The sequence below is a fragment of the Petaurus breviceps genome, unplaced genomic scaffold, assembly GCF_028583685.1.
Source record: "Petaurus breviceps papuanus isolate PSGF00001 unplaced genomic scaffold, PetGlider_PUasm1.0 90849, whole genome shotgun sequence".
NCBI lineage: Eukaryota > Metazoa > Chordata > Mammalia > Diprotodontia > Petauridae > Petaurus > Petaurus breviceps.
In genome coordinates this window covers 3,303,117-3,444,818 of record NW_027187361.1, presented here as the reverse complement: position 1 = coordinate 3,444,818, position 141,702 = coordinate 3,303,117, and the positions used below count along the sequence as shown (strand labels likewise).

General features: G+C 36.8%; 1 protein-coding gene and 1 long non-coding RNA gene across 5 annotated transcripts; one reads left to right on the top strand and one right to left on the bottom strand.

The window, feature by feature from the left end:
* Window positions 1–23,696: 23,696 nt before the first annotated feature.
* On the bottom strand, window positions 23,697–80,658 carry PNPLA4 (patatin like phospholipase domain containing 4). 4 transcript variants are annotated; one of them, XM_069072814.1, is made up of 7 exons: window positions 80,336–80,656; window positions 79,055–79,239; window positions 74,775–74,869; window positions 74,464–74,599; window positions 57,636–57,701; window positions 24,426–24,578; window positions 23,697–23,905 (listed from the first exon to the last, which is right to left on the bottom strand). In XM_069072814.1, exons 1-7 carry the CDS (start codon window positions 80,358–80,360, stop codon window positions 23,774–23,776), a joined length of 792 nt encoding a protein of 263 aa, XP_068928915.1. In that variant the 5' UTR covers window positions 80,361–80,656; the 3' UTR covers window positions 23,697–23,773. The 4 variants fall into 4 exon arrangements, with proteins under 4 accessions (XP_068928915.1, XP_068928917.1, XP_068928916.1 ...); XM_069072816.1 differs by having other exon boundaries at window positions 79,055–79,206; XM_069072815.1 differs by lacking the exon at window positions 80,336–80,656 and adding an exon at window positions 79,737–80,096.
* Window positions 80,408–92,780, top strand: LOC138149665 (uncharacterized). Its single transcript, XR_011165388.1, has 2 exons — window positions 80,408–80,530; window positions 86,934–92,780. It is a non-coding gene; the product is annotated as an uncharacterized lncRNA (long non-coding RNA).
* The last annotated feature ends 48,922 nt before the right edge of the window (window positions 92,781–141,702 follow it).

Here is a 141,702-nt window from a genome sequence, read left to right as displayed (position 1 = left end):
AGATAGATAGATAGATAGATAGATAGATAGATAGATAGATAGATAGATAGATAGATAGATGATAGATAGATGGTTGGATATACACAAACACACATACCTACTTATAGACAGAAATTCTGAGTCAAAAGGTTTTTTGTTTTGCTATTCTTCATAGCACAGTGTTTCACATCCTGACAAATAGAGGGAGAAGAAATTCTTCCATTCCAGTGTCAGATTTTATATCCTCAGGCTCAAAGATCACTGAAGGTGGTGACTGCAGCCATGAAATTAAAAGCCACTTGCTCTTTGGAAGGAAAGAGGTGGCAAATTTGGACCATATACTAAAATGCAGAGACATTACCTTGCCAACAAAGTCCCATATAATGAAAACTGTTTTTTCAAGTAGCAATGCATAGCTGTGAGAGTAGAACTATCAGGAAAGTTGAGAACTGCAGAATTGACACTTTTGAATTGTGGTGCTAGAAAAGACTTTTGAGAGTCCCTTGAACAGCAAGAAGATCAAATCAGTCAATTAATTCAAAATATTCACTGGGAGGTCAAATACTAAACCTGAAGCTTAAATACTTTGGTCATATAATGAGAAAACGGGACTTATTGGGAAAGATCCTGATTTTGGGAACAATTTGAAGGCAAAAGGAAAAAGGGGACAGTAGAAGATGAGGTGGATGATAGATAGTACCATGGAAACAATGAACATGAACTGGGACAGACTTTAAGAGATAGTGGAGGACAGAAGGGCCTGGTGTGTAATTGTACATGGGGTCATAAAGTGTCAGACACAACTGAATGACTGAACAGTAACAAAAAGATATATAATGATATGTCAATAGTGGACTTATTTAATCTAGTTTTATGGGGACAACTAAAGTGTTATTCAACTAATTTCTCTTATTTTCCACTTAATTTCTTACGAAGTTTTGGTTTGGTGGAAATTATCAGTAAAATTACTAATAAAAATTATTTTATAAAAATAAAGAGAAGACAGGGAAAATAAAAAAAATTGTAGACTGAATTTCTTTACTACTAGTCATACTCTGACACTTCATATGTGGTACCTAAGTAGAAAGCTAGAAGGATCATGTATTAAGTGCTTACTATATGTGAGATACTGTGCTAAATACTGTAGACAGAAATTCAAGACATTAAAGTGGTTCTTACTCTCACCTAAGTCTCATTCTAATGGGAAGAAAATAGCACATAAAAGGAGCTGAAAAGAGAGAGGAGAGGAGGTAAAGGAAAAGAGAAGGTACTCATACAGGTATGATGGGTAAGTCTAGAAAGTGAGAAACCGAGGCAGGAGAAGAGTGAAGGACAAAACATGCACATTTCTTCAAATGGAAGAATAGTCACCCTTTTTTATACGGGATCATATTTGTTGATGTCTCTCTGAAATTAAGTGTGTGAAAATGGATATATTATTCCACATAATGGTGTTACTGGTGTGGAGTACTATTAGGATGATGGACACTATGTCACATGGATATAAATTTAAAAAAGAAAACTGTTCAGATTGAAAAAAGGAGACATAGCGAAACTTCTGTCTTCAAGCATTTGAAAATCTGTCACATGCAAAATGAATTAGACATTCCATATCTAGTCTTGTGGAGAAAACCTAGCAGAAAAGCTTCCAAGTTTCAGAAGGTGAGATTTTTTTTCCTTTACAATGAGAATTGTCCCAAAGTGAAATAAGCTGCTCAGAATGATATGGGGTCTTCTTTACCAGAGATCTTTAAGTGGAAGCTGGAAAACAATTTGTTGGGAAAGGTTGTAGAGGACATTGCTGTTCAGGCATGGGATTAGATGACCTCTGAGGGCTGTTTCACCTCCAAGATTCTGTGATGCTGTAAAGTTGGGCTTCTGGCTTGCCTTCCTTGGCTTCCTCACACTATATAATTCTATTACTTCAACCTAAAATTGCATTAATAGAAACCATGTCACATTGTTAGTTCATATTAAGCTTGTGGTCAGTTAAACCCCAAAGGTCTTTTTCATATAAATGAATGGAAAACTAGTTCTCCCCTATCCTATATTTTTGTAATTTATTTTCCAACCACAGTATAAAACTTTAAACATCGAGTGTCATTTTCGCTTTGTCCCACCATTTCCACATATTAAGTTCTTGAAAATCCTGATTCTGTGTTCTAGCACATTAGTTGTTCTTCCTGGTTTTATGTCACTTGAAAATTCCAATAAGCATACCATCTATGTCTTCATCTGAGACACTGATGATTATACTGAATAGGAAAGGGCTAACATCAGTCCTTTGGTATGGTACAATAGATCTCTCTCCATTTTGACAACAATCCATTAATCAAATCTCTTTTGGTATAGTTGTTGAACAAGCTATGACTAAATGTACTGTCATCTCCACCACATTTTTTAATCTTGTCTACCAGGATGTCATAAGGGACTTTGTCAAAAGTTTTGTTTAAACCAAAATACAACATATTTGAGGCATGCCTCTTATCTATCAATCAAGCAGAGACTGCTTTACTTCTATCTTTGTGTACCTAACCTTTCACACATTTGGACAAGTGCTTAAAAAATGTTGACTTAAAACAAATAGAAAAGGGAAAAAATTAATCACAAATAATGAGCAATTTGTATCTCCTTCATTGGAATATAGACATCTTACAGATGAGTATTCTTTCATTCTTTGCATTTCTATCCTTAGGGTCTTAGTGCAGCACTTGCCACAAAGCAGATCTTAGGCAAATGCCTGTTAACTGATTACATATAGCAATTATATCAGATAATGTTTTTATTTCCCAACAAATTATTTCAGAATTATAATGTTCTTACAAATGTTATTGTAGATCAGCTGGTGTTGTAAAAAATGTGAGAATTAAATCCCTAATCAAGAAATCCAGTAGATATCTATATGAGATTTTAATAATAGTATTTATCAATATTATGTAGATGCGTCATTGGTAAGAACAGACTCACAATAGAAGCAAATAAATAAGCATAAAAGTGAAGTGGAAAAGAGATACGTTAAACATGTGCTGCAATTAAGTATTTTTTTATACATTATATTGGCACTTTGGATATGTAGTAGTCATTAAAATTCATCATCTAAATTTTTTCTTGCTCTCCTCCCCCAACAATATTCTATTGATATTCATGGATTATTCAGAAAGAGAAAGATAATGGCTATCTATTTTGGAGTACTTGTCTTCATTCTAAACATTCCATCTGTCTAACTATATTTACACTGTGTAAGACACCTGTTTTTATTTCCATGGGACCAATACAGCTCAAAATTCACAGCTGGTGGCAGTCTGAATGGATGCTGCATACTACTTCTTTAACAAGGACAGATGGCTTTCAAAAACACCTTCCTAGTTTTCTTCAGCATTTCCTTCAGAGGGTTTTGGAGGGGCATACATGAGCGACTATTAGGCACAAAACCAACTTGTTGCAATGTATGAATTAAGATGGGCTTGTGACAGTTGGTGTTTAAGAAGAATGGGTTAAAAAAAAAGATAAAATCAATTGTAAGTATGGTAGTGGTATAGATGTAATGCAATGAGATCTGGACTTGAAGACATAGACATGAGATCAAGTTGCTGCTTGAATATTTACTATCTGCATGACCAAGACTGTGGAATGAGGCTCTTGGATTCAGTGAAGTAAAAAGCCACTTTCAGTTCTAAATAAAAGTTCTTATTTCCCTGAAACATTAGGTCTGAATGTCTCATACACCAAACTCTCGTTCAATTCAATCCAATGTCGAGTATTGGCAAGAAAATGTCCAAAGCATTCTTCTTGGAAATATTTTCACTCCTCATAGAATATAAGCTCCTTGAAAGCAAGGACTATTCATTTTTGTCTCTGTGTCCCTATTCCAGACAATGCCTGCATTAAATAAATGTTTAACAAAGATTGATCGATACATCCACCTTTCCCACTCTTCTGTTCCTAATGAGTATGTTGTTTCTTTTTGGTATACTCTTCAGTTCTTTGACCCTATACTGTTCTCCCCTGCCATCAGCCTTCTTCCAACCTCACTTGTATCTCTATTCAGTCTGGACTCCACAATCAATTATTTTCATGATACTGTCTCAATCACCCTAAATATCACTTCAAAGAAATTTTTTTTTTACTTTTAAAGGCATTTGTACTTGATATGTATTCTCTACTTCTTGACAGATATGGAAATTTGCTATAGATTTTGATGTATAAAGTATCTATATAAATAAGATTTGAAATTTTTACCCCAAAATGTATTTTAACACATTCATTGTCTAAAAGTAGGTTACTGGCAACCTGACTAGCTCTATAAATTCTCACTCTCTCCCTTGATTACAAGTTGGGGACAATGAAGGAAGACATAGGTAAATTTAGCAAGGTACTGAAACAGTAGGAAAAATAACTCAGTAATTAACACTCTATGCCTTTAGCAAGCATTTAACACACACACACACACACACACACACACACATACACACCCTTGGACCACTTTCTGGGGGATTGATTTTCTCCCTACTTATGTTGAAGAGCCCTACTTTAAAATCTCTCTTGTCTAGTATAAGGATGACTTCTTACAGATCCTAAAAAAAAAAAACAACTGGAGAGCTGGTGGCAGTGATCTTCTCTTCCTGTGTCTATTTCCTGTTCCCCTTACTTCAAAAATTTCATGGTATGAGGCTTTTACAAATCAAACCAAATGCCTCTGGATCTGAGATTCAATTGTTTTATGCTGTCCCCCCAAATTGTTTCTTTCCAACCATGCTACCTTGACCTTCAGCTTGGCAAAATGAAAATTAACATCTTTGCCCATTTATTTCTTTTTCTAACTTGCCTATTTCTGAGAATGACACAGATATTTTCTAAACTATTCATATTTAAAAACCTTGGTATCATTTTGAAATCCTCCTTTTCCCTTCTTGCCACCCCCAACCATCTTTTTAATTCCTATCTGTATCTGTCCTGTCCTTCTTATCTGTTACATAGTCTACTGATATAACTCTCTAAGATTTCTTATCTCTTCAATTTCCAATCTACTCCAAATACCACTGCCTCATTAAGTTTCCTTCTTGTGCATACCTCTTATCATTCAACTATTCAAAAAACCTTCATAACTTTCCATTGTCTGCCAAAGTACACAAATTTTAAATTGGCATTCAAAACTCTAATCTGACTCTAACCTTTCCAGCTTCCAGATTCCACCCATACTCCCCAGTTTAGCATGATCAATGCTTTAGCCAAATTAAAAAAAAAACTCACCTTTCCTGTGCTTTCCCACATCATTTGTTCACATCATTTTATTTGACCAGAATATTCTCCCTGTGATCTTTCATCTATGAAAATCTTAGGAATCTTTTTTTTTTCATTTTCAGTTCCAAATTTTCTCATCTCCACCCTTTTCCTACCCATTGAGAGGGCAAGAAATAAATATTGATCACAGAAATGAAGTCATGCAAAACATATTTATGCATTAGTCATATTCAGGAAAAAAAGAAAAAAATGTGCTTTAATCTGTACTCTAGTTTTTCACTATGAGTTGTTTGGAATTATAGTGGATTATTGTATTGATTAGATTTTATGAAGTTGTAGCACGAACACAATATTCACAGCACCAATGGTGACTGAATATGCCAGTATAGTGCTCAATCACAAAATATAACAGACTTTCCATATATAAAACAAAAGCAAAACATTTATTCAGACACCGGAGAGCCAAATCCTAACCCCAGGAGACCGAATCCATCATAGGAACATAGAAGTTAACACACCACAACACAGAAGAGAGCCACAGCATCCTTTAGCCTTCCTATAAACCAACATTCACAAGCCTAGCTGTCTCCTTGCCTGAGCTTCTTCTCTTTCCCACCCTCCAGCTGCTCTGACTCCCAGTTTCCTGTGGGTTCTGCTCCACCCTTCAGCAAACACCTTCCACCACAGGCTCCATGTGGTTACATTCAGCCTATTAGGGGGCAGGAAAGATCTTCAAATTCCCATTACCATTACAGAAGTCTTTCACAGTTGGTTATTGTTATAATATTGATGCTATTATATAAACTGTTTTCCCGGTTCTACTCCCTTTGCTTTGTTATCAGTTATATATATATATATATATCTTCTCAGCCTAATCTTAGCAATCTTCCAGGAATCAATTAAAATGTGAAAATCAGGAATGATAGTTCACATGTTATTACTTAAGGGCAACAAGAAATATTGCTCCATGAGAAATTTGGTAATCTTACATTATAGTCATTATAAATAAAACAATAGTAAATGAAGATAAATTCCAAGTCTGATAAATATTACAGAGTATGAGCATATAAGCTCCAAGAAGAAATTCCCAAGATCCTTTGAATCAAACCAGCACACCTTGTGAGACTTCAATATTTCAACACGGAAGTGTTCACAGAAAAAGATGATGAAAATTTTATTGGAAAATATGGTTTAGAATTAAGAACTGGAAGAAGTCAAAGGCTTGTAGACTATATAGATGTCTCACACATCTACATCAAAGATATTTTCTTTGAGAAAAGTATTGGAAGGCAACAAATGTAGAGTGGAAAATATTCACTATTGAGGTGGAGGGTGCAAATGATGAGGGGCAAGGTGTGTGTGGCAGGGTTGTCTGGAAAAAAAATTTGTTCAGGCTATCTTCAAATCAAGTAAAGACATTTATTCAGGTTATTCTGGGAGGCCACTGCCCCCTTAAGTGGCCCCCCCTCCCTAGCAGCTAGGAGAAACTAGGGATTCTTATAGAGGAAAACCTGCTATGGTGGGGGGGGGGGGAGGGTGGCGGCAGAGAGATGAGATAATCAGGCACATGTAGGCAAGGGGACTGAAGCTTACAGTTTTGTGCATATGTAGGTACTCATTATTCCATTTTTCAGCCCCTTTGCAGGGGAAGGGATGGTGGGAAGGACCCCTTGTTTTATCAATATTTCAATGACCCACCTACTTGAATCTCATTATCTCCTAAAATGGCTTTAAGTGATACTTGAGATAATGAGCTTCTCCAAGAGCAATCTGTTTGGATCTCATCACCCTTCTTCCCCTAAGTAAGCACACAAATTCATTGGGGAAAAAGGACAAGGGTCATGCATTCCTCATGACTTACTATCATTGAATATGAATCTGATCATACCTTAAAGGACAGAATTACAGTACTTTGCACACACTAAATTTTAATAACTTTTTTGGCCAAGATAGAAGTTATTTCAGAATTGTTGGCATGTAGTAAGATTATTGGCTGTATCTTTTTTCTTTTAATAGAGAGGAGGGGAACTATTGTTCTAAAATGTTGCATATATTTTCAAAATAAGCAATGGTTCACTTAGCTATTTTTAAATTTTTCTCAAAAGAAAAGGCTCAAAAATGACTATGATTGTGATATGAAAATTTTAAAACAACATAAAAATTTTTAACCAAAAATATTACCTGGTAAGAGCAAACATCAAAATGAACATCAAGCTAAAAGAAACTGACAAATATGAGAAGTCACAATTACACCAGATCTGAAACAACTTGCTTAAAGAAGCTACAGATATTTCAACATGGAAAAGGCAAAGTAAAGATAAGAACAGACTTTTTTTTTACATTTTGGATTTATAATTTATTTTTAACATTTAAAAAAATTTTGAGTTCCAAATTTTCTTCCTCTCTCAATCTTCCCCTTCCCTGAGAAGGCAAGCAATATATTAATTACACAAATGAAATAGTACAAAACATATTTCCATATTAGTCTTATTGCCAAAAAAAGCAAGAAACATAAAGTGAGAAAATTATACTTCAATTTGCACTCAAGAGTTCATCATTTCACTCTGTAGGTAGCCAGTATTGTTCATCACGGGTCCTTTGGCAACTGTCTTGGATCATTGCCTTGATTAAAGTAGCTAAGTAATTCACAGTTAATCATCTTTACAATATTGCTGCTACAATGTTCTCCCAGTTCTGCTCATTCCCTCTGTATCAGTTCACAAAAGTCTTCCCAGGGTTTTCTGAAACCATCCTACTCATCATTTCTTACAACACAATAATGCCATCACAAACACATGCCACTTGTTCAACTGTCCCCAAGTTGATGGGCATCCCTTCAGTTTCCAATTCTTTGCCATGACAAAAAGAACTGCTGTGAATATTTTTGTATATGTAAGACCTTTTTCTTTTGCCAAGAGACCAAGGAATACTACAGATGAGATACAGACCTAGTAGTGGTATTGCTGGGTCAAATGGTGTGCACCGTTTTATAGCTCTCCAGGCAGAGTTCCCAGATTGTGAAGGACATAATATTATAACATGAAGGTATCTGTAGATTATCTGAAGAAGTCTGTAGATTAGAGGTTATAGGGAGCCACTGAAGATTTCTGAGATCTTTCAAAGTATCAAAAGGGGAAATCAAACGTTTATATTATCCATTGCTCACAAGATCTTGTCAGTTTGACTAGCTGATAAAACAACAGCTTCCAAATTCATAACATCCCCCATAATTCTGAAACACCTCCAAATTTCCCTGTTTCTTTTGATGGCACTATCATCTTTCCAGTCACCTGTGCTAGAAACCATTCTCTTTTGATTCTTCCTAGTCATCAATTTCTGACAATTCTATTTCCAATTTATCTCTTAAACAGTTTCCTCTCTTTCCATTTATTGCTACTCCCCAGTTCAGGCCCTCCTTTACTTCCCCTTTGACTATTATCAACCTCAGAACTGGTCTCCCTACCTCTATTCTCTCCAATTGCCAATCCATTCTTCAAATAGCTGCCAAAATAAATTTTCTAATGCACAGGTCTAACCATGTAATTCTCCTATTAATATGCTCCATGGACTTCCTACTGCCTACAAAAAATGCAAAGTCCTTATTCTAACATTTAAAGCTCACCTGCAATCTACCTTTTCTGTTTTATTTCAAATACTTTCCCTTTATATACTCTAGCTTCCGGCCAAACTGGACTTTTAGCTGTTCCCCAATCTCATGCTGCCCTCTCCTGCCTCCATGCATTTACACAGGCTGTTTACCTTGCTTAGGTTCCAACTGCTTCATATCTCTGCCTGTTGTAAACCTTTTTTTCCTTGAAGGCTATAGCAGTAACCACTGCCTCCATAAAGCCTTCCCTGGTGCACCCAGCTAAAAGCAATCTCTTTCTACTCATCTTCTCATAGGTATGTATTTATATTTTTCCTTTGCCCTTCCCATACTGTATTTTATAAATTACTTGTCTGCATGTCCTTTATTAGAATATAATCTTTCTTCAGGCAGGGAGAATATCACTTTTCATCTTTGTCTCCTCAACACCTACCATAGTACCTTTCAGACGTCAATATTTTCAAAGGATCTATGATCTCACTGATGGGGTTATTCCCCCGATCACCACAGATGACAATCTTCATGTGCTTCTGCAATTTGTTCAACTCTTGAGCATGTCTTCCCACAGACTGTCCACAGAGAATCCAACTAAAAAGGTTCGAGGTACTTCTCTGGGTCTTTTTTTTTAGGCACCAAAGTTTGAGTTGTGGCCATGGGGCCATTGCCATTTGATCCCCTATTACTTCATTAGCTTAAAGAATTAGTACCCTAAATTGCCATGCCAATCTGCTGGGCCCATAAGTAAGTACTCTCTTAGCACTGAAATCAAACACTTTCATGTAGTGAATTAAGCTATTGGTAACGATGATGAGCACTAAACGTAGCATTTTACTGGAACCTTCTCAGGTATATGTTGGAATAAGGAACTCTGAGGTTCTTTCCAACTTTACTATTCTACATTATGAGTATATAAATGACACGGTTCATAAACATCTTATGGGGTTACTTGATTTGAAAGAAATATATAATTTTTGTGAAAATTTTTGAAACCTGTTACCCTGGAGGAGTAATTCACTAACATAATTTTTGGCCAAAAACAGGGGAAAGGATTTGGTTTATTTTCAGTCTCTCTCTAGAGCAGAGGTGTCAAACTTGGTGCAAGGTACAAAACTCTTCAGTCCAGCCCAACTGTATTAAAATACAATTGGGAAAAGTTTAACAAAATAAAAAAAGTAGAACATAGATGTTAATTTGTGGTTTTCTCAATCAACATGCTGATACAAGGATCTGTTTCTATTTGAGTTTGACATTACTGATAGAGTATTATATACTTGTAGATGTATTCAAATACATACCCACAGATTATATTTAGAATCTCATCCTACATTGGATTTAGTTCTGCACTTTGAAAATTTTTGCAGGACTTTGCAAGAGTTACTTTTTCACCTGCTTTGTTCAATGTAATGACATATTTCAGTCATGTCATATTTATGAAATTAATCAGTTATATTCTATTTAATAGTTGTTTTTGCTTTGAGGAATGGAACTTTGAATAGTCTTTTCATTCACCCCACCCTGAGGTCTTCAATAGTTTATTGCTGTTCATATGGAAAAAAGAAACCAAAATAACACCTGCCCTAGGACTGTCAAAGTCTAATGTAGATGCAGAGTAAATCAAATTCACTTCTCTCATTTAAAAAAAAATCTACGTAGGTAAAATAAAAGAAAGAATTCAACAACCCCCCCCCATTTCCTCCCCTCCACCATCCCCCATCAACTGCAAATTTATCTGCTGTGGAAGGTTATTGGTCCATAAAATTCAAGGCAGTTTAAGACATAAACACAACCATCTGTTCTTTATTTATTCAGAAACAAAAAGGGAGGGCAGAGTTAAGATGGCAGAGTAGAAACAGGACTTCTGCTGGGCTCCGGCTTCCACCTCCCCAATACATGTAAAAGTGAACTCTGAACAAACTTTGGAGCTATAGAAGCCACAAAATGACACAGAGAAGCTAACATCCCACTGAGAACAGCCCGGCAAGCCGACAGAAAGCGGCCAGTACAGCACTCTGGGAGCCGACCCCAGCCCCGCACACGCCCGAGGTTTTAGTTCCATGGCGGGCCTGAACAACCACCAGTTGGAGGGACTTCAGATCACTAGCAGCTGTGGCAGTTTCCAGAATTATGAACACATAGATGCTAAGGAGAAAGTGAGAGGTCAGTGCAGTGTGGACTTTGGGATCCAGTACTTGGGAGTGTGATTGGCCTTTGCCCTCAGGGTGAGAAGCTATTGAGGCCTGTGGCCATGTAGCCACCCCCACATGGCAGCTTCAGCTCCTGGCCTGCAGACTGTAGGGGGACCAAGCAACCAGTCTCATGGGTAATCGCTCTTGCTTTAACCTGCTTGGATCTGTATTGCAGTCTAGGGTGGAGGTCCTGGGGTGTGCGACCAGCTTGCCAGAGCATGTGGAGGCTTCAGAGAGGGCACCCAACTAATACCTTCAGAAGCTGAGAAAATCCCAGTGTTTGGGACAAAGCTCCCCAGTCTGGTGGCAGAGTCCTACTGTGTGGCAAAAAGCCCAGGGGTCAAGTGATTGAGTGGCGACATGAGCAGGCAAAGGAAGCAAAAAACAGAGCAGCCCAACTTTACATTCCTATTTTGGTGCCAAAAAGCATCAAAGTATGGAAAAAAATGAAGTCAGAACTCCTGCACCAAAAGCTTCCAAGAAAAATCCGAGCTGGTTACAGGCCATAGAGGACTTTAGAAGCAAATAAGAGAAGGGGAGGAAAAATTGGGAAGAGAAATGAGAATGATGCAAGAGAATTAAGAAATGAGAGTCAACAGCCTGACTGAGGAAAATAACACCTCAAAAAATAGACTAACTCAAAAGGCAAAAGAGGCTCAAAAAGCCAATGAGCAGAAGAATGCCTTAAAAAACCAAATTTGCCAGATGGAAAAAGAATCACAAAAACTCACTGAGGAGAATCATTCCTTCAGAATTACACTGGAGCAAATGGAAGCTAGTGACTTTATGAGAAATCAAGATGCTGTTAAATAGATCCAAACAAATGAAAAAATAGAAGGCAATGTGAAAATCTCATTGGAAAAACCACTGACCTGGAAAATAGATCCAGGAGAGATAATTTAAAAATTATTGGACTACCTGAAAGCCATGATCAAAGAAAGAGCCTAGAAATCATCCTCTGAGAAATTCTCAAGGAAAACTGCCCTGATGTTTTAGAACCAGAGGGCAAAATAGAGGTTGAAAGAATCCACCAATCACCTCCTGAAAATGATCCCAAAAATAAAACTCCTAGGAATATTATAGCCACATCCCAGAATACCCAGATTAAGGAGAGAATATTACAAACAGCCAGGAGGAAAGAATTTGAATATTGTGGAAATACAATCAGAACAACACAGAATCTGGCAGCTTCTACAGTAGAGGATTGAAGGGCTTAGAATATGATATTCTGGAGGCCAAAGGACTGGGATTAAAAACAAGGATCACCTACCCAGTAAAACTGCAAGTCATGTTTCAGGGGAAAGTATAGTCTTTCAGTGAAATAGAGGGCTTTCAAGTATTCTTGATGAAAAAACCAGAGTTGAATAGAAAATTTGACATTCAGATACAAGAAGCAAGAGAAGCATGAGAAGGTAAACAGGGAAAAGAAATCATAAGGAACTTATCAAAGTTGAACTACTTATATTTCTACATGGAAAAACGATAATTGTAACTGATGAAACTTTTCTCAGTATGAAAATACTTGAAGGGAATAGAAATAGATAGATAGATAGATAGATAGATAGATAGATAGATAGATAGATAGATAGATAGATAGATAGGTCTATACAGGAGGGTATATGGGCATATGAATACATATGTGAATGTGTGTATATATGTTTACAGCTATACATAGATAGAGAGCACAGTACCAATTTAATAGGAAGTGATGATACTGAAAAGGTGAAATTAAGAGGTGAGAGAGGAATATAATGAGAGGAGACGGGGAGAGACAGTATAGGGTAAACCATCTCATATAGAAGGGGGAAGGGAAAATGGTTACAATGGAGGGGAAGAACAGGAAGGCAAAAGGAATGGGTCAAGCTTATTCTCATTGAATTTGGCTCAGGGAGGGAATGACATACACACTAAATAGGGTATCTCACCCTACAGGAGAGTAGGGGGGAAGGGAATGAGAGGGTGGGAGTGAAGGAAAGGCAGGCTGGGGGGGGAGGGACGTTGGAAGCACCCACTTTTGAAAAGGGACAGGATCAAAGTAGAGAATAGAACAAGTGGGAGGTGGGATAGGAGGGAGGAAAATACAGTCAGTCTTTTACAATATATCTACTATGGTAATGTTTTGCATAGCTACACATGTACAACCTATACTGAATTGCTTATCTTCCCAGAAAGGGTGGGTGAAAAGGGAGGAAGGGAATGAATCTGGAATTCAAAGTTTTAAAAACAAACGTTTAAAAATATATATACATATAATATTATTAATACTATTTTACACGTAATTGGGAAATAAGACATACAGGCACTGGGGCACAGAGATCCACCATGCCCTACTGGAAAAGTCAAAGGGGGTATGGGAGAAAATATGTGAGAGAGCAGACTGGAGGAGGGGATATCCTGTGGGACCACTATTTTGGGACGGTGGGTAGTGAAAAAATGGGGAGAAAATTTGTAATTCAAAATCAGGCAGAAATGAATGATGTAAACCAGAAGTTAATAAAGCATGTGGAAAAAAAAAAAAGAAAATACACATGGACCTACATTACATTGCTATGCAAATGAGACTCATTGATTTCAAATACAGTGGGTCAGAAGGAGACTAGCTTGGCTAGGTGGACCCTTTATCATGTTTTGCTGTTGTTTGTTTAAAAGAAGTGTCCTGAATAAACTAGTAGAATTTTTCATCTATTTGCAGGATTATTACAACAGACAACCCATGTCTAAGTCTATATTATAAATTTTCAAAATTCTATTTTGTGTACTTAGAGCACACATTATTTCTCTGAGGAATGCAACAATAGGAAAAAAAAACAATTCAGTTAAGTTAATTCAGAGAACAGAATGGAAATTATAGATATCCACAAAGCTACTACATATTATAAACTGGAGCTTGCATTATTCCATGATCTACCAGATGCGAAGATTAACACAAAGGGACTTTGATGATTCAAACTCATATCATCCTGGTAGAATCTATCAGTACACTGTGCAGCACGGAAAAGACCATCTAGACTATGGTGTGCAAAAAGTCATTCTAAGCAGATGGTTATAACAACTCGTTAGAATAAACATATTTTATTCATAACAATGATTTAAAATGAAAGTTCCAGATGTCAGATACAATACTTATAAGCCATGTTCTTTGTTTTAGGTACTACCTATGTAATAACTGCCAGACTTTGGAGAGACATTACAATAAGAACCTGGTCAAAGTGTACATATAGCAATTTTCCTACTCTTCATCCACTTTGTGAGTTTAAAAAGTCATATAGAGATACTAAGTTTCCTACTATATAACAGTACTTCCTTCTTTGAGATCCCCCTACCAGTGCTCTGAAGGACAGAATTCTTGCTTATAAATAGCAGGCTAAACAAACAAACAAAAGACAGCAAAATGAAACAAATAAAGGTCAGTGAGTTTAGTGAGGCACTAAACTTTTAACTTAAGGACTAGGATCTGTATTAATCCATGTAACTAAGACCTCCTCTATTCAATTAAACATTTATTAAATGTCTTGTTGCAAGGTCCCAGGTATACAAAGACAAGAACAAAAATTCTGTTTTTTCATTCCTTTGTTTTGTTTATAACCCCAATGACCAGCACAATGGCTTTCACATAATAATGTTTTATTTATTGATTTATTTCATATAATAATGTTTTATTTATTTAGTTAGTTAGTTAGTTATGCTCTTAATGTTTATTGGATTTATTGAATTAAGATGAAACTTGTTCACAAGCAAATAAACATCATTTTTTTTTTTTACTCTTTGGAGGGCAATTGGGGTTAAGCGACTTGCCCAAGGTCACACGGCTAGTTTTTGTGTTAAATGTCTGAGATCAAATTTGAACTCAAGTCCTCCTGACTTCAGGGCCATTGCTCTATTCACTGTGCCACCTAGCCGTCCCCAAATAAACACAATTTAAGAAAACATTGTAAATGTGGAAGTTCACTGAATTTGAAGCCAGAGGATTTGGGTTCAAATCTCAGGTCCGCCATTTAATACTTGCAGGACCTTGAACAAATCATTTAACCTCACTGGGACTCAGTTTCTTTATCAGTAAATGGTCAAGATAACAAAGATACCTTTCAGCCCTACAATTATGAATCCATGAACTGGAATCAAAGACAGACTCTTGGGGAAAATTGGCACCTGAGCCAATTCATGCAGGAAGGTAAGGTTTCATATAAATGTGTAGATAAGAAAGAGTATGTTTTGAATATGCAAATACATGGAGGCAGAAAATGAAATGCTGAGTGCAAGATATAGCCAATAATCCACTTTGACTTAAATATAGTATATGAAAGGTGTAACATGGATAAAGATGTGACGGAAGGTTGTGGCCAGATTTTGGAGGGTTTTATAAGTCACCCTGCCCCCCCCCCCGTCACCTCCCAGCAAAAGACAATAACAGAAAACTTATGGTCAAAGGAGAGACATTATTGTGGATAAGTTTAAAGAAAGATGGAAGAAACACCCCCACAGAGAATATACAGAACAGGAGCAGCTAGGTGGCGCAATGAATAGAGCACCAGCCCTGGAGTCAGGAGGACCTGAGTTCAAATTGAGCTTCAGACACTTAAAACAAAAACTAGCTGTGTGACCTTAGGCAAGTCACTTAACCCAAATTGCCTCCAAAAAGAAAAAAGAAAAAATGAGAATATACAGAACAGGGGCAAAAGTCTTAAAAAATGTTTTATTAAAAATATCACTAGAGACTTTAGGTGAGTGAATCACTGGCAGCTGTGGTGGTTTCCAGACTTCTCAATCCATAAATGCCAAAGAGAAAGTAAAAGGCCAGTAGAGAAGTCTGCTGGAACTGGGTGAGAAAAGAGTGCAGTTTGGTCCCTGCCCCCCAGGGAAGTGGCGGTAGCAGCTGTGGCTACTGCCATGTGGCTACCCCCTGAGCTCCAGACCTACAGAGGGTAGGTAGACCAAGAGACCATTCAGAGGGGAATGGCTCTTGCTTTGACCTGCTTGGATCTGGGTCACAGTCCTGGGGTAAGGAGAGTGAGCATGGCAGAGCTTGTGGAGGCTGTAGAGAGGGTGCCCTCCTCATGGCTCTGACAACAGCTATGCCAAACCCCAGAAATTTGGGGCACAGCTCTCTCCACTCTGGAAGCAAAGTTCTACCATAGCAAAGAGCTCAAAAGTCAAGTAATTGGCTGGCAAGATGAGCAAGCAGAGGAATCACAATCGGACTACAGAATCATTTGAACCAGAAGAAAACTACAAAGTCAGAACTCCTGCATCAAAAGCCTCCAAGAACAATATGAATTGGTTACAGGCCATAGAGGAGCTCAAGAAGGATTTTAAAAATCAAGTAAGGGAAGTGGAGGAAAAATTGGGAAGAGAAATGAGAATGAGGCAAGAAAATCATGAAAAATGAGTCAACAGCCTGACTGAAGAAAATAACACCTTAAAACATAGACCAACTCAAATGGCAAAAGAGGCTCAAAAAGCCAATGAGAAGAAGAATGTCTTAAAAAGCAGACTTGATCAGATGGAAAGGAATTTCAAAAACTCACTGAAGAGAACAATTCCTTCAAAATTAGACTGGAGCAAATGGAAGCTGATGACTTTATGAGAAATCAAGATACTATAAAACAGATCCAAATGAATAAAAAAATAGAAGGCAATGTGAAATGTCTAACTGAAAAAAACAGTGACTTAGAAAATAGATCCAGGACAAATGATTTAAAAATTATTGGACTATCTAAAAGCTATGATCAAAATAGAAGCCTAGACATTATCTTTCAAGAAATTTTCAGGGGCGGCTAGGTGGCGCAGTGAGTAAAGCACCGGCCCCCGGGGTCAGGAGAACCAGAGTTCGGTTCTGGCCTCAGACACTTAACACCCACACAAAAAAACTAGCTATGTAACCTTGGGCAGGTTACCTAACCCCAACTGCACTCTAAAGAGGCAAAAAAAAAAAAAGAAATTTTCAAGGAAAACTGCCCTGATATTCTAGAGCCAGGGGCAAAATAGAAATTGAAAGAATTCACCAATTGCCTTTTGAAAAAGATAACAAAAAAAACTCCTAGGAATGTTATAGCCAATTTCCAGAGTTCCCAGATCAGGGAGAAAATATTACAAGCTGTCAGGGAGAAACAATTAGAGTATTGTGGACATACAATCATGATAACACAAGATCTAGCAGCTTCTACATTAAGGAATCGAAGGGCTTGGAATATGATATTCCAGAGGTCAAAGGAGCTAGGATTAAAAACAAGAATCACATACTCAGCGAAACTGAGTATAATACTTCAGGGTAAAATATAGATATTCAATAAAATAGAGGACTTTCAAACATTTTTCATGAAAAGACCAGAGCTGAACAGAAAATTTGACTTTCAAATACAGGAAGTAAGGGAAGCATGAGAAGGTAAACAGGAAAAAGAAATCATGAGGAACTTATTAAGTAGAACTATTTATATTCCTACATGGAAAAAAGATAATTGTAATTCATGAAACTTTTCTCAGTATGAGGATAGTTGAAGGAAATAAATATGTGTGTGTGTATATATATTATATATATATGTGTGTGTGTGTGTGTGTGTGCGTGTGTGTACATGTATACATAGACAGAGGGCACAGGATGAGTTGAATAGGAAGGGATGATATCTAAAAAGTAAAATTAAGAGGTGAGAGAGGAATATATTAGGAGAAGGAGAAAGGGAGAGATAAAACAGGGTAAATTATTTCATGTAAAAGAGGCATGAGAAAAATGTTACAATGGAAGGGAAGAGCAGGAAGGTCAAAGGGAATGAGTCAACCTTATAATATCTCATTGAATTTGGTTTAAGGAGGGAATAACATATACATTCAAATGGATATTTTACCCCATAAGAAAGTGGGGGGAAGGGGATAAGTGAGGGGATGATAGAGGGGAGGGCAGATTAGGGGAGAGAACAGTTAGAAACAAAGACTTTTGAAAAGAGACAAGGTCAAAGAAGAAAATAGAATAAATGGGGGGCAGGATAGGATGAAGGGAAATATAGTTAGTCTTTCACTATATAACTACTATGGAAATGTATTATGTAACTACACGTGTACAACCTATAGTGAATTGCTTGGTTTCCCAGTGGGGGTGGGTGAGGAGGGAAGAAAGGAAAGAACCTGGAAATCAAAATTTTAAAAACAAATGTTAAACTTTGCTTTTTACATTCAACCAGGAAATAAGATATACAGGCACTGGAGTATAGAAATCCATCTTGCCCTACAAGAAAGTAAGAGATAAGATGGGAGAAGACATAAAAAGAACAGATTGGGGGAAGGGGTATGTAGTTTGCTTGCTATATTGGGGTGGGGAGTAGGGGAGAGATGGGGAGAAAATTTGTAGCTCAAAGTCTTGTGGAAATGAATATTGAAAACTAAAAAATAAATACATTTATTTATTTATTTAAAAAAATAAAATAAAATCACTAACCTAAAATATGCAACTTAGGCCTGGGCTATTTTTAATAGGTGCTGAAATTGGTTACTACATTGAGGCAGCACAGTTTTTGCACTGAATTTAGGATCAAAAGACTTGGGTACAAATCCCATATCTGCTCATTGACTAAGTGACAGAGTACAACAATAAAACCTCTCTTGGCTTTAGTTTTCTTGGCCAAAAAAATGAGTGCTGAACTAGGTAATCTCTAAGGTCCATTCAAGCTCTAAATCTTGTGAGGATGCTTTCACCAAGAACACAAAAGATGTGCTGTGCATTCCAAACTGTAAAAGATCTCTCCTCTGCTGCTTAATTCCTCCAAAATCTATTGTCTTCATCACAATTTTTAGTTACTCTATCCTCCCTTGCTCTGGTCTTCCTTCTACACCTTGAACCAATATTTCACCTGTTCAGTTTTGTCCTCTGCCTTCCAATATCTTGGTCATTTACCTCCTACCTCTTTCCAAATCTCTATATGCTTGTCTTCCCCACTCTTACGGCTATGACAATGAATGTGAACAAAGTCACAGGACTATCCTGGGTTGGTTCTACAAATTTATATTTCAACCAGCCCTTCACCCTTTCCTAATTGCCACTTTATCAAATTGCTCACAGCATCAGTTACAAATCATCTCTTCTCTCAAGCTACATGTAAGCCTTTCCCTCTCCCTCTGAGCAGCAGGTTTTGTATTGTACTTAGTCAAGAAAATTGAAGACATACTCCCCATTTTCCCCAATTCTGCACTTTAATTCACTCAACATCTTCCCCTAGTTTTTCCTCTTGTGTTTGTCTTGAAGAGACTGCCCTTTTTATCAATGCCAAACCCTTTACTTATGCCCTCGATCACATCCCTCCTGTCTCAGGGCTGCCCTTTAGTTTGCTAAGTCCCACGGATAGTCTTTAACCACTAGCTGGGTCTCTTCTTTTTTCCTACTCAGTTTCCAGATTATCCCCATCCTTAAAGTCACTTGACCCTATCTTCCTCTAATGCCGTCATATCTCTCTTTTTGCAAAAACAAATTTCTAGAAAAAGCCACCTTGAACATAGTAGGTATTTAATATTAATTAAATTGAAATATGTACTATTCACAGATAAATAAACACAAAGAGAAAACTGCTAGATAATGTGGTTGAAAAAGCATTGAATAAGGAATTAAAAACCTTGGTGAGAAAAGTTTCAGCTGTTTGGCCAGGTTAGAAACCCCCTAATGTCAAATGGTTAAAAAATGACAAGGGGATAAAGAATTAGAAGTAATATAGATAGATTTTTTTTCCTCCAGAAGGTATTTTTCAGTCTTGTCTTTTTTTTTTCAGTTGTGTTTGAGTCTTTCTGACACCATTTGTGGTTTTCTTGGCAAATATATCATAGGGGTTTGCCATTTCCTTCTCCAGCTCATTTTACAGATGAAAAACTGAAGCAAACAGGGTTAAGTGACTTGCCCAGGGCCACAGAACTAGTAATTGTCTGAGGCCAGATCTGAGCTCAAGAATTTGAGTCTTCCTGACTCCACCTTGTACCCTCTGGATGATATGCCCAAGGTTGAATAGGCACTAAATGCAGAGCTACTTGGAAAGGCTTCAGATAGAGCATAGTGATATCTATGTCTGTTATTCAGACAAGTTTAGATAAATTTGGGGAGGCTAATCTGTGGAATGCTGGTCACAAGGTGATGGATTCTTTTAAGCCATAGCAACTCATAAAGATTATCATGGAGGGGTTGTGATATGCATTGGCAAAAGAAGTGGCTAACTCGATGAAATCATATATCTTTAAAGTATTTAACCATGAAATGAAGGCTAAAAGGTAGCATAGCTGATGCAGTCAACTTTAGAATAAAGAAGACCTAGGGCCCAATCTCACTTCTGTCACATAATGGCAACGTGATTTTGGCTCGTGCCCCCATGCAACCTTCTCAGACTATAAATTGAAGAAAAGCTGCTGATCTTGATTGGTAGAGGGAGTTTCTTGACCTGGAGTTATTAATCAGGTCAATACCAAAAAGACTAGAAAACATGAATACTATTGAATCATAATTTCCATCAACACAAACTGTATATAACAAATTCATTTAGAAGTAATATTAATGATTCTTATTTGTTCAATTATTGAAAGTGATTTAAAAAATTGAAAAATGAAATATTGGTAAAATGAGTTTTAAAGGTTATTTATTCATAGGTGATTATGATATACTGAGAGGTTAAACTATAATAGGCCACTTTATGTAGAGATGAAAACTGCTCTAAGACTACAAAATACCTAATATTGGTAGAGTAATAATATGCATTGGTAGAGGGAACTTTCTTGAATGGAAGTTCCCTAGAACCATAATTTCACAGGTCAGGATTATCAAAACAAACAATAACTAGGATTTCATTTTTTTTCCCCTAGAATTAAGAATTGGATTTGGAGTCATGAAGCCATGAGACCATGAGGCCTATGAGGTAAGTCCTAGCTCTGCTATATGACTTCAGTTTAGTCATATATAAAATGTACTAGATTACCTTCAATTTACCTACCCGTTTTATTTCAAAAGATTCTTATGATTTTTTGAAGATTTTTGTGATCTCTTGAAATCTGCATATATTTAAATTCGTGAATGCATTTCTTCTTCCTTTTGAGGACTACATAAACTTTAAAACAAATTCAATTTTCTCCATGAAAGTGGCAAGTTACCATGGTTACAAAGTGAATAATGTTACTGAAAAGCAATAAAAGATAAACTAATGACATTTTAAATGGCAGATTTGAAGATATTAGGAAATTGCTCCAACAGGGAACTAGGAACCTACCAAACTTCCAATTATAGTAAATCATAATATCATAATCCTAGGGTCTAGGTCAGAAGTAACTGATGTCTATTTAGATTTGCCATGCTTGTCTCAAAAGGTTTTGCGTTTCAAATCTAGCTAATTGAGCAAGATTCTAACAAAAGATGAATGTTGTCCATCTATATACATCTGAGGGAATTCACAAATGCAATGAGAAATTAAACATGCCTATGACATACCTCTTAAGAGAATCTGGTGTGGTACCTCGGAACAACGTCTACACATGGCATTTCAATGTTTTAGGTATATTCCCCTTCACTAAAAAACAGATGTAAACTGATAGACCTCTTTATACTAAAATGAAAGTGCACAGTCAAACCTTTTTCCAAAAAAACAATGTCTACCACACTGATTAAAGATTAAACTCTTTGATAATCATTAATAACAGCACAAAAATATCTCATACATTTCCAAACACATATAGATCTAATTAAATTACAATTAAAGCAGGAAAAAAATCACCAAATGTAGGCAAAGCTGGAGCTATTTTATGCAGCATTTAACAGAGATAGCTGTAGAACTTCTAGCCTAAAAATGTCATTATTTCAGTGTTTCAAAAGCCACAAAACTGATTTAAAGAGGAATTTCAAATGGTGTGAAAATAAATGCAAAACAATTAAAGATGGCAATTCAGTTGTTTCGTTTTGTACTGTATCTCCTTGTAATTAAGAATCCGTGCCTGAGAAAACATTATAAAACCAGATTTTAAAACTGTACGAGTGAATTCAAAGAAACCAAACCAAAAGTTTTTGCTGCCAAATTTCTTGTTAAATGATTCAATATTAGAAACATATGATTTCATCAGTAGAAATTACATTAAAGAAGCATTGCCCCCACACGCTAAGGACCACGGGACTTTTCCACCTGACCTGCAGCTGAAACCATCTCTCTGTGCTGTCTCTGTCTCCTTCATTACAATGGGATGTCCTGAATAGCAGAGACTATCCTACTTTTCTGTTTAGAACTCCAGTGTTGAGCATGATGCTTTCCACATGGTAAGCGCTTAATAAATGCTTTAATCATTCAGAAATGTGCCATATGAGAAAGAACTTAGTCAAGTTTTCTGAACCACATATGAATGAATGGGCACTTCAGATATGGTTTTTCCGCTAGTTAAAAATTATCTACCTCATTGTTCTGAGTGGTACTATAACAATTCACAGCTCCTAGGGAATGGAAATACTTCATATTTATCCCACTGATTGAACATTAGAAATGTAGACAGATCACTAGAACTATAGGGTCATAGGATTCTCTACATTTAAAAGCCTATAACAATGGAGTCTATGACGTCCAGGAAACCTTAACAATTGCTTTGGAATTTGGAACAAGAAAAGATGGAGCGATTTGTCTTCTGGCGAATATTTCCAGGAACTCATTTGGCTTTGTCCTGATGCTTAGATGACATGTTTCTAAACCAGTAAGCAATCCATAGCACTTATTACCAGTTGTAAAACATATAAAAAAGACCCTTACTTCTAAAAATCTGTAAGTTTTATTTACTTTCCTGAGCCTTGCTTCTGTTATTTAGTCTTCCCTGGCTTTTAATATTCGAGCCTCTAAATTCTATAGATGAGGCTGTTGAGGCCAGGTGGTTTAATGTAGTTAATTTGGGTACTTTCCTCTATCAGCAAAACAATTTTAGTTGAGAAACAATGGAAAGGACATTTCTGGAAGAAAAAGAAGGAACAAGTCAGTTTCTAGGGTCACCTCTAGAATTTCCGTTAGTTTTCTCTTGCCTTGGGCTCCTGAACTGATTCCAGACCTTAACTCAAACTATCTCAACAGTACACCAGAAATGAAACCAATCATTAGAGTTTTTCCCCTCAGTTTTACAGGTCCTCTCTTGAGTTTAAGGTCTCAATTCCTGTGCCACACTCCTGTAGTGAGCTCCTGAGAGTCCCTCCTGAAAGGACCAATGCATTGTGAAAGAGTGTTTCTTCGAGCTGAACTGAGCTAGCACTACACTTATGAGGGCAGGTGGACAGGAGGGCATTGTACTGCAGACACAGTACAATCCACATGACAGTAATGAGCATTGTGCTCCTACAATTTTCTCAAGGGGGCTAAAAAATTTTCTTCATTTTTAACAATCCATTGCCTATTCCAGAATACAGAATCACAGGATCAAAGTTTTTGAGCTAGAAAGAACTTAGACATTTTCAAATCCAATTTTACAGCTGAGGAAACTGGAGTTCAAGAGGATGAAGTAACATGCCTAGTATCACAGGCTAGTAAGAATCCGAAGTGGGATTCAAATCATGTTTCCCAAAATATAATAAGTATTCATTTTTACAAAACATTAGTGTTCTTTAAAAATGCCTCTCATTTGAGTGTGCTCTTAATGATATTTACAAGGTCTAATTTTAAAAATGATATTTTGTTCTCTTCACTGTTGACAAAGAAAACTTTGACAGATGATAGAATTTTTCATGTTTAATTAGAATCTATTCCAGAAGTCCTTTAAGTTCTGTTTTGCATAATAAACTTTAAGCATTCTATTCAAACCAATTTTCTTTTAATAAAAACCTGGTAGCATCATCAAATCCATTCTGATACAATGATTCCATTTTCCTCTGGCTTGGTGGGAAAAGAGCTTGATTTAGTCTTACCAGATTGGCCAGAGACAACTATAATGAAAAGAAACAAATTTTAATTATGAGGCATAAGAGACAATGAAGGCAGTCGAAACTTGCTTACTACAATAAATTTAATAACAAAAATGCAAGATACATAATAGAAACAAACCAATCCAATCTAATATTTTACATATTAATGCTCATAAGGATTTTTGTTTGATCTTACCTATATTTATATACTTTATTATTGCAATCATTTTAAACAAAGGACCTAATTCAAAATTGATTCTGAAACTATTCTCAAAAATTGGGGGGAAATAAAAATAATACTAAATGAAAGGATAATAAGGCTTATCAGGATAATGTTCAAAGTGCCTAGAGAATAAGTGCTTTTTATTCTGCTTGTTATAAAACGAATATTGTGATGTACTACCTAAATTATTTATCTGACACATGCAAAATATAAACATTTTCTGGAATTAAAAATGATTATGGAGGGTTGTTAAATTTAGTGCATACTCCTAGGAGAATTAATCATTCAAATTCTTTGAGTAATTTAAAAAATGCTTACCATGATATCTTGATTGGCAATATTAATGTACAGATCCAACTGTCCTTTGTCTTCTGGGGAGATATCTAATCGACCACTAAAAGGTGAAACAGTCACTGTTCGCCCCCTAGGCAGGATAGGAAGGCCATTGGTAAGCCCTCCATCAACCCATTTCTATTAAAAAAAAGTATCCATTTCAGTTTCATAGCAACTTCACACCTCAGAGAGTAAACATGCAATGACTTCTTAAAAAAAAATTTCCAACCAAAAAAAAAGCAGTTTCAAAATATCATTTACATTTATGTAAGAATTAAACTAGTTTGGGATATATTTCAGAAAATAGAACAAATTCCTGTACAAACATTATTTTTCCACCCTAATAAAAAAAATCTAGAGATAGTTACAATTTAAGGATGGGAATAGAGAATGGCCTTGTAATTTCAGTGACAGAGGAACTCCCTATATGCAGTCAGTATATGTTAGAGAACACAAATTCAGGTCTTTTTTTGTTTTTTCTTAGATCTGTTCTCTATCCACTCTGCTATTCTGACTCTCAAGGTGGGAATAAAATTCCAAAGATTTCAATTTATCCTCTATAATACTTGCCTAAATTTTAATTTACTCTCCTATGTAGACTTCTTTGGGGGCTTAGTATTATTTTATTGAAGCTGAGTGACAGCATTACCTAATACTGGACAAAAAAACTACCATGATAAGAAATACTATTCCCTCCCTCCCTCTCTCCCTCCCTCCTTCCCTCTCTCTCTCTCTCTCTCTGTCTCTCTCTCTGTCCCTCTCTCTCTCTCTCTCTCTCTCTCTCTCTCTCTCTCTGTCTCTCTCTCTCTGTCTCTCTCTGTCTCTGTCTCTCTGTCTCTCTCTCTGTCTCTCTCTCTGTCTCTCTCTCTCTGTCTCTCTGTCTCTCTCTCTGTCTCTCTCTGTCTCTGTCTCTCTCTCTGTCTCTCTCTGTCTCTCTCTCTGTCTCTCTCTCTGTCTCTCTCTCTCTCTGTCTCTCTCTCTCTGTCTCTCTATCTCTGTCTCTCTCTCTCTGTCTCTCTCTCTTTCTCTCTCTGTATACACTTATAAATATATGTATAAAGAAAGACCTGAAATTAGCAATTTCCACAACAAAATTATAAACCAATAGAACAAAATGTTTCTTTGGAAATCTCTGAATACACGAAGGAGTAGGCGTGTCATTAAAATGACATGAAAATGAACATATTGCTAGGACAACCAGAACTCCTCCTGAGTGTTTCTCAGTTTTCAACACCACTCCCAAACGATAAAAAAAATAAGAATGTCAGAAACACAGAAAGAGAAAAGGGAGATGTACACCTTTTAGAAACAGAAGGAGTTATGTTTCCACAGGAATGACACCTACACGCACTCCTAGCATTGCAGGAAAGATAACAAAATGTAAGTTGGAAGTAACCATTTTCAACCAGAGCTGTGACCTAATAGAACCAGGCTTCTGATCAAGTGAAAGGTCAGAAATTTGTGTGCATGCTTAAGGAGCAGTTTAATATTAACACCCCCCGCCCCCTCCCAGGGAGGAGCAAATGTACATCAATACCAGATAAAGGAGGGGGAGACACATCTAGGGGAAAAACATGGAATAGATGGTTCAGGAAGCTGTGTTCAGCCAATGGGGAACCAGGGAGGGAAATATGAATCCTGATAAGAGATAAAAGGCAAAGGATAAGGGATAAAATTTTTCTGAAAGAGTATGTCTCCTTATGGGCCATTCGGGGCTCTTGTGGTCTCTTGCAAGAGACCGATTAAAAAACAAACTTTTTTTCCTGAATTCAATGATGGCCATGGGGAGTTCTTGGTAAAGAAGCTTGTTTCTTACACACCTGATTTTAGACCTTGGGGAATATGGCAGGGATAGGCTAGTAATAGAAACATAAGAAAAAGGCAATGCTTCGCAGGAATAAACAAAGTTATAATTCAGTTCCCATTCTAGGTATGGGATTTACTGCTGATTTCAGAGAAAGCACATTTTCAATTATCAAAAGCTATAAGGAGTCGAAATTTACATCAGGTGACCTACCTCAGAAATTACTGAGAAACTCACAGTCATCTTTAATTATAAAAATTATTTTCCCCCGATCACATGTAAAAACAATTTTTAACATTCATTTTTTAAAATACTGAGTTTCAAATGCTCTCCCTCCTTTCTTTCCTCTCCTTCCCACTGCAACACAGTAGGTGATTTGATATAGGTTATACATATGTTAATAATTTTCACTAACATATTTCTGTATCGATGTATGATTAGGCAGCATGATAGTAGAAGACACAGTTCAGATTAGTAAGAATCCCATTAACTAGGAGTTAATTCATCTTGATTCTTCTTTTTTTTGCTTTTTGGAGGGCAATTGGGATTAAGTGACTTGCCCAAGGTCACACGGCTAGTTTGTGTGTGTGTGTGTGTGTGTGTGTGTGTGTGTGTGTGAAGTGTCTGAGGCCGCATTTGAACCCAGGTCCTCCTGACTCCAGGGCTGGTGCTCTGTTTACTGTGCCACCTGGCCGCCCCCATCTTGATTCTTAAGGTGGTCTTCCTCTTACAGCTTTCAAAGTTCTACGCAGGATGAAAGTGCAACATAGCCCTGTTTGCAAGAGAGAGCTTTATTTTACTTAATCATCAAGACTAGTAAATAATACCCCTAAATAGATGACATGAGTACTATAATTCAGACTAGTTTCAGAGTCCATGTAGAGTATTACACTGGGGGAATATATAAAACTTACTTTTCTAGAGCTTTTCCATGGACAATTTTTTTTGTAACTAAACTCAGTGGAAGTGTGGCTATAATTAAATAGTCACAAATTCCCTCCACAAAGAACATTCCCTGAAGGAATGCATATTTTAAAAAATGTTTGTATTTCCTACATACCTTTCACATACAGTCTAGCCAATCAGAAAACAAGCATAGAAGGCTAGGCCAGAGGGGCTAATACAAAAAGTCAGATGACTTTGGTGTCTTAAGGGGACTAAACTTTTCCTCTAAGACTACCAAAGTAGAACTCATACATATTCATCATAAAATCAAACTTCACATGCATAAAAGAAAGCCTGTCTTGGCAATTGTTTGACAGGGAAAGAAAAATTCTCCATTATCTCCTAGTTATCACTTGGGGTGGGGTTGGGGGGGTGGGGAGTTAGAGGCTATTCTGTGTCAAAAGTCCTGAAACACCACAGCGATTAAAAACTGGTCAAAATACATCTCATGTTGAAGGGCCAGAATTATATTGTTGTTTTAAAGTAGAAAGAAAAAGACTGACAGTGGATTTGGTTAAGGTTGAAGTAAAATATTTTGTGGGGGTGGCTAGGTGGCACAGTGAATAGAGCACCAGCCCTGGAGTCAGAAGGACCTGAGTTCAAATCTGACCTCAGACACAACACAAAAATTAGCCATGTGACCTTGGGCAAGTTGCTTAACACCAACTGCCCTCCAAAAAGCAAATATATATATATATATATATATATATATATATGTGTGTGTGTGTGTGTGTGTGTGTGTGTGTATATATATGTATGTATGTATGTATTTTTTTTGCAACTTCAAATCACTAAATTGGTTTGTGATTTGAAATCATAGGATAATATATTTAATGATCAATCAGACTCAAAACCATCTCCCATTTTATGAATGCAGGAACTATGCAAGGTAAAGTACCATTTTCCTATAGTATACATTTAACCATGTCAATCCCCTATTCAAACTATAATGGCTCTTTACCTCTGGAATCAAATATTAAGTCCTCCAATTTCCATTTAAAGCCTTTCATAACCTATATTCAATCTACCTTTTAAATCTTATTATACATTACTACCTTTCATATACCACTGTAATGGGAATGCAAATTTGGAAGATCTTCCCTGCCCCTGGGTTGAAGTGCACCAGAAGCCTGGGGTGGGAGTCTTGTTTTTCAGTAGATACTTTTTGATTGGCCAGCGGGTCAATAAGGTTGTTACATTCTCTGAGCCAGGAGGAGGCTATATAAGCCCTGATGTGAGGCTTTGTTTTGGGGGCTCACTTTGAGAAGTGTTCTGTGATTTGATCTGAATTCTGGGAAGCCGTCGTCCAGGGCCCCCCCAGCTTTGAAAAACCCGGATGTGGAAACCCAGATGTTGACTGGGTATGGATGTAATGGTTGGACAGTTTAGAAATCTGTCTACTTGATCTGTTTCTGTCTTGATAATTCTGCCTGTATGCTTTGAAGTTCGGGGTGCTGACCTTTTTCCCCTGAACAAGGTAAACTATATATGTCTGCCTGATTAAAGTAAGCTTGTTAAACCATTTTGAGTTGCTTTCCTTTAACAAAGCAGATCCAAGAACCTGTATGGGCAGCAAACCCTGAGGACGTGCTTGGGGTGCTTGCTGCTACAACCACTGGTCCTACTGTTCTCTAAACACAAATACTTCATTTCCTGGCTTTGTGGATTTGAATTTGCAGTTCCTGGAATGTGTGTTCTCATCACTTCTGTCTCAAAATCTCTGGTTTTCTTGAAGGCTCAGCTCAAGTGTCACCTTCTACATGAAGCTACTCCTGATTCCCCCAGATGCCTATGCTTTCCTTTCAAAAACTACCTTATATCTATTGTCTATATATGTATTGTGTATGTGCTATATGTTTATGTATATGCATAGGTACACAGAGGCATAGTGTATTTATGTGTGTGTAGCATGTTACACATATGCCTATATACATTACAGGAATGTATACACCACCTTAAATTCCCTATTCCCTGCTTTCAAGGAGATAGCTGAGGAAAATATTTACATTTATACCTACATATATACACAAACATACACATATGAATGTAAAGGAAATATTTCACATTTGTCTTTGTAAATCTAATACTTATAAATTAATAAATTTAATAAATTATATCTACTTAATACATGCTTATTGAATGATCAAATGCCTAAGGTCATAAGTAAGAAATTATAGGGGCAGAATTTGATATGAAAATTTTTCTAACTTTTGAAATGATTTGGGACTACTATATAGATGCAGACTAAAAATATATGAAAATATTGCAAAAAACAAGCCCCACAAGATCTGTTTCAAACTTGTTATTGTCTTTTCAATTTGCTTACAAGACTGCAATACAAATGGCATGGTACATGTCAAGAAAAAGGTTCTGAAATCATCACATCTGATATTCTGAGCAGAACCTGTGAATATTGATACAAAAAGCGGTTTTCACTAAGGAAAAAGAAAGGCCCATGTCGTACCTTTAAATTATATTTTATTTAACTTACTCAACTTAATGAAAATATGGGTGATAACACTCATTCAATATAAAAGCATTTCAATTTATTAGAAGTTAAGAAGTTAATCAGGAAATTGGTGCATCTATTAAACTGCATCTCCTAACACTTGGTATTATTTGTAAGTAGTATTCTAACTAATATTGTTATTTTTATATTGTTATACGATTGAGGAAAATATAGTTGATATTTTTTAATGAATCGATTCAATACTCATTTAATAAATAATGCATAGTTGGTATATCTTAATAAATTAAATGCTTATCCACAACCTCTGCTACAATAATTGTCACTAGCCTAACAAAATGAACTGGGTATATCCAACATAATTATTTATAGAGACTTACAAAATTGATGGGTACAATAATTTATAAATTTAAAAATTAAATTAAGAAAATTTTAAGATACATCATTTATGCTCTCTAGGCTCATACTTTATTTTATAGAAAACCTGTCTTGGCAATTGTTTGATATGGAAACAAAAATTCCCCATTATTTCCTAGTTGTCACTTGGGGGAGGGTGGGAATAGAGGCTATTCTGTGTCAAAATCTCTGAAACACAACTGCATTAAAAACTAGTCAAAGCATATCTCATGTTGAAGGGCCAGAATTGTTTGTTTGTTTTTAAGTAGGAAGAAAAAGACTGACAGTGGATTTGGTTAAGGCTGAAGTAGAAATATTTTGCACCTTCAAATCACCAGATTGATTTGCTGTTTTTGCTAATTGTTATCCTCAAGAAGGCAGACAATAGTGTAAAACTATTATTTATTTCCACATAACATTACTATACTTTATCAACAAGGACAATATTCCATAGCTTTAAAGAGACTGATGTACATCTGTGTTCAAAAACTTAATTATGCAATACGACTCCATTAAATATATCTCTTTTAGAATTGATTTTTAACAACAGCTATTATTTCACAACTACCCAAATGTGTATTGTCAAAGTAAGAGAATACCATATTTCATATGCAGATCTGTGATTGCAGCACTGTAAGTCATCAATGAGTATCACTATTTTTGCACTTTTCTAGAAGTATTAATACAACTCAGAAACATTTTATATTAAATCAGACTGCCCATGAAGAGAGCATTGGTACTAAAGAGGTGGACTTCTCTGGCCCTGAAAACTGAAAAGAGGTTTTCAAGGCCACAAAAGGTTTTTTCAAGAAGCATTTAATTAAAAAAAAAAGAAACTCCTAAATATCTCATATTCGTGATTTTGGTGTATTAGTCTATTTTATGGAAATTCTTGATATTTCATGTGATTAAAGATAAACTAATTTTAAAAATGTCCTAAATAAGAGACTACTGCTTAGCATATATTTGACTGTTATTGCTATCTAAATATATCTATAAATACTAACTATATTATAAAGTCATATTAATAATAGTTCACATTTTGTAGCACTTTCAGTTTTGCAACATGCTTTTCCCATAAAAGGCAAAATGAAGTAGATTTTTTAACTATTATTATCCCTAAATTTCAGATGAAAAAACTAAGACTTGCCCCAAATCAAACAGCAATAAATGTTGGAGCTATTACTTGAGCCCAATACTTCTGCTTCTAAATGAGTTTTTGTAAAGTCAAACCAGGTATATGTATGTAACTTAAATATAAAAATGTCTAGTGTGTACATGGCTATTATGACTACCTTTACTATCTTATTTCATGTCTTAACATCTTATGACTGGCAATGCTGATAATTCAGTAAAGACGAATTAAACTTTGTTGTTGCCTTTATCAGAAAATCTTGTTTGATCTTAAGATGTGAATAGAAGCTACCTTGTTGGAGAACATTTAAACCTGTGTTTCTATCTACTTATTTGGTCAAATGATTTTTTAAAAAAAACTCAAAATCTTAAGTTCTCTAAGCTTCTTGATAAATTGTAGGGCTATGAAGATATTGCTTGATATGGAAATTATCTATGAAAATCTGCACACAAAATCAATGCAGCCAAAATTAGAAGAAAAGAATGAAAGTGGGGGAAAAATTTATAGCAAATTTCTCTGATAAAGGCTTCTTTCTCAAATATACAGGGAACTGAGTCAAATTTATAAAAATAAGAGCCATTCTTCTTGGCAAATAGTCAAAGGATATGAACAGGCAGTTTTCAGAAGAAGAAATAAAAGCTATTAACAAGCTATGTTAAAAAATGCTCTAAATCACTATTAAAGAAATACAAATTAAAACAACTCTGAGGTACCATTGAACATCTAACAGATTGGCTAACATGACAGAAAAGGAAAATAGTAAATTCTGGAGGGGATATGGAAAAATAATTACACTAATGCATGGTTGTTGGAATTGTGAACTGGTCCAATCATTCCAGAGAACAATTTGTAACTATGCCCAAAGAGCTATCAAAACTGAACATACTCTTTGACCTAGTAATACCATTCCCAGTTCTATATCCCAAAGAGGGCAAAGAAGAAGGAAAGGGGCCTCCTTGACCAAAAATATTTATAGCAGCTCTTTTTGTGGTAGCAAAGAATTGGAAATTAAAGGGATGTCCATCAGTTGGGGATTACTGAACAAGTTGTGGCATATGATTGTAAAGGAATACTAACTCTGCTATAAGAAATGATAAGCAATATTGCTTCAGAAAAACCTGTAAAGATATATGAATGCATGCAAAGTGAAGTAGGCAGAACCAGGAGGACGTTGTAGCAGCAATATTGTAAAGATGATGAACTGTGAAAGACTTAGCTATTCTGATCAAGGAAATGATCAAAAATGCTATTCACCTCTTGAGAACTGATGAACGCTGAGTGCAAAGTGAAGCATGCTTTTTTCATTTTATTTTTCTTACTTTTTTTGGCAACATGATTAATATGGAAGAAGACTGAAAAGGTAGGAAGGGACTAGGTTATAAAGGGATTTCATGACAAAGAGATCATTTTGTATTTGGCCCTGGAGGACATAGGAAGTCACTAGAGTTTACTGAGTAGGGTAGTGACACGCTCTGATCTGTGCTTTAGGAAAATCAATTTGGTGGTGAATGAAGGATGGATTGGAGTGGAGTGAGACTGGAGGCAGGCAGACCCACCAGCAGATTACTGCAATAGTCCAGGCATGAGGTGATGAAAGTCTACACTAGAATGGAGACAGTGTCAGAGGAGAAAATAGGCCTTGGCAACAGCTTGGATATGGGGGGTGAAGTGGGGAAAAGTGGGGAACAGTGAGGCATTGAGGATGACCCCTAGGTTGTGAATCAGGTTGGGTAAAAGTGAAATAAAACAAGAAATAGACTCTTCTAATGTTAGGTCTCCAAGATCCAACCCAGGTCCCTGCAAACCCCAAATTCTTGGGTAGTGGTGGAGGTTCTGGTCCACAGGGGACACTAATTTTAGGTTCTTTTTTTAAAGTTTTTTTTTTTAATTGATGCTTTTTCTTTTTTTTCTTTTTTTTTAAAGCAATTCGAGTTAAGTAATTTGCTCAAGGTTACACTGCCAGGTGTTTCTGGGTGGGTGCTAAGTGTCTGAACCCAGATCCCCAGGTCATCCAGACACTGGGGCTGGTGCTCTTACTTGCTGTGCTACCTGGCCACCCCTAATTTTAGGTTCTTTAAAAAAATACCTTACTGCTTCCAAGATTAATGAAAGACCCTTGGGAAATATAGGTCTAAATGAAAATCTTCAAAGCATCCAGTATGTATTAAAAAATAGGTAAGATATTAAGCAGTCAAGATATATAAGGTAGGATTTGTCTTTCCAACTATCTCTTCTATCTCTTCATATGAGTGCATCTTTAGAGCCTTGCAGAGTGGTCCTATAGTCATACATTTTACTTCACTTTACTTACTTTATTTTGTTATTAAACTCAATCAAACCTGGGAATTTGTTTAGGGGTTAATGTTTGGCTATTTTTTGGGTGGGGAGTGGTACTTTTACATGGGAATAACTATCTAAAAATAATACTGAATACTTAGAGCATTTCCCTCAATTATTTTAATGTATAATAAATATTTTTAAAATAGAAACACATATTGTAAAATGTTAAGATCAATTTTTTCCTCTGAATATGTAAAGACTGATACAAGAAAATAACCCAGTATAGAAATTTCACTAAAATGTGAGCAGTGATCAGGCTTTTACAGAAGCAGTAATTACCCAGAGAACACAGCAGTTAAAATTTTTGTTTGGTAGCCTTATAAATAACACAAAGGTCTCTAAGACATTCTGTCAACTCAATTAGAAGTATGCATGTATTCTCCTTATTTCAGACTCCATTAAATAACAAAGGAAAGCCAAATTCTTTAAGAAATGCCATTGAAATGGTACAGTATGTGGGGAAAGATCGCTATATGGTGAGAGGGGGTATGGCTCTCTATTTCTTTTCTCTTTTAAAAAAAATATTTATTTTTAGTTTTCAACATTCACTTCCATAAGTTTTTGAGTTTTCAATTTTGTCTCCCTCCCTTCCCTTCCTCCTCCCCAAGATGGTGTGCAATCTGATATAGGCTCTACATAACATTCATATTAAACATATTTATGCATTAGTTAAGTTGTAAAGAAGTTATTAAAACCAATGGGAGGAACCACAAGAAAGAAGAAACAAAACAAAAGAAAGAAGAGGGTAAGCAGTATGCTTCGATCTGCATTCCAACTATATAGTTCTTTTTTTGGATGTGGATGGTATTTTCCATCATAAGCCTTTAGGAGTTGCTTTACATCCTTGCATTGCTGAGAAGAGCTAAGTTTATCAAAGTTAGTAATTGCACAATGTGGCTGTTACTGTATACAATGTTTCGCTGGTTCTGCTCACTTCACTGAGCATCAATTCATGTAAATCTTTTCATGTTTTTCTGAAGTCTGCCTGCTCATCACTTCTTATAGCACAATAGTATTCCACTACAGTCATATACCACAAATTGTTCAGCCATTCCCCAATCGAGGGGTATCCTTTCAATTTCCAATTCTTTGCTAACAGAAAAAAAAAGAGCTGCTATAAATATTTTTGTATATGTGGGTCCTTCTTCCACTTTTATGATCTCTTTGGGATAAAGACATAGAAGTGGTATTGCTGGCTCAAAGGCTATTTTTATAGTACTTTGGGCATAGTTCCAAATTGCTCTCTAGAATGGCTGGATCAGTTCACAACTCCACTAACAATGCTTTACTGCTCCAATTTTCCCACGTCTCTCAACATTTATCATTTTCCTGTTTTGTCATGATCTGGCTCTCTATTTCTATATTTTCTGTGTTCACCAAGAATAATAGAATCCAGATCTTTTTTTCTTTTTGCAGGGGGGAAGGCAGGACTATTGGGGTTAAGTGACTCGCCCAAGGTCACACAGCTAGTAAGTGTTAAGTGTCTGAGACCAGATTTGAACTCAAGTCCTCCTGACTCCAGGGCCAGTGCTCTATTCACTATACCACGTAGCTGCCCCGATTCCAGATCTTAAGTAGAGGCTAAATAAGTTTGTGAATCCCTGAAAATGCTATCAATATATAGAAAGATAGATCACTAAAGGAAATAAACAAGAAAAAGTAGAGGAATTTAATTTTCTTGGGGGTTTCTTTGTGATGTGTGTGCATGTGTAAAGTAGTTTATAACTGGTTTAAGATTTGCTCAATCTTTTCAAATTCAGAGTGAGCATCAATATAATCTGTGAACACCCTGCTCTTGGTTTCAAAGCTCCTTCAACTGTTTAATTGAAAAAAAAGGGAATATTGCACATTTTGCAAATATTACAAGGTTTCATCCAGCAGCAACTAGATAAAATAATCTACACTTTCCACTTTAGACTACTGTTTTTGTTTATACTGAAAGTTACTTCTTTATGAATTAGAAAAGTGAGTTTCTAGAAAGATATACTAGTTATGGCAGATATTATATGATAGTACATCTTGTGAGTAACCCCAACAATTCTTTTGTGAAAATTAATACATAAAGTAGAAATGTTCATATAAGCCTATGTAAAAACCAGAGGATTTTCTCTAAGTAGCTTAAATTAAATTCCTTATTTACTCTTTGTGGTCTGAGAGAACTTACAATTTTGTTTAAGATTATATTTAATTAGATTCTTTGAGTCTGAACAAGGGAATAAAACATGATCTGAACAATCTAATTTGTAGAATTGTCAGTTATCTGAGATTTCTTCCTCAAATGATAACTTTGGGCCCTCTTGCTATACAATTTTTTTCAAAGTTCAAGACTAGAAAGTAGATCCAATGAATTTTTCTCAAAATTACTAAAATATTAAACAAATAGTATTTGCCAGTTTTTATGCCCTTTTCTCCTTCCTCTCCACCAAGTTCCCAGTTCACATATTCTCACAGAGAAGCAGAAGCAGATGAATGTCAGAACGGGGACTTTTAACCTTCCTTGTCATGGATTCCACTGTCAGTATGGTAAAACCTATAGTGGTTTGTTGTCTATATTTATGCTTGAAGAAAATGTTAAATTTCAGTTAGAGCATAAGATCTTAATTATTTTTGAGTCATGGACTCCTTTGGCATTTTAATTAAATTTATGGATCCCTTTGCATAATATGTGCATGAAATAAAATACACAGAATTATAAAATAAACTTCAATTGTATTGAAAAAAAAGTTAATTATCAGTAAATTATTTATATCAGCAAGAAGTTCAAAGACCCTAAATTAAAAACACCCCGAGTTAGGAGATTAGTACAAATAAAGATGTAATTTTTTCCCATCCAAGTTAAGAGATTCCCTGAAATCAATCCCAAGATCAGGATCTTAATTTCATATTAAGATTGGGTCATTCTTGGCTTCCTCTCACTATGTTCTACCTTTACTACTCTTCAAAGGTTGCTGAAGTATTTAGAGAAAATCATAATATGGTCCATTACAAATTTATTTTACATAAACTCAACTAGGCCCCTACTACAATAAGGTAATCCATTCAAAACTTCCTAATCAGTTTACTATCCAACTCACCACACTGTCTATTCCAAATATTTGTGTTCCTCATGTAGCTTCCCATGGCATCCCTTCCTCACAACCTCTCAGCTGAGTACTTTACTTCATACTTGATGGAAAAAAAAAACAGTCATTCACCAAGAGTTCCTTCATCTCCATTGCTTTTCATCTGACATAAATTATATAACATAAATTGATTTCTCCATCATCTCCTCCTTCACCCCTTTCTCACAGGAAGAGGCAGTAACTTTATCTTGGCAAAGCAAATCCTTTTAGCTGTTCCCCTGATCCCATCACCTCCTGTATTCTCCAGTAGGCTGCCCTCACTACAATTTCCACTCTTTCTCCAATCTTCAATCTCTCCTCATCTTCTAGTTGCTTCCCTGCTACCTACAAACATATCCACATCTCTCTCATCCTTTAAAACATATGACTTGATCAAATTATCCGTTAGCTAACATATGTTTCCTCCTCTTCTCAATAAAACTCCTTTAGAAAGCTGTCACATTAGGTAACCCCTCCACTTCCTCTCCTCTCCTAAAACTCCTACAGTTTAGGTTCCTACCATATCATCCAACTGAAATAATTTTCTCTAAAATTACCATGATCTTTAAATGGCTTTTTCTCAGTCAAATGTTTTTTTCTTAATCTTCACCTTTCTTGTCCAAAAGAGAACTCATTATCTTTCCCCTCAAGCCCTGTCAAAGGCCCCATCATCTATCCAGGCTCACAACCTCTGGGTCATCTTCAATTCCTCACTAGCACTCACCACATCTTGTCATTTCTACTTTCACATCTCTCATACATGAATCTCTCTCTCTACTTGCACAGCTGTCACTCTGGGGCAGGTCCTTATTACCTCATTGCTGGACTACTCTAATAGCCTTCTTATTGTCTCCTAGCCTCAATCCTCTCATCTCTAAAAATGCAGGTCTGGTCACGTCACACCCCTATTCAATAAATTTGAGTGGCTCTCTCTCACCTCCAGAATCACATATAAAATCCTCTGGCCTTTAAAGCTCTTCCTACCTTCCCAATATTTTTTTACACTTTAGCTCCCTCCACATATTCTATAATCTAGTGATACTGGCTTTCTTCCTGTTCCTTGCACCTGGTCTTTCCCAATCTCTTCTCTTTTCCTTCAAAGCACCTTCTCTGTAAGATTATCTTCCATTTGGCACTGTAAATGTGGTACACATAAAATTGTTTGCAAGTGGTCCCTGACATTAAAATAGATTGGGAGTAGATACAGTGATCCCTTCCATATCTTGGGTGTTAGGGGTGTTCCCTACCCCTACCCCACCCTGGCAATCTGGAAAATCTATGTAAATTTTTTGGTCCTCCCTTCATACCAAAGAAGTCTGAATCATTATTGCACTAAAAGATAAAATGTATTGATGTTATATAATACTATGCATTATTTTATGAATTTCTGAGCTTCTAAACTTTTTCTGTGTTGTCTGCTAGCCTTCATGTGTCATCTAAGACTTCAGCAAAACTCCCTCCAAATTCCCATTTAATTTCTTATACTAACCTGTGATATATTGAAACCAAAATGAGGAAGTCACAACGTGGAAGTGATAACAGTATTTGTATTGCTTTGTATTCAGAGTACTTAGTAGAGTGCCTGGCTTACATATTAAGAACTTCATATATTCTAATAAGATAAAGCATTAGTTATGAGCCAGGCACTGAGTTTAAGTGATAGGTATACAAATACAAGCAAGCAAAAGCAAAAACAGTCCCTGAAACAAGAAGGTTAAATTCAAGTAGGGTAAAAACAACACATAAAGAGAATGGGAGGAGAGGAAACATGCAAAGTCATGGTTTCTGATGACAAAAGTGAGGTCTGCTTCCAGTAAAGATAAATCAAAAGTTCATTCATCAGAGTCCAGGATAGTTCTAGGGTCAGAATCCAAGGTTTGAGTTGGAGGGTAAATGAGTATGATGACCAGAGTGCAGTTGGCATGGTCTAGATTCTAGATTCCTTTTATTAAAATTTGTAAAATTTGGATTCAATCAAAAGATTTATTTTGCATTCTCTCATCTTTATTAAAATATTTCTAAAATTTAAGGGAATGTCATTCAGATAGCCTTTATTCATTCAACTAACATTTTAGTACCTTATAATGCAAGGGAGATGCTAAATGCTTTGAAACAGTTATGCTTCGAGGACTGAAAACTACTCGACAACAAGCAGAAAAATAAAGACAAGTATTTAAACAACATTTGCCACATAGCAATTCCTGAGTCTTGGAATGCTTGATTCTAGATCATATATAATAGCAGGCTCATCCAAACAACCAAGAAGTTTCGAGCCAAAAAGTCAGGACTGAATGGCTTCTTCATTTCTGCTAATCTTTTTACAGTCTCAAAAAAGTAAAAATCCCCTTAAGGATACTATCATTTGTTGCAGCAGACTTCAGTCCCCTGATTTCAAATATCACGCATACCCTACTGCTAACTCCACATACTGTTATCTGGGCACACAAAATCCCTAGGTCAATAAGGTGGTCATCTTCTCCCTTTGTTATAGACAGCTAGGTAGGCACACACACAAATAACTAGGATAAACAATGTATTATGGTGTGCACGTGGAGCGGAGCACGGAAGAGAATGGCAAGCTTAAATGTCTATTAGCAAGATGGTAAGATTGTGGGGAGGAGGCAGAATAAGGCAGGAAATTACCTGGCTTCCCCAAATTTCACCTAAAATAAAATAATGCCTCAAGTGAATTTTAGAGCAGCAGAAATAATTAAAAGCTAAGGTAAAGTAGTTCTCCAGCCTAAGACAATTTAGAAGGATGTTAGGAAAGATCTGACCTACTGGGGTGGTGGTTTGGCCAGACATCAACAAACAGCAAGCCTGAGGGGCAGCTGTGTAGTGGCTGCAGCAAGGGCTTTAGAAACTTTCCTTCCACTTATGGTGGGGGTTCAGTGGCTGATCAAGGGGAGATTCTGGGGGCACTCCACTGACATTTAATGGTCCAGGCTGTGACTTTGGGCAAGAAGAAAACACTAGTAATTAGGGCTGCAGAAGGGTGGCGCCCTGCTGGTTGTGATCACTTGCCAAAGAGCAAAATCCCTGATTCTGATTCCAGGAAAGAGGGGTGAGATGCAGATTGGTGGTGCATTCTGGATTGCTAGACTGGGAGTGAGAATGTTTGCAGTGGCAACTGTGCTGTGAGCCCTGACTGCAGCTCAGGGGCAGAGAAGAGTACCTGAGGTCACTCATAAACCAAGGAATAAACCAGAGGCTCAGTGATGACCACACTTGGTCTTGGATCACAGCACAATGGAAGAACCAAAAAGTCAAAGGCCCCCAAATAGAGCTCTGAAAATAACAGCACAAAACCCTAAGATGTTATCCCCCACATTTTAGGAGCAGAACTCCCATACATAACATAAAGTTAACATCCAAGAAACAAAATATTAAAAATGAATAAATAACAGAGAAAGAACCTGACCACAGTTTACTATGATGAGAGAGAAGATTAGGATTCAAACTCAGAAGAAGACAATGAAATTAAAACAGCTACTTTTAAAGCTTCAATGAAAAATGTAAAATGGTCACAAGCCTAAAAAGTGTTTTTAGAAAAGCTTAAAAAGTACTTCAAAAGTCAAATAAGAGAGGTAGAGAAAAAAATTGAAAAGAAATAAAATGCAATAAAATCAAGAAAGTTTTTAAAAGAAAGTCAACAAACTGAAAAAGAGATTCAAAAATGTATTGAAGAAAATTACTCATTAAAAATTAGAATTAGACATGGGGAAGCTAATGATTTTATAAGACATAATAAAACAAAATAAAAAGAAGGAAAAAATAGATGAGAACATAAAAAGTCTCATTGGAAAAACAAGTGACCTGAACAACAAAAATCGTTATCATTACCACGGTAGTTAAAAAAAGTATACATACATTAAAGGCTTGAGGGTGAGTTAATTATGATGGGATGACCCTAAAAAAATAAAACTGGGTAGGGCAAGGTAAAATGAACTAAATTATCTTATACAAAAGAGGCATGGATGGGAGGATTTTTATAGAGGAGGGGAGAATTTTTACAAGGGAGAGGAGAATTTTTTATTGGGGAAGGGTGGGCAGTGTGGGAACCTTATTCTCATCATAATTCAGTTGAAAAGGGAATAACATATACATCTAGTTGGATATAAAAAAGTCTTCTTAACTAACAGAGAAATAGGAAGGCAAGAGGAATAGGATAAGGGAGGAACTCTTAGAAGATTAAGAAATAGGTCAAGGGCATAGGATAAGGGATAAACAGCAGGGAAAAATAAGGGTGGAGGGAAATACACAACCAGTAATTATAACTTTGAATGTTAGTGGGATAAACACAACTATAGAACAGAAATGGAAAGCAGAATGGTTCAAAAACCATAACAATAGTTGCTTACAAGAAACACATTTAAAAATAAGAGACACACATAAAGTAAAAATAAAGGGGTGATGTAAAATTTATTTTGCCTCAGTTGATGTAAAAAAAAAAGTAGGGGATAGCAGTCATGATCTCAAAGTTAAAGCTAAAATAGATCTAATTAAAAGAGATAAGCAGGGAAACTACATTATGTTAAAAGGCAGCATAGGTAAAATGAAGTAATATCAATACTAAAGATACATGCACTAAATTCTATAACATCAAAATTTATAAAATAAAAGGTAAATTACTTATAAGTAGAAATAGATAGTAGCATTCTTCAATATTCCCTTCTCAGAACTAAATAAATCTAACCAAAAAATGAATATGAAATATGTCAAGGAAATGAAAAGAATCTTAGAAAAGCTAGATATAACAGACATCTGTAGAGAACTGACTGGGAATAGAAAGGAATATACCTTTTTCTTCACAGTACATGGAGCCTTTACAAAAACCTGACTATATATTATGGTATAAAACTTTTTAGTCAATTGCTGAAAAGCAGTCCTTTTAAATTCATAATGCAATAAAAATTACAAAGGACCATAGAAAAACAGATTAAAAATCAATTGGCGCCTAAGTAACCTAATCTTAAAGAATGAGTAGATGAAAGAACAAATCATAAAACAATACTTTTATTAAAGAAAATAATAACAATGAGACAACATACCAAAAACTTATGATATCTAAAAGCAGTAATCAGAAGAAAATTTATATCTCTAAATGCTTACATCAACAAAATAGGAAAAAAGTAGATCAATGAATTGGGCATACAATTTTAAAAAACTGAAAAAGAACAAATTGAAAATTTTCAATTAAACAGAAAATTGGAAATCCTGAAAATTAAATAATTATTATGATTAACAAAACTGAATATAATAAAACCATTGAAATGATCAACAAAACTAGGAATCAAAAAATTAAAAAATACATAAACTATTACTTAATGTTTTCTTTAAAAAGAAAGAAAATCAAATCACTAGTATCAAAAATTAAAAGGATAATATACTACTAATGAAGATGAAATTACAGAAATTATTAGGAGTTATTTTGCCCAATTACATGCTAATACATTTAACAATTTAAGTAAAATGGAAGAATGCCTACAAAAATATAAACTTCCAGAAGAGGAAATAGATTATCTAAATAAATCTATTTTAGAAAAAGAAATTGAACAGGCCATAAAGGAGCTTCCTAAGAAAGCATCAGGATCAGATGGATTTACATGTGAATTCTACAAAACAAACATTTCCAATATTAAATAAGTTATTTGGAATAACAGGTAAAGAACTAGTCCTACCAAATTCCTTTTATGAAAAAAATATATGGTGTTGATACCTAAACCAGGAGAGCAAAAACAGAAAAAAGAAAATTATAGATCCATTTCAATGCATTTTGATGCAAAATCCTAAATAAAATACTAGGTAGGAGACTATAGCAACATATCACAGAAATTGTGACAAAATATGATTTATTACAGAAATGCAGGGCTGGTTCCATACAAGGAAAACTATTAACATAATTGATTATATAAATAACATAATGAACAAAAATGATACAATTATATCAACAGATGCAGAAAAAAGCTTTTGACAAAATATAGCACTCATTCCTATTACAAACGTATGTATCAGCTGATTTTTCCTTAAAGTGATAAGAACCATGCACCGAAAAACCGTCAGCAAGCATTATCTTTAATGGGGATAAGGAACAAGCCTTTCCAATAAAATCAGGAATGAAACAAGGATTAGCAATATTATTCATTATTGTACCAGAAATGCTAGCAATAGCAGTAAAAGGAGAAAAAGAAATTGAAGACATCAGAATGGGCAATGAGGAAAAAAAATTCTTTTTGCAGACTACATGATGTTATACTTGGAAAATCCTAGATTCAACTAAAAAATGGTTGAAAGTTATTTTAGCAAGGTGGCAGGATATAAAATGAATGCACACATTTTTCATCCCTTCTACATATAATCAACAAAGTCCTTCAAGAAGAGATAGTATGAGATACTTCATTTATGATAACCATAGACAATATGAAAAACCTGGGAGTATACCAAGACAAATTCAGGAACAATATGAACATAATTATAAAACACTTTCTATACAAATAAAGTCAGATGTAAATAATTGGAGAAATATTAACTGCTAATACATGGCCAAGTCAATATAATAAAAATGACAATTCTATCTAATCTAATTACTCAGTGCCATCCCAATTAAACTACCAAAAATATTTTATTGAGTTAGAAAAATAATAACAAAATTCATTTGGAAGAACAAAAGGTTAAGAATATCAAAGGAACTGATCAAAGTGAAATGAAAGTGAAAAAAGTGAAAAAATGTAAAGGAAGTAGCAGTATCAGATTTTGTACTATATAAGGTGAAGTTTTTCAAGCTATCTGGTACTGGATAAGAAATAAAATGATGGATCAGTGGGATAGAGAAGGCATAGTTAGTTACCATGTGTTTGATAAATGTAAAGATCTAAGCTTTTGTGATAAGAACTCACTGTTTAGTAAGAATTGTTCAGCAGCCTAGCAAAAACTAGGCATAAACTAATATTATAAACCATTTGCCAAGATAAGGTCAAAATGGATACGTGACCTAGACCTAAAGGGAGTATTAGAAGAGGATGGAACATATTACCTGTCAGGTCTATGGATAGAAGAATTTATGAATAAACAAAAGAGATCACTGAGGGATGTAAATGGATAATTTTGATTACATTAAAAAGTTTTGTAAAAATAAAATCAATGTAGCCAATATTAGAAGGCAAAGCAAAAAACTGGGGAAGGGGAAGCGAGTTATGGACAGTTTCTTGGTTCAAGGCCTCACATCTCAAATATATAGAGAACTGAGTCAAATTTATAAGAATATGACTCATTCCCCAATTGGTAAATGGTCAAAGGATAGGAACAGGTGGTTTTTAGAAGAAACTATTCAAGTTATATGTAGTCATATGAAAAAAATGCTCTAAATCATTATTGATTAGAGAAATGCACATTAAAACAAGTTTGAGATACCATCCCACACCCAACAGATCGGCTAAAATGGTAGGAGGGGGCAAGATGTGGAAAAATTGGGACATTTATATAGTGGTGGTGTAACTTTGTACTAATCCAACCATTTTGGAGAACTATTTGGAATTATGCCCAAAGAGTTATAAAACTCTGTATACCCTTTGACCCTGGATTACCCCTATTAGATCTGTTTCCCAAGGTGATCAGGGAAAAAGGAAAAGAATCTATATGTCCTAAGATAGTTATGGCAGCTTTCTTTGTGGTAGCAAAGAACTGAAAACTAAGGGGATATCCATCAACTGGACAATGGTTAAACAAGTTGTGGTTTGTGATCACGATGGGATACTACTGTGCTGTAAGAAATGATGAGCAGGTTGATTTGAGAATAATATGAAAAGACTTGAATGAAATAATGCTGAGTGAAATGTGCAGAACCACAAAAATGCTGTTTGTAGTAACTAATATTCAAAGAGCAACTGTGAATGACTACACTATTCTGAGTAATATGAACACTAAAATAAACTTTGAAGGACTTATGAAGGAAAATGCTACCTACCTCCAGAGAAAGAACTGAGAGATGAATGCATGTATTGTAAGGTTCCACACATACATCTATTTCAAATGTTGGCCTTCTCTAACGTGGGATTGGGAGGGAGGAAGGGAAACAACGTGGAACTATAAAATGTAACTAAACTAATTAATTTTAAATAAATATATGTGTATATATGCATACATACATACATATATTCACATGGATAGTGGCTTGCTATCACCTCCACATTCAAATACAAAATCCACTAGTACTGAAAGTCCTTAACAACCTAATTCCCCATCTTTCTAGCCTTCTTATACCTTACTCTCTACCATGCAATCTGATCCAGTGACACTTGATCCAGTAATATTCATTATTTCAAGCAAAGATTCACTGATTCTCTACTAGCTATATATGCTAATAGTCTAACCCTGATCTAAATATGATACTTAAAGTATATATATATATATATATCGTGAGGTTCTCCAAAAATTGAGGAATGATATACAGACTACCACAATATGCCTTATCCATTTCATGGTGGTTTTATAAATGAAGTATTTTGTTAACTGTAAAGCACATATAAATATGAGATGGTATAACATTTTTTTTCTGTTATTTGTTAAGTAGCATCCTCACAATTCGTGGGTAGATGGGTGGTACAGTGAATAGAGTGCTGGCCTACAGTCAGGAATACTCCTCTTTCTGAGATCAAAATTCAGTCTCAGACACTTACTAGCTGTGTGACCCTGCACAAGTTATTTTAACCCTGTTTGCCTCTGCTTCCTCATCTGTAAAATGAGCTGGAGAAGGAAATGGCAAATGACTCCAGTATCTTTGCTGAGAAAACCTCAAAAGGGGTCGTGAAGAGTCAGATACAACTGAGAAATGACTAAGCAACAATAACAAAAATACCCTCACAATTCACCTATAATTAATGAATTAATAAAAATAAATTTACAATCTATACTTAAGTTAAAATATACTTAGATAAGTAAAAAAGTGTTTATCATAAAATCATACCTACAATTGTCAATGCTGTAAGGTTAGTATGCTGGTGTTTCTTTGCAGCCTTTTAAAGTCGTTCTAGTAACACTTCTCTGAAAATTAGTCTTTGAAATGCTATCAAGGAGCAGGTGGATAGCAAGTATGATGATCTGCTTTTCTTGTTCATGTATGGCTTCTGGCCTTTTCTAATCCTGTGTCTTTGAGATAAAAATCTTACAGATATTATCAAAAGATTTCTCTTCTATACTCACTGCCCTTCTTCATTTAAAGAAAATGTGTCATGAAATAGACAGTTAACAGAGTTAGCAGTCAAAGACAGTACAGAGAAAACCCCAGATGGTCTTTTAAGTAACTGGGCTTGGGAAGGAAATTTACCTGACAAAGTAGTCACACTGATAGGATGATAATTTCCAGGGCAAGGTAAGCTGCATAGACCTATATCCACTACCAAAGTTCTACACATCCAGTGCCATGTGATGTGGAGTTAACAGTGACTTTTCGCAAATCATGACAGTAAAGTCAGAGTTTGACAAGTCATCCAACAAGCAGCCTAGGTAAGTCTGGACAGGCTAATCATCAGAAAGTCAGCAACCAGTTTATAAACTTGTTGGCCACAGCAATTCATAAAACCATCTATGATTTAAAAAAAAGGATTGCAATTTGCATTAGAAGAGAACACATGCATCCAGATTAAATCACAGAGCTTTCTGAAATATTAAAGAAATTACAAGATAAGAGGCAGAATGGCAGAATGGAAAGAGTATTGTCTTTGAGTAAAGAAACACCTGGGTTCACATCCTCCTTCTGACACTACGAGGCTAAGGGAAATTAGATAACCTCTTTCAGTCTGCTTCTTCATCTGTAAATGAAAATAACTACAGTACTTACCTCAGGGAAGTAAGTACTGATGAGGATGACACAAGGTAACGTTATGTAAAGCACTTTGCAAACCTTAGAACAGTATCATCATACCATTATAATGATGTGATGATGGTTACAGAAATGCTACTGATGACAATATATTTTAAGATACATATCACAGTTGATTTCATGTAGGTAACAGAATATACATGTTAGGGAGATTTATCAGGGAGAAACAAATAACTGGGACACTGAACTGTATACTATTATCTTCTCTTGAGTCCCTGGACCCATTATGATTATTGCCAATTGTGCTCTGCCAAGTCAGCCTGAGATCACTCTCACCATCCACTACCTTTACTCCTAATCACCTATTGGAAAAAAACATCCTCCAACTATTCTAAATGGGTCCACTCCAATTTATATTACACAACCTTAACTGGGTCCTCAAAGCTTCTAGGCAATCTTTCTACATCTCCCTTATCAACTCATTATGCCACTCACCACAGTGGCTTTTCCAGACTTTTTTATCCGTCCTCAAACCTCCCATGGCTTCCTCTTCCCCCAACCTCTCAACTGAGAACCCTGCCTTACATTTTATATAGAAAAAAGTTGAGGCCATTCACCAAAGGCTTTTTCTTCTCCCCCTTTTTCATCTTGTATCACCCTGATTCCTTCTGCCACTATCTCCTCCTGATCTCATATGAAGAGGTCGTCCTTCCGATTCCTTATGAAAATTCCCTGGGCAAGTTATCTTGATCTATTCTACCTCCTTCAACAAACTGCCCTCTCTTGCCATTCTCATGTCTCACTTCTCTTCAATTTCTCCCTCTCTACTGGCTTCTTCCCTACTCCCTACAAATATGCGCACGTTCCTCAACCTCTTCCTCCCTCACCATCTTCACCTGTTCTTTCCCACCTGCCAGCTATTGTCTTATGCCTTTTCTTCCCTTTGTGGCTAAACTCCTCAAAAAGGTCATCTACCATAGGTGCCTATTCTTTTTCCCCTCTCACTTTTTTTTTAACCATCTATATTCCAGCTTCCAACCTCATCATTCTACTGCAACTGCTCTGTCCAAAGTTAGCAATGATCTCTTAATTGCCAATTCTAATGACCTCTTCTCAATCCTCATCCTTCTTGACCTTTCTGCCGCTTTTGACATTGCTGATCACCCTTCTCCTCCTTGATACTCTTTTCTTTCTTTAGGATGTTTCTCTCTCCTGGCTCTCTTTGAATCTATCTGACCACTTCTTCTCAGTTTCCTTTGTTAGATCTTCATCTGGATCATGCACTCTAACCATAGAAGTGCCAAATGGTCCAGTCCCGGGCCTTCTCTTTTCCCCCATGCTACTTCACTTGGCTGTCTCATGAGCTCACATGGATTAAAATACTATCTCTATGCTGATCATTCTCAAATTGAGCTATCCATCCCTAATTTCTTACTGACCTCTATTCTTACATCTCCAACTGCCTTTCAGAGTTTTTGAACTGGATATCCTGTAGACATTTAAACTCAACATATTGAAAACAACTCATTATCTCCCCCTGCCCCCAAGCTCACTTCCCTTTCACTGCAGAGGGCACCACCATCCTCTCCATTGCTCAGGCTAGTAAACTAGGGGTTATCCTCACTCACTGTCTCTTCCCTGTCTCCCACATATCCAATCTCTTTCAAAGCATGTCAATTTCACCTTTGAAACATCTCTCAAATATGCCCCTTTTCTGTCTTCTGATACTGACACCACCTGACAGAGGTCCTCATCACCTCCCACTTGGACTATGGCTTTTTTGTCTCTCCCTACTCCAATCCCTAATCCAATCCAATTCAGCCACCAAAGTGATTTTCCTAAAGCACAAGTCTGATCATGTCACCCTCTCAGGTCCACATTCAATAAACTTAAGTGGCTCCCTATCACACCTCCAGGATCAAATGCAAAAGCCTTTGGCATTCGAAGTCTTTCACCCCCATCTTTCCAGCCTTCTTATTCTTTAATCCCTGTCACACACTCTTTGATCCAGTGATACTGGCCTCCTTTCTTCTCCATGACTGATATTCCATCCCTTATTTTCTCTGATCCTGATATTTTCTCTGGCTGGCTTCTATTCGTATAATGCTCTCTTTCATCATCTCTGTCCCCAACTAAAATCCCATCTCCTACAGTAACCATTTTCTAAATCCTCTTAATTCTATTGTCCCTCCCCCTAAATTATTTCCTATTTACCTTATACATAGCTTTTTTTAACATATTTTTTTTTGTTTCTTGTGTCCCCCATTAGACTGTGAAGGCCTCTTTTTGTATCCCCAGAGTTTATCACAGTGCACAGGGCACATAGTAGACACCTAAGAAATACTTACTGAGCGAGTGACTGATGTACTGATAGAGGAGTTGACTTGAGGGGAAAAGTCTGATTCTAATGGTAGACAACATTGTGATTTGGGGACTACAATGAACTCATAGAAAAGTCACAAATTTTCTGAACACAGGGTGAGATAATTAGAATAGATATCTGCTTATATGACATCACTTGAAAGCAATCAAAATGTTCCCTCACAAAAATGACTATTCCACAAGCCTTCCTCCAGTGCTGGGGATCCTACTAGCAGAGATACATTTCTTTAGGTTCAAATTCTCATTTCTAGGTGTCCTCTGTTAAAACTTAAATATAACTAAAGGGCTAAAACACATGAAGTCACTTTGGTAGAGACAATTTGTCAGATTTCAGGGCAATAACTAAACAAGGAGCTACATGGGGACAAAGCAGAAGAATTCTGACAAGTGGCAGAAATTGAAGCAGGGATACTTTTGCTTGGAGAGGAGAAACCTGAGGGGAGTACCTGAAAAGTTCAGGGCACTGAATGCCAAACTGAAGGAAGGCACAAGAGAAGGCTCCTAGGATAAACTCTGCCAACTTCATAGTTTTACTTGGAGTCAGGAAACATAGGAAAGGAGTAGGGAGAAATATGGAAGAAAAATGCTTCTTGATGACTGTAGCTCCTGGACAGATTTCCTTAGTTAAATTAATAATTAATCCTGTCTACTTTATTTTGGGAGATTTGAGGAAATGACAGGTAGTGCAGTATTAAGCCTTGAACACAAAATAAATATGAGCTTTTTTTTCCCTGGTAGTTCTCAAATAGGTCAATGAATATATGGATTAGTGAAGTCATGAATTTGAAAAGGAAGAGATAAAAAGGATAATGTATAGGTTTCCTAAGCAATCTGGGTCTGGAATTAAGAAAAAAAGGATAATATTATTAGATTACTCTTTTTAATATACCCTCTAGAACATCCATGGTCTATATATTATCTTTCAAGAAAATATCACTGATAATTATTAAACAGAATTTTTGAGAACAAATTTACCTGAGCTAAGGAGAAAAAAAAATCAGAGCATTTATTAGTAGTTCTAGGGTAAAACAGAAATATCTAAAATCTCAAAAGAAAAGTTGGCCTTTCTTCTCAGGAATACAATAATCCAAGACAATTCCAAAAATGCTATCCACATCCAGAGAAATAATATGTAGTCTGAATGCTGGTGGAAGCATACTACTTTCACTTTTTTTTCTTCTGATTTTTCCCTTTTGTTCTGATTCTTCTTTCACAACATGGCTAATGTGTAAATATGATTAATGATTGTACATATACAACTTGTATCAGATAGTTTGAGGTCTTGGGGAGACAGGAGCTGAGGGAAGGAGGGGGAAAATTTTAGAACTCAAAATCTTATAAGAGTGAATGTTGAAAACTAAAAAAAAAAATCTATTATGAAAAAAAAGTAAAGTGAAAAGAAAAGCTAGTCTCTGAATACCAGTCTGGTTATGTAGGGATTTAGGACAAGAAGAGAGCTTGGTAAGAGTAAGGATTTATGATAACCCTGGAAGTCAAAAGTAAATAAATTTCTGGAAGATAAGGATGTTACATAGCTGGAGGAAAAAAAATAGATTATCATGCACTACTTACACAAAAAAATATCAAAATCAAACCAAACCTGCAGTTTCTCCTCACTAGACACATTAGAGTCCTTTTACTGTTGGTGGAACAGAGCCAGAGGTCAACGCATTCATGGTGTTTCTAGGCAGAGACCAGTTAGATAAGATCTTACACACTTGTAGTAAGACAAGATCTTACACACTTGTAGTAAGACATCAATAGTCAAGTAGCAATCTGGAAGTAGGAGAAAATAAGCGAGAAGTTATAGTGTAGGGTCAGCAGCCTGGAGTTGATTCAGGGCTATGAAGTCAAACACCTTAAGGGCAAAAAGTAACAATTACTGGGAAATAAAATCAAGTAAAGTTCTAAAATATAATAAAGTGCATGAAAATAAACATTTGGCAAGAGGCCACTAAGGCCAGGCATTGCTAGGTACAGGGGATACAAATACAAAAGCAACAATTCTTGCCCTCAAGGACCTGATATCCTACTGTGATTATATATTGATAAATATATAATTATAATTATATAATTACATATATAATAATGTTATTATAATAGAATATAATTGTATATTCCATAGGTATATAATTATTAATGTGTTATATATTATTACATATATTATGTTGTTATATTATTATAATAATATAATTATATATTCATAGATAAATATATAATTACATATATAATGTTATTATAATAGAATATAATTGTATATTCATAGCTATATAATTATTAATGTGTTATATATTATTACATATAATATTATATTGTTATACTATTGTAATAATAATATAATTATATATTCATAGATAAATATATAATCACAGTAGTATATCAGGTCCTTGAGGACAACAATTGTTTCTTTTGTATTTGTATCCCCTGTAACTAGCAATGCCTGGCCTTCGTGGCTTCTTGCCAAATGTTTATTTTCCTGCACTTTATATTTTAGAACTTTACTTGAATTTATTTCCCAGTGATTGTTGCTTTCTGCCCTTAAGGTATCTGACTTCATAGCCCCTGGATCAACTCTAGGCTGAACCCTTCACTATAACTTCTCATTTATTTTCTCCTACCTCCAGATTGCTATTTGACTATTGCTGTCTTACTGCAAGTGCCTAAGATCTTATCCAACTAGTCTTTGCAAAGAAACACCAAACAAACTTCTTAAGGAGGTGGCCGCACAGTTGAACCATCACGGATATTAGGAATTCTAAGAGCATAAATGAAAGAGCCATTTCCAGGCATGCAGGAGAGGTGGTGCAAGGCACTGACAGGAGGATTCAATGTATGGGGAAAACAGTTTGACTGGAGCATAGAGTGCAGTGGTTGGGGAGCGTAATGGGTAAGGCTGGAAAGATATGTTTTATCCAGGTTGTGGAGGGCTTTAAATGCTATGAGAATTATGGGCAGGCATTATAAGACTTGGTTTTAGGAAAATCACTTTGACAGCTATGTGGAAAGATGGATTACAGTGGGAAGAAACCCAAGGCTTTCAAAAGATCAATTAAGAGGACAGTGTATTCTAGAAGAGAGGACATCAGGTCCTTAACTAGGGTGGTTGGAGGTGTGGAGATAAAGGAATGGATGGAAGGTATGTTGAGGTGGTAGGAATCACATGAATTAGTGAATGATTAGCCATAAGGGGATAAGAGTGACTCCTAGGTTTAAAACCTGGGTGACTAGAGAACTGGAAAGTTAGGAAGATGGGTAAGTTTAGGGCAGAGATTCTTGATTTAGGGTCCACAAAGTTGTTTTAAAAATATTTTGACAGGGGCAGCCAGGTGGTGCAGTAAGAATGCCGGCCCCAGAGTGGGGAGACCTGGGATCGAATCCGGGCTCAGATACTTAGCACCACTCCCAGAAATAACTGGCCATGTAACCTTGAACAAGTTACTTGACCCCAATTGCTTAAAAAAAAAAAAATATATATATATATATATATGTATGTATTTTGATAACTACAAAAAACAACAACAAAAAGGTAATGACCTTGTAAAAAGCAATTTCAGTGATTCAGAAATAGGAACGGAAAGGCAAAGGATGTAGCTAGGTTTTGTCCAAGCATGTAAAAATGATGGCTTGAAAGGTAGAGTCAAGGGAAGCTTTTTTGTTTGTTTGCTTTTGTTTTTAAAGCATGAAAGAGATCTCAGAATATCTGTAGGAAGCAGAGAAGGAGCCAGTGGATGAGAAGTTAAAAATGAGTAGGAATATGACTCATGGGACATGTTCATGAAAGAGATAAGAGGGGAAATGACCCACGACACAAGGAGATGGGTGGAGACTGGCAAGGAGAAGGGTCATCTTTCTAGCCAAAGCTGTAATACAGGAAATAACATGGGATGATGTTGAAGTGATTTGAAGTGTGAAAATGAGGAGAAAAGTGACATGACATTGGTCTCATTTTTTTTCTATGAAGTATGAGGTAAGACACTCTGTTAAAAGAGTATGAAGAGATGCTATGAGAAGCTTAAGGAGAGAAGATTTAGAACAGATGCTAAAGGCAAGCTGATTAGCTGGAACCATTGTTAGAAAAAAGCAGGGACATGATGATGACAAAAATAAGAAGTGTCCACTGGCAAGCGTTTCCTGAGAAGCAACCTATTCTGGGGACCAGAAACAACTGACAAAAGGAGAGTAGGTACTGCATAATATGGGATTTAGCACAGTCTTGGGAAGTACTTTCTCATACCCAAGTGGAACTATAGATGCATGCTCTTCTGCTGTTATTTCCTCAACTTAATTCCTCCCGTTAATTTCATTTCCTTGTTTTTCATCATTGAATTTTACTGTTACCTTTCCTCAACTTTCATTCCTACTACTCCCTTCTAAACATTTTTCTATTCTTGCATCTTTCTTTGCTTAACTAAAACAATTCAGTTAGAAGAAACATAAAAGGAAATAAGAGTAGAAATGACACAACCTAAGTGAATTTCATTTATTACTAAGCTAATTTTCAGACTAAAGTAAGAAATGTGACTTCTACATAGCACTCTCAAATACAAAGAATAATAAACAGACTTAAGTCAATTTCTTAAAAATATCATTTCTGGCTCACCGATCGAGTTTTTAGGTCAAGTTAACGAAAGAAACCACAAAAGACCATCTGAATGGCGTAATATAGAAGATATTGTATAATTTTCTGAAAAAAACTATTTCTTCAGAAATTGCTCTGTCACTTTTTTTTACTGGAACTAATGACATCGAGAGAATTCTGCAGGGCAAGATGGCGGAGTAGAAGCACGACCTTCCCGCAGCTCCAGCTTCCACCCTCCTCAATCCATGTAAAAAGGGGACTGTAAACAAACTTTGGAGATGCAGAAACCACAAAATGACACAGAGAAACTAACCTCCCACTGAGGACAGCCCAGCAGGCGGCAGGAATCAGCCAGCACAGGGCTCTGGGAGCTGAGCCCAGCACCACGCCCAAGGCTTTAGCCCCAGGGCAGGCCTGACCAGCCGCCAGCCAGAGGGACTCCAGATCAGCAGCAGCTGTGGCCTTTTCCAGATTTATCAATACATAGATGTGAAGGACAAGGTGAGAGGCCAGTGCAGTCTGGACTTTGGGACCCAGTAAGTGGGAGTGCATGGCTTTTACCCCCAGGGTGAGAAACGGCAGAGACGCCAGCACAGCCTGCCAGCGCCATGTGGCAGTTTCAGCTCCTGGCCTGCAGAGTGTAGGGGGACCAAGCACGAGTCTGAGGGGTAATCACTCTTGCTTTAACCTGCTTGGATCTGGATTGCAGTCTAGGGTGGAGGTCCTGGGGTGTGTGTCCAGCTTGCCAGAGCGTGTGGAGACCTCAGAGAGGGCACCCATCTAATACCTCCAGCAGCTGAGAAAACCCCAACTTTTGGGACAAAAGCTCCCCTATCTGGTGGCAGAGTCCTACTGTGGCAAAAAGCCCAAAAGTCAAGTAATTGAGTGGCAAAATGAGCAGGCAAAGGAAACAAAGCAGACAGAAGATTCCAACATTACACTCCGATTTTGGGGACAAGAAGGAGCAAGGCACGGAACAGGAGGAAAACAGTGAAGTCAGAACTCCTACACCAAAAGGTTCAAAGGAAAATTCAAAGGAAAAAACAAGCTGGTTACAGGCCATAGAGGACCTTAAGAAGCAGATAAGAGAAGTGGAGGAAAAATTGGGAAGAGAAATGAGAACAATGCAAGAAAATTATGAAATGAGAGTCAACAGCCTGACTGAAGAAAATAATACCTTAAAAAAAAAGACTGACTCAAATGGCAAAGGAGGCTCAAAAAGGCAATGAGGAGAAGAATGCCTTAAAAAGTTAAATTTGCCAGATGGAAAAAGAATCTCAAAAGCTCACTGAGGAGAATCATTCCTTCAGAATTAGCTTGGAGCACATAGAAGCTAGTGACTTTATGAGAAATCAAGATCCTGTTAAACAGATCCAAACAAATGAAAGAATAGAAGGCAATGTGAAATATCTCAAGGGAAAAACCACTGACCTGGAAAATAGATCCAGGAGAGATAATTTAAAAATTATTGGACTACCTGAAAGCCATGACCAAAGTAAGAACCTAGAAAGCATGCTCCAGGAAGTTCTCAAAGAAAACTGCCCTGATGTTTTAGTACCAGAGGGCAAAATAGAGGTTGAAAGAATCCACCGATCACCTCCTGAAAAAGATCCCAAAAAGAAAACTCCTAGGAATATTATAGCCAGGTTCCGGAATTCCCAGATTAAGGAGAGAATATTACAAGCAGCCAGGAAGAAACAATTTGAATATTGTGGAAACACAATCAGGATAAGCCAGGATCTGGCAGCTTCTACACTGAGGGATCGAAGGTCTTGGAATGTGATATTCCGGAGGTCAAGGGAGCTGGGATTAAAACCAAGAATCACCTACCAAGCAAAACTGAGTATCATGTTTCAGGGGAAAATATGATCATTCAGTGGAATAGAGGACTTTCAAGCATTCTTGCTGAAAAAAACAGAGTTGAATAGAAAATTTGACATTCAGATACAAGAAGCAAGAGAAGCATGAGAAGGTAAACAGGGAAAAGAAATCATAAGGAACTTATCAAAGTTGAACTATTAACATTCCTACATGGAAAAACAATAATTGTAACTTACAAAACTTTTCTCAGTAGTTGAAGGGATTAGAAAAAATACATATATATATATATATATATATGTCTTTATATGAGGGTATGCGGGCATATAAATACATATGTGAATGTGTATATATACATATACATAGATAGAGGGCATGGGACCAATTTAACAGGAAGGGATGATACTTAAAAGGTGAAATTAAGAGGTGAGAGGAATATAATGAGAGGAGATGGGGAGAGACAGATTGGGGTAAACTATCTCATACAGAAGAGGCAAGGGGAAATGGTTACAATGGAGGGGAAGAATAGGAAGGCAAAAGGGAATGGGTCAACCTTATTCCCATTGAATCTGGCTTGAGGAGGGAGGGAAATACATACTAAATAGGGGATCTCACCCTCCAGGAGAATAGGGGGGAAGGGGATGAGCGGGGGGATGATGGAAGGGAGGGCAGGCTGGGGGGGAGGGAAGTTGGAAGCATCCACTTTTGAAAAGGGACAGGATCAAAGTAGAGAATAGAACAAGTGGGAGGTGGGATAGGAGGGAGGGAAATATAGTCGGTCTTTTACAATATATCTACTATATTATTGTTTTGCATTGGCCGCACATGTACAACCTATACTGAACTGCTTGTCTCCCCAGTGGGGGTGGGTGGCAGGGGGAGAAGGGAATGAATCTGGAATTGAAAGTTTTAAAATCAAATATTCAAATATATGTGTGTGTGTATACTATTATTAATACCATCTTACATGTAATTAAGAAATAAGATATACAGGCACTGAGGCATAGAGATCAACTGGAAAAGTCGAAACGGGTATGGAAGAAAATATGGGAGAGAGTAGATTGGAGGTGGGGATATCCTGTGGGACTGCTGTTTTGGGGGGATGGGTGGGGGAAAAACGGGGAGAAAATTTGTAGCTCAAAATCTGGTGGAAAAGAATGATGCAAATCAGAAGTTAATAAAGTATTTTAAAAAAAAGAACTAATGACATCACAGGTGATGTCTTGATTTGGGTAAACTGGATTTAAGTGAGGCAGTTGCACAAAGTTGTCAGTCTTACTCTCTCTTCCAGAGTCATCAAAATCCAATGGCAAGACAAAAGTCAGGAGGACTGGCCATGACTCTGGATGCAGTCCCTGACCTTGGTGCCTTTGATAACTGATCAAGCTCTGAGTAGTCCCCAGTGCAGTGCCTACTTCAGTAGAGCTCACGGCTATTGGAATAAAGTGTTCTCATCTGCCCCTTTCGCTGCTGGAAGTCCTCATATGCTTTGAACAGACATCCCTTAACTCCTCTTGATCTGATTTAACCCATCTGCCAAGATGGTTTTTTACTGGAGGGTGGCCACTGTGCATGCTATCACTTCTTTCAGTAACAGGGGAGAGTTGGGTGACAGGTGGACATCAAAGGTAGAAATACAGCTCTGAAAAGGCCTTGAGCAAACCTTCACGTTGCGGCACTCATCCTCTTGGGGCACCCCATTTTTTTCAAAAATACCATTTCCTGACAGCACAAAAATATGCTCTGTATCTCCTTTATAAAGATTATGTCACCGTTAAGCAGCATATGTGGTTTAAGCTGTTGTAATTGTTCTCCTCAAGTATTAGTAATGAACTTGAAATAAATAATCCACATTTTACTAACGCACCTTCTCATAAACAATTGCACATACTTTATAAGTGGCCAGGAAGAGTCAGGGAAGAAAGAATTTGAAGTACAAAGTATTCCTATGGAAAACACTAATACAAACTAACTTTAATTATCAAACTCAAGATACTGATTTCATGAGAATCGATTAAGTTAAGCTTTCAAATGTTTAAAGCATTGACATGCTTATAAACTGCAACCACAAAAATGAAAAAAAAAACAAATGTTATCTAGACATTTGACCTATGTTAATTTTATAATTGCTTTTAGGTAAAACATTATGTATTAAAAACATGTCTATTTCAGGCAATCACTAATTTCAAATAAAATATTTTAAGTTTAACATTTCTTTAAATCTTTATACAAGTATAAATGTACAATGTGACTATCTTAGGATTTGAGTTTTCTTCTCTTAAAGTAAGAAAGCAAAACATTTATAAATTAATTCATAGGACATTTTTATACCTTCCAGACAATTCTAAAATTCGATGTTTGAGGAAAAATTTGTTAATATGAGTAATATTTTGAATATGTAAAAATATTACCTCTCCTTTATATTCTACTGCTTTCAGACCTGCATAAACTGGTACAAAACTGCTAGCCAAAAGAACCTGGATGTATGATAAAGAAAGACATTGTTAATAGACAAGAATTTATTTTCCTTTCCTATAAAGTTTATATTATTCAATGAGTATGTTGCATTTATTTGAAAAGGGCTATGTAAAAAAAACACCATATTTTGAGAAATGTGTAATTTAAATAAATGTGATGCTTTTTGAATACTTACAAATAGTTAAGAGATATGTAAATCAATTCTCTTTAAATCAACCAACTGTGTTTAAGTAAAATTAGTGTAAAAATAATTTTTAAATCTAAATTCCAAGTACATAGAGATGGAAACAAATTATCTGCTATATTTGCCATGTCTTGTGCATTCACTTTAAAAGGTACAATTACCACTGCAGTAGAAACTCCCCTTCCTCCACTAAATCTAATTTCTACAATGGATTTTAACCTGCAGTCTCAGATAGTCTAATCTAATCCATGACATCAGGATGTTGCTAGGGGAACAGGTTCTGTAACTTGGCCAAGTTACATTATAAAGTGGCTACTACATATATAAAATGGATTTTAACTTTCATCTAGATAGTTAAAAAGTTTATAGTCTGGGAGGTGAAATGTAGATAAGGCATTTTTCTAGCAATTTATGTTTAATGCATTATATATATTCAAAAGAGTAGTGTCATCATTGTTCGTTTTGCAGAATGTCCTATTAGAATTTATTTAGGGGCGGCCAGGTGGCACAGTAAGTAAAAGTGCCGGCCCCAGAGTTGGGAGACCTGGGATCAGTTCCGGCCTCAGATACTTCATACACACACACACACACACACACAAACTGGCTGTGTAACCTTGAGCAAGTTACCTAACCCCAATTGCTTTAAAAAAAAAAAGAATTTATTTAATCCAAAATATATTTATAACATTATTTCTATGGGGAAGTATATTCCAAATTCCAACTTGTGAACTAACAACTTGGCACTTAAATTTGCTACCTTGTATTCCATTCCTATTCATCATTTCATGTCTACATCCTCTTCCTAACTATATTATTACTGTTGGGTTTATTTTTTGGTTCAGACCTGTGATTTCAGTGGTGTATGGAATCCTAGGTGAGAGAACTCCTACAAATATAACAGACAGGACTTGCTCTGCAATTCATAGTCTTGGAGAATTTGCAGGGATTAAGCAACTTGCTCAGGGTTATACTTCCAGTATGTGTCTGAATTTGAGCTCAGCTCTTCCTAACCATGTGCCTATCTACCGACTACATAATGCTAACTCTCTAACTAGAGTATTATTAATGAGCACTTTTCTTTAACATGACTCTGTGAGAAAATATTATTTTTTCCTCTCAGCAGAGCAAGTGTCCCTATCCCCACAGTCTGAAAATAGAAGTGAGCCTCCCTTGGCTTCCAGACAGCTCCCCTCCTAATAGCACTTTGAAGAGCTGCCAACTTTTGAGGGGGGAGAGTGAAGGGTTCCTGTAGGGGGCTCCTTTATTGGCCCTGCAGGGTTAAAGAGAGGACAAGGGCCACAGGGGTGAAGGCAGCTCTCACGGGGGCTCCTGCCCTACTGGAAAGTGTTTCAGAATGTTAAAGTTCCACTATTAGCAAGTTCATTTATTAATATTTTCGATTACCAGGAGCATGAGGGGCATCCAATCACACTGGGAGGTTATTTATAAGGTAGAGGCTGTCAAAATATAATTATTTTATAATTTCAGACAATCTGGATACTAACCTGTATTACATATGCACTGTGATAATGAAAACCCTTTAATCTGAAGCAACATTTCCAGGGTGACAGCATTTACATTTTTTTTTTTTGCAGCACTGCAAGTGTTGTGCCAGATGCTATAGTAATTTAACGTAAGATTGATAAATCTTACATAAAATGAAGCAAATGCATAAAATTCTTTACAGAGTTTTGCATCTAAAAGTTTCAACATTAATTCTGAAATGTAATGGCACTTTATGACACTATATTAGCTGTACTAATTTAAAAAATAAAGCATGAATTACACATCAAATCATTTGTCTAAAAATTGCAAAACAATACAATGATAGGCAGGGATCAAATATAGGTAGAGCTGATTTGAACTGTGCCTATATTGGTTAAGGCAACAGTACGGGTTCTCTATTTGCTGTAATTTTAATTGAATTTTCCCTATTATGAATTGGTTACTCCTTTAAAAAAAAATACTGACCTCAAGCACACTTTTATGACCAGTAACAGGTAATTGCTATGTTTCACTTTAGAAGTAGCTGAAGAAATATGTGGGTAGCAAAGATATTAGAGTGAAATTACATACTTAGATATTTAAAAACTAAAGATACTATACAAATTTTTTATCTCATTATAATGATAAGAAATTGATACTTTGGGAAAAAAAAGAGAACCTTCATTCCTAAAAACTAGAAATACATTTTTCCATGTCCTATTGTATTATGTTCATGAGATAATGCTTGAAAACTGCTTTGAAGTATTCAAATAAACATTATATCTCATTACTTTAAAAAAAGATATTAAGACTAAGATTTCACATAAGTGATATGAAAAGTACAATGAACTGAAAAATATTTGCCACTGCTCTAAATCAAACAATGTATTTGTTTTGTCACAGCTTACTATTTTTTCATAAGTACTTATGATCTGCTCAACAAAGTACATTTAACAGGAAAATTAGCTTTAAAAAAGAATCAGGAATGAGGCTTGCTTTTCTGAGCCATAATCAGCATAACGTAGTAAGACTATATCTAAGGAATTTTTCAGAGCAAAAATAATGGTCTTAGGAAATTCCTATGTCATGATTAATTGAATCTAGGCACATATTTTTAAATAGTCTAAAATACTCATTCGCCTTAAAGAAACTTGTCTTCCTACTTAGAAATGAAAGAAGGAACCTTAGAGGTTAAACTCTACTTTTTACAGATATAAAAATATAAAAAAACTGATACTCAGGGAAACTTGGACAAAGTCACACAGATACCAAGTAACACAACCATAGTATGAATCCATGGTATACAAGGACTTAGCCAGTGCTTTGCATGGATTAGCTCATTAAGTTTTATTTTGCAGATAGATAGTCATCAAATATATAAATATGTATGTGAACCTAGCAACAAAAGTCCAGTTTGACTATAATTATCCAAAACTATTATTCCTTTAATATTTTGAAAAAAACGTGTTCCCTTTTGCCTCTCTTAATTTTAGAGTTAATAAAGTAAAAAGGTATCTATAAAACTTTGTCTTAAGGCTTCATTCACATTTGAAGCTTACCATGGCATTTAATGAGTCAGGCTGCTTATACAAAACTTAATGGTGCAATTACAATTCAATGACAGTTTCAAATTTATCATCAATTCCTCCCACGATAATGATCAATACTATACTAAGTCTTCTTTCACCTACAAAAGGTTAAACATTAGAAGATCTTGCTTCAACAGCAAGATGTGCAATGAAACTCAGCAGATCTCCCAAGCGGCTTCACATGCTTTTACTAGATACAGGCTGACTGAAAATAGCAATTGCAGGAACAAACCATGGGACTACCTAGAGTCTAGATAAGACTTGCTGGCCAGATCTTCTCATCAATGCCTGTACACACAAAAACTTGTCACTGTGGCCAAATGCATAAGTTTTACACGAACTGGACACTTGAAACAGACAGGATCACATATAAATTTTGGAGAGGTAGCAACTTCTCTATCATTCTGTCACTTACAGAATAAAGCTGAAGCGCCAATCAGCGTCAAGCTACACATACAGTTCTCACTGACTATGGGTACATCTAGGTGTTCTGACTAAAATATGCTGGAGGATGCAGGAAAGGTGGATAACACATGTTCTTTCCCTTCCATTCAGTTGAATCAACACAAAAAAAGTTTCAGACAGGAGTCTGAGAGCAGAAAACATTTAACGCTTCTCTAGAATCATTCCAACTTTTCCTATTGTTCAGTCATTCTGTTGTAACCAACTCTTTATGACCCCATGCACTGGGCATGCTAGGCCCTTCTGTCTTCCACTACCTCCTGCAGTCTGTCAGAGTTCATGTTCATCACTTCCATGACACTATCTATTCATCCCATCTTCTGCTATCCCTTTTTCCTTTTGCCTTCAATTTTTCTTAAAAGTCTTTTCCAAAGAGCCCTGTCTTCTTATTAGGTGGCCAAAGCATTTCAGCTTCAGCTTCAGTATCTGTCTTCCCAATGAAGTAATAGCAGACACTATCAAACACTTATACTACTACTTATACATATACTTATACCTCATGACCAGTTTAGTAATTGTTAAGAGAAAGAAGGCCTTCAAGATAGGCCCTGGGTATCTCCAAAAGAGGCAGTTTAACAAGTACTGAACACTTCTACTAATGGTAGGGTGGTGGGGACACAAAGCTCAAATAATAGTCTTTAGCTTCAAAGTACTTATGTTGTATTAGAGGGGATGCAACATGTGCTCAGGCAAGTAAAACAAAAGGTTGATAGTAAAGGAAAGATGAAGCCAAAGTATTCACGAAACATCCACAGTGGGAAGAGAGTACTTTCACCCAGAGAGATTAAAGGAAGCTAAAAATGGAAGAGGCTGTACCTGAGCTAAGCTGAGAAGGAAGGATTCAAAAAGATACTCCTTACTTGAGGAAGGAAGAAATGCAAAAAGGTTCCATAAGATTATATATCTAGAGTGGCTTGAACTCTTCTAATTCACAATATTAGTATGTGATGTTTTCATACTCCTTCCAGTCTATGGCAGGATTAGACTTCCTTTGTTTCATACAGCAGGGATTCGTTTTCCCTAAAAAGCAACAAAGACGCCCCTGGAACTCGACTGGCCCTGACTCAGATGATGCAGTCTCATGGTAACCCAAGAGCATAAGAAGTCCCACACACAATGCTGAGGGAGCCTTCTGACTTGATGGATTTCTTTCCCTTTTTTTATATAGCTGCCATTTTATTTTCTTGAATTGTATTTCATTTTTATTTATTCATTTTTCAGAATTTATTTTTTTAGTTTTCAACATTCATTTCCACAAGATTTTCAGTTTCAAATTTTCTCCCCATCTCTCCCCTACCTCCCACCCCAAGATGTCAAGCATACTGATTTCCCCTTCCCCCAGTCTGCCCTCTCTTAGACCCTTCCCACTCCTCCCCTTACCAGCTTACCCCCTTACTTTCCTGTAGGGCAAGATGGATTTCTATACCTCACTGCTTGTTTATGTTATTTCCTCAGCTGCATGAAACAACAATTTTTTAATATTTGTTTTTAAAACTTTGAGTTCCAGATTCTCTCCCTTCTTCCCATCCCTCACCCATCCTCACTGGGAAAACAAGCAATTCCATATATATTTATACATGTGTAGTTATGCAAAACATTTCCATAACAGCCATATTGTGAATGACTGACTCTATCTCCCTCCATCCTATCCTGCCCCCCCGCCATTTATTCTGTTTTCTCCTTTGACCCTGCCCCTTTTCAAAAGTGTTTGCTTCTCAAACGACTTGCTCGGTCTCTTTTGTGTTTTGTTTCATTCCTTCTTTCTCCTTGTTCACTCCATTGGTTATAATTCGTCTTTACAACCCAACTGATGTTTAATGCAAAGGTATTTGTAGAACTGCATACCGCCATGGTCGGGGGAGGGGAGAAAATGTGGAACTCAAGGGATTGTGGAACTGAACGTTGTAAACTAAAAGTAAATAAATAACTTTTTTTAAAAAAGAAAAAAAAGTGTTTGCTACTGTCTACCCCCTCTCCCAATCTGCACTCCCTTCTAGCATTCCCTCCTCTTATCTCCTTCCCCCCACTTTCCTGTAAAATAAGATACCCAATTGAGTGTGTATGTTATTTCCTCCTTAAGCCAAATCTAATGGGAGTAAGGCTGACTCATTCCCTTTCACCTCCCTGCGACTTAGCGGACTTCTGAAGATCCTAAGAGTTACTATGTTCTTCACTACACTCTACCCTGATGACGAGTTTCCAATTGAAGAGAAAAGGAACCATGTCTAAAGAAGTTAAAGGCCACTGAGACCTTGGTGGCACATCCTTGCTGTGGAGTGGCAGATAAATTTGACAAGTAGTGGTGGGGATGGGAAATGTTATAAATTTCATTTCCAAAAACAAGTCAGTTTTCTGAGGCTCTCCTATAGATCTTATTCTACAAAAAAAGGTTTCCTGCTTGTACTCAGAATGCCCCTAATGCCCAAATATAATTATATCCTTGCTATATACTCACAGATCCATAGAAATGTAGAGCTGCTTCTATGTTTTAATGTGAATCTATCTTCATTATTTTGTATTAATGCATGAACGTAGTGTCAAAATAACATAGTACTTGTTAATCCAAAAATCATTTCTAAAGAATGCACTAAATGATTTAAAATTTTTACCTCCTCTAGTTATATTTTGAGTAAGACTAATAGTTAATCTAGATTAATATTAGTCAGAATTCCCTGAGAACATACTGATGAAAAGCAGCCCAGAAGTAGGCCTCAGATTTAAAGCTGACCACAATTAACTCCCTTAGAAGAAAGGGTAATTCCTCAGCATTCTTGGTGCTTGGTACAGGAATTTGCAAAATTTCAAAATAAAGTTAAAAAAAAATATTAGTTTAAGGAATCTGAAGGGAAGGATGTTAGCTGAGAGAAGCCTGCCATAGTATGACCTGCTCCAGCATGGGATCTCCTTTTCATGTTCCCAGAGGCTTGAAGTTTCTCCTTTGTGTTGATTAATATTGATCTAATTAATGTATCTGATTTAAAGTTGTAAGTCATAACTTGAACCTAATATTATAAGACTAACTGCTTCCAAAATCAAGAGATGGTTAAATGAATCTCAAGTTAATGAGATTATATAAGGAGGAAGATATTATGAAGTTGGGTGCTTTCTGGTGCTCTCTGCCTACTCCTGGCATACGTCCAATCTATCTTGTTTAACCTTGAAAGCTTAAAAAAATGAACTTGGCTAAAAGGCAGTTCCATAAAATCCACATGTCCTTCACCTCACATTCTAAGTGTTCTGTACTTCCGGGGTTTCAGGGGGAAAGGGGGAGGGAGAACATGGTGAGGCACAGAAACTATTTTAAATCAAGGGTTCCTACACATCTCATGCAAGTAAAGAGGAACAGAATGAACCTACATCATGAAAATGAAATCACAAACAAAAGATCTAAGTTTTCATTTTAGAATCTCACAAACATTTATTAAGTACCAATCTCTACAAGCCACTGAGAATAAAAGTTAGATCCAACAAAGACCTTGCTGTCAGGTATTAATCTAACAGAGGATAGGAAGAGAGTGAGAAAAATGTTGTGCACAAATAATTAGGATACAAAGGAAAGTGTGAAAGGTACAAGGAGAAATCATGTTAATATGAGGGAGTCAAGGAAAACTTCACAGAAGGGTAGGACTTCAGATGGGCCTTAAAGGAAAAATTTAATAAGCAGATACAGTGGTAGAAGAATAGTATTTTAGGCAAAGGAAGAAGAAAAATAAAGGAATGAGAGAAATGAGACACAAGATGGAAAGCAGAGGACATCCCGGTATAACTGAAACAGAACAGGTGAAGTGAAATAGTGTGAAATAATGCTAAGATATATATATATATGTATATGTATATATATATTCATATATATATATATATGAGTCAGACTATGAAATGCCTTGAATGCGAAGAATTTATATTTGATTCGAAAGGTGTCAGGAAGCCACTGATTGTTTTTAGTATTGGAGTGGCATATTCAGTGCAATACCTTAGGAATATTATTTGGGCAGTGTTGTGAAGAATTAAAGATGAGAAAGACCAGTGGCAAGAAGTCTAGTGTGTAAATTATTACATATAGTAGCCTGGGTGAGAAGGGATGAGGGCCCAAACTAGAATGTCTGGCAGAATGGAAAGGAAGGGATAAATGCAACACATAATGCTGAGAAGAACTTGATCAGTACAGACAGTTCTCCTGTAAGTGGGCCCTTCTGCAGACTCCTATATAAAGTGATTTTTATATAATATGAATTTTCACCTATCCACCCACTTTAACAAAGATATACACAAAATAATATTCCTTCTAGCAAGTCACAAAATGTAATAAATGCAGGCATATTAAATACTATATAATGATAATACACATAATTATTAAATGAAAGATAAAGTTAATGATAAAACTTGCACAGTACTGTACAGTAAAGCTAACACAGATGTGCAGTATGCTGTCCCTTCCCCATCCATTGTACCTAGTCTTTATGACTGGTGGTTGTCAGCACAACTTTTTTTGTGAAGCTACTGAGAAATGTTTGGAGAGCAGCACTCATTTTTCCCCTCATATGTCCAACAATAGCAAGCAATACTATTCTCAACTAGTCTTTGAATTTTTTAAAATCCTGAAGCATTTGGATCCTTCTTTTTAGTAAGAGGAAAAAGAATTTACTCAAATGATGAAGTGTTTCTGCCAACTGTTCCATTGTGAACCTTTTTGGTTCAACCTCGCGTTCTAAAGCTTCCCTTTCTTCTAAAATCTTTGCAGCTAGAAGTTCAATCAGATTCTCATTCCGAATCCTCATTTGGATTTCTTTCAGAATTCATTATGTAAAGCCAAATTTACATAATGTGAATTTATGTGAAGTGAGAACTGTCTCTAATTGAATGTGTGTGTTGGGGTGGGAGGAAAGGTAAAGAAGTGTCAAAGATGATTGATTTCAAGAATATAAATCTAAAAATGTGGTATCATTGATAAAGATAAAGTTAGAGGGAGAGATAGTCTTTATGGATAAAATGAGTTTAGTTTTTGACATATTGAGTCTAAGATTCCAGCAGAACATTCAGGAAGTGATAGCTATCATACCACCGGAGAGATGGGACCAGTAATATGGAAAATTAAAGAGTTGTAAAAATAGCCTGGGGAGTCTCCTGTAAAAGGGGGTGGTACTTGAAGCTGTAGGAATGAATGAACTCACAAAGGAAGGCAAGCTATAGAGGAGAAACAAGAACAGAATCTTGGGAAGCATTAATGTTTAAGAGGAAGAAGGAAGACAGGGAACTGACAGAGCTAGAATGGATGGTTAGAGAACTAAAAGAAACAATGTCATGGAAGACAAAGGTGAAAATTATCAAGCATAATGGGAGTGGTAAATAGGAGTAAAGTAACAGAGAAGTCAAGGAGGATAAGAAAAGAAAAAAAGGTAACTGAATCTGGCAATAAAGGCTTCATTCGTGACTCTCTGGAGAGAGTTACTTCAGTAGAATAGTGCAAATGAAAGCCAGATTTCAAGAGATTAAGAAGCAAGTATTTGAAGAAGAAGGTATAAACAGAGATCTCACTTTCCAGATATATGGCAGGAGGGAAAGAGAGGGAGAGGGAACAAAGAGAGATAGCTTAATCAAGTGAAAATATTTAGGACAGAAAAATATCAGCATATTATCAGGTCAAGGAATAAGGAGATAGTAGACAGGGGTAAAATTAAAGATCACATGAGGGAGTATGAATGAGTAAGATTATGGAGATGTGAGTGAAAAGGACTGAGAGTCTAAGTAGAGGGATAAATTTTGCTAAGGAGGAGGCCTCTCTCTGCCTCAGGTTGGAAGACAGGAGACGATGGGAAAAGTCATTGAGCTATCTGGAGTAATAAAACTGAGCAAGTTCACATCAAATAGCCTCAACTGCAGCAAATGGAAACAAAAGTCACCTGCCAAGAGTAAAGGTGGGTTTCTCAGGTTAGGAGCCTTAAGAGGGAAGACAGGATTTTGAACAGCTTTTGGAGAGATTCTGTATCACAGAAATTCAGAGCGGGAAGGAATCTCAGTGGCCATGTGGATTAAATGATGCCTAAAAGAGAATAGCCTCTATAACATACCTGAAAAGTTGTTCCCCAGTGTATACCTAAGGAGCACCAGTGAAGGGAAACCAGTTGCTTACTGAGGCAGTCTATTCCATTTTAGTCAGTTCTAATTGTGTTTTTTTTTTCTTATAATAAGCCTAAATTTATCTTTTTTTGTAACTTCTGCCTATACTGGTCTGTTCCCTGGTGCCAGGAAGAGCAATTATTATCTCTATGTCCCCTGACAGCTGCACAATGTCTAGAATGGAGAGACAATCAATAGATTAGAAAAAGGACTACTAAATAGCAGTGAAGGTTCAGATAAATGAATTTGCAGTGAGCCAAGTAAGAATAATTTTGTAGCTTCCTAAAGCAGCACATAAACCCTCAAGAGTAGTGAAGGAGAGAAGTAAATGATAAGTGCTACCTAAAGTAAAAAGTTAGGAATGCCATTAAGGGTAAAGGGTTCAAAGACGGAAGAGAAAGAATAATTAAAGTGGCTGATCATAGGGTCAAAATTGGAAAGAGAGAAAAAGTCGGATCAGGGCAGTTGATAGATTGGAAGAACCAAGGAGGATATGGAACAAAAAATAAAGCAGGGAAGCGAAAGGACAAGAGATTGTAATCAGGAACAAGAATTTCAGAGTTCAGGATCATGTAGGTAAAGCAATTTTGAGTGATGGTAAGGTCTAAGATATAATTGCTCTACTGAGTGATTAAAGCATGAAGACAACAGAATTTAAGGAGTTCAGTGAATCATAAATAACTTTATTGAAGTCTCTGAGAGCAGATAGTGTGGTATAGTGCAAAGATAGCTAGATTCAAACCATATACCACTACCCCCTAGATTTTAGTCCCAACTTCTACCATTTCCTGTGAATGACCATGGGTAAATTCCCTTTGCCTCCATCAATCTAAATTTTCCTCATCTGTTAAGTAAAAGCACTGCAGTTTAAACCTGCGAGGTCTCTTCAAGCTCTAAATCTTTTGGTCTTTACTGTTACTTCCACTTATCAGGTCATACATACTTGAATGGCACAAATTTTAAGGAAAAAAGACTAATTCCTAATAATGGGAATCAGAGCAGGGGCACTGAAGGGTGAGTTAAGAGGGACTGACTCTACCTTCAAGTCCTGTGGACTACACCTACATCTACTACGGGGATATGTGGAGAACTCAGTCAAGTGTCAGTTAATGTGACCCTGTAGGACTTGATCTGTAAGATGATGAAATCCAGAACAAAGGGGAATTTATTAGCAGTGAAATGAACATTCCATAAAAGCAAAGAAGAGGAAACCAGGGGAGTTTAATGGCTTAATGACTGGGAGGGTAAGCATGCAGGCAGCAGGATGGGCCTGATTGGTCATTAGGACTATTAAGAAAATGACATGTTACAAAGACAACATGATACAAAGGTAAGAGTAAATTTGCAGTCAAGAGAAACTTGGATTCAAACCCTGCCTTTGAGACCCAACATATTTCAATTTCAGTTTTCATACCAGTAAAGTGGGTATAATACTGATTATACTTCTCTCACAGGATTGTTGTATGGATAAAATTAAATGATGATGTGAAAAAGCTTTCAAAACATTAGAACAACACACAAATGTCAATTGTGGTAATAGCAATGATAATTGATGACAAAACACCAAAACAAATAGCCAACTATGATAAAAAAAAATACATGCAAATAGCATTCTTTTGGAATATTAAGACTTTCCAAGATCACTAAAGATCATTTCACAGATGAAGAAACTGAGGCTAGTTACACTAGATAATCTCTAAGGCTCTTTTCAATTCTACAATTTAGTTATAATTTATGGTTAATGACAAATTAATAGCATTGTTAGTTTTTACCAGGTTATAAAGCTAGACATGTACATATATTTATATGTATATTGCTCATTAAAAGTTTGGCAAACTGCTAACCTATTTGGATTCCATATTTGAAAGCTGTAATACTTGGGCCTGAGATGAGCTTAAACATACCTTTGTACTATAAAGGAAACGATTTGCTAGAGAAATTAATGGTATAAATAAGATTACAAGTGTTTGTTTTCGAGCACTTTAGAAGTATTCATTTACATAAAAATTATTACCATGCTAATAAGTCTCAAAGGAATTCTATTTGGCAATGCTTCACGAACCTGGTGCAAATTCTCCATGAGATCCAAAGATCCCCCTTTTTTTTAAAGTGAAAGGAATCATAAGTAAATAAATCATAAATAAATCATAAATCCTCATTTTTCAATTATAAAAACTGAGGTCACAGAATTTAAGTGATGACCAAAATCATACAAGTGAATAACAGAATTAATACTAGAAAGCTGGCATCCTCTCAGTTCAGTGCTCTTTCTATAAATTAAACCACTCTGCTTCCCTTCTTTGTCTATTGTTAAATAGGAAGGAAAGAAGGAAGGAAGGAAGGAAGGAAGGAAGGAAGGAAGGAAGGAAGGAAGGAAGGTAGGGAGGGAGGGAGGGAGGGAGGAAAGAGGGAAGGGAGAGAGGGAGGGAGGAAGGGAGAAAACATCATCATTTCATCAATGCAGGTAACTCTATTAGGGCAGATGAAAAAAATGCTTTCTTATTTTCCCCATCCTGAAGAAATCTTGACTGTAGTATTCCACAGATTGTCCACAGTTGATCCTTCAAATGTACTGATGGTTTTCCTCTAATTTTTTTTAAACATTCAGTGGAGCTGATCACCAGATAATGAAACGACTTCTTTTTTCTAATCATATATATCCTCGTTAATACCCTTTTTGCCACATTAGCATAGGTCATTATTGAAAATATGTGTGCTTCTCCCTAATAATAATAGATATTACATGCCATGGTATTATGCTAGATACTTTGCAAATACTCTATCTTTTGCTCCTCACAATAACCATGGGAGATAAGTATTATTATTTCCATTTTACAGACAAGGAAACTGAGGCAAACAGAGGTTAAGTGATTTGCCCAGTGTCACATAGCTTGTGTCCGAGGCTAGATTTGAACTTGGGTCTTCCTGACTCAAGGCCCAGTGCTCTAACCATTGTGCAACCTAGCTATCTCTTAAAACGAATCCACCTTTCCATTGCTGTTTGGCTCACCTACTCTGATTCCTTAGGGATTTTACTTGTCCAAGATTTGTAAACACAAAGCATCACAAGGGAAAAAAAATGATGGAAACACGTAAGAGGGAACAGCTTGACACAGTTAAAAGCTCTGCATTGTCTTCTAAGCCATTAAATTCATATACTTCAACTTGTTTGGACATTCCCTAATTAAAGGTCATCCAGTTTGTCTCTGGTTCTTTGCTGCTATAAAAAGTGCTGCTATAAATATTTAGATATATATGAGGCTTTTGTTTTTGTGTTTTTCTTTTAATTTCTTTTTAACTTCTTGAGGTATATGCCTAGCAATGAAATCTCTGGATTAAAAGTATGGATGTTTTAATCATCTCTTCTCATAATTCCAAACTGCTTGATCAATTCACAGCTCCACCAACAGAGCATGTGCTCATCTTTATACAACCTCTCCAACACTGACCAGTGCCATTTTGTGTAACTTTTGCCAATCTATTGGCTTGTAGTCTCAAACAGGTAGCGCAGTGGATAGAGCAGTAGGTCTGGAGTCAGGAAGTTTTGAGTTCAAATTCAGCCTCAGACACCTACTAGTTGTGTAACCCTGGGCAGTCCCTTCACCTTTGCTTTTCTTAATCCACTGGACAAGGAAATGGCAAAGGATTTCAGCATCATTTTTGCCAAGAAAATCTCACAGACAGCATGGTCCATGGTGTGAACAAGAGTTATATAAGACTGAACAAGATGGTCAAACCTCAGGACTGACAGGTATTAGCAGTGATTTGTAACATGCTTTCACATGTTCATTAGTAGTTTGCAATTCTTCCAAGAACTACTTCTTTGACCACTTACCTACTGAGGAATTTTTTTCATATGCTTCTGAAATTGCCAATATATGTGTTTTTAGTAATTATTAATCTCACGGAGTAGGCTTGGCAATATTCTAGGAATTGATGAAATTACCATATAAGCTACCAACAGGAACACTACCATCCTCAAGGAACTCTTTCCCATTTGGCTCCTGTGAAAAATACTCTCCATGACAATGACGAATTGCTTTAGGCAGCCCACATTTTTTGTTTTGTCTTGCTTGACCTCAATAATCAGAGGGTTGTAGAACAAAGGTGACTGAATTATCAAGGAATCTTTTCCATGCTTAGCATGTAATTAAGAGATCCATTGCTAGAAGAGGCCCTTTAAGGCTGAATTTGGCTTTTTTGTTTGCTTACTTTTTGTAATCAATACTAAACAGTAGGTTCTTGCATTCTAAGCACATTTTAGTCAGATGTGTGACTTCAAAGATATGACTGGTTACAGACAATCATTTGTTAAAGGCAGCATGTTCCCTTCTTCTATCTTCATCAAAGATACCTTCATTATGCATGTAGAAAATTCTAGGAAAGATGTTATAAAAATGAAAAAAAGCAGATGAGATGGTAGTTACTTGTGTTCTCATGATCATGTTGAGGTAGCAGTGATTGGGACACCACTCTTTTGTTATCTTTCTTTCATTTACATACATGTATGGATGTTTATACAGACACGCACACTATCTATTAACATGACAGTTTTAAGACTGTGTCTCTTGCAGCATGAATTTTCCTAGTGTGCATTGCTTTGGCGCAGTCACTCTTCCCTATTTCATCTTTCTAGTGACTTTTCTATTTCTTTGAATAGTACACTGGGAACTGGGATATAGGGGACCCAAACACAGCGGTTCCTCTGTTGCTGCTGCTGAAAATAGATTAGTGAAGAAACACTGTCATTTAAAAAAATGACATTCTATTTGCTATTTAGCCCTGTTTCCTGCATCAGTGTTTTTGGATGGAGCATACTTTTTGACATAGTTCGTTTGGGTTTTATATCAAGCTTTCTCTAGATGATTTTGCTTCTTTAAAAGCCGATACTACTTTCAATGTCTCCAGTTTTCCTCTGTAGCATTTACAAATTATTTTGTCTTTTAAATCTGTGTTGCCCTTGGATACCATCTACCTCCCCTTGGGAAGGTCAGGTATCTCCTGGCTACCACATATTCTGGGCTCTCTTGGACTCCTCCTTCCTTGTAGTGTTATTTTTATATTGGTTAAACTTCACAAAGAAATGATGATAATATTCCGCACTTTTTAGCCTCAGTAGCTTATTTAGGTAGATCACGTTGAAGCTGCTGTCACTCTTCCTACTATTACTTTTTACTTTGTAATGTGAGGTGAATTTGGCCTGACTCCCCCAGCAGAGAGTCTGTCTGTCCACAGTTTATTCTGATATGATTCCAACAAGAGGAATAAGCTGTTTACTTCTATGAGAATACGCTCAGATTCATATCTGATGGTGATATAAGATATTGACTATGTTTATTTAGCCCTTTCCAACTCCCTTTTGTGTTTGTGTATATATATACATACACATAGCATTCATTACATGTAAATAATATACATGTTTATATTAAAATAATTAGAAATGAATACAACATTCATTACTTATAGGTGATGCTACTCAGAGGCAAAAAGCTTTCTGGGGAGGGGGGTTTGAACATTTTTTTCCTGCCCTTCTACACACTTCATGTTAAAGTTACCCAGTTTGGATAAACTTGTCAAGTTATTCATAGTTTCTCTACCTCTTCATCCTTCACAACAGATGTTGGTAAATAAGTCACAATTATCTTTGTATTTGTCTTTTTACAACTATAAACTGATGTTTTTTGTTGCCTTCGGGTGAAGGCTGAAAATAATTCTGCCAACTTTTTTTTTTAACTTTAAAGAAAGCTTGTGAGCCATAATTCTACTTGGCCACGATTTCCTTCTCTCTTCTCAAGTCTGGCTCCTTCTACACAGGAGCTGCTTCCTCAGCTGATGGTTAGGAGGGTTGTCCAGAAACAAGACTGTTGGTCTGAGGGATGTTGCCTGACCCAGGGCTCTTTTGTCTGTTTGTGTATTAATGACAACTGATTAGCAGTGGTGATGGTGGTGATGAGGAAGGTGGGCTTCTTTTCTGTAGTGACCTCTCCTCTACCTGACTCTACCTATAATTATGGTTTCTGTTTTATTTGGTTTGCCACTGGGCTCATTTTGACGCATGTAGTGACTCAAGGCTTGCAACAGCTGTAATAGAAAAACTTTCCTACAAGACAAGTAGTCATTGCTTCCTACATCTCCATTCTTCCTCTCACATTAGAAAAAGCATAGGACACAAAGTCAAAGGAGCTAGGTTTTTACCACCACTGTATTATTAACATTCAGACTGCTTGCTCCTTATCCTCAACTGCCACAGCCTCTATAACCCATCAAGGTCACTGTGGAAGTGGAAGAGGACTAAGAACTAAGCATATTTTATTCTTTTTTGCATGGGCTTCCATGGCCAAAGAATTCATCACACAGTAGTTAACCAATTAGTTCATGGTAGTAAAATTACACTTCAAGAATAATTCTAAAATGTGGACTTTTTACCATATCAGAATGGCACCCCCTCCACTTAGCCCAAATAAATGAAGATTCATATCATAGAATATATAACTGTTTGCTGTAATTGCAAAAAAAAATACTCAGGTTACCCAAGGCACTAAAGGATGGAGTTTGCTTGTTTTCTATTTCCAGTCATCATCTCCCTTAACCCATTATCTTAGGAAGCATATTGTTAATTGTAAATTGGCTAGTCAGAGAATTTCCCATACATATTTAATTCTCACGCTACTAATTTTCAAGCTCGCTCAACAGAATCAGTGAACAGTTTCAGAGAATAAACATGAAGCTGAAAATGATCAGAAATAAATAAGGAAATTACATAGATTTGGGGAACCATTTCTTACAAGAGAGGTCTATAAGAAGTATAAAAGGTCATCTAGAATTTCAAAAAATTTTCTATCTTTAATCTCTACAAAGTGGACAAAATGTTTAAAAAAAATCACTACTCTGGCATATTTCTTACAGAGTGACATGCAACTTCCTTACCTTAATGAGGTCTTCTCTGGAGGAAAAATGTGAAACTAAGTAATTTTCTCTGGTTTTTGTGTTAGTGATAGATACATGAAGTCGATTCTCTGCTATCTCATGAGCGTTAGAAGGAAGAATGGTCTCCATGCCTCCTCTAAAGAAGAGAAAACGATAAGCATTATTCGCTTTTAATTATTGAACACCTTGTAAATATTTTAAAAGAGAGTGCTGAGTATGCCATAGTTTGTACAGAAAGAATTCAATACTCCTCTCTTCATATACTCTTAGTTTTACATAAGACACAATACGTAGCAAATATAAATAAGTACCTTAAACGTGCCATAAAATCATAACCTGGTGTTATGGCACCCAAGTACTGCTTTCTAATTTCTTCAGCAAATTTGTATGTAAATTCATTACATTCCTGAAAAAGAAGATATTCACTAGAATTAAACAAAATCTTAACCACAAATCATTTTGGGGAAAGTGTTTGTCAACCAAGTATTAAATATATCAAGGGCTTAATTTGCCCTGCAATTAAAAGATAACTGGTGTCAGCTGCTTCTGGCTCAATTATACATGTATAAAATGTGAATTCATTAATTTTTCACAGCAATGAAAATATTTGGGTGTGTATATATCAGTTGGAAACTGATCTGACAAGGAATTATGGAAGCATAATATAGCTAATGAGATGAATACCAATCCTTTAAGTGAGACATTTTTATGCAATAAATATTTCATGGCCAACTGGCTAAACTAAAGATATCTCTGGTAAATAATGAGAAGGTAGTTCTAAATATAATAAAGAAGGCAGAAATCATAAGAGCCAATTTAAGTTCAAAGGCTCACAGATCTAGACTTGGAAGGGACCTTAAAAGTCATTGATAGAGTCCAATCTGTTCATTTTACAGATTAGGAAACTGTCCTAAGGAGGCTAAGTAATTTATCCAAGGTAACACAGGTAAAAACGATGGAGGTGGGATTCTAATGCAATTCAATAAGCACTTACTAAGTGCCTACTATGTACGGGCCAGGCATTAGGCTGGGTTCTAAAGATAAAAAATAAAAACAAAATAGCCAGTGCCTTCAAAGAGCTTATAGTCTATTAAGTGAAAAGATTTTTTACCTAGAAAATTAAATACAAAATAAAGAACATTTTTTTTTAAATAAGGGGGTGGGCAGTAAGAGCCAAGACTAGCAAACAGTAAAGCAGAATAAGTTTCTTATACTAGGTGGAATTTTAATTGAACTTTGAAAAAACAGAGGGAATCTGTGCGGCTGACTTCAGGAAAAAGCGCATTCCAAGTACAAGGTGACACGCTGTGAAAAGGCACAAAGATGGGAACAAGGAATACTGTGTACAACGAACCCCAGGTAGACCACACTGCCCCTACATAAGAATCCTGAACTTTACAGGAAGTCAACGACATGAGCTAATTCAGTATAAATAATTGCAATAGTTAGACAATTGCAAAAAGAAAAAAAAAATCAGTATAACTAGTTGCTCTACTGAATTCTGAGTGCCCTAGTTATTTCATGAAACTTAGGACTAGTCAACTGGGATGCCACAACAGTGCCAGTTTTAGACAAAACATTTTATTTTTAAAATCTAATTATGTAAGCTCCTTATGATATAAATAGGACACTATTACATTTTAATGATGTAGCAAATGAGCAAAAATTTAATTTTCTACGACAAATCAGGGTAAAGAAGGAAGTATCCTTATTAAAAATTAAAATGAACATGTTAGATAATAATAGTAATTGCAAGGTCAGCTGCAGGATAGTTGTTGAAAACAATTAATTTGACCATAATAATTAGGAGAGATCAGAGGTTCATGGATCTAGAGCTCAAAGGCCATCTACTCCAAACTCCTCATTTGATAGATGAAGAAACTGAGGCCCAAGAGGATAAGTGACTTGCTGAAGATGGTACAGTTAACAAGTCAGAGTTGAGAGTGGAACCCAGGTCCCCTGACTCTATTCTCATGCTCTTTCTAGTTAGTTAAGATGTAGAAGGAAGAGGCAGGAATGAACGACTGACTACCTGTCTATCAGGAAACTTAGATTATACATTATAAAACTTTTGTCAATGGCAAGTCCTGAGTCATTACATGAGTCAAAAAGGTTCCAGTGGCAAACCAAAGAAAACAAAACTACAGTTACAAGCAGAGACATTACTGTAGAAAAGGGTTCCACTTTCCTCATCACCGCCAGCAACAATTGCTGGTCAACTGCCATTAACAGACAGAGAAACACGAGTCCTGGGAGTGGCAACATCCTTCAAACCACCAGTCTTGCTTCCAGCCCAGTCCTCACAGTCACTCAGGTAAGCAATTCTGGTGGAGAAGGGGCAATCCCCACCGACAGACAAACAACTGCTGCTCACAGAGCAGGCAAGCCAGCCTAAGCTGAAATAGCAAGGCACTCTTGGAGGCAGCATGGGCCAGGCAAGTCAAACTACTACCATGACTACCTTGACTGAAGACCCTAAACCCACTCAGTCCTTAGAAGCATCTTCTGCCAATGCAGTCTGACAATCATCCTTGTGGGGGCTGCAGCTGGTTACTGAAGACCCAGAAAAGAATGTTCCTGCCACCAAAGTCGCTGGCACTGTCAGATAACTCAACCTCATAACATGATGTGATTTTATCAGGGGAAATGGCATTAAAGGAGCAGCACTAATATCTGTTTTGTCACTGAAATCTTTCATGTGTTTTCTCCCTCATTAGAATGTGAGCTCTTTCAAAGCAGACACTGTCTTACTTTTTTGTGTCCCCAAAGCTGAGTACAGGGCTTTGAACAGAGTAAATGCTCCATCCATCCATCCATCCATCCATCCATCCATCCATCCACCCACCCATCCATCCAGGCAGGCAGTTTGACACAGTGGCTACTGAGCTGGCCTGGGAGTCATAAAGACCTAGATTCAAGTCTCTTCTCTGGCATATATTGGCCAAGTGACACAAACTCTCAAGGTAACATTTTAAGATTTTAAGATACAGAATTAGTGATCTACTTGGATAAAGGGAGTTTTCTCACAAGAACTTCTCTACAAAAATGAAACAATGGGTTCTCTTCCCCGCTCCCTTGGCCCACCAAAAAAAAAAAAAAAATGTACATCATGTATTTAGTACTCTAGTAGCTGCAGTGAAGAATACAAGGGTTTTTTTTTACATATTTACCTTGCTATCTGACATGGGAAGTAAAATCCTAACCACCCCATCTGGGAAATGTTGCTCCCGAGTGAACAAAATGGTCACAGGATCATAAATTTAGAGCCAAAAGGGATCTCAAGGGTCAATTAATTTATCACCTCATTCAATTGATGAGGGCACAGTGGCCCAGATAAGTAAAATCATTTCTCCAAGGTCATACAGGTAACAGAGCTGGAATTCAAATCTATGCCCCTCAGTTCCAAATCTAACACTCTTTCCATTGTATCATGCTGTTAACAGTGTATGAGCAGCATCTCCAATTTTCTAACTTGTATGATTTCTACAATATAGCAAAAACAAAATGGAAGAGGAAGTTCCTGGTACTTGAGAATTTCTGCTATGTTATTCACATAAGCTCTTTTGCTCTGCTGTTGCAGTTTCCAGTTTTATTTTTCATAACTATTTAATTCTGCATTGATCAATATTATGGGGAAGAGAAGATATGTTTTGGGGCAAAGTATATAATGGCTTTAAAATGCTAACCTACAAAGTTTCCTACTAAATAAGCTCCTTTAAGTAAGAGAGTGTGCTTTGTAACTGGTATTTATGTAAGGCTTTAAGGCATGCAAAGTCTTTTACATACATTTTCTAATCTAGTATTTTGCCCAGGTATCTATGGCACAGTGCTGGAGAACATGCTTAATAATTTTTTTAAAACAATTCCTATTCACTATCTATTTTAAAATGTAATGCCCTCTTTTTACATTCAGGAAATTAGTTATGAGCAGATAAATGCACTAATACTTGGCCAAATAGTGGTGAAAATAACCCTACAAAGAAAACAGGTGACAAAGACAATTTTCCTTACATGGAGGACAGTGGAAAGGGGAGAGGAGAATCAAAGAAAAACGGTAACAGAACCTAGGGAATTAGATCTATAAATCAGACAACATAACTGAACTGACAATATTTAGTCCGCATTAAAAGCAAGATTATTTGACTCTTTGTCACTGGGTCCAAAGTCAGGAATTTTGTCCTCATATTTGAAAAGGAATTTTTTTTTTCTGAAGACAAAAGACATATAGAGAGAGGTTTCTCAATTTACTAAGCTTTTAAAAAATCTATGAATCTATATGTATGCTTATAAAAGAAATTCCCTTTGAGAAAAAAAGAACTAGAATCCAAGAACAAATAATTAAACTACAATAAAATATTTCCTTTCCCTCAGGTTCTCCCCAATGTAATCATCTTAAGAAAAAAAAAAGTAGTGCATAGGAGAAATGGAAAAGGCACAGATTTCAAATGACTCAATTTCAGGCTTTTAATATTTTTTATTTCTCCACCAAGCCTATTTTTCAAATCCAACATTTTGGTGAAGCTAAAAGTAAGTCTTGATATTTTGTCCTAATTTCTCCACAAGGCACATATTTTAGTTACTACTTAATTACCTCTATTTTTCCTGGTGCAGTTAACAGAACAGTTGCAACCAAAGATCCTGCAGAAGCTCCAGCAAAGGCCTTTACAACTTTTAGTAACTGTTTGCCATGTTTGCAAAGTGCAGATGCTGCCCCCAAGTGGTATATTCCCAGAAATCCACAAGCTGCAAAGGACAGGTTGAGATGCTTCATTCTTGCTGTGAAATGAGACACTGAAGTCAGAAAAAAGTTCCCCAACATACTGCAGAAAGGTATCCTTTATGTTGTTTTTCTTAATGGTTTGTTATTAATATAAATTTGAAATCAGAAACATTTCCACCAAAATGTTTTTTGAAATATAATCCACTGTTCCAAATATAGGGGCTTCACCTCAATCTACCTCAATATCTGAATTATCTTTAACAAAATAATTAATAAAAGATGTAATTATACTTAATCCAATATTTGTGCGATACATTGTCACCACCTCTCTCCTGCCTTCTATCATTTTTTTTTTAGACAAACACTTTTACCACCTCAGACACAATATTCGGCCTTTCCCTGACCTTTAAAGAACTGGAAGCCTCTATGACATTTTTACTAAAAATCGAGTGGTGTAAAATTAACAGTGACTTTACCCAGCTATAACTGAGACTCCCATTCCCTTTACACATGCAGCACTGAACCTAAATATATATATATATATATATATTACCTTTGTTCTGTTTATTTGCCCCCCCCCCAACTCTGGGGTGAGGAGCCTGAGCCTTGGAGGCCACACTGACTGAATCCAAACTTCACAGAATAGATGTCCTTAATAAAGGCATCTGTTCTGTTAGAACCTAACTCTTCATTGAAGCTCAAATCCAAATGCTGCCACCATTATCTAATAACTTAGTAAGCGCCCCAGGGGGTCTGGCTTCCCCAAAGCTGGAGCTATCTTCGTCGTCCTCATGGATCTCGCTTCATCACCAGGGCCCTAGCGCCGATTTCTAATCCTCTCTCAGAATCTTGTTCGTCGTGGAAGGGCTGCTTTTCTATGTACCGAGAGATCGTGAAACGCTCCATTTGGGGGCCGTGCTTGTGTTCGGTTTTGGATAAGTCAACATGGATGTGTCCCAGGCCCGGATCGGGGGGGGGGGGACACGTGAAAGGGCCTAGACGGGAAACGCGGCCGAAGGTCAAGTGCAGGCCTTGGACGAGCCTCGGGGCGGGGGCCGCGGCCCTCGGTCAGATGGGGGTGGGGAGGACAGCTTCTACCTATACCTTGGTCCCCGTTTCATGCCCGCCCGTCTGCCTCCTCCCTCTTCATACCAATTCGGGCCTGGGACACATCCATGTTGACTTATCCCCACCCGGACACATGTAGATTGGATCCGCCCGCCCTCTCAGGGGCGCAGCCACGGTCAGGCGGGGTCCGGGGACGCGCACGCACTGGGCCCTCCGCCGGGGACGTTCTCTTCCCCGAACTCCAGCGGCCTGGGGGTAGAGGGGCAGAGGCGAACCCAGGTACGAGAAGGGGGCGCAGGAGAGGGAAAGGACTGAAAGATCAGGGAACGAGTAACTGCCCCAGCGCTCCCGAGGAAGCCGCCGAGCCCAGCCCCCTAACATGGCGGGTGGTGACGTCATCACGCCGATGCGGACGTCGCTCGAGGCCCCTGCCCAAATAGAAACGTCTTGTTTCTAAAAAGTGAAAGTAATCTTGGGAAGGTGAAATTAACCCGACGGGGGGTGGGGGGGGGTGACAGGGAGTGGGATGTGAAATGAAAGAGAAGCTTTGAGCAAGCGCGGGTGCCCCTCTCCTAGAACTTGGAGCGCACGCGAGGTGTCGCGCATGCGCAAGAACACCCCCGCCCCCTCCTCCCTCTCTCTGTCTCTCTCTCTCTCTCTCTGTCTCTCTCTGTCTCTCTCTCTCTGTCTCTCTCTCCCTCCCTCTCTCTGTCTCTCTCTCTCTCTCTGTATGTATATTTATTTGTTTATTTATTTATTTAATTCCCGTGAATGTTTGACCACCAAGACTTAAGAGTACATACAACTCTCTGTTATACCCGTCAAACGGCCTGCCCGCCTGCACACGTGCGTCAGGCACCGGGGATTCCGGGGAGCTTGGAGGACCTTTACCGGTCTCCTGCTCTCCCCCGCCCTGCATCTCTACACTAACTCTCTGCCTTCCCTGCTCCCTCTCCGGAAATGAGGGCTCCTGGCGTTTTTGCCGGGGCGGAATAGACGGGGGGAGGGAGCAGGGGGGAGCCAGAAGCACAGGCTTCCGGGGTTCAGAGGCTCATTGATTCCTCCCCGCCTCCTCAAGTCCTTCCTCAAGGTCGTCATGACGGCAGCAGCCCGTGAGACCCGATGATGCTCTGCGCCCCACAAGAAGCCATAGAGGCTCCGCACATTTCCCTCTCTGTTTTTGCTCCTGAGCTTTAGGAAATCTTAATTCCCTGTATTGAGGTTAAAACCAAAGCAAAGAGGGAGGGGAAGGAAGGGAGCAAGGGAAGGAGGAAGGAAAGAAGGAAGGGAAGGAGGGAGGAAGGAAGGAAGGAAAGGCAAGGGCACACGCAGTCATAACTGTCCTAGTTTTTTCTTGACATCCTTTATTGTGACGCAAATCCAGGTATTTTGCCACTATGGTTTCAGGAAACAATCGGGACTTTGTGACGTTGCAGGCTTTGCCAACTCCCACCTGTTCCAGGAGCTGGCATTTACCAAGTTATTTACTCTTCCTTCCCTGTCTCCATCCTCCCTTTTCTTCTACCATTTAGTGTGTGGGTTTTTTTTCCCCCTTGCCTGTGACCCAGCCTACCCTTTCATTGATGTCTCTAGGGCTTACTTAGGCTGTTATTGGTATCGATGAAGAGTTTTTGTTTTTCAGTTCAAATATGGTCCTGTTAATGAATTGCTGCTAGTCCTTGAGATGTCCTCGTGCCTATCTTGGCACTCAGCAGGGGTTATGAGCCTGTTATGGAACAGTAAATCCAGGCTTCAAAACATAGTGCCTTACTCAATAAAGTTTATTGTCTATGCTTAAACTAGTACTTACTCTATAAATGCTAATAACAATAACTATCCTATAGATTCCAAATTAATGTCTAAATGGGCAAGTAGAAAAGGAAATAATACCACCCTTCCTCAACTGAGAAACATTGGAACCTAATTATCTCCACTAAAAGTCACTCAGAGGAGAAGGAAATGTGGGAGGTGTACACTCCTGGTTTAGTGGAAATACCATTGGACCTGCAGGCAGGATATCTAGGTTCTAGTCTTGACTGTATGATCCTGCTAATCACAGGTCCTTTGGAAAATTCCATTTAACTTGTTAGGGACTCAGATTTATTCTTTGTAATATTAGGAGACTGAATTATATCTCTAAGGGCCTTTTTGATTCCGTGTTGTTGGGTCTTCTGTCTTCCTCAAAACACTTCCCTTTTAACTTCCTCTCTAACCTCAATTTAAAGCTTTTGAGTAATAGTGAAATTTCAAGCAATCCAAATTAAAAATTGCCTTGTTGGGATCTAGGAATGGCAAAAAGCAAAGTCTTGGAGGGAATGATAGCAGTAACAGCTGTTGTTGCACTCCTAGATTTTCAGCAGGTTTGCCCAGACACCAGATGGAAACCTTGATTTCTAGACTGTCTGGACAAATACCAGACATATGGCAACCTTAATTTAACCATGAAAGAAATTATCTAAAACGATGCCTACATTTGACATTCTGACATTTTACCCATTATATTTTGAGTTCTCAAGTAAAATTTTCCAAATTTAGATCATTACGTGAAGCCTTCCTTTCCAGACTTTCCCCTTATTTCTATAATCATTTTTCTATCTCATTAATTAAACAAAAATCACAGAAAATCTTTGAAGGATACCCATTAGGTATAGATAGATAAGATACAAATAACTGAATTATGTAAACTATATAAAAAGCTGAATTGCCACTTCAGAACATTAAAAATAATAGCTGATAGTTTTATGTGTAACCCTTCAAGGTTTTACCTACAATGTCTCATTTGATCATCACACAGCACCACAATTTCAGCAAAGTTAAGTGATTCAGATAATGTCAAAAGAGCAATCTCCAACTATTTGTTGCTATTAATGTCTTTTTTGTAGTTTGCTTTTATTGTAAGATCTTTGGTACTATGCCTTTTGGTATGTTTCCATTTAATCTTGTTTTCTCATTGTTCATAGTGCTGTTAAGACAGGGTAGTTTCTCTGTTTGACTCTCAGCTTTTTTTATTACCTTACCTGGGATCATGATTGCAACTCCTTTCTTGGGAGTTCACTGAGATAGTATCAATTTTGTTGCATCCCTTGATTTTAACTGTACATTTTAAGTCTATCAAGCGAGTTTCTGGATTTTGCTCTCATATATTTTTTTCTTTTTAATGAAGAACTTAATCCATCAACAGTTATAAACATTAACTTTGTATTTTTCCACATTTTGTATTTTTGCATTTTTCCACAATTGTATAATATTATATATACATGTACAAACATGTCACATGTATGCATATATTTACACAATCAACCAATAAGCCTTTATTAAGCATCTATTATGTACCAGACGCTATGCTATGTAATAAGGATACAAATACAAGAGTGAAATGGTTTCTGCCTCCTAGAAATTATGGCAGGTTTTTAACTGGGGTCTGTAACTTTTTTAAAAAAATGATAGCTAGGGGTGGCCAGGTAGCACAGCGAGTAAGAGCAATGGCTCCAGTGTCAGGATGACCTGAGGATCGAATCCCGGGCTCAGACACTTAGCACCCACCCAGAAACACGTGGCCGTGTAACCTTGAGCAAGTTACTTAACCCCAATTGCTTAGGGGTGGCCAGGTGGCTACGCGAGTAAGAGCACCGGCCCCAGTGTCGGGATGACCTGGGGATCAAATCTGGGCTCAGATTCTCAGCACCACACCCAGAAATAACTGGCCGTGTAACCTTGAGCAAGTTACTTAACCCCGATTGCTTAAAAAAAAATGATAGCTATTTCAATATAATCAGTTTCTTTTATAATGCTGTCTATTTTATTTTATGCATTTCAGAGCATTACAATATTCTAAGGGCTTCCTCAGAATAGGCTTCCTCAGAATGCCAAAGGGACTCATGGCTTGAAAACATTAAGAAGCCCTGTACTAGGGGCCCAGTATATTCTCAGACAAATCAAAACACACACACACACAAACAAACAAATACACACACAAACATATATAATATATAAAATAAACAGATAATGATAAAGGGTGGAGTGGAAGAGGAAGAAGAGAACTGAAAGAAAAGTTTCTTGAAGGAGGTGACAAAATTCAACTGAGCCTTCAAGTTGCTAGGGATTCCAAGAGGTAACAAGTGAGGATGGAGAGAATTCCAGGTATATGAGACAATTTATAAAAGGTACAGGGGTCAAATACTATGTCAAGCATGGGAAAATAGCAATTAGGTTAGAGTGTAGAGTAATATATAATAGGCCTGGAAAAGTAAATAGGGGCCTGAATATGAACAGTTTCAAAAGCCCAATAGGAGAGTGGGTACTATGAGGTAATTATATGCATACAGTACTTAAAGGCAATGAGCTATATCAGACTGGATGTTCTGTAGCCGACTTGAACTCAGTATGTCTGTAACTACATCACCTTTCCTTGACCAAGGTCTAGAAGCAGAGAGCTGTCTGTAGATGGGTTCTATTTACTTTTGGGGGTTCTGACTTTAGAGAAACAAGAAGCCACACAAGCAGGAAGGAGGATGTAGACTCCAACGTAAGTAAGAGGCGCAAGCTACCTGGAGAAGTTGGAAGAAAAGAGATTGAGTATAAAACCACAAAGAGTAGTTACTGAGGTTTAGCAACTGCTATCTCTACAAAACAAGATTCATTAACTCCCCCCTCCCCCAACTCACTCTTCTTTCCAGTTTCTGTATTTTCTGCCAAAGGTATTACCATCCTTCTAGTCACGCAGTTTCCTGGTGTAGCTGTTGTGTTGAACCACTCACTTTCTATCACCCTACGTATCTAATTGGTTGCTAAATATAGTTGTATATTATCTCTGTTTTTTAAGTGGAGACTGGTAGATTTATTAAACGTTGTTTGTGAACTGGAAATTCATGAGTCTCCTAATTTTAAGAGATGACAAAAATTTTTTAAAAAAAATAAAGAATACTGAAAATAAAGACCAAATTTTGGAAGATTTAAATGCAATTCATAGGAAGGTCAAGCCACAGAGTATATTCATTAAATATTCTTTGAATTACCCAACCTATTGTATCATTTAAAAATACCAGGTACATTTACAGTAGGTGACTGTATCTTGAAACATGTTATGACCCTTTAAAGTTGGTTGAGAAAATAGAGGCTTTCATGAGAAAATTTGAGACTACAAAGGAACATTTAGGGCTGAATGTAACATCTTACTCATGAGTAGGGACAAAAACTAGGTCTCTTATACCAAAAAGGTAGCTCTCTAATGGGAAGGTATGAATCTATAGGTCCCCTTCATTAAACAAAGAAACACGACTTGCAACACCAACTTGAGGGCAAGATTGAGGTTACAAAAAGCCACAAAATAGTATTAACAAATAAATTCATTATTTGTGAAGATGAAATAAAAGACCAATGGTCCCAACAATCTGTTCAGTATGCAACATAGTAAGTACAGTCTAATCAAAGAAGCAGAATTATCTTCTATAATGACTAAATAGAATATGAGTAATGAATGCACTTAAAATAGGTATACAGAATGTTTGTGAATTCCAAACAATCAGCTTCAAAAAACAAAGATAAAGTCAGAGATGAAAGTTTTTCCCAAATCCTGAAAGTCTTAAAAATGAATGATATCATCCTCACATCACAATCTGATACAAGAGTATTACCATCAAGATAAAATCAAAGAAGCAAGGTTTCTTTGGTTTTTTTTTTCTATTACAAATGTAGTGTAAATGTCTGTAAATATGTCAACTACACCCTAAGAGGAGAATTTTTGTTTAGTTTAAAGGAAGCAGATGGTCAAAAGAAAAAAAAAAGCATTATTATGAAACAAGCAATGGTATATGAGTCCCTAGTTTCTCATCATGAGTTAAAGCAAGATGACAAAGTCATGGTGAAATATTTTAGTGTTAAGAGAATATTTGAGTGTTTGAAATAGATATTAAGCAGAAACCTGATAATCTGGTACAAATAATTGTTTGTGAGAACTTTCAAGTGAAAAAGAAATGGAAAAGAAGGGTACAACAGAGGCCTTGCTAGGTCTTTAAGAAATGAAATAAGCTATCAGCTTGAAACAAAGGAACAATATTGAAACAGCAGTTGGAGAATGCTGAACAGCTTGTTTCCCAGGCAGCACAGAGAATTCCTGGGAAAAAAAAAAAGATGTTGCTTCAAGGAAAGCTGATACTGAAAACAGAAATTTGTGCCTAGGACTGAGGCAGACCCCACTTTATATGCAGTGGAGGATGGAGGGTAAAGGGAATGAGGAGGATAAAGGATAAATCCAGAACAACTACATTTCTTTTCTTGCCTATAACTTTAGCTGTAGAATTCCCTAGGATAAAAAAAAAAAAACAACAAAAAACTAGCCATAGAATTTTGAAATGTTGGTAATGAGCCTATAATATCAAGCAATTTATGAACACATATAGAAAGATTAGTAGATCATGATAGAATTACAAGTACCAAACCTACAAATAGATTAGATTTATGATATTGAATAGAATTATTACTGAATCATAAAAAATATTTTTGATAGTATGTAATTCTATTACTAATATTACTAGTGTTATAGTGTTTTACTTTTTATTTAACTATTATAATTATTATTTTTCTCTTTTTTTAAAGGAGCATAATATTCATTTTGTATTTAACATAATGTGGATTTGATATATCCAAAAATTGTTTTTAATAGACTAATTTTTTTTTACCATAGGGAGAACTCTTTTTCAAACTATTACTGACCCTTTAAGAAACAGGGAACTGTGAAAAGTATTTGAAAAGCATCTTAAGAAAACAAAAAAGGTAGAGAGATTTTCTTGATGAAATTATTTTACCTTTTATCTTTCAAAGAAGAGAAATTTTGAGAACCAACTTTGAAAGATATCTTGGAAGCAGGTGATTTTTAAACTTCCAAGCTGGGGACTGATAGCCCCAGGAGAAGCTGCTGTCTTGAAATCCTGGCAGCAGGTGGAAGCAGGCCAGGAAGGCTAGGCAGTGGCGCCGGGTGGAGGACGCAGGCCGGGAAGGCGTGGCTGGCAGATGCAGGCCTGGAAGGGGCCTGATCAACTCGGAGGGCAAGTCTTCCCACCAACCACAAGGTCCACTACCAGGCCTATCACCAAAGGGCTGGGACTGGAAAGAGCAAGGTAAGAAGCAAATACAGGGGCCCCTGTACTGGACAGCAAACATTCCTGGGGCTACCACTTCATAGCCCAGAAATCTTTTTTTAAAAAAGCCCCTTTCAGGACCTCCAAAGACGAGGATGACAGAGTGAACCCCACTTGCTCCAAACCCCCACTCTGACCCTGAAAATATAGTAACTATTGTCCAGGGCAAAGCCCTCTACAGTAAAGGCTTGGGATCCTAGAGGAAGGGTGTGGTTAGGACCCTGCCTCAAAATGGGTAGAAAGCAGAATACAAAGAGAGTCCTACTATCCTCAGAGGGAGGAACCAACCTCAGAGGGAGACACTGTGGACTCCACACCCACAGCTGAAACTTCAACAGGGAATGGATCCCAAGCACAGAAGGCTCTCCTAGATGAGATCAAAAGGAACTTTGAAAACAAAATGAGAGAGATAGAAGACAAAATGAATAATTCTCTCAAAATGAAAATAGCAGAATTCGAAAAACATTATAATGAGGAAAACATCTCTCTAAAAACAAAAGTGTATGATATGGAAAAGGAGCTTCAAAAATTAACCAAGGAAAATGATTTGCTAAAAACCAGAATTAACCAAATGGAAACAAATAACTCTATGAGGAACCAAGAATTAGCTAAGCAAAACAAGAAGAATGAAAAATTAGAAAAAGAGGTAAAATACCTCAAAGAAAAAATAACTGACCTGGAAAACAGATCCAGGAGAGATAATCTGAGAATCATAGGCCTACCAGAAAATTATGATGAAAAAATGAGCCTGGACACCATTCTCCAAGAGCTCATTAAGGAAAACTGCCCTGAGATACTAGAACCTGAGGGGAAAATAGAAATCTAGAGAATCCACCGGACACCTGCTGTAAGAGATCCCAAACTGAAAAATCCTCGAAATGTTGTGGCCAAACTCCAGAAATACCAGATAAAAGAGAAAATACCTCAAGCAGCCAGAAAGAAACAATTCAAATATCGAGGGTCCACAGTGAGGATTGCACAGGATTTGTCAGCCTCTACACTGAAAGATCGGAGGCAATGGAATACAATTTTCAGGAAGGCAAAAGAGCTCAGATTACAACCAAGGATCACATACCCAGCGAGACTGAGCATATTCTTCCAGGCAAGGAGATGGTCATTCAATGATGTAACAGAGTGCCAGACCTTCTTGATAAAAAAGCCAGAACTCAATGGAAAATTCAACCTCCAATTACGAGATGCAACAGTGACTTAGAAAGGTAAACAAAGAGAACACACACACACACACACACACCCTGCTATTTGATAAGAGCAAACTGGTTATAAACAACTAGAGGGTATGACTATAAAATACACAAAATGACGATTAAAAAAAATCTTGTTAAGGGCTACAAAGGGACTGGGTGAAGTGGAAAAGGGTAAATTATGCCACTCATAGAGGCATAAAAACTGTATAGCAGAGGAAAAAAAGGGAGGGTGTTGGTAAGCATATGAGCTTTTCCCTCACTGGTTCTGGTACAAGGGGGGAATAACAACCAGTTAAACATAGGATGCTATAGAGAAGGAATGCAAAAAGAATCATTTTAGAGGGAAAGAGGGGAGGGAGAGGAGCTTCGCATGAGATCTGTTCCTGTCATTCTTGATGCGAAGAAAAAATAGCATACTTCATTAAGTATAACAATATCCTACAGGCAGTAGGAGGGGGAAAGGGTTACAAAAGGGGGGTGGGAGTGGTTTGTAGGGAGGGAAGTAGTAAGGGGAAAAGGGGAGGAAAAGGGAGGGGGGCCGAAAAGGGAACACTGAGGGAGGCGGTGGTCAAAAGGAAAACTATTAAGGGGGGGAAGGGAGAAGGGAGGGAAAATATGAACATTAACAGAATAGGATGAGGGGAAAGAAACAGATAACAATCATAACTGTAAATGTGAATGGAATGAACTCTCCTATAAAACGGAGACGGATAGCAGAATGGATTAGAAATCATAATCCTACAATATGCTATTTACAAGAAACATATCTGAAACAGAGGGATACACACAAGGTAAAGGTAAAAGGTTGGAGTAAAATATATCATGCCTCAGCTAAAGTAAAAAAAGCAGGGGTAGCAATCCTTATCTCAGATAAAGCAAATGCAAAAATTGACCTAATTAAAAGAGATAAGGAAGGAAACTATATCCTGTTAAAAGGCACCATCGAGAATGAAGCAAAATCACTACTTAACATATATGCACCAAGTGGTGTAGCATCCAAATTCCTAGAGGTGAAGGTAAAGGAATTAGAGGAAGAAATAGATAGCAAAACTATACTAGTGGGAGACCTTAATCTCCCCCTCTCTGAACTTGATAAATCCAACCTCAAAATAAACAAGAAAGAAGTTAAGGAGGTGAACAGGATTTTAGAGAGGATAGGTATGATAGATCTCTGGAGAAAACTGAATGGGGATAAAAAGGAATTTACTTTCTTCTCAGCGGTTCATGGCACATTCTCAAAAATTGACCATGTTCTAGGACATAAAAACCTCACATTTCTATGCAGTAAGGCAGAAATATTAAATGCATCCTTCTCAGATCATGATGCAATAAAAATTATATGCAATAAAGGGCCAGGGGAAGACAGACTAAAAACTAACTGGAAATTAAACAATTTAATCCTAAAGAATGAGTGGGTCAAACAAGAAATTATAGAAACAATCAGTAAATTTCATTCAAGAGAATGATAATAATGAGACAACATACCAAAATCTGTGGGATGCATTAAAGGCAGTTCTTAGGGGAAGTTTTATATCCCTGAGTGCATACGTGATTAAATTAGAGAAAAGGAAGCTCAACAAATTGGGCATGCAATTAAAAAACCTAGAAAAAGAACAAATTCAAAATCCCCAATTAAATACTAAACTAGAAATATTGAAGACTAAAGGAGAGATTAATAAAATCGAAATTAAGAAAACTATTGAACTAATAAATAAAACCAAGAGCTGGTTTTATGAAAAAACCAACAAAATTGATAGACCCTTAGTCAATATGATAAAAAAAAAAAGAAAGAAGAAAACCAAATTATGAATATCAAAAATGAAAAGGGTGAATCTACCTCCAATGAAGAGGAAATCAAAACAGTAATCAGGAATTGTTTTTCCCAATTGTATGCACATAAATTTGGCAATCTTAGGGAAATGGATGAATATTTAGAAACATACAAGTTGCCCAGATTAACTGAAGAGGAAGTAAATTACTTAAATAATCCCATCTCAGAAAAAGAAATTGAACAAGCCATCAGTCACCTCCCTAGGAAAAAATCTCCAGGGCCAGATGGATTCACTAGTGAATTCTAGAACAATTGATTCCAATACTCTACAAACTATTTGGGAAAATTAGTGAAGAAGGAGTCCTACCAGATTCTTTTTATGGCACAAATATGGTACTGATACCTAAATCAGGAAGAGATAAAACAGAGAAAGAAAATTATAGACCAATCTCCCTCATGAATATAGATGCAAAAATTCTAAATAAAATACTAGCCAAAAGACTACAGCAACTTATGTCAAGAATAATACACTTTGATCAGGTAGGATTTATTCCAGGAATGCAAGGATGGTTTAATATTAGGAAAACCATCAGTATAATTGAGCATATCAACAATAAAACTATCAGAAACCACATGATCATCTCAATAGATGCAGAAAAGGCTTTTGACAAATTACAACATCCATTCCTATTAAAAACATTAGAAAGTATAGGAATAAATGGAGCCTTCCTTAAAATAATAGGTAGCATCTATTTAAAGCCATCAGCAAGTATTATATGTAATGGGGAGAAGCTAGAAGCATTTCCCATAAGATCAGGGGTGAAACAAGGGTGTCCACTATCACCCCTCTTATTCAATCTGGTACTAGAAATGTTATCAGTAGCAATTAGAGAAGAAAAAGAAATCAAAGGAATCAAGTTAGGCAAAGAAGAGACCAAGCTATCACTCTTCGCAGATGATATGATGATATACTTAGAAAATCCTAGAGAATCAAGTAAAAAACTGCTTGAGACAATAAATAAATTTGGCAAAGTTGCAGGATATAAAATAAACCCACATAAATTCTCGGCATTCCTATATATTTCCAATTAAATTCAACAGCAAGAAGTAGAAAGAGAAATCCCATTTAAAGTTACTGTAGACATTATAAAATATTTGGGAATCTACCTGCCAAAACAAACCCAGGACCTGTATGATCATAACTACAAAACACTTTTCACACAAATAAAGTCAGATCTAACTAATTGGAAAAATATCAATTGCTCATGGCTGGGTCAAGCTAATATAATAAAAATGACAATTTTAACTAAATTAAATTATATATTTAGTGCCATACCAATTAACTTACCAAAAAACTACTTTATAGAGTTTAGAGTTAGAAAAAATAGTAACAAAATTCATCTGGAAGAATAAACGGTCCAGAATATCAAGGGAATTAATGAAAAAAAATGCTAGGGGAGGTGGACTAGCTATACCAGATTTCAATCTGTACTATAAAGCAGCAGTCATCAAAACTACTTGGTACTGGCTGAGGAATAGAGGAGTGGATTAATGGAATAGATTAGGCACACAAGATTCAGAAGTCAACAACTACAGTAATGTATTGTTTGATAAACCCCCAGACCCTGGTTTTGGGGATAAGAACTCACTATTTGACAAAAACTGCTGGGAAAACTGGAATATAGTATGGCAGAAACTGGACATAGACCATTAGCTAACACCATATACCAAAATCAAGTCTAAATGGGTTCATGATCTAGGTATAAAGGTTGATACTGTAAGCAGTCTGCTAAAACAAGGAATAGTTTACCTATCAGACTTGTGGAGAGGGAATGACTTTATGACTAACAGGAATTAGAGAACATTATAAAATGTAAAATGGATAATTTTGACTACATGAAATTGAAAAGTGTCTGTACAAAGCCAATGTAACCAAGATTAAGAGGGAGGTGGGAAATTGGGAAAGAATCTTTACAACCTATGTCTCTGACAAAGGACTCATCTCTAAAATATACAGAGAATTGAGTCTAATTTATAAGAATACACGTCATTCCCCAATTGATAAATGGTCAAAGGATATGAACAGGCAGTTTTCAGAGAAAGAAATTAAAGCTATCTACAAGCACATGAAGAAATGCTCTAATTCACTATTGATTAGAGAAATGCAAATCAAAACAACTCTGAGGTACCACATCTCACCAGTCAGATTGGCTAAGATGACAAAACAGGAAAATGACAAATGCTGGAGAGGATGTTGGCAAACTGGAACACTAATGCATTGTTGGTGGAGTTGTGAACTGATCCAGCCTTTCTGGAGAGCAATCTGGAATTATGCCCAAAGGGCTATAAATACTTTCATACCTTTTGATCCAGCAATACCACTCCTAGGGTTATATCCCAAAGAGATCATAGAAATGGGAGAAAGACCCATATGTACAAAAATGTTTATAGCAGCTCTTTTTGTTGTTGCAAAGAATTGGAAATTAAGGGGGTGCCCATCAATTGGGGAATGGCTGAACAAGTTGTGGTATATGCATGTTATGGAATACTATTGTGCTATAAGAAATGGGGAGCAGGCAGTCTTCATATTTACCTGGAGAGACTTAAAAGAACTGATGCTGAGTGAGAAGAGTAGAACCAGGAGAAATTTGTACACAATTACAGACACAACGTATGTGTGATGACCAACTTTGATAGACTGGACTCTTCTCAACAATGCAGGGATATAAGTCAATCCCAAAAGACGCATGATGGAGAGAAAAACGTGCATCCAGAGAAAGAACTAGAAAGAACTAAGTTTATATACAGGTGGAAGCAAAATACCTGATATTTTTCATTCTCTTATTTGATTTTATGTCCTCTTTACCATTTTTCATTACAGCTGGTACAATCCATCCTTATAACCTGACCAATGTATAATGTGAAAGTATTTACAGATCCTATACTTGATTATAAGCCACCATGGGGGGGGGGAAGGGGAGGGAGGGAGGGGGACAAAATCACAGGCAGGGAGGGGGACAAAATGTGAAATTCAAGGAATTGTGGAATTGAATCCTGTAAACTAAAAGGAAACAAACAAATTAATAAATTAAGGATTTTTTTTTAAAAAGAAAGATACCTTGGTTAAACTAAATGGTGAGACTGTTTTCATTAGTCATCTCCAGAAACAGTGGTGGTTTGAGGTGATTCTGGCCATAGTTTTTCTCACAGCTAAAATATTTAAAATAATACTTTACAACTTTGTGTTTTACACTTAATAAATTGTATAGCCAGTAACTATAATATTTATCTAATCCTAGGAGATTAGGGACTTTGATTTGTAGAGAAAGATGAGCTACTACTTACGGGGTAAAAGTTTATCTAGCTTATTATATAATATCTACCAAGTTGTGGTTGGACCTCTGAATTAACTGATTAATTAATGAGAAAGAGGTTATCATTTTTATTTAATTAATGAGAAAATATCAAAAGATACCCTGGAAATATCCTAAAATTTGGGATTATGATAATGAATATGGCAATAAGGGATAACCAACAAGTGAGTGTAGAGTGCTCTAGGTTTCATTTCTTTTTATATACTGTAATAGTAATGGAATATAAAGATCCCCCTGTATTGGCTTGGTTTTCAAATTGATTGTGTTAAAACCCAGAGCTTGTGAATCCCACTTGTGGGATGGACTTGTTGACGTGAAAAGAGAGGGCTGAACTTGAAGGAGCTGGTGACGTGAATTTAGAGAGGCACAAGCAGAGAGAGAGGCAGAAGAACTTTTTGGAAGCAGCACCTTGGAGGCAGAGAGAGACTGAAAGTATTGCTGAGGGCCAATTTGAATTGCCCAGGACTTTTGAGAGCTGCCACCCAGAACTGCCAAGGACCGAGGAGACATGGCCGTTGCTGGTACTTTGTCTGTCTGTTTTGATGTTGTTTTGCCAGATCTGTCCACTGGTGAAAGACAGTACTGGTGTTCCAGATGTCGTGGAACCTTGCTGTTGGTTCAGAGCTCCTGAGACTGTTCTGCAGACAGACAGTGAATATTGTCCACTGGTGAAGGACAGTCCTGTTGTTGAAGAGGTCTTGGAACCTTGCTGTTGGTTCAGAAGCCCTGAAGAAGGATTTTCTTGTTGTATGTTTACAGAAATCCTAGAAGGGGGTTTTGCTAATGTTTTCAGGGGTCCTAGGACTGTTCTGCAGACAGATAATGAATTAATGAAGACACTGGCAATGCATCTGGTGGCCTTGCTAAGTTTTGTCTCCCCAGGAACAAAGATTGCTGAGAACTTGCCTCATGTCAAGATGAAGAAAAGACCTCCATTTGGGTATTAAATGCTGTGCTTAAGCTTTTTGTAACTCTGGGGTAGATTCAATTGTGATCCAAGGGTGGGGAACTTTTGACATTTTGTGCTCTGTGATTAAACTTATGAATGTACTTTACTTATGATTGGAAACTAATCTCCATTTGAGAAGAGGGACTTTGTGATGGACTAAATGAATGTACAGCCTAGGGGTGAAGTAGTATTTAGAAGAGGGACTTTGTGACTGACTAAATGAATGTAATGTCCAGGGGTGGGGTAGTACTTGGAGATTATTAAATTACACTTGGTAAATGCTGTATTTTGAATTATGCTATATTTTGATTCTGTCTGTTCTTAGTTTGTCACTGAATAAAATGGAGAGCACCTATGCTGGTATTTTGAACCTTGGGAAGTTGCCTTTGCTTGGCATTACATATACTTATATATGTTTTGTGCATATTGCATATGTTATACATATAACGTGTTGTATACATATACATAATATGTTTTCTACATACACATTTGTATATATGTATGTAGATAGAGAGATAGATAGATAGATAGATAGATAGATAGATAGATAGATAGATAGATAGATACCATTTATATAGCATCTACTATGTGCCTGGCATTGTGTTGACTATGTTACAAATATCTCATTTGATTATCACAACAACCCTGGGAGGAAAGTGCTATTATTATCCCCAATTTATAGATGAGTAAACTGAGGCAGAGGTTGTAATTTGCTGAAAGTTACACAGCTAGGAAGTATGTGAGGTTGGATTTGAATTTATGACTTCCAGCACAGTCTCCACTATGCCATAGATTGAAAGCTAGAAGTTGCCAAAAGTTATCAAGTATAGTTCCCCAATTTTTTCAGATGAAGAAACTGAAGAACAAGAGGTTAAATGACTTGCCCAAGGTCATCCTACTAGTAATGGCAGAGCTGGGATTCAAACCAAGGTCCTTTGAGTCCAAATTCATCACCCTTTCTACTGTTTCATGCTGCCTTCCAGAGACATGTTTTCTTTCCTGATAGGAAGTAACCTGCTTGAACTCAGGAACTATTTCACTTTTGTCTTTGTGTCCTCAATGTCTAACCTAGTGCTTCACACATAGTATGTGTACAATAGATGCTTATTGTTTAACTGATTGATGAATATCAGAGTCCCTCCCTGACTTACACAATGGTATGCCTGGTGTGCTATGGCCAAAAATTTTCATCACCTATTAACTATTTTTAATGATGAGCCCTTTCCTATTTATTAGTTTGGTCTCCAAATATTAGATCAATCATAACAATTCCATACTCAAAACTTTTTCAATTTGGCAGAACCTACTAGAGCTAAGTGTCCACTGGTGTAGTCTTTGAGAACCCAGGATTTTCATTTTACTATCTAGTAACAAGGCATTTTGTTTTGGGGGGTTTTGTTATTGTTGTTGTTTTGCTTTTTGGAGGGCAATTTGGGGTTAAGTGACTTGCCCAAGGCCACACGACTAGACAAGTCATTTTGTTGTACAGTCTTTTGGGCAAATTTAAATTCATACAGCCATACACCAGAGTCTTTTATACTCAAGTCAAACAATTTCATTTTCTATGTCAAAAGTGAGGAAGCCTTGTTACTCTATAAATCACTTCTCTTTGAACTTCTCTGATATTTCTGATTAGCAAAAGATGATTCAGAACAATCAAGCAGGTCAGTTTCCTGAAAGACCATTTAGTCTGACCAAATGTAAAATCCATGGTTCAAAGCAAAAACTTTTAAACTATGTTGTACACAAGGAAAATAGGAATATTGTTTGGAAAAACAGAAAAGGTAAGTATTGTGGTATTTTGTTCTGCTTTTTAAAATTTTTTTTCATTTGGTATATCTGTTTATATATGACTAAATCTATATATCTTCTTAATAAATATGAAAATAAACACAGATTTTGAGAGGTCTTTGATATGTATATGCCTGTACTATCTCTACGTATATGAATGATATTTTTTTATAAAGAAAATATTTACAAGCACATTATAGGTAGATTTCCTTTTTATATACATTGGGTAGTAGGAAGTGTTTTGATTATTGAGTTCTTACAAAAAACAAATAAAAAAATGGACTCTAAGAAGCAATAATTCACATAGAAAGGATGAAAATATCACTAAGTGTTTGCAGTTTGCTGATGATCAGACTTAATTGCATCATTTGTGAATTTAAAAAGAAAGAGGGACATAGTATTAACATAATAATATTATTTTATTATATTAAAAGACTTTAGACTGTGGTTTTAAAATGTGTTTACAGATGGCTGGGTGAAAAATTAATGGACCACAGAATTTTTATTAATATCTCCCATATTTTCAGTTATAAGAAATGGCACATAAGATAGCAGAGAGCATGGAGGCTTTGAAATAAGATATTGTTGCTTTTTATTATATTTTTAATTCTTGTTAATGTTTTATTTTTACTGACATGATGATTTATTTGGGGCCTAGAGCAATTTCCTGAAACCCTTAGATCCATGAGCAAATATGAATTTCAATGTCTATTTTCAGATTTGTATTTTTCCAGTCCCTGCTAACATATTCCTGGATTTCTTCTGACAGCTTAGCAAGCCATTTATTTCTTAAAATAAGATAACGAACTTTGTTTCAGAATTTAAGAGGTCTCATTTTTATCACAGCATTAGTAGTTATTAGGTCTCTTTATTGAGTATAGCTCAACAATTTTAATATTTTAGTAAACCCCAAAATGTATAAGTTATTTCTCAATACATCACTGAAGAATAGCAATATAGTGTGTGCATGAATGTGGTATGTGTATACATGTATATAAATGTAATAGGTCACTAAAGATGCTGCCCTTTGGAAGATAGAAGATTCTGTTGTTCCTCTTACCTGCTGCCTGGAGAGGCTGTGACCATATTAAAGACAGGTTTGTTTGCTTGTTTTTTCTTGTCGTTATGGTATTGAGAATGGAGCGATGTGCTTGAGAGAATCATAGAGACCTTGGGAGGGGTAAGGAGAAGGGGAAGAGGAAAGAGAAGAGTCCCTAAAAGCAGAGATAACAATGAATCTGGATTGTTGATGGATTGCCCTTAAGCAAAGAATTAGCTAGCTAATAGTGGTATTGGGGGAAAAGAGACACTTAGTGAGCTTGAAGTTGGAGTTGTTTCCCTCAAAAACTGTTGCCATGGTGGCCTCAAGCTTATCTCCATATTGCCCCATTTTCTGAGGCAGATTCAAGGAAGCATCTCTCACTGGGGGAAGAGACGGGGACTGAACTGAACACCTGAAGGGAAGGGCTGAGAAAGAGTGACTTCACACACAGAAGGGTATAATGCCAATATAATTCAGTACCCATGGTGGCTATGAATATGCTGGCATAGTTCTGAATTGCAAAATGTAACAGACTCTCCACATGAAAGACAGAACCAAAACATTTATCCAAACACCAGAATGCTGAATCCCAGCACCAGAAAGCCACATTCATCATAGCAACCAAGAAGTTGGTACACATGGCCAATGAAGCAAGCACCAACATCCCTAAGCCTTCCCTCCATCAGACCTTCAAAACAAAATAGGCTCCCTTAAGCAAAAATGCCTCTGTCTCATCCACACTAGGTGCCCTGCCTCAGCTCTGCCTAGTCCCAGCTCTGCTCATGCTCTGCTCCATTCCTTCCTGCTCCACCCTTCCTGTTCCACCCTTTCAGCAAGCTCCTTCCACCATGGGCTCCATGTGATTATATTCATTAAGGGCAAAGAAGGTCTTCAAATTCCCTTAGGCCTATTAAGGGGCAGGGTAGATCTTCAAATTCCCATTACCATTACAAAGGGTAGGGGGAGGGCCATCCAAGGGAGCATAAATAAGGTTTTCTCATCAGCCAAACACTTCAAATCCATAGCCATTACTTTGTGTGTGTGTGTGTATAAATACACACACGTGTATAAATGTTTATATTCATATAAGTATGATTGCTAGCATTTATATAATGCTTTAAAGTTTGCAAAACACTTTACAAATATCTCATTTTATCCTCACAACAACTCTGTTGTTTGGGATATTATTATTATGATTTCACAAATAAAAAAAATGAGACTGCAGAGGTTGTGACTTGCCTACTGTCATATAAATATAGAAATATTTGAGGCAGGCAAAAACTTAGGTCTTCTGACTCTAGGTCTCACTCTATACATATAAATAATTGTTTTTATACATATGTGTTTGTACATGTATACACATGAATATATCACTGCTTGTATAAAGGTGACATAAAAGACACACATCTATAAAAGTGGGTGGTTAAGACATATAGTGAAAATGAGAGATGAGATGCAGAACTGCATCAAGTGCTGTACTGATGTCCTCAAAATATTAGAAGGGAGGCCTTTAGCCCATGAGGTAGATCATTTGTGAAAAATTTTTAGAAAGGCTTAGCAGGGAGTCATGCATCAAGTTATGATGAGTTTTATGCTGTGAACCACTGTAAGAGATGCACTGATGAGCCCATAGGATAGTAGATTTAGAGGTGGAAGGGACTTTAGAGGTCATTTTGTTCAACCCTTCATTTTGAAAATGAGGAAACTGAGTCCCTTAAGAAGGATATGGCTTGGGGCGGCCAGGTAGCACAGCGAGTAAGAGCACCAGTTTAATGTAATGCCAAGCAAAGGCAACTTCCCAATGTTCAAAATACCAGCATAGATGCTCTCCATTTTATTCAGTGAAAAATTAAGAACAGAGAAGATCAAAATATGGCATCATTCAAAATACAGCATTTAATAAGTGTGATTAAATAATCTCCAAGTACTACCTGATTTAATCAAGTACTACCCCACCCCAGGACGTTACATTCATTTAATCAATTACAAAGTCCCTGTTCTAAATACTACTCCACCCCTAGGCTGTACCTTCATTTAGTCCATCACAAAGCCCCTCTTCTCAAATGGAGATTAGTTTCCAATCATAAGTAAAGTACATTCATTTGTTCAATCATAGAACACAAAAAGGTCAAAAGTTCCCCACCCCTGGATCACAATTGAATCTACCCCAGAGTTACAACAAGTTTAAGCACAGCACTTCCCAAATGGAGGTCTTTTCTTCATCTTTACACAGGCAAGTTCTCAGCAATCTTTGTTCATGGGGAGACAAAACTTAGCAAGGCCACAAGATACATTGCCAGTCTCTTCATTAATTAATTCTCTGTCTGCAGAACAGTCCTAGGACCCCTCAAAACATTAGCAAAACCCCCTTCCAGGATTTCTGTAAACGTACAACAAGAAAATCCTTCTTCAGGGCTTCTGAACCAACAGAAAGGTTCCCAGACCCCTGCAACAACAGCACTGTCCTTCACCAGTGGACAGTATTCTCTCTCTGTCTGTAGAACAGTCTCAGTAGCTCTGAACCAGCAGAAAGGTTCCCAAACTTCTGCAACAACAGCACTGTCCTTCACCAGTGGACAGAATTCACTCTCTGTCTGCAGAACAGTCTCAACAGCTCTGAACCAACAGCAAGGTCCTCTGCAACAACAGGACTGTCTTTCACCAGTGGATAAATCTGACAAAACAACATCAAAACCGACAAAGTATCAGCAAAACAACCATGTCTCCTAAGTCCTCGGCAGCTCTGGGTGGCAGCTCTCAAAGTCCTGGGCAATTCAAAGTGGCCCTCAGCAATCCTCTCAGTCTCTCTCTCTCTCTCTGCTTCCAAAATATTCTTCTGCCTCTCTCTTGTGTCTCTCCAAATTTACGTCACCAGCACCTCCCAGTCCAGCCCTCTCTTTTCACGTCAACAAGTCCATCCCACAAGTGGGATTAACAAGCTTTGGGTTTTAACACCAAAAACCAAGCCAATACAGGGGGATCTTTATATTCCATTACTATTACAACCGGCCCCAGTGCCAGGATGAGCTGGGGATCAAATCTTGGGTCAGATACTTAGCACCACACCCAGAAATAATTGGCCATGTAACCTTGAGCAAGTTACTTAACCAAAGAAGGATATGGCTTGCTGAAGGTCACACAGATTGTAAGCAGATCAGTTAGATCAGGGGTGGGAAAACTTTTAATGTTGGAAGGCCACATTAATATTTAGCTGTAATCAAATAAGGCCACATTCAAGAAACTTCAGTTAGATATACTTAGAAATGTATATTATTTTGTAAAAATCTAGCTACTAAGTACTCAGTAATTTCAAAAAATGAAAACTGTTTATTTTAACGTTAACTAACTATGGCAGCAAGCACCCCAGTGTACCCAGGGTGGCTGCCATCACAGGTTCTTAGATCTGCTTTGTGAAAGGAAAGCAACTCAAAATGGCTTAACAAGCTTACTTTAATCAGTCAAATATTTATTGTTTACCAAGTTCAGGGGAAAAAGATCAGCACCCTGAACTTCAAAGTATACAGACAGAATTATTAAGACAAAAACAGATCAAGTGGAAAGATTTCCAAACTGTCCAACCATTACATTCATACCAAACAACATCTGGGTTTCAAAGCTGGGGGGCTCTGGACAACGGCTTTCCAGAGTTTCATCTGATCAAATCACAGAACAGTCCTCAAAGTGAGCCCCAAAACAAAGCGACACATCAGGGCTTATATAGCTTTCTCCTGGCTCAGAGAATGTAACAACCTTATTGACTCACTGGCCAGTCAAGAAGTATCTACTGAAAAACAAGCCTCCCACCTCAGGCTCCAGGTGCACTTTAGCCTAGGGGCAGGGAAGATCTTCAAAGTTTACATTCCCATTACACTAACCTTTTACAGACTTTGTTGTTTTTGCTTTATGTTGGAAAGAATTTGAATATTTGGTTGCAACATGGAGGTTCGCAGTTTCAGTTTATCGTCTAGATGGTTATCAGTCATTTGTGACCTTACGGGCATCTTGATTTGGATTAGGTAGGAGAATGTAGATCGCAGCAATAAACATTTGAAAAGTCAGAAAGCATTTTTTTTGCATGTTGCCAAAGGCATGGGTATTCTGCTGAATTTTTCCATATTTCAATTTGATCTTTCTTAGAATCAAACAGTGACTTTAAAATGTCATCTACTGAGGGCTCAGTCAATTCTATCTGTAGTTCTTTGGGGGCCTAGGTGAGGCTGAGATGCTAACTTGAAATGTTACATCATGATTCTCAAAGTCAGTGAACTTGTCATTGTATTCACCAAGTAATAGGTCTATAACAGCTGTGTATTCTTCAGATGATTCGCAAATATCATCCTGCTCATCAGTGACCTTTGCTAACTGGTAAAAATGTTCATCTCAAATTTCCTTTTGAAGAAGTGTTTTGAAAAAAGATAGCTTTTTTTTTCGGAAATGCTTGGATTTTTTTTGCCACATATCATATAGAGTCTTAGTTTTACCTTGCAAAGAAATATTCATTTTGCTTTATCACATAGAATTGCATCTATAGACATTGCACTTATAGAAATCTTTCAATAATGCACATTGCTGATTCTGTTCTTCATAAAATTTAACTATATATTCTCCTAGAGACAAAATGTTGGCTAACACCTGTCCCTGTGATAGCCAACATACTTTACAATAATATGGCAAATATACACTGAACACCTCACTGTTCAACTTCAGCATGAAACTGATGGTGACGTGTTGCATTTGCATGAATATAGTTAATAACATTCATAACTTATTACAGAGTGTCACTTAAAATAGATTTAGCAGAGATTTCGCTGATCAAGATAACAATGAAAAGAAATATGAGCATCTGGATCTCTTAATATTTTTTTTCTAATCTGTGCAATAAACCCTTCATGTTTTCCTGTTGTGTAGATACACTCACTAAATTTACCAAATTCAGTCCAGTTTCACGACATTTATCTTGGAAGTTGTTGAAGATACCTATTCCCCATGTTTTGTTAGCAAGAATGCCTAAAGCGAGTAATTGTTTGTAGCAAAGTAAATCTTCTGTTATGACTGGAATGAAGTATAAGACCTGCATCAAGTCAGTAGGATCAACTGATTCATCCAAAGCTATTAAATAATATCTATTTTCCTTTTAAAGTATTGCATGAAGTTTACTGTGAAGTTGAAAACTAATTCATGTTGCTGATCAGTTATGGTTCTTGAAAGAGGCAATTGTTTGTACTTTGAAATGTTATTGGGATCTAAGCTATCTTACAACTTCAACAATGCATTCTTTCACAATTTCTGCATCACTAAATGGCTTCTATTTTTTCCCCAAGTATATAAGCTATTTTATAAGTTGCTTCAGTGGCTTTATTTCCAGGTGTTATTGCTGCCTGAAAGAACTGCCTTTGCTTTTCATCTTTTAATTTCTGTAATACAACCTTTCCCATCTCTCCCTCTAATTTAAAATACTGTGGTCCTTATCAGTGTTATAATGCTGATGAACATTGAGTTTCTTTAATTATTATTGATATTGTATCACTTAATATTGATATTGTAGTATCACAAAGCAAGCAAATCATCTTACCTTCAGCAAAAACAAGATAATATTACAATTCCCAATCCTCATTAAGAAATTTGTTTTCTTTGTTCAGCATTCTCTTGTTGTTCTTTGATATGATTAGCTGTTAATCAAACAGATTTAAAAAATACTGTTGAGCTATGCAACCATTCACAAATTCTATTTCAAGCATAAATACAATGCACTGTTGTCAAAAGCTGATAACAGACTGGCACACTCAATCCCAAAAAACCCTTACCAACCAGCCTTGTGTGGCACTAGCACAAGTGAGGGCCAGGGAAGTCAGATCTAAGTAATGAGCATAGCACCTGACGCTTTAGCCTTTATGGCTTACCAACGTTCTGATCGTGCCAGTCCGTCTGCGAAGATTGTTTTGTTGAAACTTACTTTGTTTGGTATTTTAAATATGGTCATTTTAAAACTAAAAACATAGAAGACAAACAAAAATGTATTAATAAAATTAAAAGGATTTGTTCTTTAGTCAAAAGTTTAGTCAAAAGGCTGCACTTAAGGACCTAGAAGGCTCCATGTGGCCTTAAGGCCTCAGATTCTCCTTCCCTGAGCAAGACTTATGCAGCCAGAACAAAGTAAGCACTTTCCATTGCAGCAAAACTGTGTCTAGTAGATTCTTGGGTGCACTATAATAAGAGATGCAGAAAATATATATATATATGTGTGTGTGTGTGTGTGTGTGTGTGTGTGTGTATATATAAGCTATGTCTCTACTACCCTAAGTGTAACTTTCTGTCAGAAAGAGGGTAAAATCTTATATCCTTGCCTCATGTACAAAATTAGCTCATTTTGGTCCTGGCATATGTTATTCATTAATAAATATTGACTGAGCATTCACCATGATTGTACTTGAAGTTCAGCTACAGGGATGAAATCAAAGAGAAGATATGTTCTCTGCTTTTGCAGGGATATATCAGAAGAATCATAGAATGTCAGAGCTAGAAAGCACCTTTAAATAGTTTAGTCCAGCCTGATCATTGTTACAGTGAGGGAGCTGAATACGATCCGTAACATGTGATTTGCCCAGGGCAGACAACTGCAGGACTATCGTTTCTCTCATTCTAGAATCTGTGCTTTATTAAAGCAGGGACACTTTGCCTTTGCCCTTTCAGCTGCCCTATCGCACTGCTGACACGCTAGACCTGTAATGCACTCAAACCTTGCAGTTCTTTTCATGAGCATCATTGTCTAGCCATATCTAACTTCCCCATCTCATAGTTAGTTGTACAGTTGACTTTTTAAACCTTAACAATAAGATATAGTGAGATAGCTTGTCAATTGCCACATAGACTGTGTCTGCAGCATTCTCCTGATCTACCAGTGTAGCAACCCCATCAAAAAATGGACTACTTTAGCATGACATGTAATTAATCCATGATAGTTTTTAGTGGTTTGCTTCCCTTTCTACATGCTAACAAACCATCTTTTCAATATGTTTTCTTTAGTTTTCCCTGGATTTAAAGTCAAACTCATAAGCCCATAGTTTGAAGAATCATCTCCCTTCTCCATTATTAAGAACAAACCATCAAGGCAGGTAGGTGACACAGTGGATAGAACATTGCCCCTAGAGTCAGGAGTACCTGAACTCAAATGTGACCTCAGACACTTACTGGCTGTGTGACCCTGAGCAAATCACTTAACCCTGATTGCTCCCCCTTCTACCTTCCAAAAAAAGAACCAATTATCTTATATTTTAATACTCTAATGGGTCAGTAATTTGTTCCATGTGGGTCCTTCATGCACACAGATTTTAATCTGTCTCCCTTTCCTGATCATACTCTTTCACCTTGGCCATTTTCAGATTTGCCTGTATCCTCCCCCCAGCCCCTGTACCATACTGTCTTGACCACTGTGTTGCTTCACTATATTTTTGCCAATATGCAAACTTGTCCATGATACAGCCAGTTATCATTTGAATGGAGATAAATCATTCTTGTTAGTAATAACTGATGTAATTCTGCACATTCAGTTAATTAGAATTTAGGTATTATGCCCAAACCACAGAATTAATGTTATTCAGAGATAAGCTGATAAATAGCTTTTATGTTTATTTAGAATTCATAAAAATTTACATTATTTAACTATTCAAAATATAGAAACTTATAATTACTGAATCTATAATGAAAACAAATCCATCACAAAACCAAAGAAACTGCCTAAATCTTGAAACAATGATTTAATCCTCCCATTTCAGTGAAATAAATAACTTGTATAGCTTATTGTTCTCAGGAATATATCTTGGTGGCATTATGATTTCCTTTCTTTGGAACCTTTTTTTTTACTGTTAGTCCCTGAATTTGGATCAAAGGAACCTCTCCTTCCTCCCCTCTTCTCCCCTCCTTAAATAAATATTAAATAAATAAAAAGCAGTGCTTTTTAAAAGGTTTTTATAGGAGACATTTTACAGTGTTCTTTCCCCTAATATATTTGATGTAAATTATTATTGTTGCAGTTATTACTTTGAATTTAATGTAAATAATAATAACTAACATATAGCTTTTTAAGGTTTACAAATTTCTTTACAAATATTTTTTTTTCATTTTATCCTCAGAGCCACTGTGGGAGGTAGGAGTTATCATTATCCCCATTTCACAGATAAACAAACTGAGACTCCCAGAGGTTAAGTGATTTGCACACAGGCTCAAATGGTTAGTAAACATCTAAGGCATGGTTTTGAACTCTGGTCTTCTTGATTGCAGATCCAAAAATCTATGAACTATACAACCTAGCTGCTTACAGTCAAGCCCATCATTTAGATACAAAAACACCACCACAAATTTATGTAAGAAAATATCCGGTACTCCCTACTCAATTTTATCTCCTTATCTCAATGAAATGAAGACCTATTTTAATTTATGATATGTCCTTTAAAGCTAACTTCTCTAAAGCAGATTGTATTTTATAGGCATAATATTATAATTAGAAGTTATATCTCTCACTTAAAGAGTTAACATCAAATAAGTTGTACCAATAATATATCATAAATGATTCAACAACTCTAAATTCTTATCTTTATATACAATAAATTATTTTCCAAGTGCTCACAATATAGCTCAATAATACCAGATCCCCTATATGAAGCATACATACCACAGACATAAAAGTAAAGTTACATTGATTTACAAATTCGATTTAAAGTTACTCTTCTGGGCAGAGAGGTACCCTGAGGAATAGTTGAGTTCAAATCCCATCCCTAACATATATTCTGACTCTTACCCCAATTAGGTCATTTAACCTTCAATGACACAGTCAGCTCTCTAAGACTATAAATTGCAAAGCAGGAGTAGGCCTGCTCTGGTGTGGGGAATATCCTCACAGGGAGCTCTTAATGACAAATCAAAATCCAAACCAAGTCTCTAAAACTTGTGTACTTAGAATATGAAAGAGTAATTTGATCATAATTTCCATGATTTGTCTCTATAAAAATCCATTTAAAGGAGTTAGGATTTTTCTTTATCTTATAAATTTCACTGTAGCTATAGAAGCATCAAGTGCCATTTCATTAATCATAGAATGAAGTCAGAATCGTAGGGAGGGCTGTGTCAGTGGCTAAAGATGTGATGGTTTGCTAGATGAGTCCAAGACAAATTGTACATGTACTCAAGTACTCAAACTGTGGCACTTTATTTGATCTAACAAACTCTATATTCACCACCATAGATCTGGACCCTCAAACTATTGAAGTATTGATTGGATTGTGAGAGAGATTTTTAGAGAGGGAGGAAAACAGAGGCCTTTTCTATTGTACTAATTTATATTTCCATTTGCTGCCCCCCCCATCACCATCTTCTTTTATAGTAACAGCTCTCTTCTCTACTCAAAAGAAATTTGTGCCAATATTTTCTGAGTTATAAACACTAAGTCTAAATAACTTAGCTAATACCAGCTATAAGATCTTATTCCCTTAGTTGGAGCTTACTGTGTCTTATCTAGATAAAGAGCAAAAGGTACACAAAGGAGGAAGAAAAAAAGAAGACTGTTAGAGAATCTAGAGGAGAGGGTTAGGTAAGCCTTTTTCATAAACAGTAGCAAGCGTTTAGGACATTTTTGTTGTAATTGATGATGTTTGTACAACTGAAGCATCCTTTAAAAAAATAAAATAAAGGCCAACATTTTTTCCTTTGTATTCCAGTCTCCCTGGTTTATATGGTTATGAGTATCAGTATTTGGCCTGCTGAGTATCAGTATTTGGCCTGCTAAGTATCAGACCAAAAAAGGTATCACCAAGAAACAATGTGTTGCTATGCTATCTTTCTCATTATTCACTATATGACATTTTTGACATGATCAAAGTACATCATACTTAGGGATAAAAGGATTTAGAATAGAAAGAGATCTTAGAGATCATCTATTCAGATGAGGAAACTGAGGTTTAGTGTGTGTTTAGTTCATATGGGAACAAGTGGCAAAACTGGGATTCAAACCCAGGTCTCCTAACTCCAAATCTATTACTCCTATTAATAACTACACAATTTCACAATGGAAATAGTTACTAGTTCATTAGAACAACCTTTAAAATGTATTGATTTTTTTTTCATTTTTGTAATGCTTACATTTCCAAATATAGCCATCCCATTTCTCTCCTCAGAGAATCATCCTTGTAATAAAAAATAAATGAATAAATTTTAAAAAGAGGGAGAAAAGCAGTTTATCAAAACTAATCAATGCATCAACATGAGACTGATAGTATATATATATATATATATATATATATACATATATATATATATATATATGCAATATTCCAAACCCAGAGTCTTCCACTTCTGCAAAGAAAAAAAAATACATTTTCATATCTCTCTTTAAGTGTCACGCCTAGCCATTTTAATTATATAATGTTCAATTTTGATCACTGCTGCTGTTCTTTTCATTTACATTGTTGTAATTATTGCTTATGTATAATGTCTTCCTGGTTTCTCTTACTTAATTCTACATTATTTCATATGCCTTCCCTGTATTCTTCATATTTCCCTGCATTCTTCATACTCATTGTTTCTTACAGTTCAATAATATTCCATTACATTCATATTTCACAAGTTGCTGATCCATTCTGCCTTCAAAGGGCAGCTGTTTGGTCTCCAGTTCTTCTAGCACAGAAACTGTTAAAAATGCTTCTCACAGAAGCAGTAAAACACGACTGCATGTCCTTTAGCCTTTGCTGATTTACCATAAAATTCAATTCAATTCAACTCAACAAGCATTTATTAAGTACTTGCTGTGTACAGGGTACTGTGCTAGCCACTGAGGATCCAAATAAATTCCACACAAAGTCCTCTATCAGGGAACTTAAAATCTAACAGGTCAGTCACTTAGAATTTATTAAGCACCTACTATGTGCTGGGCACATAAGCTCTAAGTGCTGGAATACAATGAAAGGCAAAAACAGTTCCTGTTCCCAATGCATTCGTTCACAGACTATTGGGGGAGACCGCATGCAAACAACCGTGTCCAAATAAGCTACGTACAGGATTAATTGGGACTAATCTTAATGGGAAGGCATCAAAAAAAAAAAAAAGGATGAGGAAAGATTTGAGGAAAACATATGTGCATAAATGATTATCATTTAAGAGAAAGTGAGATGAGTTTGAAGATCAACATATGACCCTGCAGAAAGTCCCCAGAAAGCTAGATCAGATACCAGTTACTTTGTGAGTCAATATCCACTCAATACAGATGAACCATAGTTTAAAGTAAAGCAAAATGACCACAGTAACAAAAACAAACAAGCAAAAACACCTTTTAATCATACAACATACCAAAATGAGTAATGAGAGAGCATTCAGACGTGCAAGCTTACAGTGTTCCACAGGCTACTCCCTCACCAGAAAGAACACATGCAAAACATTTTGTGTGGCTGGGAAACTTGAGTGAGGAATACACACGTAGGGAAAGCCATGGTCAGGGCACACGTGAAGGAGGGACAAGTGACCCTTCTGTTGTTGTTGATGCCCTGATGCCCTTTAATGATGCCATTAGGTTCTGTGGTATTCTGATGATGTTCCCAGAGGGCCCTTTTTCTCCACTGAGCTAGTGTCCTCAGCTGTTTCTCTGCTGCATCACTCTCTCCTGAATGGTTCCGAATTATTTTTTGCTGGTCTCTGCTGCCATCATCTGAGCTTTGCCTGCTGTGCAGCCTCTTTGGGCCCTCTGCAAGAGCCATATCCTAGCTTGTAGTTTATATGCCATGCCTCTTCTTCTGAGTGGGCTGAACTCTTCAGTCATCAATCAGGGCTATTGCAGCTGACAAAAGCCAGTAGAAGCCCTTAGGCTAAGATTGTCCTTTTTTCAGCTGCCTCTGGGAGTGCCTCAGATTAAATTTTTATCTGAGTTATGGCCCAACATTGCCTTTAACTATTGGTCTACCTCTTGGTCCTAGTTTGTGCACTTTCAAACATCCCAAGGTCTTCTTAGCAAAACTACATAGGAGCTGGGTGAAGTGGGGATGAGAAGATTCCTTTTACACTCCCATGAAATTTGCTATTCGAAGCAATCAGGAACAAGACTAAAGCAGCACTAGCAGAGCTGTCAGAGCTGACAACATCTGCTTGATTTTCTACCAACAACCAAAATGTCACAGCTAAATCTATGAGAAAAATTCAGAGAGAGAAAGAGAGCTCATTTTTATCTGAAGGGCAGTGGGGCAATCAGACCAAGTTTGAAGGAGGAGGTAGGTAGAATCTGAGTTGCACCTTGGAAGGAAGGGCTGGACATCAACAGAAGGAAATTAGGGGAAGGGATTCATAAAGGACAGGAACTATTGAAAATGTTGGACCGGAACTCAGGAAAGGTGTGGGACTTGAGAAATATATTTTGGCAGTATAGATTCTGAGAACTGGAGCAAACCTCAGAGATCATACCATACCTGTTCAAGAATCTTTCCTAGAACATATCCAACTAGTGGTCATCAAGCCTTTGTGTGAAGACCTCTATCAAGAAAAAGCCCAGTATCCCCTAAGGCATCTCATTCCTTTAATATCCTAATTGTTAGAAAAATTTTCCTTTCAATAAACCTGTATATGTCCCTGTAAATTTAGGTTATTCACAAAGAAGTACTAATAAAGCTATGGGACTGATTAAACTCACCAAGGGAGACTGACTGTAGGTAGAAAAATAAGTAAAGTAGATGAGAGACAAAGTAGTGTAGATGAGAAACAAAGCAATGAATGATTGGAATTCGGTAATGGCAAATAACAAAACCCAGGGACCAACTATGTACAATCACCTGGTACAAATGAATTCTCTATACTAGAAGAAGAAAAGATAAAGGGTAACACAAAAATGTAAAATTAGTTGACTTGATTGTCTGATATGCATACATACACACATATAAACACACATATGTATGTATATATTTTCAAAATATTGAGCCTATAAAATTATCTTTTATGTCAAAAGAATAAAAGAAATATCTACCTCCATCCCCCGCTCCCTCACACACACACATACATCCAGGAGAATAAGGTGAAATCTCATCAACAAGAAGAATCATATTTTACACTCTCAACTCACTCTCAGTTCTCTCTCCTCTCTGATTGGAGGACTGGAGGGAGGGGTACCAAACTGCTCCCAAAGCCTTCCTTTATAGAGGGCTTACACTCTTCTTAGTAATTTGATTTTCTTTCAGTGGCCTGCTTGGCTTTATTATTTTTTTTATAAAGCAATCAGGGTTAAGTAACTTGCTCAAGGTTACACGGCCAGTTATTTCTGGGTGTGGTGCTGAGTTTCTGAGCCTGGATTTGATCCAGGTCATCCCAACACTGGAGCCGGTGCTCTTACTCGCTGAACCACCTGGCCGCCCCTAAGCAATTGGGGTTAAGTAACTTGCTCAAGGTTACACAGCCAGGTGTTTCTGGGTGAGTGCTAAGTGTCTGAGCCCGGGATTCGATCTCCAGGTCTTCTCAACACTGGAGCCGGTGCTCTTACTTGCTGTGCTACCTGGCCGCCCCGGCCTGCTTGGCTTTAACTCAAGAGAACATGTCAACACACCAGGTACCTACAGTACTTTCCCCTTCATATCCCCACCCCAGTTTTTCAACTTCCTTTTGCATGCTATCTTCCCCCATTAGATCATAAGCTCCTTGAGAGCAGAGACTGTTTCTTTTTCTTATTTATATTCCTAGCACTTAGCACAGTGCCTGCCACACAGTAAATATTTAAATGTTTATTGAATTGATTTGAGGTTTACAAAAAAAAAAGAAAAGAAACCCTCACAACTCTTTAGATAGTCAGATTTCACATATTCTTTCCCACCTTAAGTTCTTTATTTTCTGTCATAAGGAAGGAAGCTTAAGAACTTAAGGAAGGTCTTCCTAACTCATAAGTTGGCTATGGCATCCTCACCTTTTAGAGGTAGCCAGGTGACACAGTAGATAGAACATCAGACCTGGAGTCAGGAAGACATGAATTCAAATCTGGCCTTTGACACTTACTAGCTATAAGACCCTGGGTAAGTCACTTAATGCCTGTTTGCCTCAGTTCCCTCATCTGTAAATTGATATAATAATAGGATCTACTTCCCAGGGTTGCTATGAGGATCAAATGAGAAAGTAATCATAAAGCACTTGGCACAGTTCCTGATGCATAGTAAGTACTGTAGAAATGTTAACTGTTATCATAATATAATAATTTAATCACTATATACAAAGCCATCAGTTTGACCATGTTTATTCAGCCATAGATGTACACTGTTGCTTAAAGTCTCGAGGGACTTTCTGTGAAACTGAAAGCTGACTGTCTCAGTATTTGTATTTTAAATGCCATTTACACAAAATTCCAAGAAAATATGCTTGTTCTCAAAGATAAATATAGCTTTTTTCCCCCAGCATTAAAAAGACTCTGTAATACCTAAATCAAATAAACTAATGTTTCACTTGAAGATAAAAGTTTAATAGTGACTGAACTTCATTTTTTCCCATATTATCTCTGGTTTTATTGACATAGCCAAAAGTGATACTGATCAGAGTCAATCTAAATGGAATATCAGTGTGGATTTATATCTACATAGGCATAGACACACATAAATCCATATATATGCATACCATATATGTATGTGTATATATATTATATGTATATAAAAGCGTGTGTGTGTGTGTGTGTGTGTGTGTGTGTGCTTTTCAGAGCCCAGGATTGGTTTATGGGCAACTCTCTTTTCCTCTTTTTGTTCTTTTCCCTCCCTTTTCTTTCACAGAATGGGAGTGGTCGAGGAGCAAGAAGCAGTAGTTTCCTGCCAAAGCCAAGGATGGTCCCATTCTTGTCCTCCTTCATAATCCTCAAACAAAGGAAATTCAAGAAAAAGGTAATAAATAGATGAATTGCAGACTTGGTACTTGAAGACTAGCAGGGTAATCAAGTAATCCTAGAAATATAATTCCCCCTTCAACCTTGGAACTAGAGAGTTTTTCACATATAGAGAGATAGATTGAACTCATGCTTTTACTTCTGGCATTGTGGTTTGAAGGAGCTTGAGTCAAAATAGGGAAATAAATGGGAAGAACAAAAAAGAAAGGAAGGAAAAAAGAAAAAGAAAGGTCAAAAGAAAGAAGTGATTTAAATAAATTCAAAGAATTTGTGATTAGGCTAACAATGAGGGAAAAGAGACCCAACAGAAATAGACTAGTATTTAAGTACTATAAACAATACTAAACCCAGGGACAAAAAACTATCTTGAAGTAGGAAAAGTATAAAAATATAAAATAAATAAATGGAGAAAAAGAAAAACCTGACAATCAAAACTTTAAATGTGAGGATTAAAGATTAATACAATAAAACTAAAGTGGTAATAAGACAAAAGAACAATCAACTGTTTACAAGAAACCTATCTTAAAAATGAAGACACATAGAGAATGAAAATGAGAGATATGAATAAAATATCCAGTTCATTAGGTGAATTCATGAGAGTCAGAACTGTAATAATGCTATCAGAAGTAATAAAAATGAAAATTCTTAATATCAAAGTGAACAGGTATACCATATTATTATTCAAGAACAATAGATTAATAGAATCAAGAACCAATATTATTATTATTAAACATGCATACATTCACTAAAAGACCTAGGATCTAAATTCATAAAGGAAAAGTTAATTGAGTTGTAAGATAAAGATAGTAAAACAATAATTGTAGGTGTCTCTAACATGCCCTTCTTTGAGTTGGACAAATCCAACAGAAGATAAAATAGACATAAAGATAAAATAGAATTGAATAAACTGTTTGAAAAATCTAGAGCTGAAGGAATTACGGAATCTTCTGAATGAGTACATTATTGGATATGTATATTTCTTAGTACCCCTTTCAATTATATGTGCTAGGTGTCAGAGAAATTGTAAATCAGTGTAAAAAAGAAACAAACACTAAAGAAATTTTAACAATGTATTATTATACAATAAGTAGTAATTAAGGAAGTAAACAGAAGCAAAAATACAGATTTAAGTGAAGACAATAATAATATCTTAAAATATCTGTCAAAAATGTTGTAGAAATATGATAATATGATAAAACAATGATAGAAAATTATAATAATAAAACAATATATCAAAATTTCTGAAATGTAGGCAAAGCAATTTTTTAGGAAAGAAAAGTCTTGAGGGAAAATAAATTTTAAAATTCTCCAAAAAGCTGGATGTAGAATTTAGATCCTAGACTTTTAGTGAATATTTGTATAATAATAATAATAGTCTTTGATTATCTTAAATCTATTGTTCTTTTATGTACAATGTAGTACCCCTATTTATCTCTCAATATTATGAATTTTCATTTTTGTTTCTTCTAATTCCATTATTACTGCTTGACTCTTAAGGAATCACCTAGTGAACTGAATATTTTACTCATGCCTCTTATTTTTATTGTCTACCTGTCTTTATTTTTAAGATGTGTTTTTTGTATACAGCTGATTATTGTGTTTTAATATGAAAAGATAAGTTAATGTTAGCTAAAGGACCTGTGGTTAAGATGGGGAGGAAAATACCTAAGACTTGTTAGGATAGGTTTCTTTATGGGTGTTAAGGATGATTGTGTGCTAGAAGGATTAGACTTGCTTAGCTTATCCTCTCAGAGCAGAACCAAGAACAATGAGCAGATTTCATAGAGAGAAGGATTTAATATGCATATAAAGCAAGATTCCTTAAAAATTAAAGCTAGAAAAAAGGAAATGCATTGCCTTAATATGTACTCTACTTTGTTTTACTAAAGATCTTTAGTTGAAGACTAAATAACCATTTATTGGAGATACCACACTGGGTTTGGGAGGTCAGACATGTATTCTAATACATGGTTTCTGATATCCTTTCTAATTTTGAAATTCTATAATTTTGTTTTAAAAAGAAAACATAGTGAGATCATATTTGAAGTACAAAAACCTGCCCCCTCTCTTGATCAAAACCAGTGCAATCATCTATTTTTCTTAATGTTTTTTGTCTATATCAACTGTATATTCTAGTGTAGCACCAATGAAAAATTCAAAGCACCCATGGTCACCATAATTATACCTTCATGGTTCTTTATCACAAAATATCATAGACTCTCCATATAGAAGACAGAAGCAAAACATTTATTTAGACACCAGAAAACTGAAGCCCAAAACCAGTAAACCAATTCCATCATAGTACCAAAGTTAATAAGTTACAACAGCACAGAGAGCTACACCATCCTTTAGCCTTGCCACAAACCAACACAAGACCAATATTTACTCATAAGCATATCTGTCTCCCTCAAAAGCATCCTCTCCTCCCAGTTGTCTAGCTTGCTCTGACTCCCAACTTCCTGTGGGCTCTGCTCCACCCTTCAGCAAACTCCACCCACCACAGGCTCCATGTGATTACATCCAGCCTATTAAGGGGCAGAGTTTATTTCCAAAACTGGGAAGGTCTTCCAATTCCCTTAGGCTTATTAAGGGGGAGGGAAGATCTTCAAATTACCATTACATCTAGTCAGTCAATAAGTTGTTAAATATTTACTAAGTGTCCGCTATGTAGTAGGCATCATGCTAGATGCTGGATATACAAAAAAAAAAAAAAAAAGGTAAAAGACAATCCTTGTTTTCAAAGCTCACTGACTAGAAAAAGGTCATTTCTAAGTTACTTTTAACAATCCCCAATGTCACATGTAGATAAGCACTTAATATTTTTAATAGTAATGACAATTTTTTTTTGTTAAAGTTGCTAGTTTTACTCCTTAAAGAAACCTAGGATATAGTAAGCTCAAACATCAAATGACAAAACTTAAAATTGTCCTTATGGCCACTAGGAAATGAAAAACCTTGGAGTATCTGTTAGGTCCAAATATTGTAGCTTAAATTTTGAGGTGACCAGTGGGAAAATGTAATATTTTAACATTCCAGTTTGCAAACTTTTGCGTCCAAAAGGAAAGTATATAGGAAATCCCAGTATAGAAAATCAATTCTTTGTGTAGTTAAATTTTTTCTGTCACCTAAAAAAAAAAAAACAAACTACAGATTTCAATATGATTTGGAAGAAAAAACATTATCCTCAGAGCACATTGTCCCCAGCCCCTTTAGATTATATGAAAGTTTAATTTCTTGCAGAGAGATTACTTACACATATACAATATAAATTACAACATTTAAAAATTACTCCAGACACAAAATTATAAAACACTGTTCGAGGTGGGAGTTCATGCCTAGAATGAAATTTTGTAATTAAGAGTTCAAGTCACTTAGAGTCCATTTGTTAAAGGCAAATTGTTTTTTTTTAATAAAGCTTTCATTCAACTAATAGTAAACAAATCTTGTCTAGTAAATATGTAATTTGATTGACCTTTTCTATCACATTGTTTCAAAACAAAAGTGAATAGTTATAATTGATTTTAGTATAATTTTGGTTTAGAAAATACCTTCACAGATGTTCAGAATTACCTTTAACATCAGAGAAAAGCCTAACTTGTCTTAACACTTAAATTACTTTCAATTCAAAATAGTCACACAAATATTCCATAACACTATCCTCCTTGAAGCATTTGAAGCCTAAATCAATGCCTAAAACATTTCCTGATTTTATTTATAACTTCTTTTTGAAGGTAAGTTAAATATAAATTATGTCCAGTTTGGGAAATCTTTCTTTCCTAGCTGTTCCCCACAATCATTCTTATATGCATCAGTGCAAAATACAGCACAATAATTCCTTGCTTTTGGAAATCAGTTACATACATGTCTAATTCTACCAATAACAATTGGTAAGTCAGTATTGCCTAGTAGAAAGGGAGTCAATAACAGATCCAGGAAGACTAGTTTCTTGAAAATCAAATGAGATAACGTATGTAAATCATTCAAGATGTCTAATACGCAGTTGTAAGTGTGAAACTGGAGGTTACTAGAAAGGTTAGGGCTAAATACATATATGAATCATCAATAAAGAGATGATAATTGAACCCACAGAAGATGATCACCAAATAAAATATATAGTATATACAGAGAATAGAATAAAGGTCCAGAATGGAGCTTTGGGCAATACTTACAGTTATTGGGGAAGATTTAGAAAAAAAAAGACTTTAGAAAGAGAAGTCAGATAAATATAAGGAGATCCACAAGAGGGCAATGTCATGAAAAACTAGAGAGACTATCAAGGAGAAGAGGGTGATCAACATGTTCATAGGCTGCTAAGTCCACTGTTTTTTTTTTTCTTTCTATCCTATTACACTTGCATAATTGTTACGTGTAAAGCTATATCCCAGGAACTGGGGGGGATACAAAGATTAATCACAGGGATTGTTCATAAAAAACTTGCATTCTAGTAGAAGTATTAAGATAGCTACAGAAATAAATATGATATGAAATAGAGGTATAAAGTTGAATTAGTTCTCCATATATCATAAAAACTAACTCTTTATCAGAAAAACTTGATGAAAAGATTTTTTAACCTAGTTTTCCTTTTTAATTCCAAATACATTTGTTTCGATTGCACACAACCTTTTCAGTTTTATATAATTAAAACCTCCACTTTATATTTTGTGATCCTTTCTTCATTGCATTCTTTCCCTATCTGTAATTGCAAAATGTATTTTTAATTGTTCACCAAGTGCATTTATTATATGACCTTTTATATCTAAGTCATTTATCTATTTGGACTTTATAATGACACATGTTGTTGTACACCTAATTTTATACCATATTGCTTTTTAGATTTCCCAGTTTTGTGAAAAAGAGTCTTTACCCTAGGAGCTGGGGTCTTTGGGTTAATTGAAAACTGTGTTGCTGTGTTTGTTTTCTTTGGCATGTTCTGTACTTAAACTTTTCTCTTGATCGACCTTTCTATTTTTCAATCAGTATTAAAAAGTTTTGGTGATTACTACCTTGTAATAGAGTTTGAGAACTTTACTGAAGTTAAAGTATCAACATGTTTTTAGTTTACTTTTTAGGATTTCCAATATAGATTGTGATATCATTTCGAAAAAGAAATAGTTGTATTTCCTTTTTGCTTATGCTTATTATCTCAATTACATTTTATTATCTTATTCCTATAGCTAGTATTTCTAGCAACATATCAAATAATTATTGTAAAAATGTAAATCCTCTGCCTTACCAACTTTACTTTTATTGTTTCCTTTGAGATCCTTGACCTTTTTCCCCTTTCTAGATGAACTATATTATTACTATTTTTCTCTCTACGTAAAATAACACTGGTTTATTGATTGGTATGCCACTAAATAACTTAAGTAATTTATGTAGCATTATAATTTTTTTATTTTATTGCCAAAGCTAAACTATGAAAAATTAATATTTCTTCAATTATTTAATTCTATCTTGATTACTGATTTTTAAAATTTGGTGCTTTTTGGTTTTCTTTTAGTTGCAGGCCTAATTTGTTGATTTCTTTTTTTCTCTCTCTCTTTTATCAGTGGAATGAATAATTTATAAATAGAACATTTCCCCTATGGACTTATACTGTATTCTAAAAGTTTTGATTTATTGTATTTTCTTGTATGATTTTATTCTTTGATCAATTCTTTAGGATATAGTTATTTAGTCTACAATGAATATTTAATTCAGGTGCCCTTACTTAAATAAAATTTTAATGGCATTGTGGCCAGGAAAAGATATGTTTAATATTTATGCTTCTTTCCATTTCTTTATGAGGTTTTTCTTGTCCTAATATATCGTTAATTTTATTTTTTGTTAAAGTACCATGGACCTTTATGTATGTATGCTCCTTTCTGTTCCTATTCAATTGATACGTCTAACTTTTCTAAAACAAATCAGGTCCTTGTATCATTCTTGTTTTCCTTTTTGTATTAGCTTAATCTAGCTCTGTGAGGAACAACCAGTGGTACAGTGGATAGAGTGTCAGGCCTGGAATCAGGAAGACTCATCTTCATGAGATCAAATCTGGCTTCAGACATTTACTAGCTGTGAGACCCTGGGCAAGTCACTTAACCCTATTTGCCTTAGCTCGTCAACTGTGAAATGAGCTGGAGAAGGAGATGACAAACTATTCTAGTACCTTTGACAAGAAAACCCCAAATGGAGTTACAGAGTCAGACATGACTCATGTGTTAACAATGCAATATTCACAATGCCTATGGCGATTATAAATATGCTGATGTGGTTATTAATCACATAATATACCAGGCTCTCTATATGGGGAATAAAGCTAGAACATTTATTAAAATACCAAATAACTGAGTCCCCAAACCAGAAAGTCAAAGCCATCACAGTAGTTATGAAGTTGGCACATGTAGTTAATGTAGTAAACACCCACATTGTCAAGCCTTTAAAACAGAACAGGCTACCTCAGGCAAAGGTCCTCCTCTCCCCACTCACAGTAACTGATCAGTGTCCAGGAAGCATGCTCCCAGAAGTTCTGGCCCCCCGCAGTTCCAGTCCCTGGTAGTCCTCAGCAGGAGTCCTTAGCAGAAATTCTGGCTGGCTCAAAAAAAGGGGTTCACGCCTATGCCTCCACCTCAGCGGCTACCTCTGCTGCTGCTTGTGCTGCTGCTGCTAACACCGCCAGTCACCACAGGAACTCTAGTTTGGCTCTGCTTTCTCTAGCTCGACCCCTTCCTTCTCTGTCAGCAAGTCCAATGGGGCATGGAAGATCTTTAAATCCCATAACCCTTGCAAGTCAACACCAACAAAGTCTGAAAGGAGTAGGTTGTGGTTTTATTGTTTATTTCTCCTTGTAATTTTATTAACTTTTAGGTAATTTGATGATATACACTTCAATGTATATACTATTTATGAGTGTGTGTGTGCTCACACACACACACATAGATACATATATATGTATATACACAGACATACACATATATAGGCAATGAAATGCATAGCACCTAATTACCCATTTTATTGATATATAAACATGCATAACATGTATATAAGCCTATTGTGTATATATATATACATATATATATATACATAAAATGCATTGAACTGCTTAGTCTGTGTGTGTATGTTTGTGTTTACAACCTCTAAAGTCTTTAAATATTATGTAGTTTTTAAAAATCTTTTAAGCATGTCTATTTTAACTGTCACCTTAACTGAGATCATAACATTTACTATCCCTGCTTTTCTGAGTTCACGTGAAGCCTAATACATTTTACTCTATTTTTAACTCCACATGAATATTAATATTTTAAATGTTTCCTTTAAACAACATATTCTTATGTTCTGATTTAATCTTTTGTTTTGTTGGTGAGTTTTTCCCATTCACATTCATGTTTATGATTGTTAAGTATTCATTTCTCTTCATTGTGTTCTTTTGTACTTTTTCCTTCTATGTTCCCCTTTCCCCCCACTTTACAAAGAAGAAGGTAGGAAAAGAGAAGTGTGCTTATGTAATGGGAATGCAAATTTAAAGATCTTCCCTGCCCCTAGGCGCTTTGATAGGCTTAAGAGATTCTGAGAACCTTCCTTGATTTGAAAATATACTCTGCTGCCTAATAGGCTGAATGTGGTCACATGGAGCCTGTAGCAGGAGGCTTAGTTTTCAGGAATGCCCACACCTTGATGCTGTGTGATTGGGCAGTGGGTTCAAGAGGGTGGTTACATTCACTGACACAGGAGAAGGCTATATAATCCCTTATGTGAGGTTTTGCTTTGGGGCTCACTTTAAGAAGTGCTGTGTGATTTGACCAGATGAGACTCTGGGCAGCTTTTGAGAGCCCCCCGGCTTTGAAAACCCAGATGTTGATGCTCCCCTCTCTGGTAACTGTGATTTGGTATGGATGTAATGGTTGGACAGTTTGGAAGCCTGTCTGCTTGATATGTTTTTATGTTTTCTTGTTACTTCTGCTTGTAACCTCTGTATCGTCTGAAGTTCGGGGTGCTGACTTTCCCCTGAACAAGGTAAATGACATGTTTGATTGATTAAAGTAAGCTTGTTAACCCATTTTGAGTTGTTTTCCTCTAGAAAAGCAGATCCAAGAACCTGTGTTGGCAGCCACCATGGGGAGGCTGGGGTGCTTGCTGCTACAGCTTAGCAATCTATAAATGAAGCAATTTATTTTTGCTCTGCTATGCTCTTCCCTCTACATCTAATCATGGTGGTTGTTGTTCTTTTACTCTTTTTTCTTTCCTCATAATAACATTGTATTCTCCTCCTCCAATACATGTAAAAAATTACTCTAAACAAACTTTAGAGATACAGAACCCACAAAGTTACAGATAGAAACTAACCTCCTGCTGAAGACAGCCAAGCAGGGTGGCAAGAAGGGGCTGTAGCAGCACCCTAGGAACAGAGCCCAGTCCTGCATGAGCCCAAGGTATTAGCCTCAGGGCACCCTGACCAGCCACAACTAGAGGGACATCGGGGAGAGTAGATCAGCAGCAGGTATGGTGGTTTCCAGAATTATCAACACATAAAGGCCAAAGACAAAGTGAGAGGTCAGTGGATTTTGGGAACAGGGGGTTCAGGAGTGTGGTCTAGCCTCTGCCCCCAGAGGGAGAAGTGACTGAGGCATGGCTGCTTCAGACTCCTGACCTGCAGTTTGTAGGGGGACCAAGTGACCAGTCTGAGGGGTAATCACTCTTGTTTTAACCTGCTTGGATCTGGATTGCTGTCCTGGGTGGAGGTCCTGGAGTATGTGACCAGTGAGCCAAAGAGTGTGGAGGCTTCAAAGAGGGTAGCCAACTAATAGCTCCAGCAGCTGAGAAGACCCCAGTGATCTGGAGCAAAGCTCCCCTCTCTGGAAGCAGAGTTCTACTGTGGCAAAAAGCTCAAAAGTCAACTAATTGAATGGCAACATGAGCAAACAAAGGAAGTGAAGCAAGCACAGCAGTCTGACTTTTGACTCATTTATTGGGGACAAAAAGGATCAAAGCATGGAACAGGAGGAAGACAGTGAAGTAAGAACTCCTGCACCAAAAGCTACCAAGAAAAATATGAGCTGGTTATAGGCCATAGAGGAGCTTAAAAAGGATTTTGAAAAATTAATAAGAGAAGTGGAGGAAAAATTGGGAAGAGAAATGAGAACACTGCAAGAAAATTAGGAAATGAGAGTGAACAACCTGACTGAAGAAGATAACACCTAAAAAAATAGACTCACTTAAATGGCAAAAGAGGCTCAAAAAGGCAATGAGGAGAAGAATGCCTTAAAAAGCCAAATTTTCCAGGAAAAAAGAATCCCAAAAACTCACTGAAAAGAATAATTCCTTCAGAATTACATTAGAGCAAATGGGAGCTAGTGACTTTATGAGAAATCAAGACACTATGAAACAGATCCAAACAAATGAATAAATAGAAGGCAATGTGAAATTTCTCATTGGAAAAACCACTGACCTGGAAAATAGATCCAGGAGAGATAATTTAAAAATTATTGGACTACCTCAAAGCTATGATATGAAAAAAGGACCTAGAAATCATCCTTCATGAAATTATCAAAGAAAATTGCCCTGATGTTTTAGAACTAGAGGGCAAAATAGAGGTAGAAGGAATCCACCGATCACCTCCTGGAAAAGATCCCAAAAAGAAAATTCCTAGGAATATCATAGCCAGGTTCCAGAGTTCCCAGATCAAGGAGGAAATATTACAAGCAGCCAGGAAGAAACAATTTCAATATTGTGGAAACACAATCAGGGTAACATAGGATCTGGCAGCTTCTACACTGAGGGATAGAAGAATGATATTCCAGAAGTGAAAGGAGCTGGGATTAAAACCAAGGATCACCTACCCAATAAACCTCAGTATCATGTTTCAGGGGAAAATATGGTCATTCAATGGAATAGAGGACTTTCAAGCATTCATGATGAAAAAACCAGAGTTGAATAGAAAATCTGACATTCAGATACAAGAAGTAAGAGAAACATGACAAGGTAAACAGGGAAAAGAAATCACAAGAAACTTATCAAAGTTGAACTATTTACATTCCTACATGGAAAAATGATAATTGTGACTGATGAAACTTTTCTCAGTATGAGAATAGTTGAAGGGAATATAAATAAATAAACTATATATATATATATATATATATATATATATATATGTGTGTATATATATATATGTATGTATATATATATATATATATAGGGGTATATGGGTGTATGAATACATATGTGAGCATGGGTCTATATGTGTTCAGGTATACATAGACAGAGGGCACAGGACCAATTGAATAGGAAGGGATGATACTTAAAAGGTGAAATTGACAGGTAAGAGAGGAATATAATGAGAGTAGATGGGGAGAGACAGAATGGGGTAAATGATCTCATATAGAATAGGCAAGGAAAAACTGTTACAATGGAGGGGAAGAACATGAAGGCAAAAGGGAAAGAGTCAACATTACTCTCATTGAATTTGGTTTAGGGAGGGAATGACATACACACTAAATAGGGTATCTCACCCTACAGGAGAGTATGCTGGAAGGAGATGAGAGGGGGGATGATGGAGGGGAGTGCAAGTTGGGGGAAGGGAAGTTGGAAGCACACACTTTTGAAAAGAGACAGGGTCAAAGTAGAGAATAGAACAAGTGGGGGTCATGATAGGAGGGAGAGAAATATAGTCAGTCTTTCACAATATATCCACTATGGAAATGTATTGCATTGCTTCACATGTACAACCTATATTGAATTGCTTATCTTCCCAGTAAGGGTGGGTGATCACGGAGGAAGGGAAAGAATCTGGAATTCAAAGTTTTAAAATTAAATGTTTAAAAAAATATGCATATTATAATTTTTTTACATGCAACTGGGAAATAAGATCTACAGGCACTGGGGCTTAGACATCCCTCTTTCCCTACTAGAAAGTTGGAAGGGACATCGGGGAGGATATAGGAGAGAGCAGATTGGGGTAGGGGGTGTTCAGTGAGATCACTGTTTTGGGGTGGTAGGTAGGGGAACATTGGGGAGAAAATTTTTAACTCAAAATCTTGTTGAAATGAATGATGTAAACTAAAAATAAATGTAAAATTTTATTGAAAAAACAAATTGAAAAAAAGAGATTTGCATAGCATTAGAGGGAATCCTAGTTCCCGGGGAAAAAAAAAATGGAAATATTGTCTTTTCAAAATTTTGAAATTGTTACCTAGATTTCTCAATCAATAAATAATCATTCATTATTGCACTGGCCCCAGAGTCGGGAGTTCCCGGGAGCGGTTCTGGCTTCAGATAGTTAACACCCACACAAGAAAAATGGCAGTGTTACCTTGGGCAAGTTACTTAACCCCAATTGCTTTAAAAAAAAAGTCATTATTTACTCTGCTCCAAAAAACATAATATTGTATTGTAAAATCTTTTCTTTCATGATCTGGATTGTGGTCCCTTGCTAAGTGACTCTTTCTAGATGATTTTCTTTGATTTGGAAGCTTTTGATTTTGACTATGATTTTCCTGGGAGTTTTCACTTTGGGATTTGTTTCAGGTGATTGATGGATTCTTTCTATTCTCACTTTATTCTCTGGTCCTAGTAGATCTGCTCAGTTTTAGTTAATTATTTCTTAAAACATGGTATCTTAGTTTTATTTTATTTTTTGTCATGATTTTCAGGTGGTTTCATCATTGTTAGATTCTGTCTTTGTGTTTTCCAAGTCAGTTGTTTTTGATAGTACATAACTTGATTTACTTTTTTTCTTCTCTCCCCAAGATCTTTTGATTTTGTTTTAATATTTATTGATTTCTCAGTTGTTTATATTTACCTATTCCAAATTTTTAGTGAGTCTCATTCTTTGGAAAGATTTACCACCTTCTGTTCTAAGCTACTAATAGTCCATCCTATCCATTTCTCTCTAGATCTCCTTATAGTTGATGTCATATTTTGTTTCTCTTGCTTCATTTATTCCACATTTTATGATATTTCTTGCATCCAGAGCATTCTTTTCTTTGAGGTTCTACTAAGCTATTCTTTTTCCCTGGGTTTAACTCTTGGGGTTCTCTCAATTCATAGCATTTCTTCATTGTATTTGATTTTTCTTCTGTTACTTATATCTCTAGGTTCAGTTTTAACTTGGGGCTTTATGTTTGTCTCAAACTTTGCTTCCCTTCATGCTTTTGGATGTCCTGAGTAGGTCTTATTTGGTTCTGAATGAGAGTAAGTGGCTAAGACTAGGCCTTGCTCAATGCAGAAATGTCTTAATTTTGACTCAGTGCCCTGGTGACCAAACTTAGGTTTTAGCCTCTGTCTTCTCTTTGCACGGACAAAAACCCAAAGGATGACCTCAACCTTTGTTGTAACCCAGAAATAACCCAACTTATTTTTCTTTTTTGCTGATGATTGTGCTATTGTGAGGTCTCCTTCAGGACTCCAGGTGTCAGCCTGACCCTTTCTGCTGCTGTGGCTTGGGTGCTAGCTGCTTGGTAACTGGTCTGGCCTTGTTTCTTGGTTTGGTTGCAAGCTGCCTGGTTTATGGGTTGGGCCCTGGATACTTGGGTGCTGATTTGACCTTGACTCCAATTGTGGCTAAAGTACAGCTTCTTGTAGGTATTCTGGCCCAGTCTTGACTCTTGTCTCTTTCTCTGGCTTGTTCAGGCTGCTTGAACTCTTTTGGGTGGGCATTGGTATAACCCTATATCTCTGCTGTGACTTGGGCAAGCCGACCTGGGTACCATGCTGCCTGAGTGCTGGTCTAGTCATCTCTCCTACTTTGGCTATTCTTTCTCCTGCTGTAGGTCCTAGCCACTTATGAGCTGGGCTCTCTTCCTTACCTTGGCTAGTCTTTATTCATATTCTCCCTCTGCATATTGCTGGCAGTCTGTACAGTCTTGGACTGGATGAAGAAGCTTACAGCTGTTTATTTTTAGTTTTCTTTATGACTGCTGTTTGTGGTGAATTTTCAGAGATTTATTGGCATGTTTCTGGGGGAACTAGGACCCTCTAGGTTCTAACTGCTGAAATTTTCACCAGAAATCCAGCACCATATAAAATATGTTAATATAGAGTACAAGATGTATATGAGAGAGGTATTAAAATCCTGCTATAAGATTTCAGAAGATGGAAATAGCTGGATATAGAGGAGGGAAAATGGCATGGTTTTTCAACTGTGGCTTGAAATTTCAATTGGATTCTGAGAGGTAAATATGGAATGAAAAAAATACTTGTAGGGGCAGCCAGGTGGCTCAGCAAGTAAGAGCACTGGCTCCAGTGTCGGGATGACCTGGATCAAATCCGGGCTCAGATACTCAGCACCACACCCAGAAATAACTGGCCATGTAACCTTGAGCAAGTTACTTAAACCCGATTGCTTTAAAAAAAAATACTTGTCGATGTAGAAAATTGACCAAGAAAAGGCAAAGAGGTACAGAAGTGTCGGATGTGTACGAGGAATGACAAATGGTGGTGCAGTGGAAAGAGCACTAGATTTGGAGATGAAATTCAATGCCCGGCTTTGCTACTTATTACCTGATTGACATTGGATTAGTCATTATCTTTTGGCACTTCAGGTCTTCCTTTAAAAATGAAAGGATTGGGGAGTCAAGATGGCGGAGTAGAAACAGGTCCTCCGCACGGCTCTGGCTTCCACCTCTCCCAATTCATGTAAAAGGGAACTCTGAACAAACTTTGGAGCTACAGAACCCACAAAATGACACAGAGAAGCTAACCTCCTGCTGAGGACAGCCTGGCAGGCCTGCAGGAATCGGCCAGAACAACGCTCTGGCAGCTGAGCCCGGGCCCCTGTGAGCTGGAGGTTTTAGCCCCAGCTGCCAGCTGACCAGCTGCCAGCTGGAGGGACTCCAGATCACCATCAGCTGTGGCCGTTTCCAGAATTATCAACACATAGAAGATGCTAAAGACAAAGTGAGAGGACAGTACACTGTGGACTTTGGGACCTAGTAGTTGAGAGTGCACTGGATTTTGCCCCCGGGGTGAGAAGCCACTGAGGAGCCATGGCTGTGCAGCCGCCCTCACATGGCAACTTCAGCTCCTGGCCTGCAGAGTATAGGGGGACCAAGCAACCAGTCTGAGGGGTAACAGCTCTTGCTTTAACCTGCTTGGATCTGGATTGCAATCTAGGGTGGAGGTCTTGGGGTTTGTGTCCACCTTGCCAGAGCATGTGGAGGCTTCAGAGAGGGCACCCAACTAATATTTTTGGCAGCTTAGAAAACTCCAGCGTTTGGCATGAAGCTCCCCTGTCTGGTAGCAGAGTCCTACTGTGGCAAAAAGCCCAAAAGTCAAGTAATTGAGTGGCAACATTTGTAAACCAGGGAAGCAAAGCAAACAGAGAAATCCAACATTAGATTCCTATATTGGGGAGAAAAAGGATCAAAGCATGGAACAGGAAGAAGACAGTAAAGTCAGAACTCCTGCACCAAAAACTTCAAAGGAAAACACAAGCTGGTTCCAGGTCACAGGAAAATGGTTAAGAAGCAGAAAAGGGAAGTAGAGGAAAAATTGGAAAGAGAAAAAAGAATGATGCAAGAAAATTATGAAATGAGAGTCAACAGCCTGACTGAGGAAAATAATACCTTAAAAAATAGACTAACTCAAATGGCAAAAGAGGCTCAAAAAGACAATGAACAGAAGAATGCCTTAAAAAATGAATTTTCCAGATGTAAAAAGAATCACAAAAGCTCACTGAGGAGAATCATTCCTTCAGAATTACACTGGAGCAAATGGAAGCTAGTGACTTTATGAGAAATCAAGATGCTCTTAAACAGATCCAAACAAATGAAAAGAATAGAAGGCAATGTGAAATACCTCATTGGAAAAACCACTGACCTGGAAAATAGATCCAGGAGAGATAATTTAAAAATTATTAGATTACCTGAAAACCACGATCAAAGAAAGAGCCTAGAAATTATCCTCCAAGAAATCCTCAAGGAAAACTGCCGTGATGTTTTAGAACCAGAGGGCAAAATAGAGGTTGAAAGAATCCACCTATCACCTCTTGGAAAAGATCCCCAAAAGAAAACTCCTAGGAATATTACAGCCAGGTTCCAAAATTCCCAGATCAAGGAGAGAATATTACAAGCATCCAGGAAGAAACAATTTGAATACTGTGGAAACACAATCAGGATAACCCAGGATCTGGCAGCTTCTACACTGAGGGATCAAAGAGCTTGGAATGTGATATTCTGGAGGTCAAAGGATCTGGGATTAAAACCAAGAATCACCTACCCAGCAAAACTGAGTATCATGTTTCAGGGGAAAATATGGTTATTCCGTGGAATAGAGGACTTTCAAGCATTCTTGATGAAAAAAACAGAGTTTAATAGAAAATTTGACATTCAGATACAAGAAGCAAGAGAACCATGAGAAGCTAAACAGGGAAAAGAAGTCATAAGGAACTTATCAAAGTTGAACTATTTACATTCCTACATGGAAAAACAATCATTGTAACTGATAAAACTTTTCTCAGTATGAAAATAGTTGAAGGGAATAGAAATACATATGTGTGTGTATCTATATATGAGGGTATATGGGCATATGAATACATATATGAATGTGAGTCTATATGTTTACAGCTATACATAGAGAGCACAGGACCAATTTAATAAGAAGGGATGATACTTAAAAGGTGAAATTAAGAGGTGAGAGAGGAATATAATGAGAGGAGATGGGGAGAGACAGAATAGGGTAAACTATCTCATATAGAAAAGGCAAGGGAAAATGGTTACAATGGAGGGGAAGGATAGGAAGGCAACAGGGAATGGGTCAACCTTATTCTCATTGAATTTGGCTTGGGGAGGGAATAAAATACACACTAAATAGGGTATCTCTCCCTACAGGAGAGTAGGGGGGAAGGGGATGAGAGGGGGGATGGTGGAAGGGAGGGCAGGCTGGGGGAGAGGGAAGTTGGAAGCACTAACTTTTGAAAAGGTACAGGATCAAAGTAGAGAATAGAACAAGTGGGATGTGGGATAGGAGGGAAGGAAATATATTCAGTCTTTTACAATATATCTACTATGTTAATGTTTTGCATTAGCTACACATGTACAACCTATACTGAACTGCTTATCTTCCCTGTAAGGGTGGGTGACAAGGGAAGAAGAGAATGAATCTGGAATTCAAAGTTTTAAAATAAAATGTTTAAATATATATATGCATATATATATTATTACTATTATTATTAATACTATTTTACATGTAATTGGGAAATAAGATATACAGGCACTGGGGCATAGATATCCACCATGCCCTACTGGAAAAGTTGAAAGGGGTATGGGAGAAAATATGGGAGAGAGCAGATCAGAGGGGGGGATTTACTGTGGGACTGCTATTTTGGGTCAGTGGGTAGGAGAATAACGAGGAGAAAATTTATAACTCAAAATCTGGTGGAAATGAATGATGTAAATCAGAAGTTAATAAAGCATTTGAAAAATGAAAAAATATGACAGGATTGGATTAAAAAAAATCTGAGGTTTCTGAAGACCATGATTAATGGAGTATAGGACATATAAAGGGAAGTAGAGTAAAATAGATTTGGAAAGAGAGATTGGACCCAGCCAGACTGCAGAAGGCCTTGAATGCCAAATCAATAAGTATAGACTTATTTACACTTATTTACATAATACATATGTGTATGTATGTATGTATACATGTATATGTGTATATATGTGTGTATTGTATGTGTGTGTTTGTGTGTTTCCAATAGAGGACCATAATATGGTAAGAACTGTGCTTAAGGAAAATTACTTTGGCAATCATGTATAGCAGGAATTTTAAGGGAGGGAGGGAGGAATTGACTTCAGAATCTGTGACTCATTCTTTGAATAGCCTCAGTTTTTGTTTAAGATGGGTTTGATCTTTGCAGCTACTCTAAAAGTCATTTAACACCAAATCTTGTGAATGAGGCAGATTAATAAAACTGGATAACTTGGTATTTGTAAAACATGAGTCATGATCAAAAAGCAAATGAGCTTCATGTTCTTGTCTGGTTCATAACCTAGCCCTGAAAACAATTTCAAAAGAGAAATTCCACAGTAGTCACTTTGAAAGGAAAACCAATCATGTCTATGTACAGATCATACTATAATTGTTGTAAGTGAGTTATATTGTTTAATTTCATTCCATATACACACATATGGAAACAAAGCAAAATTTTATTTGAAATTATATATCAATGCTATATTGAAGGATGTAGTAACTGTTTTTTCTGATGTTATATATTGTAGCGGCAAGCACCCCAGCATCCCCAGGGTGGATGCCAACACAGGTTCTTTGATCTGCTTTTCTAAAGGAAAGCAATTCAAAATGGGTTAACAATCTTGCTTTAATCAGTCAAACATATCATTTACATAGTTCAGGGGAAAAAGGTTAGCACCTTGAACTTCAGAGAATAAAGAGGTAATAAGCAGAAGTTACACGACAGAGAAACATTTCAGCAGACAGGCTTCCAAACTGTCCAACCATTACATACATCCATACCTAATAACATTTACCAGAGAGGGAAGCAGCAACATTTGGGTTTTTCAAAGCCGGGGGGCTCTCAACAGCTGCCCAGAGTCTCATCTGGTCAAATCACACAACACTCTTCAAAGTGAGCCCCAAAACAAAGTCTCACATCAAGGTATATATAGCTTTCTCCAGGCTCAGAGAATGTAACAACCCTCTTGACCCACTGCCCAAACACAAAGTATCTCCTGAGAAACAAGCTTCCCACCACCGGCTCCAGGTGCACTTAAGCCTAGGGGCAGGGAAGATCTTAAAAATTTACATTCCTATGACATATATTTAACCATAATAACCTTCATAGTAAAGTTTATATTTATATAAAATAAGGGAGACAGTCAGGTGGTGTAGTGGATAGAGTGACAGGCCTGGAGTCAGGAAGACTTATCTTCCTGAATTAAAATCTGGTCTCAGATGCTTACTAACTGTGTGATCCTGGGCAAGTCACATAACTTTGTTTGCTTTGGTTTCCTCATCTGTAAAATGAGCTGGAAAAGAAAATGGCAAACCATTCCAGTATCTCCTGGGGCTGACTCTCTATCTGTGTGTGTGTGTGTGTCTCTCTCTGTCTCCCCCTGTCTCTCTGTCTTTCTCTCTGTCTGTCTGTCTGTCTCTATCTCTGTCACTCCATTCTCCCCTCTTCCCTTCCACCTTCTCTCTCTCTTCTTCATCCCACCCCCCCACACACACACAAACACACACACACACACACACACACAGTCCACCAGTTTACTCACTTGTGTTCATTGCAATCCCAAAGATTTAATCCCAAGGACAGAAGAGGCAGTTTTATCTCCCCATGGAATTAGTTCCCTTGGGTTCCTGATTCCAGATGTTATATACCTGAAGCCAGGGCAAGGAGCAAATAGAAGACCAAGCATCACAAATGAACCTAGAGAGGAATAAAAAGCTTATAATTGTTGAATCTTTCTGTTGGCTCTACAAAGAATTTTTTTTCTTTTTTGTGCCTTTTTATTTGATTGTTTTTGTTAGAAAGATTTATTACACTTAATCCTTATAGTAATAACAATTTCATTTGACATGTGTAAAAATTAGCCATGGTTATACCTTTCTGGAAAGAATGGGGAAGGAAGAAAATAGTGAGTACTATCATGAGCCTCAGTAATAGGTTTTTAAAAATCATGGCCATTTTAATTATGAGCAAGTATAAGGAAGGATAGTTAAGCCAATTATTATTCATACTCACCTGAATCTATTTCGTTTTCCTCTTCCTTCTCAATTCCAGTTCTTACTGGCTTCAGAAAAAGCAAGTCTTGGCAGTAGGTGGCACTGCTGTTTGTCTTGTCTTGGTCTGGCTAAAAGAAATTACCTCATTAACTCAAATGATTCAGCTCTCTACCCATCAGTCACTACCTAAATAATTGAATTGGTGCAAGCATATTATTTGAAACAAAATTTGAAAATCTTATTGAACTTCAATAAATATCAATTGTATTATTAACTTGAATTTTTAGTATAAATAATTCAATTTACTAAATTGACTTCTCCATTCAGCAACCTTGCTTTTGACCTTCCAGTTATCTTAGCAGTGTGATAATTTGCAGCATGCCATGAAATTAATTGTTAGAGTCTATTCTAATAAAATTCTTTGATAAGTTTATTTTGTAAGTCATAATTTTCTTTAAAATGATAAAAATGTGGAGAGGTTTGTTTTAACTGTGTTTCGGATCAGTCATATTAAATGGGTCACATTCTGCTATTGAGTGTGAAACTATATAATATATATGAAATGTTAACAGAATGAAGCAAGGCAGAATTTTGTTATAGTTTATCCAGTCAAATTCCAGACATCAATTAGGAAAAGTTAAACTAAATAGCATTAGAACTAAAACATGAAAAAAAAATGTAACTGACTTGGGAAAATTACTTTCTAAGATTTAAAAAAAATGAAGAAACAAATGATTTCTAAGTTATTATATGATGTGTTTTGAAAACAGCCTATTTTTATACCTCTTCCCATTAAGTTCTGTATCCCTCCGTAGACATAACAATAATCTGCTAGGCTCCAGCAGAGTGCCCTCAATTCATTTGTAAAGCACAAATTCATTTTTTCCTTATTTTCTTTTGGCTGAGTGTGTACATTTCTAACTTCAGCAAATTAAATACAAAAGGGCAATAAAGGAATAAGAATGCCTGCTGAAATACCATTAACCAGGGATTTTTTTTTATCACAATCTCTATAGCGAAAGACAAGGTAAAAAAAAAAAAGACTCTTCGTTTTAGAGTTAGAAGACTTAGCTTCAAATCCCAGCTACGACACTACCTTTGTAGCCTCTTGGAGCCATATTTTTCGCATCTACAAAATGGGGATTAAAAAACTTATCCAAAATGGTTATGAAGAGAAAAAAGTGTTTTGTAGATCTTGAAACATTATACGAATGTGAACAAATTTGCTTTCATTTTAAATCTTTTCCTTAAAATGGATGGACTCCTTCCATCTTCTGGTTTTCACAGATCTGGCTCCCTCTTGATAACACAGCCTCCCTAACCTCTCTTTCCAGCACTGGCTGTCAGTCATTCCGCCAGACTCACTTGCTATTACCACTCTTGTTCTCTCTCTACCACCTTCATGAACTACCATTACAATCACACAAGGTAATCAACATTTATTATCTCATCAAAATCTGAGTGGTTGCTTTCTATAGAGCTCCAAGACACTTCCCTTCCTTCCCCAAAGAATTCAGAACCTGGCTCACAATCTTTATCTCATCCCCAATTCCTGTCCTTATACAAGAGGACTTCAACACACACACACACACACACACACACACACACACACACACACACACACACATTCCTCCTGGCTTAGAGTGAATGCCAATGGTAACTGTTTCTCTTTGGAACAGTAACCCTGAGGGTCTTCCCCTCCCAGATTGATTTTTTTTTTCTTTTTTCTAATTAAAGGGAGTATCCCTTGACTCACTTCTTAGAGATGTGTATTCATTGAATGGACATTACCTCACTTAAAGAGAGAACCTGAAAAGGCCTTAGTTTAAAAGGGCCAGGGTCTCCCATGGCATCCGGGGCCATCTCCAGTCATCCTGATGCATATTTGGCCACTGGATCCAGATGACTCTGAAGGAGAAAGTGAGGCTGGTGACCTTGCCCAGTCCTCCCTCACTCAAACCAAAGTCAACTGCAAGTCATGTCATCATTTCTGATGTCATGGTCCTCTTGGAAAATGAAGGACAAATACAGCAACTACACACACACACACACACACACACACACACACACACACACTACCTCAACACTATAACCTTCCAGCTAATCAACTTATTCATTTCTTACTCTTCTATTTCCCCACAGCCACACAAAAAATAGCCATAACCTTCATCTGACCATTATCCACAAATGCACCACTTTAATATTTACAAACTCTGAAAATTCTTTATCTGATCACAATAGCTTGACATCCTGCCTCTCCCTCTGTCTTTTTTTGTCCACATGGTGACCTTCAATCCTTGAACCCTACACTCTTCTTTTCCTATCTTGACCTCTTTATAAACCCTTATCACGTTACCTATTGTGTTCTGCCAAGTCTTAGCTTTTGATAATTTGCCACCATCTACTGCCCTCTCTCTTACACATGTCTGTTGAATGTAGATTAAAAAAATTTAACTGTCCTGACCAAATTCACTACAAATATGTGTTATGTAACTTCAATGAGCCCCTTATTGCTGCTAAGCAAGCCTTAATTAACTCATTATTTCACTCACCTCGGTGACTCTTCCAAACCTTTTGGCATCTTCTTATAACAATCACATAAACCTCTTGATTCTCTGACCTCTTCCCCCACTTTCTCAGCTGAGAAACTTGCCTCATATTTTTACCAAAAAAACTTGAGACCATTTGTCAAGAGATCCTCTTCTCTCCTCTTCATCATCTCACTAGGTGCCTTCTGTCACTATCTCCTTTTTCTTTGTGTCACATAATGAGGCAACATTTCTCCTTGCCAAATCCAGCCCTTCTACATGCCCAAGTGATCTCATTCCATCCTGTTTTCTTTAGCAGATTGTCCTTCATTCCCGTTCTCTCACTTATCCTCAATCTCTCCTAATAGGGCTGCTTCCCTACCATCTACAAACATGCCTATGTGTCCCCTATTTAAAAAGGAAAACAAAACACTCATTTTATCTTTTCACCTGAATTATTGTCCCATATTTCTACTGAATTTTTGTAGCTAAACTGCTCGAGAAGGCTGTGCCCACACTTCCTTTCCTTTCATTTTCTTCTTAACTCTCTAGTCTAGTGCCTGACTTCATTGCTCTCTCCCAAATTACCAGTGATCTCTTAGTTATTAAATCCAATGATTTTTTTCTTAATCCTTGTCCTTTTTGATCTCCCTGCTTCCTTTGACATTGTTGAACACCCTTCTCTCTTTGAAACTCTTGTTTTTTCTATGTTATTGGGACACCACTCTCTGGGTTCTCCATCTACCTATCCTACTGCCCTTCTCAGTCTCCTTTGCTGAATCTTTATTGAAGCCAAGCCTGCTAACCATGGGTCAGCTGGACTCTGTCCTGGGCCCTCTCTTCTTCTCCCTCTATACTGTGTCGCTTGGTGGTCCCATCAGCTCCCATGGATTCTGTGATTGTGATTCTCAAATGTACTTATCTAGCTCTAACCTCTGCTGACTTCTAGACTTGCATCTCCAGCTGCCTCTTGGACATTTTAAACTGGATGTCTTGTAGACTTCTTAAACTCAACATGTACAAAACTGAAATCAATATTTCCCCTAAAATCCTCTCCTTTAAAACTTACTTCCCTGTTATTGTCAAGGCTACCACCGTCCTCCCAGTCCTCCTGGATCGCAACCTAGCTTTCATTCTCAATCACTCATTGTCACTCACTCCTTTTGTATCCAATTTGTTGTTAAGAGCTGTCAATATCACATTTATAATATCTCTGTAATCCTCCCCCTTCTCTGCTCTGATTCTGCTACCACCCCGGTATCTCCATCTCCTCAAGCCTGGACTATTGCTGTTTGGCAGCTGGCCACAAATCTCTCCCCACTGTAATCCATCTTCCACTCAGCTATAGAGAGTTTCCCAAAATGCAGGTTTGATCATGTCACCTTCCCTTCATTCCCCCTCAATAAACTCCAGTGGCTTCCTACTATACCTCCAGGATCAAATACAAAATACTCTGTTATTCAAAGTCTTTCATAAATTAACTTTCTCCCCCTACACCCTTCCAGTATTCTTACAACTTAAACTATCCCACATACTCTTTGATTCAGTGACCCGGGCCTCTTCATTATTCTTCATACAAGACATTCTATCTCTCAGCTCCAGGTATTTTCTCTGCTGTCCCCCATGCCTGGAATACTTTCCCTCCTCATCTCTGCCTCCTGGCTTCCCTGATTTCCCTAAGTTCTAGCAAAAATCCTACCTTCTATAGGAAGCCATTACCAATCTTGATTCTAGTTCCTTCCCTCTGTTGATTAGTTCCTGTATATCCTAAATATAATTTGTTTGTAAATAGTTATTTGCCTTTTGTCTCCCCCAAGCTCCTTGAGGGTGAAAGGAATATAGCCCTGGCACTTAGCACAGTGTCTGGCAATTACACTAAATAAATATTTTTTTGATTATAAAACAGGAATAATCACAGTATCATAGACTGAGACCTTAGAGATCATCTAGTTCTAACCTTCCACTTTAAGGATGAGAAAACTGTGACCCAGGGAGTTTGATTTGCCAAAGATCATGGTGACAGGGGTGGCATTTGAACCTTGGTTCTCTGACTCACAGTCAGTTATAATGTGCCCTATGGGAATTTAATATTTTAATTATATTGTTACATTATATGTTAATATTGTATATCAATATCCCAATTATCATTATAGTTAATATTCTAATTTTATTATTACATCATTATTTCACATTTTCATCATGTTTTTGTTTCTTTGATTTTTGTCAGAGGAGGGTAGATGAGCAGGAACCATGATTTCACTGATGAAAAGAACTTAGAGTAGAAGAAATCCTTTTTAACAAAGATTGGGTAAACTACTCTGCCATGTCTAATCTTGGAGAGTTGCCTAGATTGTCATTTGCTCAGAATCCTCTAGCCAGTGCCTGACCCACGTGGGACTTGAACCCACAAGACTCTTCCCAATTGCACAGCCAGCTCTCTTTCTACCTCACCCCATCTCCTTTTCTTCAGGGTGTTTCAAGTTTTACAAAGTGTTTTTCTGACAACAATAAACCCTTTGAGGTAGTTGGGATGAGAATAATAATATAATAATAATATTTTACAGATTCATAAATGAAGATTTAATGATTAGCATTGGTCAAATATTGGTTAAGTGTCAGAGACATCTCCTCTGGCTTCAGTTCTAATGTTTTGTTTTGTTTTTTGCTACTCAATCCCACTACTCATCTGGAAAGTCTATAGCTTCCATTCATATACAGGGAGATGAAGTAAGAATAGAGTCAGTGATGAATGGATTTCAAAAGCAGACTCAGTTGTATAAAAGGCTTTCCAGTTCTAGTAAACTTGTGATTCAATATAAATGGAACAATGCTTTCTTTCTAACCTCTGAACAAATGATACTTAATTTTCTCTGTATGGGCAAAAGAGCTCAACTTTAAAACCTCTTTTTTTTAATCAAATGCTTTATAAACTTCTAGTTTATATCATTCATTTCTGCAAGATTTTGAGTTACAAATTTTCTTCCCGTTTTTCCCCTACCCACCACCCCAAAATAGTAATCCCACTGGATATCCCCTCCTCCAATCTGCTCTCTCCCATATCTTCTCACATACCCCCCTCCAACTTTCCCACCGTTTCCATCAGGGCACGGTGGATCTCTATGCCCCAGTGCCTGTATATCTTATTTCCCATTTACATGTAAAATAATATTGATAATAACATATATACATATATATGTATATTAAACACTTTATTTTAAAACTTTGAAATCCAGATTCATTCCCTTCCTCCCTTGTCACCCACCCTTACTGGGAAAATAAACAATTCAATATAGGTTGTACATGTTTAGCTATGCAAAACATTTCCATAGTAGATATATTGTAAAAGACTGACTATATTTCCCTTCCTACTATCCCACCTCCCACTTGTTCTATTCTCTACTTTGATCCCGTCCTTTTTCAAAAGTGGGTGCTTCCAACTTCCCTCTCCCCCAGCCTGCCCTCCCTTCCATCATCCTCCTTCTCATTCCCTTCTCGCCTACTCTCCTATAGGGTGAGATACTGTATTTAGTGTATATGTCATTCCCTCCCTGAGCCAAATTCAATAAGAATAGTTGATCCATTACCTTTTGACTTCCTGTTCTTCCCCTCCATTGTAACTATTTTCCCTTACCTCTTCTACATGAGATCATTTACTGTCTCTCCCTATCTCCTCTCATTATATTCCTCTTTTATCTCTTAATTTCACCTTTTAAGTATCATCCCTTCCATTAAACTGGTCCTGTGCCTCTATCTATGTATACCTGTACACATATATACACACATTCACATATGTTTTCATATGCCCATATACACTCCTGTATAAAAATATGTGTGTGTACATGTATATACATTTCTATTCCCTTCAATTATTCCCATACTGAGAAAAGTTTCACAAGTTAAAATTATAGTTTTTCTATGTAGGAATGTAAATAGTTCAACTTTGATAAGTTCCTTATGATTTCTTTTCCCTGTTTAGCTCCTCATGTATCTCTTGCTTCTTGTATCTGAATGTCAAATTTTCTATTCAATTCTTGTTTTTTCATTAAGAATGCTTGAAAGTCTTCTATTCCACTGAATGACCATATTTTCCCCTGAAACATGACAGTCAGTTTTGCTGGGTAGGTGATTCTTGGTTTTAATCCCAGCTCCTTTGCCCTCCAGAATATCATATTTCAAGCCCTTCAATTCATCAGTGTAGAAGCTGCCAGATTCCATGTTATCCTGATTGTGTTTCCACAATATTAAAATTGTTTCTTCCTGGCTGCTTGTAATATTTTCTTCTTGATCTGGGAATTCTGGAACTTGGCTATAATATTCCTAGGAGTTTTCTTTTTGTGATCATTTTCATGAGGTGATGGGTGGATTCTTTCAACCTCTATTTTGCCCTCTGCTTCTAAAACATCAGGGCAATTTTCCTTGAGAATTTCTTGAAGGATGATTTCTAGGTTCTTTTTTGATCGTGGCTTTCAGGTAGTCCAATAATTTTTAAATTATCTCTCCTGGATCTATTTTCCAGGTCAGTGGTTTTACCAATGAAATATTTCACATTGCCTTCTATTTTTTAATTTTTTTTGGATCTGTTTAATAGTATCTTGATTTCTCATATAGTCACTAACTTCCATTTGCTCTACTGTAATTCTGAAGGAATTATTCTCTTCAGTTACCTTTTGAGATTCTTTTTCCATCTGGCAAATTTGGCTTTTTAAGGCATTCTTCTCCTCATTGCCTTTTTGAGCCTCTTTTGCCATTTGAGTTAGTCTATTTTTAAGGTGTTATTTTCTTTAGTCAGGTTATTGACTCTCATTTCATAATTTTCTTGCATTATTCTCATTTCTCTTCCCAATTTTTTCCTCCACTTCTCTTATTTAGTTTTCAAAATCCCTTTTAAGCTCCTATATGGCCTGTAACAACTCGTATTTTTCTTGGAAGCTTTTGGTGCAGGAGTTCTGACTTAACTGTCTTCCTCCTGTTCCATGCTTTGATCCTTTTTGTCCCCAAAATAGGAATCTAGTGTTGGATTCATATGTTTGCTTTGCTTCCCTTGTTTACTCATGTTACCACTCAATTACTTGACTTTTGGTCTTTTTTCCACAGTAGGACTCTGATACCAGAAAGGGGAGCTTCGTACCAAATGCTGGGGTTTTCTCAGCTGCCGAATATATTAATTGGGTGCCCTCTCTGAAGCCTTCACATGCTCTGGCAAGCTGGTTTCACACCCCAGAACCTCCACCCTAGACTGCAATCCAGATCCAAGCAGGTTAAAGCAAGAGCGATTACCCCTCAGACTGGTTGCTTGGTCTCCCTACAGTCTGCAGGCCAGGAGCTGAAGTTGCCACATGGTAGTAGCTGCACAGCTGTGGTACCTCATCAGCTTCTCCCTCCAGGGGATAAAGGCCGACCACACTCTCGAACTACTGGATCCCAAAGTCCACACTGCACTGGCCTCTCACTTTGTCCACAGCAACTAGGTGTTGTTAATTCTGGAAACTGCCACAGCTGCTGGTGATCTGAAGTCCCTCCAGTCAGTGGCTGGTCAGGTCTGCCCTGGGGCTAAAACCTCAGGCTTATGTGGGGCTGTGGTCGGCTCCCAGAGCACTGGGCTGGCCAATTCCTGCTGGCCTGCCAGGCTGTCCTCCACAGGAGGTTAGCTTCTCTGTGTCATTTTATGGGTTCTGTAGCTCCAAAGTTTGTTTAGAATCACCTTTCACATGAATCAGAGGTGGTAGGAGCCAGAGCCCAGTGGAAGTCCTGTTTCTACCCCACCATCTTGACTCTGCCCCAACTCTTAAACCTCTTACAAACATTCACTTGAAGTGTTGATACTCTCTACGTGCAGTTGTTGCAAATGAGATTCACCATTCTCCCCGACACAAGCCTAAACCTACCCCTTTTCTTAGGTTCCCCATTTTTTTGATGACACTGCTATCCTACTGTGTTGCTCACTCAGGTTCAAGCCTTGGAGCTATTGCTATATTATCAACTCTTTCCTTTTCTCCACTCTGTATATAAATCAGTACTATGTCTTGTAAATTGTACCTCTATATCTCTCATATTTGTATCCAGCTACCAGTTACTTATGACATTCATTTGCCTATCATCTGGACTATTTTAATGCCCTCTTATTTGATTTTTCTGACTCAATTATCTCTTTATAATTGGTCCTCCAGGTAACTTCCAACATTATTTTACTGAAGTATAAATTTGATCAAGTCATTTTCCTGATTAATAAATGAATGAAAATATAAATAAATCAATGAATAAATAAATAGATAAATGAATGAATAAAAATGTATAACAAAGCAAAACATTTCAAGTTCTCCATATAGCCAATAGGATAAAATATATTATCATTTAGTGGCATTTAAAGCTTTGTGAATTCTGAGTACAACAAACCTCTCCAGACTTATTTCACATTACTTCTCTTATGTACCCTGTGTTTCAATAAGATTAGACAACCAGCTGTTTCCTATACTTGATCTCTGACTCTTGTTTTCATTTAGTTACACAGGCTATCCCCCATTCCTAGAATGTGCTTTCTGCCTGTATGGCCTGGATCCACCCTCACATAAAAGATAATCATCAAGTCAGCTTTGATTTAAAGCCCCAATTCATGAGCCCCCATCCAGTATTTTTCCTTACTGGGTCAAACTAAAGGACATATCAAGGAAAGGAAAATAAAAATGAAAAATTCCCTCCCCCCCAAACACACACAGAAAAGGGGGGGGGAGAAGGAGAGAGGGAGTGAGAAAGGGGCATATTCTTTCATTGATTCTTATGCCACTGTTACAACACAAATCAGACGTGTAACTCATACACCTTGAGTTGAGTACCATCTGAACATCTCTTTGCCTCCAAATGCCTTCCCTCAAAAGTTATTGTGGTCCTGTACTGGGGTGCTTTTCCCCAGAGGATTAGAGCTAAAAGGGATCCTCTGAGAAGTCATCTAATTCAACTCTCTCATTTTATAGATGAGTAAGAGAAGCCCAGAGAGATAAAGTAATTTTCCCCAAGGTGACACTTCTTCATAGTATTTCTGGTAGGCAACTTCTCCACTGAGCTGCTGCTATTGTCCTCTGATACCTCTTCATCGAATTACTATAGTTTACTATTTCCCTCTAGAGAATGTTTATAGATCTTTATGAGCCAAGACCGTATCCAAAGGGCTTTTCCAGCTCTCTTCTGAGTCAAGTCATGTCTGTTTTTTGTATCACATTGTTTCCTCCTCAGTAAGGACCCCCACACCCAGGACCACTTGACATTTAGGTTTAGGATAGGTAAATTCCTTTATTCCCATCACACCTTCCTTCACACCCTTAGTCACTCTGGAATGTCAGGGTGGAGCAGCTGACCTTTGTCCTGTATTCTTAAAGCTACACCCAAATCACTGACATTCCCCCCACTCCATTCCTTTATATTAATAACTTCTTCTCTTCTTAAAGCTCAGCTTTCATATCATCACTACCTGGAAGCCTTTTCTAATCCATGTCCCTCCTTCATCTGAAAATGATCCCTCTCCCTACTCTAATTTTATTATTGTACCATGTCTGAATTTCTCCATTACCAATATCATATCCAACTTTTTTTTTACATGTATGTCATATTCTTCTTGGTAAACTGTAAGGTCCTGTATTCCAGCATTCAGACTTCATTATTATTATATCCATATATGTTAGCATAATTCTTTGCACATAGCAGGAACATAATAAATATTTGTTGAATTGAAATAACTTTTTCTGAGAAATAAATTGACATAATATTTGGAGAATTAAACTACATTTTGAAATTCTTTACATATATAAAACTAGAAAATGTGATAAAGTCAAAGCTAATATATATATACACATATACATATATATGTAGAGTTTTTAAATAAAGTTTCTCTAGGAAATCTACCTCTATGATATCTATATCTATGTTTATATCTATATTTGTTTTCAGTGCTGGAGAAGTTTTATGAATCTCATCATGGATGCTTTCAACTAAGAATGGAGGGGTGGGAGAAATTCACATACATGCACAGACACACAGACCCAGACAGACAGACACACACACACACACAAATATATATATATCTGTCTGTCTATCTATCTATCTATCTATCTATCTATCTATCTATCTATCTATCT

Excerpts from the sequence above, each read along its gene's own strand:
- PNPLA4 (XM_069072814.1), bottom strand. The coding sequence starts at position 80,360 with ATGGATGTGTCCCAGGCCCGAATTG. Across the intron at positions 79,240-80,335 it reads TGTGTCCCAGGCCCGAATTG|CAAGAATGAAGCATCTCAAC; the intron begins GTATGAAGAGGG and ends CTCATTTCACAG. Across the intron at positions 57,702-74,463 it reads CCAGAGAAGACCTCATTAAG|GTTCTTTTGGCTAGCAGTTT; the intron begins GTAAGGAAGTTG and ends TCATACATCCAG.